This window comes from Meleagris gallopavo, chromosome 10, assembly GCF_905368555.1.
Source record: "Meleagris gallopavo chromosome 10, MGAL_WU_HG_1.1, whole genome shotgun sequence".
Classification (NCBI taxonomy): domain Eukaryota; kingdom Metazoa; phylum Chordata; class Aves; order Galliformes; family Phasianidae; genus Meleagris; species Meleagris gallopavo.
The window spans coordinates 28,092,463-28,210,104 of record NC_139413.1 but is presented as its reverse complement, the minus strand read 5'-3'; the positions used below and the strand labels follow the sequence as shown (position 1 = coordinate 28,210,104).

Here is a 117,642-nt window from a genome sequence, read left to right as displayed (position 1 = left end):
TTTATCACAGTGCTGCTCCCATTGTTTTACAAGTATTATTTCTAAAGGATTTGACTTTCTGAAGCTAACATTCACTGAAGCCACTGAAGATGTAAAACCACAGCCTCGCTTCTCACATCCTCTTCTATAAAATTCACATTTAGTTTCAGTCTCTGCTGCTGTGCTCAGTCCTCCTAGCCTTTGAAAAACTACTCTTCCCTCTTAAAGAATGGATCCTCCTGAAGACTAACAGTGATGAGATGCTTCAAACAGAATATTTTTGATTGAATGTTCATACAGCCATTGCACGACCATTTTACCTGGTGGCTTTTTTCAGCTGCCTTGTTTTCAGAATGATTTTGCTGATTGGGGCATTTGTTCATAGTGTTGTTTGCAGGTCCTGATCGCAACCTGGGTTTTGGTCTTCTGTCTTCGCATCCAGAAATCCCCAGTTTACAGCTGTTCTTTAGCTTTGTGAACCTTTAACTCAGGTTAAAGTTTACAGTCCAATTTTAGTCTCTGTGGCGTATTTCTAGCTACATCTCTCACAATTTACAGATAAACGTTTGTAAACCTTTCAGCATGGAGTACTCAAGCAAATGCATGTGCAGAATGCAACAAACAGCACAAGATTACTCACTGAACGTTCCCATTATCTTCGTATTCTAGTACTGTTCCAACTACTGGATGCCACATGGCGTGTTTGGACTCTAGAGGCCTTATTAGAAATAGTAATTATTGCTGTCCAGACTTTGTGAGTGAGAAGCTGAGGCAATCTAACTTGCTGAAAGTCATGCAGCCAGTGGGTGAGCTGAGAGCAGCAGTCATCTCCTTTGTGCCTCAGTCGCAGACAGAATGCTGTGCTCTCCAGGAGAATGCGTGGTATGGTGGCTGTGCAGCAGCACACATGATTCAAAATCGTAGCTCGTTCTGCATATTTAATGCATCACTTGCCATACGTTTTGTTTCAAGCATACTTTCTGAGGGGTGACAGTATGCAACAAGTCCCAGAGCAGCAGTGTCAGTAACTCTTCCGTCTCAATTTACACTGGTAGGAGTTCACACTTGATACACCCTATGCTGACACGATGGGCTGGAGATAAGAGCTAGCAATGAATGGCTTTGCTGTGGTCAGAGCCTGTTCAGGCTTTGAAAAGATTGCTTTTCGTTTTCGTATTCCTTTTTCGTTTATTCTCTTTTGCCCTATGAAAAGATCCTATTCACTGAGGTTGGTTTGAACAGCAGTGAGAAACAGCGCCGCAGCACATCTGTGTGTCATGAACTACAGTGCCTTGAAATTTAATTACTTTACATTTAAGTGAGTGGCAACTGATGCGGATTGCACAAGTAACATTCCCATCACTGAGCTCTTTCAGAAGGTGGTGAGGCACTGTTCACAGGTTGCCCAAGGAGGCTGTGGATGCCCCATCCCTGCAGGCATTCAAGGCCAGGCTGGATGTGGCTCTGGGCAGCCTGGGCTGCTGGTTGGTGACCTGCACACAGCAGGGGGTTGGAATGAGATGAGAACTGTGGTCCTTTTCAACGCAGGCCATTCTATGTTTAGACGACTCTGCAGTCCCACGCAGACCAGTGATAGTTATGTGAGAGATCGGTGCTTGTTGGTGTATATGGTCTATGTGTAGGACACTAGTCAGCATACGGTTCCTCTGTGTGTCTCCAAAGTACCAGAGCCCATGTTACAGTTATGGTGAAGAACCTATGCAACTCGCTGCCACGCTGGTAAATAACCCATGGAACTCACCGCACGCAATACAACTGCCAACAACATAAGCAAGCTTAGAAAAAGGTTTTGAAAACACAAATACCAAGAATTAGAGAGCACGTCATGTTTGGGGAAGGGGTGAATCTGGAGATGCTAAAATAAGTGTGTTAAGAGTGCCACTGTTATTTGATTACGACTGCTGAGCCATCCATGTATTCAAGGTTTCCCGTTACGAGGATCTTGGTGTTGTGCTTGCACGGCAGCTACTTCAATTCCTGGCACTCAGGATGCTGGGTTTTACCACTAAGTACTGCGCTTAGTGGAAAGAAGGCCCGGGCCTGACGAAAAGGCCTTTGTAAGGTCAAAGCAGGCAGAGACAAAAAGCGGAGCGAAGAGCAAATCTAACAAGTCAAACATGAAGCTGAGGTCATGACATGGCACTGGGCTGCTGACAAAATGACAGCTGTTCTCACGCCCCAAAGCTCTCGCTGCCAGAGGAAGCAACAAGGCATCTTCAGACCTAATCCGTTACCACCATCTACATGGGTTAAAAGGGAGAGAGGGAGCTGTAGTGCACATTTTTTTGTCCTCCTTCTTCCATTTGCTCCTGGTAAGCTGCCCGTTTTTTTTGGTTGCAGCATTCAGCCGTGTAAAGAGACAAATCCTTCCGCCCCAGTGAAACTGAAGGCAGCTCTGCCGTCAATGTGCGCGCAGTGAGAGAGGGGTGAAGGTTTCAGCCCCAAACCGCCGCGTGTGATGGGTTCGGCAGGGAAGGGGCCGACCTCCTCCTGACCACTGAAATACTCTCAGGTATCTCTCCTAGCGTGGCAGCCCTCAGCCAGCGAGCTGCAAGGTAAGACCACGCTTTCGGTCCTGGTATTTGAAAGGATGAGCATTTCCGCGCAGCAGGAAACACCCCACGTGTTGTGGTAGCTCAGGTAACACAGGCAGCTCGACTCTCAGGATGTGGACATTGAAAAAAATACCTTCCACACCTCACATTTTGGCTGCTGATTGTATGTGGCTGTTCTCTTACGGTTTCCTTCCTGCACAGGCAGCAATCACTAATTTTAGACTAGCTTACATGTGAGAGTGACATTTCAGGCTTGGAGACAGTTTTGCTACTTACTTCTTAAGAACAAACCTATCCCATCTTTTTAGGTGACATGCTGCTCCGTGAATGTAAGTGACAGATGGCAGAGCTCTTGACTGCTAAGAGGAAGCAACCACAGCACACAACTATTTTGGCTTGAAGGTGTCCGGGACTAAGTGACAAAACTGATTGATTTGTGCAATAGCTGTTAGAGAAAAACATGCATTGCCTGGCAACATTCAAAAGGAAAATTACAATCTCCAGGTTTTGCTGCCAACAGTCATCAAGTGGGTAATACTAGACGACTAATTACATGTAGGTTAGCATTTGTATTAGCTTTGTAAGTCTTATAAAAGCATTCTGAGTCTTGCTATGACTATTTTACAGCCTTCGGTTTGGTAATGCACTGTCAGGTGATCTTTTTTCCTTTTTTTTTTTCTTTTTACCATTTTGTTAATGTCAGTCTTACGAAATACATCCCCTGCGTGTGTTCCCTGCAACGTGCACAGCCAGCTCCGTTACCCTGAGCTGTGTAAGATGCACAGACTCCTCGGTGAGTGGAAGTCACACATATTGGTACTTCAGAGGCTCCTTTGTGCTACCTCTTGCTAGCAGTGCTGCAGTGCCCAAGTCCTGCTCTGAGCAGCATGGAGGAGGCTGCAGGACCACTGCCCTCCCCTTGCTCCACCCTGAGCCCCATCCAGAGGCTGCATGGCACTAACTCCTGCCCACCCTGAGCACGCAGCTCTGGCACAAAAACAGTCTTTGCTGTGATAAGAGGTAAGAGAGAAGAACCAGTAGAACAAACCTTAGGGAGAGCATTGCTCATGGAATGCCCAGCCATTTCATAGGGCATAGTAAACTTCTTTTATGCTTCTATTCCTTCAGAGCATCTCAAGTGTTTCCTGAAAAGGTTGGGGTGATCAGTCAAAGAGGTGATAATAACCCAACCTCTCACATTCCCAGGGTAGCCATCTTGCAAGGCTACCTCTGACATCCTGGGCAAACCTTTAACTGCTTTCAAGACCACTCAGCAAGAAGGAGACTCTGATATTTTGTTTTCTGCATCTCAGAAGATCCAAATTTCCTCTTATGCACTGAACAAATGCCATTTCTCTCTGCCATGTTCTGCTTCTGACAGAGCAGCAAAACCAAACCGCAGACAAACTGACGTGAGGTGATGAATCCTTCATCCAAAATGAAGAATCTGCCCAGTGACAAATGCAGACAGAGATTTTCAATGGGGCTGGCAGACCAAGACGATGAAGCTTTGTTCTTACCTGATGTATTTTTTTCTTACTGAATGGAAAGGAAAATGAAATTGGGCTATTCTGTCAAACAGAAAAGATTTCGTATGGTATCCACGGCTGCTGCAAGATGTGTAAATTGTCCTCATTGTAGTGTCTCTTCATTGTGGGTGATCCCAAGCTATTTCACACAGTTCAGCCAGAATACCTCAGGGAAGGTTTTATCCATCTTGAAGGCAATCAGCTCCAGGTATTACATGTTCTGTATATTTAACAAGAGAGTGCCTTAGGCTAATAATTGAAGCAGAATGCATCCTGTAAGAGTCACCTGCTTTGTATTTCAGTTCCTACAGGAATCCAAGCTCACATTTTTGTGTTTGTAAAAACATGAGGTAAAATTAAAACGATATATTATTGGCCAAGGCATCCAAAAGCTATCTGTGGTCGGTTAAGGTGAAGAGTTTCAGATCTGGAGTTTTGTTCCAGCTGTGATGTTTGAAATCTCAAAGGCAGCTATGTGTCACGATCAGACTGCCACAAGTCTGTGGGCTTTTCATCACAGTTTCTCTCAAAACAATCTTCCGATGCTCTGCGGAAAGCAGGTCTGAATATCCACAGATCCTCCATTCATTGCCCTCAAGCAAGAAACCAGCTCATCTGGAACCAAGGTTTGTTCCTGAACTCCTTCACTGTACAGTGTTTTTTCCCACTGGTTTTCCAAAAGCGCGTTCTGTTCCTCCTGGGCAGAGCTGAACGCGTGGTTTTGCCCACTTCTGTCGTTGTTTAAAACCAGGTTGATCTTATCCAGCAGGCAGATCTGGGGCCCTTCAGCTCCTTGAGCATCCCACAGGTAGCTGAAAGGGCTGCTGTAGTCTCTGAAGAAAATACTTGTCTCTGGTTCTGGAGCCGGTGTGTAGGGCTGTATTAGGCCAATGTTGGCAGCTACATATCCCAGAGTGTTTGCATCAGAGATTTGGGGTTTGTAGTCACCGACCTGCTCCGTGGCCGTGTTATGGGGAGGTGCTGAGCTCTGTGGCTGCTCCACGTTCTCAGGGACCACACTGCTGGGTTCCTTTTTGATGTTCACGTTCTTGTATTTCTTGTGCCCTGACAGCTCCTGTATCTCCGTAATTGTGGGGTCACTGTTATCCAGGAACGGCCCACTGAAAATGCTGCTTGTGAATTCACTCTTTTCCTAGAAAAAAAAGGATGATTGCACTAACAAACAGGCAAATGTTACCAATAGGAGTGATATCACGGGAGGATTACAAGGAGGAAATGGGGCAATGACTTCTTGGTCTTCATCTCAGCATCCTCTCCTCCTCTCTCCTCTAATCCCCTCCACAAAGCAGACTCCAGAGAGATGTGGAGAACAGACAGAAGAGCTGTGCATCTCCATGCTTACGTGGGCACCTCAAGGTCAGCTTGATTCAGTTCTACTGCATGAAATTTATATCGAGACAAGGTCTAGAGATCAAGCTAAGCTGGGCTCCTGTGCACAGTGCAAATGGGAGGAAAAGGATTCTCTGAGTTCTACATCCCATAGGGCTGAACTCTTTTTGTGTCCATATTTCTCACACCTACAGAGTGATTTTCCATCTAAGTATCTGTAAGTGGAAAAAAAAGCTGGGATGCAGTGGTGCAATTACCTGGAAGGACTTTATCACCCTGCTGTTTTCCACGTGGGGGAAATCTTCAAGCAGCCATTTTGGTAAGACCAGTGCCACTGCTGCCTTAGTTCTTCATCAAAAAAAGAAAGAGAAAAAAAGAGTTAGTCTATTTTGTTAGGCATTCACTTGTTTGTTCTGGATGAAATTGTCCCCAGGATGGTGGGGGAACTCCAAGTGTATTGATCACTCCTGGCCTTTGTGGAGGGCTGGGAAGCATTGGGTTTACAAACCCCTGTCCAGGAAGCTTTTCCCATTTGAGGTTTAACTCTCCAGCTCTCCGTGCTGCTGCTCTGGGTTCCATTTGTGGCAGTGGTGGAGGGTGCTCAGCATAATAGTGATAAGACAAGGGGGAATGGTTTTAAACTGAGACAGGGGAGGTTTAGGTTGGATATTAGCAGGAAGTTTTTCAGCCAGAGGGTGGTGAGGCACTGGAACAGGTTGCCCAAGGAGGCTGTGGATGCCCCATCCCTGCAGGCATTCAAGGCCAGGCTGGATGTGGCTCTGGGCAGCCTGGGCTGCTGGTTGGTGACCTGCACACAGAGGGGGTTGGAACTGATGAGCATTGGTCCTTTTCAACCCGGGCCATTCTGTGATTCTATGATAATGTCACACTGTGTGACACTCCCCAGTCTCTGCCAGTCCCAGGGTGCAGATGTGAGGGGCAGCCAACAGACCCTGCAAGGGACAGCATTCTCTCCACATTCGAAAGTAACAGAACCAAATTCTAGTACAAAACTTACATAGAGAGTTGTGTTTTTCCTCTCTCTTCTTTCACTCCCCTGGAAATGTATAATAACAATATATCACGTGTCCCTAAGCCTAGCTTCAATGGGGGAATGATTTTCGCTCTTTCAGTTGTTTTCTACCACACTGTGGAATTCACGGACATCCTTTTCTGCAGCAGTGTGATCAATGGGTGGAGCTGCCCTCGGGGAGAGCAGAGCACAGGGGAAAGGATCCGTTTCTGTAGTTAACCTTAAAGTATTCTGGAAGAAAAGCATGAGTTGGAAATAAGGAAAAAAAATGTGACAAAAGTGATACCTTTTTCTAGCTGATTTTTTCAACATCAGAATTACAAGAGCCACAGATAATATGATCACACTGACACCCATTCCCAGGAAAAACCTGATGTCATCATCTGAAAAAAAAAGGATAAAGAGGGAAAAAAATTAATCAGGCAGCTTAAAGACGGCGTCTTGTGGTCCGATTCCTCACTTGTGAATAATTGTGCATCCACAATCGGTCACGCTGAACTCAACTCCTCACATTCCTGTTGCCATCCCTACAGGTTTACCCTCACAGTTCTGATGGCCTGCAGGAAGAACGCCCTGCATTTAAAGCTGGAGGCCATGAAGCACCAGGCTGAGCAGTGAGGGCCCTTTTCTGGGCAGATGGGAGCTGTAGGCAAGTAATTCTAAGAAGTGTGGTCATTGTGTTTAACCATTTCCCACGCAGAGGTACCTTCCAGAAATGCTCAAGTGAATTTTTCAGTTCACATCGGTTTTGTTTTAAATACTGAAACAGATCATAGCATAACCTTTACCAGAATGCATGCAAAACACAATTGCAGTTAGAAAAAGAGATGGGAAAAGTTTAAAAAAGTCTTTGGCTCGGATTGTAAGGGCAGAAGTCAGTCACTGTCACACTACTGTATCTGCTAACATTCCTTTTTCATAGGCTGGACGTGGCTCTGGGCAGCCTGGTCTGCTGGTTGGCAACCCTGCACATAACAGGGGGTTAAAACTAGATGAGCATTGGTCCTTTTCAACCCAGGCCATTCTGTGATTCCATGATCTTTTATGTTCCTTGTTTTCTTACCTCCAATTTTTTGGAATGTACATTTTATTACATGTCTCACAAGAAAACAGCTTAAATTGCAGGGTGATGCATGTTCTGCTCAGTATGCTCACTACTTTCTCACTATGTGGTTTACTTTCCTGTCAAGTGAAAATCGCTTTTCTGGCTCTGAGCTCTCCAAAGTATGTGGAGTTTTCTCCTTTTCTATATCTCCAGATGCCACATTCGCTGCTCTGGCCAAAACTTTTCTGCTCAAGCAGAAATTCGCTTACCAAGGCTGAAATACTCTGCTCTTACCATGTGAAGCCTCCTGGTAGATGATGTCCAACATCTGGTCCTCCAAAGAAACTGCAGCAGAGAGAGGAAAAAACGCCCATCGCTTCATTTATAGGAGTACAGTGGGTGAAGTAGAAGCTATTGTTTGTTTTATTCATATTATTTAGAAAAAAGGGCTTCCAGAAACATCGTGCCTCTCTGCAAGAACTACAGGCTGATCGTGCTCAGGCTGACTGGCATTGATAAGGATGCAGCCAACATCCTCATCTGCAGTCACACTGCTCGGAGCTGACTGAGACCATTCAGAATACCCAGCACCACGTCCTGGGCTCATAGGCCACTTGAGTCCACCTGGTAATTTCTACAGGAGTTACTGATCTGTGAGTTCAGACTGATTTGGACGAAAAGGAGTGAAAACCACTTGGGATTCACAGTACTTTAATGAACCAACGAGTGGTGGTCAACGCACTGAGCTTGTCTAGGCCTGGCAAAGCCATGCAGGCATGGAGGAGAAACGCCCCATCCGAATTCTGCTTTGCACCAGCTCCATAAGGACCAGCACAAACCCACAGGGAAAGCCTTTGTTGCTTTGTAAAGCTGTCCGTGTGCAGTTCTCCCTTCCACACTGCTCTGCCTACATGGTACTGTACCAGAGAGGTATGCAGCAACGTCAGCCCTGGGTCAAACTGTATTTCATGTCACCAAGTTGGCACTGGGCTTTGACCTGAGCTGACCCGGCTAATGTTGCAGCTGTTTCAGCAAAGCTGTAACACAATTCTAGCACTAGCAAAAATCAGGGGCAAGAAATCATGGAAAAGGTCTTTAATTTTGTAGATTTGAGATAAATGCTTTTCCTAGCAAGTACTTCAATTCCAGCACACAGAGCACGCTTAGAGGGAGAGCCCACTCAGCTCTGCATTACAAAGCAGCCCTTGATTATATGGAATTGTGGAAGGAAAGTGTCTGAGCCAACAGCTCAGCAGCACTGGAATGAAGCACTTGCGGAGGGACGGTGTCACACTGGCACATTTAGCTGCGGAACAGCTCTGGGGGAGCTGGGAGGTGCCTTCTGCACTCAGCTTTTGGGCTCTGCATGGCTTGTTCTGCCTTAGGAAAGGGCCATCAGGATGTCCAGCTCCTCAGGACTGTCACAGCCTACACACATTGCTGGAGATTGTTCTTACTGTCTCTTTTAATTGGCCCATCCCTATTTGATATGAAATACTTTCCAGAACTGAAGCCTGCCTGCATCCAGCTCCAGGTGAGATGAGACTGGCTGCAGCTTGGCCAGTTCTCTGTCAAAGTTGGGTTTGTTTCGTCTTTACTTTAACAACTGCCAAATAGGGAAAGCAGCAACCTGATCTGTTCTATCCCAAAAAGGGAGAATAACTCCAGTGGTGTATTTTGTAGAGAAAGATGCAATTCTCAGGTGCGCTGTTAGAGATCTGTGCATGACAGCAAAGAGTATCAGCTAGAAAAGGCTTTCAAGCAGGCGTGTTAAAGTCTCCGGTGTGTCCTGCAGCCAAAGGATTTCCTTCTAGACCTTGCTTTTCTCTCTGGTCCACGGCAGGCTTTTACCTCTTGTTTCTAAAACTACAAAGCTGGCGGACTGTGAGGATACCAGCGAGCTGAGCTCTGCAGCTCCACCACAGCAGGCAGCACTTCTACACACTGAGCTTACCGTGGCCCGAGCTTGGTTTGCTCACTCCATCTGGGTAGGCTGCATACACCGACACGTTGATGTGGCTTCCTGCTGCTGCGTCCTCTGGAAAGAAGCAATAGTTGCCTTTAAGTTCTATCTATTAGCTGCTACTAAAGCTGTGGATTTGCTCAAGAGCTTCTGATAGAGCAGTGAAAGGAGAGGAGGTGTGGGGTTTACACATGAAAGAGCAAAGGCTTGGCCAGATAACTGTTTAGGAGGTACCCTGAAGCCAACAACGCCGGAATGAAGGTGGGAACCAGGAGACAGGTGGGACAGGTCTGAGATCTCGCTGCTGCTGGGCTCGCAGGTTGGCCATTGCAAGGCCATGAGCCCTGGCCGTTACAGGGTGAGGAGATGAGCTGAAGTTACAGCCTCATTACATCAAGTGCTTTGCCCTCTCTCTCTGTATAAATGCACATCTGTATTTCTGTGCTTTCACAAGCTCCAGGGATAACCCTACTTTCACTCCCTGCCATCTCGTTCATCTCTTCCTTCTCTTTCTCTGCCTCTTCTTTCCTCCTGGCCTTCACCTGTGGGACCAAATGCCACTGGGTGCCCTCAAGTCTTCTATCACTTCACTCTTGAATGCTTCCATGCTCCAAAATCAAGTGGGCGGGGGCTCAGTTCCAAATGAAATATTGGTATTACAACACCTTGACAATCTACACCCAACAGCAAAAAGGACCCTTGGATATCTTACCTTGGATGTAAGTGTGGGTGTCCTGGCCTGGGACTTTCTTCCAAAAGAACTCTTCCTCGTGGCTGTACGGAGCTGTACAAACCCACTCCACTATGAACCAGAGAGGAGGGATCCTGCTGTGCCGGGGGGGCTGCCAGGCCACGGATATGGTGCTCTGGTTCTTGTGCTGCACATCCACAGCCAGCGGTGGTGGGAAGGCTGCGAAGAGAGGAGGTGGCATAGGGACCTGTAGTGAAGCAGTGAGATTGGAGGGTGCTGTGCTGGAGGGGGGTAGGGCTGGGGGGGGGGGGGGGGGGGGGGGGGGGGGGGGGAAGATGTTCTTGGAAGCAGTGATTTAATATCTCCATCTACGTCTGTCTGTCTGTCTCTATATTTGATACTGAGATACATACATACATGCATGCCTCACAAAAGCACGTGTTCAGTTTTGCCAAGTCTCCTCTGTCTGAAATGCTTTACCTGACAGATTTACAGGAAACCCGTGTGATTCTGATCAGGAGGAGATTAGAGAATTTTTTCCACCTTATTTATACAGCGAAGCATCTATTTAGTCACACTCATTGTTTGTCCTTCATTTGAATGGGACTTTCCCCTCCCGTTGCTCACAAAAAGAGATATTTTCAAAAATAGGAAAGTGTGGCCATGGGGAAAACCACAACGTGTGGCACAGGGAACTTGAGGCAGCCAGAAGCCTTTCCTCCCTTCATGCCTGGCAGCTCCAGCTCCCGGCCTGGACACTCTGGCTATTTTGGGAGCTGCGAGCACGGATGGTGCCCTGCCAGCAGGACAAGCTTATTTTTAAACTCATTGCTGCATCTTTCGGAGGCAAAGCACTGAGCTGTGCTGCTGGGGCATCTCCAAGGGACGGTGGCCTTGTCTGGAGGACACTGCGTCCCCTTGGCAGAGGGGCTCCGCTCTCGCTTTAAACCCAGGTGCGTGCACGATAACGTTCCTCCCCTCGCCATTCAGATAAAAGGCCGAAGCCGGCGTGCTCGACCTCCCACCTTCCGGGCTGGGGTCCCGGCGGAGCGTCACACGGGCGGGGCTCGAAGCCCCCCGGGCGTTGTAGGCGGTGACGCGGAGGTCGCGCAGTGCTGGAGGCAGGAGGAGGCTGCAGGCTGTGCTCGATGTGTTGCAGAGGGGACGCGAGGCTCCGGCCCACACGGCGTAGCCCAGGATGGGTGTGCGGGCATCGCGGGGCGGCTGAGGGGGCGAGATGGAATGGGGATGGGATGGGGATGGAGATGGGATGGGTTGGTGTGGGAATGGGGATGGGGATGGGGATGGGGATGGAGTGGGGATGGGGATGGAGTGGGGATGGGGATGGAGTGGGGATGGGGATGGGGATGGGGATGGGATGGGGATGGAGTGGGGATGGGGATGGGGATGGGGATGGAGTGGGGATGGGGATGGGGATGGGGACGGAGTAGGGATGGGGTGCCACCGTGGGTCCCCGCCCTCTGATACCGTCGTCACCCTCATTCGGTCGCTGCGGCGAGCGAAGCGTTGCTTGCTACTGCCCCTTAGTGTTTGGAGCTATCATGCTAAAAGAGAACAAGAATCGCCCCGAAAGGGCCTTACCTTGATCAAGACTGTCACCTCGTGGCTGCCATTGGGGAACAGCCGGCCCAGCCGGCGCCACACGTCGGGTGCTGCCGCGGGGGCTGCGGGACACAGCCAGACGTGCCCTGAGATGCCCATGTCGGAGCATCTCCTGCGTGCCCCTTTCTGGCGGCCCTGAGTCCTCGGGCCGGGCTGTGTCACACCGAGGTGACGGTGTGTGGGAAAGGATATGACCCGGACCGAGAATGCTGCTTTTAGGGCAAGAGCTGCCCTGGGATCGTTGCCCTGCTGCTGGGCAGAATATCTCAGCTGGCTTCACCCAGTCCCATCCTGGTGCTGATAGCCCAGCTTCAAAGAGGAAAGGTTGCCATGAGAGGGCTGGGGGACCAATCATAGCATTGTAGAATCGTCTGAGTTGGAAGAGGCTTTAAAAAACTACCTGGTCCCACTCCCTGCAATGAACACGGACACCCACAGCGCCACCGGGTGCTCAGAGCCCCATCCCTGACCTTGGGTGTCTGCATGGCTGGGGCACCACTGCCTCTATGGGCATCCTGTGCCACTGCCTCACCTCCCTTAGTGTAAAGAACATTCTCCTTATATCCCATATAAATCTTCCCTCTTTTAGTTTGAAGCCATCTCCTCTTGTCCTATCAACAACACATCCTACTAAGGACTCCGTCCCCCTCTTCACAATTTTCTGGAGGAAAGCAAGCTACCAAAGATGGATAAATGCACCAAATCCCCCTTTTTTTGATGTCTGCACAGCTCAGCACTTCTGCGGCGACCTCAGGAGCCAGACAAGCCACCACTGCACACATCACAACGTGGCCCCGCGATGCCCTACCACCACTTACCAGCCTCAGGTGTGCTGTAGATGAAGGGCAGACCCCAAGCACTCCAGGGGCTGCCCGCAGCGCTGAGCCGGCACCGTGCCTGGAACACGTAGCTGGTGGCACTCTGAAGCTGATGTCCACGCTGCACTGCACTGTCCCATGCTGTCACCTGCAGGGCAAACAGGCAATAGGGCCACCACCTGGGGATGCTCAGCCCTCTGAGCACGTGGTGCTGCTAAACCCACAGTGCAGCCCAGCCTGGGGGTCTGCTGAGGAGGAAAGAGCAGTGGGTGAACACAGCTAGAGAGCGTGAGCAGGGTGCCCACGCTTGGCACAACAGTTGGGCTTTTCCAGGTTTCCCTGCGCCACTTTGGAGCTCATGTAGTAGGCACGGTGGGAATGATTTCAGAAGTCTTTTCCAACCTTAACAATTCTGTGATTCACAGAATCACAGAATCACAGAATTGTAGGGGTTGGAAGGGACCTCTAGAGATCATCGAGACCAACCCCCCTGCCAAAGCAGGTTCCCTACACCAGGTCGCACAGGTAGGCGTCCAGGCGAGACTTGAATATCTCCAGAGAAGGAGACTCCACAACCTCCCTGGGCAGCCTGTTCCAGTGCTCCGTCACCCTCACCGTGAAGAAGTTCTTACGCACATTCGTGCGAAACTTCCTATGCTGCAGCTTATGTCCGTTTCCCCTCGTCCTGTCTCCACGTACCACTGAAAAGAGACTGGCCTCACCGCTATGGCCGCCACTCCTCAGATATTTATAAACCTGGATCAGGTCCCCTCTCAGTCTTCTTTTCTCAAGGCTAAACAGACCCAGTTCACTTAGCCTTTCTTCATAGTGGAGATGCTCCAGGCCCTTCACCATCTTTGTGGCCCTCCGCTGGACTCTTTCCAAGAGATCCCTGTCTTTTTTGTACTGGGGAGCCCAGAACTGGACACAGTACTCCAGATGAGGCCTTACCAGGGCAGAGTAGAGGGGGAGGATCACCTCCCTCGACCTGCTGGACACGCTCTTCTTAATGCACCCCAGAATGCCATTGGCCTTTTTGGCCACGAGGGCACACTGCTGGCTCATGGCCAACCTGTCGTCCACCAGGACGCCCAGGTCCCTCTCTGCAGAGCTCCTCTCCAGCAGCTCATCCCCCAGCCTGTATTGGTGCATGCAATTATTCCTCCCTAGGTGTAAGACCCTACACTTGCTTGTGTTGAACCTCATCTGGTTTCTTACTGCCCAGCTCTCCAGCCTGTCCAGGTCTCGCTGAATGGCAGCACAGCCTTCAGGCGTGTCAGCCAATCCTCCCAACTTCGTATCATCAGCAAACTTGCTGAGGGTGGCCACTATCCCCTCATCAAGGTCATTGATGAAGATGTTGAACAAGACCGGACCCAGCACAGACCCCTGGGGGACACCACTGGTCACAGGTCTCCAGCCAGACTCTGCACCACCAACGACGACCCTCTGCGCTCTGCCAGTCAGCCAGTTCTCAACCCACCTCACTGTCCACTCGTCTATCCCACACTTCCTCAGCTGTGTTATAAGGATGTCGTGGCAGACAGTATCAAACGCCTTTCTAAAATCAAGGTAGATTACATCTACCGCTCTTCCCCCATCCACCCAGCATGTGACAGCATCATAGAAGGCCACCAAGTTGGTCGAGCACGACCTCCCCTTGGTGAACCCATGCTGACTACTCCTGATAACCTCCTTTTCTCCCAGTTGTCTGGACATGGTATCCAGCACAAGCTGTTCCATCACCTTTCCAGGGACGGAGGTGAGGCTGACAGGCCTATAATTACCCGGATCTTCCTTCTTGCCCTTTTTGAAGACCGGAGTGACATTGGCTATCCTCCAGTCTTCAGGGACCTCCCCTGTTGTCCAGGACCTCTCAAAAATGATGGAGAGCGGTTCGGCAATGACCTCCGCCAGCTCCCTCAGCACACGTGGATGCACCCCATCAGGTCCCATGGACTTGTGGACCTTAGTACTGCCTAGGCGCTCACGCACGTCCTCTTTCCTGACTAAAGGGAAGTCTCCCATTCCCCAGACCCTCTCACTAACCTCCAGGGTGTGGGATTCCTGCAGGGGAGCCTTTTCACTGAAGACAGAAGTAAAGAAGGCATTCAGTATCTCTGCCTTCTCAGCATCCCCCGTTACGAGGACCCCCCCCTCACTTAGTAAGGGGCCCACATTCTCCCTAGTTTTCCTTTTGCTATTAACATACTTGAAGAAGCCTTTTTTATTATCCTTTATCACTTTAGCTAGATTCAATTCCAGACGGGCTTTAGCCTTCCTCGTTGCATCCCTGCAGGCCCTGACTACATTCCTATATTCTTCCCAAGTGGTCAGCCCCTTTTTCCACATTTCATGGACCTTCTTCTTTCCTTTGAGCTTGCGCATGAGCTCCTTGCTCATCCACAAAGGTCTCCTGCCACCTTTTCCCGATTTCTTGCTCACAGGGACGCACCGATCCTGAGCTTGGAAGAAGAGCTGTTTAAATGCTGACCAGCTCTCAGAGGCCCCCTTACCTTCTCACACCCGAGCCCACAGGATAGCTCCAAGTAGGTCCCGGAAGAGATCGAAGTTGGCTCTCCTAAAGTCCATGATTCTTTGATTCATATGCATTAAGGTCAGGGGAAAGACAACTGAACCCACTTAACCCAGGACACTGCAGAGCTCTATCCCAGTGGCACCAGGCCAGTCCCCCATTTTGGCAGCTCTGCTGAGTGCTGGGATTGAGGGTCAGCCATCTGCCAGCTCAGGAAGGTTTCCAAAAAGGACCTTGGTGCAGTTTGCCCAAGTGTAGTTGTGTCTGTGTCGATGAGGAGGGAATTGATTAAGTGGGTGTTTGCTGAGCACCGTTAGTGGCCTTTTTCCACCTTGTCCTTGCAGAGCTTGATAAGATTTACAAATATTACAAATTTTGCTTTTTGCTTAAAGAAGCAGAGTTAATGCTAATGGAAGGGATGTTCTACCCACCCTGCTCCCCAGGGACCCCAACCCATGGCTCTATAATAGGGCCTTTGGGGCTCAGTGCCATCTCACCTCCCACTCCGCAGCACCCACTGCCTTGTGCCGCTCCTCGCAGCGCACGTCCTGCAGCTCTGTCTGCTGTCTCCAGTGGATGGTGGTGGTGGGAGGTGACCCCGCCGTCGTCTCCGCGCGCTCAGCCAGGGGCACGGCGGGCACCACTGCAGGGAGAGCAGCAGCCATCAGCCAGGCATCGCAGTACCGAGTGGGCACAGCGTGCCGGAGGGGCTCACGGTTGCAGCCCAATGCAGGGCACAGTGTGTGTCACGGGCGTACCGAGCTGCTGCAGGTCGAGGTGCTGAGGAGCTGAGCGTGCCATGCCCAGTGCATTGCTGGCCTGCACCCACACCAGGTAGTGACTGCTGCCATTCAGCACACTCAAGGGCACCGGTGACTCCGTGGGGAACACATCCTCCTGCGCCGTCTGCATGCTGTGGGCAGAAAGCAGCCACGCTCAGAGCCCTGCGTGGGGCACAGTCATCTCCAGAGCTGCAGTTTTTCACTCTTCAAGTGAACTAGCAAACCATTCTCTTTGGTTCCCGGCACTGCTGCATGGCATCCATGTTTCTGCTCCAGGAAGGGAGCTCCCACAGCTTGCTCAGGCTGCAGGGTTCAGAGTTTGCACCCCAGGGGCTCCTTTGGTGGTTAATTGGAAAACCCACACAGACTGCACGTAATTGAATAGCAGAGTGACAGTGAAAGCCCAGCAGCCTCATGCCATGGGGGCTTGGCCTTGCACGTGGCACAGCATGTGTATGGCTAGGGCAGGAAGGCCACTGGTGTACCAGACCTTATTTCCTATGGCATTTTTGTTTAGGTGCTTGGACACCATTAGGTTCATGCTGGGAACGGGGTTGCTGTGCCCTGGGTGTTGGATGCCCAAGGAGGCTGTGGATGCCCCATCCCTGCAGGCATTCAAGGCCAGGCTGGATGTGGCTCTGGGCAGCCTGGCTGCTGGTTGGCGACCTGCACACAGCAGGGGGTTGGGACTGATGAGCACTGTGGGCCTTTGCAACCCAGGCTATTCTATGATTCTATGATCTGGTTCCCCAGGGCCTGTGGGCCCCTACCTGCGCAGGTGGAGGCTGTAGTTGGTGTGCAGCAGCGTCGGCTGCCCGGCGTCCCACGTGCATGCCAGGCTCCCCGAGCGCTCGGGGATGGCACAGCTCAGGTTGGCGGGGGGATCCGGGGGGTCTGCAGAGAGGCAGCATCAGCATCCCTACCTTCAGTCCCACCGCTCCCCCATCACCCCTAACCTCACAGCGGTACTCACAGCCGGCCCAGAGCTCCGTCCCGCAGACCACCTCATTCCAGTAGCTGTTGGGGCAGCGGGCGAGGCAGGTGATGATGCTGAAGGGCAGGCGGAAACCATGCAGCTGCAGCTGGGCTGCGCTGCTGTTGAGAAGGCGTGGGGGACCCTCGGGGGCTGTGAGGTTGAGCAGGATGGAGAGGCTCGCCCACGGGCAGTCCAGCGCCGAGACACAGGTGATGGAGACGTTGGAACCCATTGGCACCACTGAGCCCGGCTCGATCCTCACGTGCCCCAGGCACCTGATTTGGGCAGCACCTGCGCAACGCTCACAGCTTCAGTGCAACCCCTCAAGCGCAGGGTAAACCCCATGTGAGCAGCTGGTGACTCATTGCTCAGCTCGGAAACAGTCTCACCAATTTTACCTTTTGCTCTAATGCTTGAATGACTGCAGGGAAATAACGCATAGGCTGAAAGCTCTGATCCCTGAGATTACAGCAGCGCACTGACTCGCGCTATCAGATTGGGGCTCTGCAGCAGCACTGATAAAGCTCATGCTCAAATTACATCAGCTCGATTTGGCTTTCCTGGAAAAGGCACAGCTATGCCGTGACATGCTGTGCTGTGCCATGCCATGCTGAATGGCCACTTACCTCTGCCCAGGATGCAGAGCAGGATATGGAGCACGAAAGCCTCTCCGCCTCCTGCCATGGCCTGGGCTGCGGCTGCTGCCTGTGCGGGGCATAGCCTGGGGAGGAGGCAAGGCGTCAGTGCTGCCAGGCACCCAGCCTGGGGGGGGCTGGGGGCAGTCGGTGGCACTGACAAGCCAACCCCCATGCCCAGTATGCCAAGGACAGAGATCTGATGGAGCGATGGCTGCACAGCTGGGATGGAGATCAAAATTCCATTGAAACTCAAGGAAAAATAATTTTGCCATAAAGGCGCCAGGACTTGCGAGCGGGCTGCTGTGGAGCCTCCATCCTTGGAAACAGCAAAACCCACATGGCTGTGGTGCCATAGGATGGGAACACCAAGCTCTCCTGACGTTCCCAACCTACTGTGATCCAGCTGCTGCCCTTCAGGCCCAGCAGGGGCTTTCCTACCTCTCCAAGGACACAAGCTCGTGGCCCCAGGCTCTTCTGAAGTTCCCTACAATCCCTTCACCCTCCTTCCCACCTGGCCCACTTCTCCCATCCCACTGCACCCGCTGGCCCTGGGGGCAGTGACGAAGGGCTGCTTTTGGGAACGGGGCACAGAATCCACTGTAAAAGCTTCAAAAGAGCACCCTGAGCTTCAAAAAGTTTCAAAGCAGCACAGTCCATCCCGAAGCAGCCTCCCAAATGCAGCTCACAGCTTTGCACTTCTCCCCCTGTTACCTTCGGGATGTGTGCGCTGACCTCATTTTCTTCAAGCACAGTGAAAGCGTTCATAAGGAGCAGCCAGGCGCCAAACTGACCCAGGGAGCGGCTCTGAAGGCCTCCCAGCCGCCCGCACACCTCCTGCAAGTTGGAGCAAATTAAAAGAAACAACACTCGTGGTCTAGGAAGAACTCTGAACAAATAATAAATGCTCACGGCAGCCAGTTGCAGCGTGAAGTCACAGCTCTGCTCCTCAGGGCATTTCTTACGCACACGTTTTCATTCCAATTTACAGCACTTGCAAACTCCAGAGCCAGAAGGCACGAGAGCAGTCTCGTCTCCAGATACGTCTCTCTGATCCCATCTCTGTTACAACTCCCCCAGCACCCTGTTGCCGAATAGATGAAAAGCAAAGAGCAAAGCAGAAAGAAGCCGTCCCAGCCCTGCAGGCCTGCAGATGTTACCGGGGTCAGGAGCACGCGGGAGCCGAGCGGTGACAACAGGAGTGGGGCTGCTGCCCCGTGGCGATGGGATGGGGACCCATTGCAGCCTCACTGCTGGTCACAGCGAGCAGCAGCAGCGACTGCCGGCAGCACTGACCTACATTGCCTGCTGAGAAAGCACAGTTTCCACTTTGAGTCAGTCCATGGGAAAACCCAGCATCCCTTAAAGCAACAGGCTCACGTGTGTGCTTCTTGCCCTCTTGCAGGATGATGTTTTCCTGGCAAACTCCGTGATTTCGTTACCCTCGTCTCACTTTGTGCTCTGCAACGGACACCTCACGCTGCCATCCCCACCACTGCGGGGGCTGCCAAACCCCACATTTCACCAAGGAACTGTTTTAAGTTCTGTGACTTATCCCCAAAGCCTTCAGTGAGACAGCCCATAGGAACGGGGCTGTGCGTGCCCATTCCTCTGCTGCTGTTTCCCAGTGCTCAGGGCTGGAAAACCCGGGGGGAGCAGAGCAAGGGCTGCTGGTGCCGCCCTCCCTGTTTGCCCCAGTTTGTCCCCTCCACCCCCACCCCGTCAGCGGAAGGGTTAACCTCAGTGACAGTGTTAACCTCTTTAGATGCTGCAACCACAGGAAATACCGCACAGCTCGGCTCGCCCTGCAGCACAAGCAAAGGTTATGGAAGATCGTTTCCCATGGGCAGGGCGGCCCTCTCATCGGGGCTCTGGCAGATCCGTGCGGCGGTGCTGGGAGGTGAAGGGCAGCGGTGGGCAAAGCTCTGCCCTGCTGCAGTGCCAAGCAAGTGGCTGCGGCTGCCTTTGGGCACAGAGCGAGCTCATGGGGCTGCAGAGGGAATCTGGGCTTGTTACTGGTGTGTTTCATGCAATATGGAAGGAAAAAGTATTTGTACCACCCAGTGACATTTTCAGGGGCTCTTGCCTTCCTTTGGAATAGAATCTCACTTCTTTCCCTTCTCTGCTCTAACAAACCCGACACTCCGTCCTCCCCTCAAAGCAGCCTGCAGCTCTGTGCTCTCCCACCCCTCTGCTCTTCCCCCCGGGGCTTTTCATCTCCTGCTTTATCTGCCCTGCAGCCTGAGTTCTAGAGGTGGAAATAGCCCCGCAGCGTTCTGCTGCTGCAGAGGGAGTCCTGATGGCACAACACAGTACTACATGGCACTGTATGGCACGGCCTGGCATGGCATGCCACTGCACACTTCTCCAGCCTGCTGCACATTTCTCCCCATCCTGTTCCCTTCCCTGCACCCCCATTCTGATGCCTTTGCTCCGGCTTCATTCCCTCCCTCCAGTGCCAGATATTCCAGTCCCAGTGCTGGGCACCATGCAGGCAGAGCCCCCAGATTTGCTAGGAGAGGAAATACGGAGGGGCCTCACTGCCATCCCCTCACCACACATGGGCGATGGCATCTCACGGCCACTTCCTCGCCCACCCTATTGGGGTGAAATCGGTGGATTTTGTTACTTTTGGTGAACTGAGGGCTGAGAGCCCCGCGGAGCTGGTTGTGCCCGGGGCGGTGACACGGACAGCTGGTCCCGCTGGCTCTGACCGCAGCCGGCAGCCCCGTGTGCCACACACGGCCCTTATCCCTGTGCCACTGACCTAAAATTGGCGGTGGGGCCGCGCAGGGCCGGGTGCAGACACCGGGAAGACGGTACCCGCAAACAGCCGCTTTTGGGGCGGGATTTCCCCGAACGAAGCAGCCGGGCCGGGGAGGGTGAAGGGGGGGTGCAGGTACCGCGATGGGCCGGGCACGTTTGCTGTTTTGTCTTTTGTCTGCACGACACACCGGCCCGTGTGCTTCGCTGATCTGCCGCAACCTACTTTTATTTTGATTTCCCTTCCAAGCCGCCTCACTGCGGTTTCCCCCTCCCTCGAGTCTCACGGCCCGGCAGGCAGTGAGGGGGCCCTGAGCCCCGAGGAAACCCCCAGAGCGGGGCTTCCTTTATTTCAGCAGGGAGGAGCAGCTCGGGGAGCGCTTCACACGTGCCAACCCCCTGCGGTGCCACCACCACGCGAAGCCCCCCATATCCCGCACTGCAACGCCCAGACAGCTCCCCCTCCCCCAGCAACGCCCCCTGCTGCCAGGCCCCCTCTCAGCCCCCTGTGCAATGAACACCCCCGTGCCCTCTCGCAGTGCCCCTCACACCCCCAATCCCAGTGCCCCCATGCCGTGCCCCCCCCGCAATGCACACCGACCCCGCGCACAGCCACCCCCATTCCCGCCCTTCCTGCTCCTACGCTGCCCGCAGGCCCCGCCCACCGCCGGTAGCCACGCCCCATTCCCCATAGCCACGCCCTCTTCCTCTACAGCCCCGCCCACCTTCGGCAACATACTCCCTCCCATAGTCCCGCCCATCGACAGTAGACACGCCCCTTCCTATAGCCCCGCCCATCCAATAGTAGCCCCGCCCCCGCAGCCATGTCGTCGCAGTTGGCGCGCAGACGCCCGGCGGTCGGGGCCGAGGGGGGAGCCCCCGCGGGAGCCCCCGTGCGCGGCGATGCGGAGCGGGGCATGGCGGCGCCGGGCCTGTCGCTGTGCCTCAAGCTGCTGGCCGCGGCCTTCTACGGCCTCAGCTCCTTCCTCATCGTCGTCGTCAACAAGAGCGTGCTTACCACCTACGGGTACGGCCTGCGGGGCCGCGGAGTTGGGGGGGGGGGACGGCGGCGCTCGGGACCCCGCGGGGCTCCGCGCTCTCCCGGCGCCGCGCTGACCGCCGCTCTGTGCCCGCAGGTTCCCGTCCTCGCTGTGCGTGGGGCTGGGCCAGGTGAGTGTGGCGCCCCCTCGCCCCCCTCCGCCCGCCGCCACCCCCCACCCCCTCACCGCCCCCCGCTCTCTCACAGATGCTGGCCACGGTGGCGGTGCTGCGTGCGGGCAAAGCGCTGCGGCTCCTCAAGTTCCCCGACCTCGACCGGCACGTCCCGCGTCGGGTGAGCTGACCCCTGGCCGTGTGCTGTTGCGTCTCCTATCTCGATAGGAAACGTGGGTGCAGCGCTCTGACCCTCGGCTGGCTCTGTTCGTTCCTTTTCCAGACCTTTCCTCTACCTCTCCTGTACTTCGGGAACCAAATCACGGGGCTCTTCAGCACCAAGAAGTTGAAGTAAGGACGTGGGGCGCTGGGGGTGCGGCTGGGTGCTGCCGTGGGGTGATGGGGGGGATGGAGAGGAGTTCAGGGCACCTCACCCTGCTGAGCCTTCCCCGCAGCCTGCCCATGTTCACCGTGCTGCGGAGGTTCTCCATCCTCTTCACCATGTTTGCCGAAGGAGTTCTGCTCAAGTGAGTTTCCTTGGGGCTCTGGGGTTCGAGGGTTGGGATCCGTTTTCTGGGCTGGGGGTCGTGGCTCCGAGCTGGGCTGGAGGAGAGCGTGGGTGGGAGCAGGAGCCTGGCACGGTTGCACGGGGCAGCAGCACGTTTCCAGCTCTGCTGCCTGCTCCCAGTGTGCCTACAGGGCTGGTGGGGTCCCGTACTTTGCCCCTGCTTGCAGCTTTCACATGGGCTGTACGCAGTCTGGGGGATGGAAGGCACGGTGCTCATCCTGCTGCTGCGTCCCCAAAGGTGCTGGGGCTGGAGAGACCCAGAGCAACAACCACCGCGGACCCCTTGCTGTTGTGGGCAGGGTTGCAGGGCTCCCTAAACGCATGCATTGCATCCCTGCTGCTCCCAGCTGCTTTCCCTCCTGCTATGGGGGCTCTGCGTGTCTGTGGCTGACGAGGTGCCCTCTTTCCTCTCCTTTTAGGAAGAAGTTCTCCTGGGGCGTGCAGATGACGGTGTTTGCGATGATCATCGGCGCCTTCGTGGCTGCCAGGTGAGCTCCCCATTCCCTCACAAGTCGTGACTTTGCTCAGTGCCTGTCGGAGCCCCAGTGCAGCCAGCAGAGCTGCCACACGCTCAGTAAAGTGCAGCATTTGGAGGCCTTGCAGTGTGAAGTCCTATCCGTGCACTCTGAGCCATTCACGGCACGAAGGAGACAGCTGGGGCTCTTTTCTCCTTGCAAGGAGCTGCCAAGCTTCTCCTGGCACACACATCCATGTGTCCCGGCACAGAGGGTGAGCGGGGACCTTTTCCCCTCCAGACATGCTCTGCAGGAGGAAGGAATGTTTTCCAGACTCCAGTCCCTCTCTGCATGATTAACTTTTCCTGACAGCTCACCGACAGACAGGAGCTGGAATAAATCTCCCAAGCGCTGCGCTCAGCGTGGCTGGGAGCTCTCACTGTTTTCCCTCCCCAGCGCTGACTTGGCGTTCGACCTGGAAGGATATATTTTTATCCTCATTAATGATGCCTTAACAGCTGCAAACGGTGCCTACGTGAAGCAGAAGCTGGATTCCAAGGTAGGCTGCCCCTCCTTGTGCTGCTCAGTGGCAGCCCGTGGCCTTGTCACCTCTGCTGTGCCCACAGTCCCACCCCGTGCCACCGTGTCCCTTGCTCAGATGCTGTTGGCTCTCCTGGTCCCAAACTGCCGTGTTTGTCCGTGAAGCCTCACTGTGATGCTCTGCTGTTGGGAGGGAGAATGAGGGGCTGATGGGCAGCACGCTGCCTCACACAGAACCCTTCAGGCAGACCTGGCAGATCACAGAATGGCGTCTGGCTCATGCAGAGCGCTCTGATTCTTGGTCTCCTGGAGCCCCATTCAGCTCCCAGCCCTCAGCAGTGACATGAATGAGGGTTTGTTCCTGCCTGGAGCCTGCTTACACACAGCTGTTTCCTATTTCCAGGAGCTGGGGAAATACGGCCTGCTTTACTACAATGCACTGTTCATGATCCTTCCCACCCTAACTATTGCCTACTTCACTGGAGATGCACAGAAGGTAGGAGCCCTGCCCCAAAAGCACAGTTTGTAGTGACAAAGCGTTGCCTGGAGGAGCACGTTACTGTTCTAATGCACTTCTCTGCAGCTCAGCCTTCTTGCACAGAGCAGCAAATGCTCCAGATGTGAAACCGTGGAGTAGCTCCCTATCCCCAACCTGCACACAGTGCCACGTGGCAGCACAGAGGGCTTTGGGGCCACGCTTTGGGGTAGAGAGGGGAAACTGCCCGGTAGAAAGTAACTGCTCTGCTTGGCTTAAAATGCACAGATGTGCTGTATTTGGGGCATTTTTGCAATGCTGGAGGAATGGGGAAGTGTGAGAGCAATAAGTGAAACCAACTATTACTTAAAACAAAGAAGTTCAGTGTTAATAGTCTAAATGGTTTGTGCAAACGTTGGTCGCTGCAGCAGAGCACACCTTGGGTTGCTTTGGAGCAGTGCTGTTGCCCCTGCATGGTTTGCTCTGCTGCAGCCCTGCATGCCCGTGCTGTTGTGTTACTCCTGCGCTAATTAATGTCTGGTTCCACCTGGGGGGGCTTAATGGCTCATTGCCACGGGGCTGAGCCTCAGTGCCAGCCACTAAGCTAACGGCTAGCGTGGAGCACTGAGTGGAGCTGTAGCTTAGGATAAAGCACTTCTTTATGGACAGAGGCACTGTGCAGCCTCTGTTCAGCTGCACAGAATCTCCTCTTATTGCTTTTTTTTCCCCTCCCTGAATAAACTTCTTTTCCCCGGCTGTGCTCCTGGTGCCGGATGCACAAAGCCACGCTGTTTGGGACCGTGCAGCCATGCACGCTGCAGCTGGGCTGTGGAGGTGCTCGGGGCTGCTGGGTGCCCATACGGCCTCCTGCTGCACGTGGAGATGGGCTGCAGGCCTTCAGCAGCTGCAGCGTAACGGCTTTCTGCCCTGCGGAGAGGAGAAATGTGCCTGCTGACAGCTGTGAGCAGCTTTATGCTGTGCTGCGGGTGCTAATTAAGAAATCTCAGCAGCCACAAGGATTAAAAACAAAGCCTGCAGGGCAGAGGCAGCCCCCGAAGTGGGCAAGGCCCCCGTGGAGCATGCGAGGAGGTGGAGTGCAGCAGGACCAAGCTGGGAACAAGGCGCTGCATGCTGTCACAGGGCACTGCAATGCTTAGGGGACGTGATCACTCCATCGCTTTGTAGGGGCTGCTTTCAGCCCTGCTGTGAAGGCAAGGCTTCTGCCCCCATCTCCGAATCTTGGCGTGGCTGAGCCTGGGGACACCTCTGTCCCCAAGCTGGGCCTCCAGAACTGTGCCCAGTCCCTTACCCAGGTCAGGTTGGGGATCCCCAAGGAGGTGACCCTACAGCCTCAGATCCCTGTGCCCCCACTGCATCCTGGTGCTGAGGCTGCTCTTCCCTGGGTGAGGGCTCTGTACTTCTTGAACAGCACCAGGCTCTTGCCAGCAACCCCCCAGCATGCCCACATCTCCCCATTGCTGCTGCAATCCCTCTGCTACCGTAGCTGGCTTGCTGTCCCCTGGCCCCAGTGTCCAGCAAGTGATGGAGGGCACCCATCTGTACCATGTGGTGCTGGGCCTTGCTGCAGGCTCTGGTCCAGCAGTGGGGTTGCGTACATTGCAGACCCCTCTGAGGCAGAGGCTGCTGTTCCTTGTAGCTTTTGGAGTGCTGCAGGGAGAGCTGGGCAGGTCAGCTGGGGTGAAGGAGGAAGATGATGCATTACTGAGCATCCCACAACATTCATGTTAACTCCCTGCATGAGCTCGCATCCCGTGGGATGAAGGCTGCTGTGCTCTGTAAGCCCATGTCAGGGATTTGGCTCTTGTCTTGCCGCTGTGTTCTGAGCCTCTATTTCTTGCAGGCAATGGAGTACCAGGGCTGGGCAGACATGCTGTTCGTTGTGCAGTTCACGCTGTCCTGCGTGATGGGGTAAGGCTGTGGGGCTGGAATGATGGGGCTGTGGAGGGGGCACCTCCATCCCTCCAATGCTGCCTTCTGGGGGTCTGGGTCATTCTGGGTTGGGAAGAGGACTCTCTATCCTGCTGTCTTTCAGCAGCACCGGTCCTATGGGTAGATGAACATTGTTCCTGTGGTGGATGGGAGTGATTGGATGTGGGTTAGGATGAGGGCTGGGAGCTGAGCTGCAGTGCATCCTGACCGCAGCCATTCTTTCCGCAGGTTTATTTTGATGTACTCCACAGTTCTTTGCACTCAGTATAACTCTGCTCTTACAACTACAATAGTTGGCTGCATTAAGGTAAGCGGCGGTTCCGCTCTCGGGGCGAGCGTTGCAGTAATTAGTGCAGTAATTATTGCTCGTCGCACGCATTAAGCAGCCACTGGTGCGTGGGCTGGCAGAGTGCTGGGGCTGTGCCCAGCGGCGCTGTGCTTTCCAATGCCACGTGGCTGCTGCCCTGAGAGTGTTTGGCTGGGAGGCTGAACTTCCTCCAGTATCATCCCATGGGATTCCCTGCTCTGTGCTGCTGCCGTTCTGAGAAGCCCCGGGGGAAGGGGTGCTGGGGAAGGGAGTGATGTTCAGCGTCACTGGGAGCTGAGTGCTGGGCAGCTGTTGGTGTGCGGGGGTCACCCTGTGCTCGGGGTGCTGCTGGCTGCAGTGTGGAGAGCTGTGGGTTTGCACAGTTCTTGCTGCGTGGCACTGACTTGGCTCGGCCTGGGCAAATGAAGTGCAGAAGTAACTGAGAGCTTCTGGGTCACCTCGTCCCGTGGTGGAACAAGCTGGCTGTAGAAATAGATGATGGGTGCCGCTGTGTGTTATTCTGGGTTTTCTGCCCTGTGTGAGCTGCCCAACCAGCAGTGCTGGCCCCGCACTGAGGGGTCTGCAGCCCTGCCACCTCTATGGGCACCTGGGGCTGCTCAGCATCAGAATCCAGGCCCCCATTAAGCTGTGTCTCCCAGTGGCTCTAAATTGGCCTCCTGTCGTCCAGGGTTACCAGCACTTGTGTATTTCAGACTTCTCTGCACTGCTTTAAGAACTGCAGTGCATGGTTGCCATGTGAAAACTCACATTCTTGTTTCTTTGCAGAATATTTTAATAACCTATATTGGGATGTTTTTTGGAGGAGACTATATTTTTACATGGATGAACTTCATTGGTCTAAATATCAGGTAAGGACATGGAGATTTTAAACTGGAAAGGGTCAATTTAGACTAGATATTAGGAAGAAATTCCTTACTGTGTGGGGTGGTGAGATGGAACAGGCTGCTCAGAGAGGCTGTGGATGCCCCATCCCTGGAGGTGTTCAAGGCCAGGCTGGATGGAGCTGTGAGCCTATAGCAGGGGGTTGGAACTAAATGATCTTAAAGGTCCCTTCCAACCCAAACTATTCCATGATTCTTTAGAGTGTGTCTTTCTGGGCTGCGCTGGGCAGGAGGAACAGCTTGGTGCAGCTTTTGGAAAAGTCTTTCTGCCCTGGAGTGTTTCTGTACTGGGGAGCAGCCCCTTTGCCTCCTGTCCTGCAGCAGGGTGAGGAAGCACGCCCTGCAGCAGCTCAGGAGTGCACTTGGGGTTGTGTTAAAGAAACCCCCCCCCGACACATGTTCTGGCTGTTTTGCAGTATTGCAGGAAGCCTGGTGTATTCCTACATCACCTTCACAGAGGAGCAGCTCAGCAAGCAGGCCGAGGCGGGCAGCAAGATGGATATTAAGGGCAAAAGCTCCGTGTGAGCACGGATTTGAGCTGCTGAATGCACGCTCTGCTGAGCCCAGCGCTGGCAGAGCACAGAGAGGAGTTGGGGTGTCTGCTGCCTAGTGATGGTGATGCTCTTTGATTTGCACAATCCAGATTGCTGCCTTCAAAAAAAATTACGGGAAAGGTGAATGACTGCACATGTAAGCATTAATCTGATTAAGTCTGATTGACTGTGAGGGATTCCTGGCTGCTAAATGACACCGAGGCTTGGCTCGTGCCGGTGGTGCGAGGGATTGAACTGCAGAGGACCCCGGGGCACCTGGAAGTTGTACAGCACGGAGGTGGTGGCTGTGCCAGTCCTGCAGGCTGTCCTCGTGGGGCAGAGGTTGGTGCCCCCAGTGCTGTCACCACGTGCTGCTGCAGGCTGTTGTCTTTGCTTTAACAGACAGGGTTTTAATGCACTGAGCAGCGGGGACTGACTTCTCAAATTGTCTTACATAGCACTTCTTTCTAGGTCTCTCCTTTGACTGTCTTTTGTTGTGTTTTTTTTTTTTTTTTTAACAAAAATTCTCTACAATTTTGGAAGAGAAGAATTTAGTAGAACCACGTGAGGTTTTTGTACACCTTGCTTTGTTCCTGGAAGAGACGTGCTGGCTGTTAAAGCAGCCATGTGCTTCACAGGACCTCCTCTCTGGGGCTGGCGTCGTGAGCAGCTGCACAAAACCTGGCTGTGCTGCTGGCACATGTGCTGCCCTGCTGTCCCCTGGCTGGGACAGGATAACAGCAGCTTCCAGAGCAGAGTCCTGCCATGGATGAAGGCTCAGGCTTTGCAGCAGCTGCAGAGCTTTGCTCTCCGGAGGGTGAAGAGGATGCAGCTCTGGGCAGAGCTGAGCACTGGGACAGATCCTCAGTCCCTGCAAGTCCCTGTCCTCCACCTGCATTTGTAATGTTGCTGTGCTGAGGCATTTGCAGTCAGGATGTCTGTTCTGGTGAGAGCTTTTCTTGTTTATTGTCGAATCTACTGGTTAGATTTCTTGTCCAAACAGTTGAAATATTTTTTAAAAGCTTATTTTGTTTGTAAATGTGCACACTTGGGTGCCAGGTCGGGATGGAATTGCATACACTGGGAAAGCAGAGTTCCTACTGCAGTATTTTCTATGCTATTAATCTACTAAAATGTTTTTCTATACAGAATCTATTTACAAAATGACCAATTTAGTGATTAAAAGGTGACCTTATTTGAATGTAGGGCAGGCTGTGTAGGTCAGTAACAATAGGGGGAAAAATAAAAGGATTTCATGTGCCTCAGTATTTTTGTACTGGCTTCCAATAAAGCAATGAACGTCCTCCTGCCTCGTGTGTGCTTTGTGGGCTGTGTGCTTTGTGGGCTCTGCAGGCTTATCCCCAGCAGGAGGGGGGAGAAAGGGTGAGAGAACTGGGCTTGTTTAGCTTGGAGAAGTGAAGGCTCCAGGTGGACCTCATTGTGGCTTTCCAATACTTGAAGGGAGTGGATAAACAGGAGGGGAGTGGCTGTTAATGAGGAGGGATAGTAATAGGACAAGGGGGAATGGTTTTAAACTGAGATGGGAGGTTTAGGTTGGATATGAGGAGGAAGTTTTTCAGCCAGAGGGTGGTGAGGCACTGGAACAGGTTGCCCAAGGAGGCTGTGGATGCTCCATCCCTGCAGGCATTCAAGGCCAGGCTGGATGTGGCTCTGGGCAGCCTGGGCTGCTGGTTGGTGACCTGCACACAGCAGGGGGTTGGAACTGATGAGCACTGTGGGCCTTTGCAACCCAGGCCGTTCTGTGATTCCGTGGTAAGTCATGTCCCAGCGTGCTGCAGGAAGGCTCTGCCCATCACTGGGCCGCAGCTCCGATGGCACCGCGCAGGAATTGGGGATGCAGACATTATGTTTACAAAAATATTTTAATAAGCTTTCTCAGAATTGCAGACAGGGAACAGGGTTAAGACAAGGGGAAGTACTAACAGTGCAAAATTACTATGTGTGACAAAACGTATAAAAACCAATTGTGAAGTCTGCGTGGCTGTGTCCCTTGTCTTTGACACCGCTTCCACCCTTCAGGCACCCCGTGGAGCTCCGTTCAGTTGCAGTGGCTGCAGCTCAGGCCGCGTGGAGCCCCGACCTGCATGGCATGCTGTGATCTGTGCTCTGTCCCATGCAGCTTGGAATCGAGTTCAGTACCTTCTGGGCTCCACTTGTACTGAATGCTTTCTAAATGAAACCGGTCGCTAAATGTCTAGAATTAATTTAAATAGCCTTAGTAGTGCAATGACTTATCAAGTGATAGTGGCTGCAGGTTGAAGAACGTGAACAAGTATTGCATATAAAACACCAGCATGAACAAAACGTAAATTATAATTAAATATTCTTAAAGTCTAGCTGAGCATTACGTACTTGTTGATTATGGAATGTCTTTTCTATTATCATCAGAAAAAGGTAAGGAAAAACAAAGCAACGTTCCTGAAAATATACACGGTGCTGTATTTCACACACAAGCCTGAGACAATTTATGTACTTATAAACTTACTTATAAACTTTCCTATAAATTTTTGGAAGTATTTCCAACTCGCGAACAAAAATGTGTAACCATAAAATAGAAAATAGGGCTGTAGGAGGAAAGAAGATCTGCAGCCACCCAGAGCCCATCTCCATGGGAAGGCTGCGACACTTTGGGTTTCTGTTACTGAAAGAGATTGCCAAGCCAACAGCAACCTCCTTGGAAGCCCAGCCCTGCTGTGGGATGAGCAGGAACCATCCCCCACCTGTGTGCCTCCCACAACTGCGCCTAATCCCAGGTGGGTGTCTGCTCCACATCACAGCAGCTTACAGCACTGTGCTTCCTCGTGTTGGCAGAGCTGGGCTGCACCCAGAGCTGCAGCTCCTCCCTCACCATGCAGTGAGTGCACGTGGCTGAGGAGCACAGCCCTGTGCAGGTGCTTTTCCAACCGTAGGACCACACGTTTAAAGCTGATATTGTGAAGCCTCATAAACTTATAAGATCGTTTCAGTGAAAACAAGTGCAGGAGGAGACGAGATTATGAATTATACGAACACTTTTTCCTATTTTTCATACAGCAGGATGTGTAGCTGCAGCTTAAAAAAAAAAAACCAAAAAACAAAACTTGAGGTTTTTGTTCCTTTAAGAGAAACACACACTGATATCAAGGATGTTTCTGTGTCATGGATGTAACCCTACATCAACAACCTTAAGCTGGGGCTGGTGGGAAGGTGAGCATCACCCCATGCCACGTGCAGTGGCAGAGCTCCCAGCACCAGAGTTTTTGGTGCCAGTTCCCTCCTTCAGCAGGTGATGTGCTACACCCCAGCTGTACAGCTGCATCTGTTCTGTGCCATGCATTTATACATGGCGGCGCTGCTCCTTCTGAAACATCCACCCCTGGGGGGTCTGAGTGCTCAGAGGCAGCTGCCCCACTGCTGGCACCGCCTCACCCATCCCCTTCTCTCCTCTGACACGGAGGTGAAAATCTCACAGCTGACCTCAGCGACCACGGTGTGGCAAACTGCAGCGTGTGGCTGACAGGAAATTTCTCCGAGCTCAAAATAAAAGGGGAAATGCATAAGGAAAGCAGAAGGACTTGTGCAAGGCGAGCGCCGCGCCTAACAAATCCTTCGCATTGCTCTCACAAAACAAGTAAGAAAAAGCAACTTTTTAAAATCAAAGGACTTCTAACCATTCTTGATGTTCGTGACTTACTGCTTTAGAGAAGACAACACCACGTTGGTGCCTGAGAAGCATTTTTTTTTCTAGGTCAGTTGGTTTGGTTTGGCTTCTTCTTTTTTTTGTGGTTGGTTTTTTTTCTTTTTCTTAGAAAAGACTTCAGCAAAATAAAACGAAGCTGACATCAGACTCAGGATATTAATTCTCTCATAAAAGTTTACCAACTGTACAAGCTAAGAAAATTATACAAGCTTTTGTTTTAAGAAAGGACAGTTTGATCAAGACGTTAAGTACTGTAAAAATCTTTCAAAGGCTACAAAGAAATCTGGAAAAATACAGAATGTATTTCTTTAGCCCAGATAAGAATATGGAAAGACATCATTGATGTCAACAATTTTACATAGACAAACCTGACCTGGTTTATTTACCTTTTAAAACTTCTATATATAAAAATAGTTGTGCTCGTAACTTTCAGGATTCGTGCGGGTTCCTTACCAGCCAGGTGACACGTGCTGCTCTCTGTTAGGAGTCTCTGTGCCCACTCTGTGCATGTCTTGGGATTTGGGATTCGTTTTAACTTCCCCCAACGATCAGAAATTGTAACCAGCCCCTGCTTTGTTCACCTGTGCAACGCTCAGATCAACTTACACCCAATTTCCTGCTGGTTGGAAGCATTTTGACAGAAAATCTCTGATTTGTTTCTCAAATGCTCCTAAGTGCCTCTGTGTTCCCAGAGCTGCAGCTGGCACCTCAGGAACAGAATATTCTGCTGCTGCTTTTCAGCACTGACACAACCAAAGAAGCAGATCTGCGGAGCTGACCAGAAGCTATTAGAAAAATCTCAGCAGTGTTTTATGGAACTGGATTCTGCAAGGTAACCCATCAACCCTGAAAATTTTAGACACCCAAGATTTACTCCAAGGAATAAAATCTGCTCCTATTATTCAGTCATCCAATGTTTCCAGCTCTTCCAGCTTCCCATGGGAGTTTGCTTCTTGGAAGAACTCTGAAGAACCAGGACTCTCTTTACCATTGCTATTAATTCTTCTTCTTTTTAGAGGTCTTTCATTTTTTTCTTCAAAATCATTTTCACTTCTTGAAGTTGAATGAGCAACTTTGGGGTCAAGGGAAAGACTTTCAGTTTCATACCCATTTGTATCCAGATCTGCGTGAGGGGTTTTCTTGCCACCAGTAGGTCCGTTGACGTGCAGTCCTTCTGGTTTTGCTTCATCCTTACTTGCTATCTCTCCCGGTCCATTAGCAGACAGCCCTGTGGTAGAGACACACCATAAGAAAAAAGAACAGAAGCAGCAGCAGCAGAATAAATGCATAGAACAATAAAGCAGAAGCTCACAGAACACAAAGGTCAATACTGGGTTCATGTCCTCTGCCCTTAGAAGCAAGAGCAGCCAAAGCCTTGTCCCAGAAGCCACCCCCACTACAGCTGCAGGTGAATCGTCCCCATCTATGCAGCTACTGGAGCTTCCAGTCTTCCAGCCCAGTTCAACACTGACCTCCTTCCTTGCAACAGCTTTTACCCCGGATCCCTCAGAACACCTGACACCCACTTTTAAGGTTCTTCTCTCTGATAAGTGATGATGCCTTGACCCTTTTCCCACCCCTTTGCTGCCCTACACTGAACTGCGTTCATGGGGCAAGCACTGTGCTTTGAATCTCCTGCACGGAACTCCTCCCCAGGGCAGCAATGATCACTTATCCCAGTATGTGAGCTCTGCAGCTCTGCTGTGGGCACTCACCGTTCTGGTTGCTGCTGCTGGTGGTGCTGTCCTCTCGCTCAGATTGGCTGGTGCTGCTGTTGGAGGCTGTGGGCGGAGGGGACGGAGCTCTGCTGGAGGCTGCACTTTCACTTTCATCTAGGAGGCGGTCCATGTAATCTCTACAGAAGAGAGAAAGCAAGTTCAGCATGTGCAAAAAAATTCACTGTGTTGGGTGTGTGAGCGACAAGGAAGGAAGGAAGGCACCCTTCCCTAACAGAATAATCAGAGAATGTACTGCAGTTTCACTTTGGTGGTCCGGCACGTAGCTCTGCAATGTTCACAGAAACACTGGTATTAATAAGCGGGAAGAATAGATAACTGTAAGAAAGCTGGGGGAATGCATAGTGAAAAAAGCCCTGTGACAGGGTATGGTTTTGGCCAAACAGTATAATTCAAAAATCCCATCTGAGATTTGTGACTAATGCCTTAGTGCAAAACATGTATTTAAAGCAAAATGACACATTCTCTCATGAGAATGTGGATACCCCCTCTCTGGAGGCATTCAAGGCCAGGCTGGATGTGGCTCTGGCAGCCTGGTCTGGTGGTTGGTGACCCTGCACATAGCAGGGGCTTTGAAACTACGTGATGATTGTGGTCCCTTTTAACCCAGGCCATTCTATGATTCCTATTTGCAGAAGTGTTACATTTGTGAAACACTGAACCAAAAAACACATTCCAGGAAAGAGCTGTTCGATGCAAACTGCTGGCCTAACTCCCAACAAACGTATTTTGGGAATGACATGATACACACTGGTATGCTTTTCTTTGGCTTTTTTCCCACTGCAACCTGGGACTGTGGTGTCACCAGTCTGTCCCTCCGCCTCAGAGTCAGAGCAGTACAAAAGAACAGTTTACATCCAGCACGTAAAAGCACAGGAGAATGATGCACATCTTACGTTACGCCGGGATGAAGATTGTATTTCTTCTTTCCAAATCTCGTCTGTTGTGCAAAGAAATCATAGCGCTCTGATTTCTTCCACATGTAATAAAATGCTACGCACTCACCAACTGATCTTGTTCGTACCTAGGAAAGAGGTGCTGTGAGCATTTTGATGACTCCACGTGCCAAAAGAAAAAGCAAGAACGACATTTAAAATCAGCACGTACCTTATTTGCCTGAATGACATGAAAATCCTTGCCATAGACTTTCAGCCCCTGTTCAAAGTTCCTACATTCTTCTTCTGTCCAAACAGATAATTCTTCTAAAGCAAGGAAATGCAATAATGAAAACACTTAACATAAAAGCATACGGTCAGTGACAGAAAACTTAAGTGACAGAAAACACATGTGGTGTTCAAGTCTATTATGCCATCTGCAAACTAATGAGAACCACCTCCAGAAATCTGGCTTACCACTACAAAAAGGAAGATTCTCCCTTCCAGCTGGGAGCTGGGAAATGCTGGCTGGCTGAAGCGGCGTGTTGGCAGGGCCATCGCCAGCCAGCAGCTCTGCCAGCTGGGGACAGTGAGCAGGCAGGGGGAAGGAGGGCTCAGACAGCTGCTGCCAGCACAGCACCCAGGACTGCAGGGAGCACAGCACACAGGAGTGCACTGCCCACAGACCTGGGACAGTCCCTGCTGCTTGGAAGAAGCTGTTGCTGTAATGAGTACAAAGACCAATAATAAAACAGCAAATGCTTCAATCTCCAATAAGAACTTCAAGACTGAGGTCTTCTTAGTGGCATACCTCTGTAAAAGGTGTGGACACCTGCTCTCCTTTAGCTAGAACTATGAATTATGTGATTTTATTCATGTTTGTTCCACTGACTTTAATGACTGTAGAGCTATAAGAACAAAGAATAGAATGCTGAAGAAATGCACAGTGCAGTTGCTAAGAAGTCATTTTAAATTTTAACTTGTTATTAAAGCGACAAATACAAATATTAAGCTTAATTAACAGCTAATTTACTCGCTTGCTTATACTACAGCTGCTAATTTTCCTTCTCTTAGAGAACAGATTCACTGAAGGCTGCACTTGAATGAGCACTGATGCATCGTGCTTGCACGCAGTCACACTGTAACAGAACAGCTGTGTGTGCAGTACCCACACAGCAAAGGGGAGGTAACACTGTCAGAGCTCAAGCAGTTTGTGTGCTCACCTCTGGCTGCCTTCACATTAAACCTCAGCCTTCGTAAAGATTCCTCAGTATCAAAATTGCACTTAACCAGTTCATACAACGCCTGCAAAGACAAAAAGACATACATTTAATATTCTAAATAACACTGATTTCATGCTGTGCCAAAGAAACATCCTTCATAAATCATTAAGACTTATTGCAAAAAAGGTGAAGAATAAACTTTTTGAAGAACCGTACTACAGTTTAAGACAGCACAATGACTATTTCCTGGTTAAATTTCCACAGCTCTTAACTACACAACCAAGCATATACTCAAGTGAAATATTTCAACATTTTTAGCCACTGCATACATTTAAAAAAAAATTTTTTTAAAAGAAAATTCATGAAGCTTCAAAAAAACTGCAATTGAAAGAACTCACTTATGCACAATTACCTACACATAAAACTATGTGCTGATGCCTAAAGCAAGGTTAAGTCAAAGTTAGAGGTTCAAAACTGGTTGAGAGGAAAAAAACCATCATATTTGTATTTCCAAAAGGAACAAATAAGCTGTTTCAAGCCCAATTTTAATTGTTGGGATTAAAATAAAATACAGGGATAATTCATTTGTAATACTAAACTAAAAATGCCACCTCTTGTTATTTACCTGCTCATTGTCCTTAATATGTGATCCCTCAGGAATGGCATCCAGGCCCTTCTCATCACCTGTGCGCCGCGATGCCTCGTTTAGGAACTCAATCACTTTATCTTCTGGTAAGACATCAGGATTCCACAACAGCTGGTCGTCGTTCTCATACACTGAAGTAGCAGAGGAGAAAGAGAAGCAAGCTGAAACAGCAATATGGAAGCTTATTCTCTCCTGTCAAACTATCACTGATGGAACCTCAGAGCATCAGCACCAATCCATACCTCAGGGCAGGTGAAAGACCAGCTCACAGACACGATTCTGTGAGCAACACACTGCACCTTGCACTGTCTTTCAATCTCTGCTCTGGATTCTAGGACTCATACGTGAAACTCCATCAATTCCACCTGTGTGTCCTCCTGACAGACACTACTTAACCACAAGGCAGCAGAAGCAGAGCCCACAACTCCCCACCCTACACTTCTTCTATTTAAGCAGCGCAGTTTTGCTGATGGCAGCAAAGTAAACGATTTCAGAAGAGAAACAAACATTCTGAAAGCACATTTTTGAATCCTGTTGGTCGAAATCCTCTAATAGCAGCTGCAAATCCTCCAGGCACAGTCCAGAGCCATTAGCTTCATGCAGCACACTCGGCTCATCCTTCCTCAGAAGAGCATGTCAGAGCAGTCAAAAAGCAAGGTGGTTCATTTTAGGTGCTAGAACTTCTGTGCATTTGTTTATGGGGGCAGATCCAAGAGGACCAGACTTCTTAAAGAACGAGAAAGAAGATGGGATATGTGCATGAAATTACTCAACATACACTCCTAGATATTTATTTTTCAACTCTTCAGCTAAGTTACATTCATATTCCAGCTGGAGTCCTGGCAAAAAAAGATTTAAAACACAGAAAAAGAAGTGGCAACAGATAACAAATCCTGCTGGTACATGGAACTACAACAACCCCAGAACACTGGTGAAAATTTGACTTTCCTCCTCAACACTTTTAGCCCATGACATAGGTTCTGCATCCTGCACAGAGCCGTGTGCAAGGCTATGAGAAACTGTTTTACGTGGGTTAGTGCAATGCATAAAATAGCTCTTCTTTTTTATTGCTGGAGGCCAGAAGCCATTCAGAGCTGAGTAAACACGAGAGAGAGCGGGTGACCAATCCATAAAGCATAATTTGTCACATCCCAGGTAAATACGTAACTCCAACCCTATTTTTAGACAGTAGCAGGAAAGCACGCAAGGAGCAACTTCCTCACAGCTAAAAAGTTGTGTTTAACGTATTTGTATTTTCTAACTTACTGTTTTCCCATTTTCATGGAAGCTTCTGACTTCTCACTTGGTTTTAAACTACATTCTTTTCAGCTTCTCTGGCTACCAAGCCCAAAGCTGGGTCAGCCCCAGTGTTGGCCTGTTCTTGGCCAAGACCAGGAGTGACCACGTTTCCATTTTCTGGCTGCACCAGGCTGCAGCACAGCTACAGCAACCTGGCACCTGGAGCAAGATAACTGTGTATGTCCTCAGGTTCTCAGGCTGCACTGAGTTTTCTACTGGTTAGTTTAAAACTAACATATAAAAGCTGCAGTCTCAAACCAACCTGCAGTGTGAACAAATTCTTGGTAATGGGTTGAGTGAGCAGGGAAATCCCTGCTTTTAAGCTCAGGCTGGGTTTATGTGTGTCTGCCTTTCCTTGCTTCATTGTATTGACAGCATACTGCCAAAGGCTCTGCTTGTAAGAGGAAAAGAGCTCCTGGAAAACACTCAAATAGTAGAACAAGAAGTTCTTTAATGCTGATTGAAGAGTTGTAAGATGTGAAAACAAAGCTGCTGGTGACATTTCACCTCTTTAACAGGTTAATCCAGCAGCATAATTTCTTTACTATCCATTTCACATAACTTCTTTGCCTGGTTTGTTCTGTTTAACATAACTGATACGAAAAGCTTGGTTAGAATGCAAGGACTCAGTAGGACAGCAATATCACTTTTCTCTTCCCCTTCCAAGTCTCAAGCTCTGGTGTTGAAGTATACGATGAGCTACAGTTTGAGATGATGACTCTATTCTTCATTTGAAAGAGCTGTTACATTGTGCAAGACATGTGATGTGAGTCCAACATATCTGTTATTTTTTCCCACTAGAAAATGAGCTGACACACAGTGACAGTAGTAACAGTGTTGAGTCTCACCTTTTTCATTCTCTTTGTATCTGCATATGCCAGCTGGAATTTCAGCTTGAAACATAGAGCCCACCATGATTTCCTGTTTTGAAATAACAGACACAAAAAGTTAAGCAACCACAGCCTTGCAGTTTTTTGTTAGCAAGTGAAAATATGTCTGTATGATCCTTTGTCTCTTAAAGCTTTCATTGCTCAAAATCTAAAACAAATCTGTAAATAAGCATTACAGAGAAATGCATTTTTCACTTTCTGGGGAGGTCTTTAACATTATTATCATTAAAAAACACTCATATTTGTTGAGAAAAAAAGGATGAGAGTTATGAGATCTATAGATCAAGGTTACTAGGCAGCAGCTCAGCTCATTATTCACAGAACATCGAGTTTGATAACCGACCTTAATATTTACCTTTTTCCAGTCTTCTGAGGGAATATAATCTTCATCTTCTTCAGACTCCTCTTCTATTTCGCTGTCTAGGAGAAATGAGCCAACATGTTCACACAGCCGTGCTGGGGCAGTGCTGGGGCTGCAGCCAGCCATCAGGAGTGCCGTGGGGTGAAGGGCGGACACAGGCAGTGCTGCAGCCCAGCTCTGCCTCCCTGCCACCTTATCTCACACCTCAGAAGCACGGAAGGCAGATTGGCTGGCACTGCTAAATGCTCCAGCAGTGACTGCCTTAAAAATGACCCACCCAACGTATGTGTTTAGATACATACACACAGAGAGCTCGAGATACGCAGCAGGCTATGAAAAGTGAAGTCACAAGTGAATACATCCATCAGTTTTAGTCCTTCCTAATAACAGTCTGTTTTCCTTCACCCAGTTGCAAAGCAGTTGAGATGATCCACATTTACTACACTCGGTTACATCCTGAAAGTATTCTTGCATGCACATTCAGCATCCACATGTGGATTTCAACCCCACTGTCGATGAGCTCCCTGCTTTGTTGCTGCCATACTCTCTCCCTTACAGCAGCTGCCACTGAATTTAAGGTAAACTACAGCACAACACACAAGAAATTCACAAGGGTGCTTCTGTCAGCTTCACTGGGATTTAGTAGGCTCGGATCTTCTGCTCAGAGATGTAAAGCAGTGCTTCAATCAAATTACTTAGGATAAGGGCTGACAACAATTTTAGGCCCTATGATATGGGGTAGGTGCCATTCACAATGAAGCAAAAGCAACCACAATACCTGGGTCATATACAGCAAGTGAGAACATCAGCACTAAATTGATTTACACATCAAATCATATTTTATATATAGCTGAACGCTGTAAAAACCCCAAAGCTAGTGCAATACATAAAGTCTAAAAACAAGAGCTCATTTAAGATATTTGCAGCCCTCTGCACAGCTACATGCTGAGGTTCCTTGACGGTTTTGGATTAAAATAACGCAGTCCTGAGCGAGAGCAGGCAGCCAGAGCTCCAACACGAAGGTAATACCACATGGAACAGGCAGGTGCTGCTGATTCACTGCTGAATGCTGCCATCACACAGCATAGCAGCATACAGGCTATGGACTCCATAGAGGAGTATTTGTTAGATCACATTCCTCACTGTACAAATCAGTCTCTGAAGCAGTTTACTGCACCTGGTGTGTAAGGATCTCTTCCTGAAGGGCACACCTGTACAAGCCAGTATGTGAGTGGCATGGAACAAAAGGAGTTACTCTGTTTGAGATGCTTTTTCAAAACATTTTTCCACAAATTAATCCTTTAAGAAGAGAGTATCTGCTCTTACAGAGAACACCTTATCTGGGGAGAAGCTGTAGTGTTCAGCCAACAATAAGAATTTCTGGTTGCCCACTGAGTGTAATGGTAATCCAAACCAGTGCTAAGAGAACAAACACACGTCCACAGGTATCTGGATGCTTCAGAAACAGAATACTGGTGAACTAACTGAGCAGTCTGTAAGCAAAAAACCAACCATTTTGAGGTGGCTGTGCTTAGTGCTAAGCTGTACGTACTTGTATCGAAATATTTACATCGACGAGGGCGAATCAACTCCTGTGGATCTTGAGAAGCAACTGATGGTGCTGGGTCGTCATTAGATGACTGTGTCTCATCTTCCTGACCTGATGAATCCTTTATGGTCTCCTCCTGAAATATAAAGAAACAAAGAGGTCAGCTATACCTTGTGTGTGAGAAACACTACTTGGGCAATATTTTTTCCAAAATTGTCAACATACTAAACCAAATACTCATTATCTGACTCCAAGTGGCTGTTGTACAGGGTGTAGTCTGTCCACATTGAGCCATAACGAAGACGTAAGCACATCGTGTTCTTTATTGACCATGACTTTAAGCTGATCAGATTTAGCACTCGAATTTAACACACAGATCAGAAACTTGAAGCACAGCTGAATACCATGTCTAGCTTTACAATGAGCCAAGCAAATCCTTAGTTTTCATCTAATTTCATTTAACTTTACATTTTACTTCAGTCTTCAAAGCCCCTCCTTGCCATTTTTCAGTACAAAGAGCAGTACAAAGATACTTTTCTCAGTCAAATAGAAACTGTACGTTCCACAAAAATAAATGTCAACAGTGTGGTTCTATCCAACAGGAATCGGTCAGCTCGACACGCTGTGTGTTTGTACATCCAGCCACCAAAAGGTCAAAAAACAAGAACCAGTTTCCTTATTAGAAAAGAAGTCACAACAATGACTGCAATTATTATAATTAGTGAAGAATAAGATGAAAATGGTTAAAAAACACATTAGATTTCTATGGTGCGTGTTGTCCAAATTGTGTCTGGGTTTATGACTGTTGTAAGTACTTCTACTTGCTAGCTCTGACACAGGCACAGGGCATGTTTATGTGTACCTTTAACAGCATCACAGTGTAATCACATGTGCAGCTTAAAGCAGCTTAAAAATAGAAAACAGCTAAGTGCAGTATAGCTAAATAAGCTGTAGAAAGATGTGCACTCACAGAGAAAGCCTGAATGATTTATAAAACGATTCCACCCCCACAGATGTATTTTACTGCCTCTCTGCTAAAAGCATGTGAGTAATTCAATAGCACTCATTCTTGCAGCCCAGGGCACAACACCCTGACAGGCTGGCCAGTGCTCTTTGTGCCCAATCCTCCTTATCACCTTTGTTCCATCCCTACCCAAGCTGGGGCTCAGCAACTCAACACAGACGTGCTGTTCAAATGCAGGCACGGGGCTGCAATCAGGCCGAGCTGCTGGCTGGGCTCTGCTTACCCCACCTGGCCTGCTGCTGCACGAACGTGTTCTCTTCTGCAGCATACTGCAAAGTGTCCCCCTGCAGGGGGACAGACATCACTCCTCTCACTGCTAACATCCTAGCAATGACAGACTCAGGAAAGCCATGCACTTCAGACAAAAGCGGGCGGTACCTTAACCCAACCAGTAACAGAACTGGACAGAATAAAGGAGGCCGGGAGAGCACAGAAGATGGCAGTTTTGTCAGGAAGTAATTAAGAAGCAAAGGCGTAAGAAGGAAGTGGGACTTTGTGAATGCTGCTGTGCACAACAAAATCAAATGCTTTTGTGTTTTACTTTTATTTTGCATATTCCTGTTTCTCTCCATCTCTAACTTCTCGAAGCCTTCCTAATGCAATACATCTATGCAATTTTCTTCTTTTTGAACTATTCAGCCTATGCAAACAGCAATATTTTACAGCACTTTTGGAATCGAGCATGTCATTCCTCACCTTTCTGTCTCATTCCAGACATTCTAAAATGGGTAAATGTCAAAGAAGAAAATGTATTCGTTTTAAATCCAGATTAGGTAATTCGACTTCCATTAATGCCTATGGGATTTTTTTGTTACTGACAGTACAAAGGTTTCCATATTTTAATGGTATTCAGGAAGCAACACTGAGCAGCACCAGTAACGGAGAAGCTACAGCTGTACCCATGACAAGATGGGATTAGTACAACTACATATGACATATATAAGTAGAAAAGACCCTTCTATAATCAGATAATTTGTTTTAAGAGCACACAGGACAGGATTCTAAAGACTGTAAGTTCAAAACTTTACATTCTGTGAAGGTATTTGAAGCATTAGATTTAATTAACAATTTAAATGCAAGCAGGCTAAGTACCCCTGGGTTGAAAAAAATACAATTTAAAAAGCTGAAGTTAGAAGACTTGAATTTAAAGATGCATCTATGAGCATTGGAGGTTACTGCAACTCCACACTGCACTGTTCAGTTTCAGTAGACCAGCTTTCATCTTGAAACAAGCATTCAGCCATATCCACAAAGGGACCTTCAGGCATTTTAAATTCCAGTTTTTAAACCAGACAGTATTTCTGAAGGACAGCATAATCCCTTCTGACATGATGGTGTATGTATACACGCACTCTAATTTGCCTCAGCAGGAGTTTGGCATGATGCAAATTAAATGCAGAGTAATTAAGAGAAATATAAAAGGGTAATTAAAAATAACTGCTAGACTTCAGTACATAGAGCATCTGAAATCAGCTGTATGATGATTTACTTCCGCTGTGATCTGGCACTTTGAATGCTTGTCTACCTAAGAACAGCTGTATGAAAATCAGTTGTAAACTGTCACGAACACTTACTTTGTTTTCACCACTGCAGCCACTGTTGTCATCGTTATCAACATCATCATCGTCTTCTCCCTCCTCCTCTTCCTCTTCCTCATCTTCATCATCATCATCTTCTTGGAGTGGAATGGTGCCATCATAGCCATAAAGGCTAAGCAGCTCCTGGATTGGCATATCGCTTTCCTGATAAACATCCAAACAAAGTTGGACATTTAACCAAAATACTTCACATCCCACATCTGCTCTACAGCTTACAGGTGTGCTTTTTAAACATAACACGACACAAACAGATAACTGCTGACCAGGTATAGTAAGAATAGCTTCTCTAAAATGAATAGACAGTCAGAAGTTTTGGCTTCTAGTAAAAACATGTGGCCTTTTACGCAATGGAATATTTTATTTCCTAATCCTTTATAAGCTTACAGTGGAACTCTTGCATCACAAACTCTCAGCAGGCCCACAGAGTTCATTAAAAAGGCACCAGGGGGCTGTACGCCCCATTGCCCTTCTTGGTGTTTGCCTACTATCTGACCAAAGCACAAGGACTGTCACGTGGCAGTTACATCTGGTTATATGGCTACGATCCTGGGATGAATCCGTGCCTATGAAATGACAAGGCACGCATTTATCACGGGACCAAAATATGGCTGTCACCCATTTCAGCATCAGATGAAGCTTGCCACTGGCTCCTAGGGGGAGTCTGATGTCTAACCAGCCATGCAACAGGGCGCCCGCATGCGTTGTGTGCTCTGGCAATCGTGCAGCCTGCAGCCTGCTCTGTGCCCAGCTCTAAGATGACCTTGAGACAGAGCGTGGCAGAGATGCACAGAATCATTGAATGGCTTGGGTTGGAAGGGACCCCAAGGATCATCGAGTTCTGACCCCTGCCACAGGCAGGGCCACCAACCTCCAGATCTGCTACTAGACCAGGCTGCCCAGGGCCCCGTCCAACCTGGTCTTGAACACCTCCAAGATTATTTGAATGCATTATTCTGGCTGTCAAGTATGACCCGTGGTCTACACACCACAAACTTGTCAGTACATATGCAGAGCAAACTGGAGTATAAATTGATATAAATATTGCATTTCCTGCCCAAAAACTACTGAAAAAATGTATAGCATTTTGTGCTTATTTATTAAAAAAGAAAAAAATAGAGAAAATGTGAGTCGGCAGAACTTGCAGTGCAGGGCTTGAACATGGAGTTAAACCTTTGTTTGAGGAATTGCTCCATAGGAACAGTGCCACGCAGCCCTACAACCTCAGCTTACACAAAATAACACAAAAAATGCACCTCACCATCTCTGTATCTCTACCCAAAGGAGAAATACAACATGAAATTGAGGGGTTGGATGGGAATAATGGATGACTTTATCTTCAGGGTCAGCTGACATCCAGGCGAAGACAGCAGCGCTCACAGATACACACATCTCCTCATTTAAAATCAAAAAGTGTTTACTGTTGTTGTCCATAAAAGCAAATATACTTGGGAAGAAAATCTACTGAAATATGTAGTCGTTTAAAAATCTTTACATGTAGAATTCTGGCCCGTTCTGAAGAGATACTTCAAAAGATACAGACAGACCTCAAGTTTAGTGGCTCCCAAACTGTTATCGATTGCCTCCATTTTATTAACACAAATTATTAATTGCCAGGTTCACAGATGAGTTACTTCAGTACTTTCAATATCTCAGGATCCTTCCTTTAGGGGCAGGATATGGCATCCCCAGAGGATTTTCTAAGAGCATTTAAAAATCACCTCTCTCACGAGATCAAATCCCTTGTTCATCATTCAGAGGTGCTCCAAACGCCACTTCTCAGGATGTAATGCAAGCCCTGGCTGATGATCAGATTATTAGTTGTCTGCTGGCCCCACACTTCTGCCACTGAACTCCTCTCCTAAGAGCTTAATTCATCCCCACAGCAGTACCTTTTACAAAAGGCAAGCGTAGTTAGCTCTGTCGTGTGAAAACAGCAGTAATGGGGTTACCTGCACTCCTTGTCTATGCGCTCTGTGTTACTTTAAAGTACTAAGCCTTTCAGCCACTTACTGGCCCAGTCTTCAGTTCAGCTATATACACAGACGTGGAGCATGTGGCACTTGATCTCCTCATTCTCCCTCTTAATTTCTTGTATTTTATGCAGTGAACTCTCAGAAGTGAGGAATTCCTGTTTTACACATGCGGACAACATGACAGGACTGCGACCATAATTAAAACTTTACAGTACAGCTGTCATAGAAATCCAAACTTATGTCCTGCAGTGCATTTTTGAGAGCAAAACTTTCATGAGCTGCTCCTCATCATCCTCTTGTTTGAAAGTACAGATCCAGAACTAGAAAGAACTTGACTATGGGTTGTAGATAGGTGTGAATTATGCTACTGGTGGATTACTCCATGTTAGAGGAAAGTCATGGTGTATTTAGAACCTTTTTCCTAGGTAGAGTCCTGACATAGTCCTTGACAGTTCAAAAAGCTCCGAGTCTCAGCTACTCCCAAAGATGCAACACTTTCGATACCACAGTTGAGTTCTGTGTTGTTTTGGGACACTGCAGAAATAGAGGTAAAAAAAAAAGTAACGTGGATGATCAATGACACAAATTTCTCATGTGGGAGATGTTTAGTAACAAGAAATGGGTTATAAATCATGTATCTGGAGTAGAGGTAGGTGAGGAGGAGTGGTGTAACAGAGAACTGCATCATAAGGAGGAGCACAGAGAAGAGCAAGAGAAACAACTACACTCTTCTAAATGAAGAGCTCAGGGGCGACCATTGAAATGAACACAAAACACACCTGATAAAAACCAAATGTACCTCACACCAAATGAACTGTGCAACACTGCCACATGCCTCATGGACACAAAGTTTACAGAGGTTAGAAATCAAATGGACAAATACATGGAGGGGGAAAAAACAGAGGCATTACAGGGAGACAGCATCTGTTCCCTACGTGCCTGAGCTGTACCCTGCCAGAGGCTGCGAGAGTATCTGGGAGAAACACTGTGTGCCTCCACATATGGGTCTCTCATTTTAAGAGACCAGGATGCTGCTGTACAACACTAAAGAAACCCAGAAGCTCTCCTGAGAAGTGGGATCCAGGGGGAGAAGAGAAAAGTGCCTCTCTGCAGCATGCTGGGGCCTGGCCATGCACTGCTGCCAGGACAGTGCAAGCAGGACTCTGGACAGATCTGCTATGGCTGTTCCTAGGGACAAAGCAGGATTATGGAGCTTCAAACAGTGAGTAGAAAAGATTCTCATCCTCCAAGGAATGTGTAGTTTTTCTGGCACTCAGGAGTTAAACCAGTGAGGTGCTTCTGTGCAACTGGACTGCCATCTCACCTCCGAAAGAGCTGAGCAAGGAAATCTGGCACATTCACAGCCTGGGGAAATCTGAAGTAATACATGTAAGTGTTGGGGAAAGGAAAAGACAGGATAGCACTTGTCTCGCCAGTAGTGTTAAGACTTGGGCTGTCTATCATCCGCGTTTAAGAAAAGGCACGACTGAAGAATGAGAAGAGAAGGACAAGAAAGGAGAGAGAAGCAAGCTCTGATGCGCGGCCTGCCATCCCACAAGCAGAAATCCTGCTGGAGTGAAAGCATCTGAAAGGCAGTAAAAGCCCTACTTTCAACACCCCCACAATCGGCTGATGTTCCTGTGCCGGCCTGGGATGGCGTCCTCCAGAGAAGAGCAGCACAGGAGCTCAGTTACAACACCAGTTGCTGTCCTGTCACAGACATGTGCAGAAACCAAAAGCCTGCAGTGCCCGCAGCCAGGACATGAGGGAATGCTCTGAGTGCTGACGTACACTAACAAACAAAGCAGTGTGATGTGGTGGTAGGATTACACAGCCAGATGTCTCCTCACAAGTTATGAGGTAAAACACACATTTTTAACTTAAAAATACAGTACTCATGGAGCTCCATTTCTCACTTAATCTAAATATTTAATTTGCGTGCAATTTATTTATCTTTATGTTTACCATTTAATATCAAACGTGGAATCACCAGCAAGAAATCATCATTTACATCCAAAATGCAGAATAAACGTACTCTATTAATTTAATGCCATAGTGGTAAGATCACTTATGCTAAACAGGATTTGTACATCAAACAGGCATTTAAAAAACCATTCATGATCTATTCCAGCAGCCTTTTCAGCCAGGGAGGTCACAGACAGTATCTACATTACTTTGCATTGATAATGAACCCGGATTGTAGTTTAGGAACATGATTCCTGGCTAGGAAGTAATTTAAAGCAGTACGTGACAGCATAACCTCAAAATGCCAAATAAATCTCACAGGCAATTATTTCTTAAGACACATATTTTACAATGAGTTTATCACTATATCAGTATGTGGGAGTTCCACGCCGAGCCCTGCTGACAACTTTTTGCACTGAGCAAATCACTTTATCTACATCTCTGTTTTCTCCACCTTAAAAAAGGAAGGTACTCCTATCTCCCCACTGCAGGGTTATATGAATGAATGTTTGTATAGAATGGCAAAAGGAATGTAAAACTACCACATCTTTTAAAATCAAAACCTACATGCACTAGTCAAGTGCAAATGTTCTAGCAAACAGTACGACTGGAAGACACAAGTTTAGGCGGAGCGCACTTTGCCTCCGGTTAGCTCTAAAAGGCAAATCACATCCCAGCACATTTATGCAAGAAGAAACTAAACAAGCCCAGCGTTACGCATTATTCAGTATTTATGTAGCAGTCCCCTCCTCCCAACTTTTGGGAACTGCATCTTTAGCTCAGCCCCTTTTCCCCATCTATGTTATTTGCCTGTTAGTGTTTTAGGGGCGGTTTGGTTTGTTTTAATCCCAAATATTAGGGAAAAAAAACCTGCACGTGTTTTGCTTAAGACTGTGGGCTGTAATTATGTTTTATGACTACTTAATGCTACCTACCCTGTTAAGATCCTCTATTTCAGAATTGAAGTTTCTTTCTCCTTCCATCATTTCCTCCTCTTCTAATGTCCGTTCATCATCAAAGTCATGCACCAGCATATCAGCTGATGGATCAAATTCATGGTCATCAGATGTTGCTGAACCTCCTGATGGAAAACATTTTAAAGAGTTTTTTTAGTTAGAGTTTAGGTTTTTTTAATATATTTTTATTTTGGTGATTCTTGAATACTCAAATTAGACTGAGAAATCAAAATATCTCCAAAATCCCTGACCCGTTTATCTAGGGAAAGCCAGCAGCACTGCTGAGAGGGCAGCAGAAGCCTTCCTTTGGGTGCTCGTGGAAGGAAGGCTGGGGAGAGCACTGAGCAGCCACCTCCTGCCCTGCGACAGCACTGCGCATCGGGGCCCTACTTAAACATCTGTAAAACGTTCTGGGTTTAAAGATTTATTTCCTACATAATCATCAATCTGTTTGCACCAGGAGTTCTACTGGGAGTAGTCACACTCCAAATATAAACTCGGGACAGTTGTTTCCTTGATACCTTGCAAGCTTTCCTGTTTACAGCTACAAAGACAATCTGATGACTCTTCCAAAATGTAAACCTCAAATAAGCTTCACAATTGTATGGATTCTATTTCTGATGCCAAACTCTTAGCTATTTTTCCCTATGTGTTTTTCTTGCCAGTTCTATGCAGAACAATGTGGTTACGTTTTGTGACAGTGAAAAATGAATGAATGACGGGTTTGGCAGAGGCAGCATTAGGTGTAACTCAGCAATACCCGAGTTCTCATTCTAGGCCTGCTCACATTTTATCATCGTCTCCATGAACTTATATCTCATTTTGCAAAGCTCAAAGATGGCACCACACCACTATGGGCACAAGAGGGGGGCTAGGGCTAGCTCTGCTTTGTACTTGGAGGTGTGCAAGGGATCGATGGTTTCTTCAAAAGAAGTAAGAGCTCCAGAGACAACAGCAGTCCAGCTAAAGTCATTACTGGAAAGCTTTTCCACCAGAAGGATGCCCAAATCCTCTGAAATAAACATCACTAACTAGAGCAGTATCAAGCTATAAAAAAAATAGATTCATAGTTTATGTTTCAGCTGATTACCAAACACCAGGAACTCCGGGACACCAAAATATCAGGAAATAACCAGTTTTAAAAGCAGAAGGCATGAAACTCCTCATTCTTAACAAGCCCAGAGGGAAAAAAAATACTGCTTTCCTTGCTGCTTTTGTGTATAAGACCACACAGCCGTGGTGTTATCTCATGAGTGTGAGCACACAGTCCCTTCGACTCCATGCATGCTCTGAACTCATCAGACCACAGCCTTAGGTTACAACTTGAAAAGACCCTGAGGGAGAATTTTTGAAGTATACCCTCTTCCCCCAAAAGTTTAGGAAATGTCAGAAATTCTTACCTGGACTTGAAGACTCAACAGAAGGCTAAAAAGAAAAAAAAAACAAAAAAACACAGGAAATTATTTTTTCTATGTTGAATACGTCCAAACTTAAGTTACAAGGTGAGATTTGAGCAGCTCCACCCCAATCTATCCCTCTGTACTAAACTCCCTTTTCCACAGCCCAGCTCTATATTCAACAGATCACAGTGACAGTGGAAACACGAGTTATAACAACTTATTCTTCACATTTGAAAAGGTAAACAATAAATCATTATTTGTGTTTGAAACTGCTTGTTAGCTAACACAAGAATCTCCTTTACATTTCAATTAAATGCACACTTTGAAAAGGTAAGCAGAAGCCACACTGAGAATTCCTCATAGTACAAACAGAAAAAAGCAATTTAATCTCTAACACAACCATGAAGAAAAAAAAGCAGCAAATACTCTGCAAGCCTGACTTTCTTCCCAAGTGTGACTGTAACAAACCGATGCAAATCAATGACTACAAAATAAGCACGAGTTCTGAAACACAGAAAAACACTCACTGTCACAATAACCTTCGTGTACAGCCATCCTTAGGCTCCCATGTCTGGTAACCCTACATTTATCACACATCTCTGTCACAAAATCCTGCTGTCCCTTGCTTATAGCTTTGCCAATCCTTACCCTCCTGGGCTCAGATTTGCATGTCTGACATGCAACCCTTGTTTGGTTTGAAAATGCAAGCAAATGGTTCAGGAACACAGCGATTGGAGTGGTTTTGCAAAGCCAGAAAGACTGACTTCTGACTCCAGCAAGCCACAGTACCTCCTTCCCCACTGCCTTCTGGAAACTGAGATTCTGCTTGGGATCAAGGATGTTATTATCTTACATAATGCACAATGCTGCCTTCAGGGAAAACTGCCTGCATTTGGCCGAGAAATCATTTGGAAAACTTTGATTTGTGCATTCATGATAGGTACTTGTACACATACATAATTCTGTACTGGACTGCAGTCCTGCTAGAAGTGCAACAAGATTACCTTAGAAAAACACCCAGTGCAAGGCATTACTAGCACAGGCTGAGCTGCCACTGGGTACCAAAATCAGCCCACAGCGACCAGCTCCTCCCTGCTATGTGCTGTTTGTCTGATGAAGCTGCACACCTGGAGGATGGCAGTACAACCACCCCAAAACCAACCGCCTGGTCCCCAAGCTGCCCTGAGACGAGGGCAGAAAAGCAGAAGTGGCCTGGAAACATAAGGAAAAAAGCCCATCTCGTGACTTATGATGAAACATTATTCCAGAAATGCCTCTGCCCTCATAGAGCAGAGAGCTGGATTTAGCCTCCTAGAAAGCCCTTAAAAAATCTACTTGAAGGGATAAACTATGTTACTTAGTAAATGATAAATTCTGCAAATGGCATCTAAAAACTGTTCTTTCTGCTCAGCTATTAGAATGAGTCATTCTTAGAAGGCTCTTACACAAGCTAGCACTCCTGAAGATAAAATAAAACCTCTGTCCAACATTCAAGCCGTATTTATTAATGGCCAGTATCTTTTTTACCTGGTACTAGCCTATGGCTAAGGAGAAATAATGCTCTGCACTCCTCCCCAGCTGGCTGCTGATGGGCTCTCAGCTGGGAGAGGGTGTGGGCACTTGTAGGGGGGTAGCAGCAGAGCAGGGCTCCCAAGGGAAGTATAGCACTCACTGTGAGTTTGGGATGGCAGAAGTTCAAGCAAACAGACCGCAGTATGGCTGAAGCACTGCCCTGAAGGGCAATAGCCCCAGTCCCAGCAGCACTGCTAGGCTTTTGCCATCAAGAACTTGCCACCACCCTAAAGGACCTGCATGAATTCCCTATGTGTGCAGGTGTGTATGTATTTACACAACCTACATTTTATATACCTATCTGTATGTACACGTAAGAAGCTGGAGCTTGTTTCAATCACAAGGGAGAGCTCGGGGGAATCCAATCCATGTGCACAGACACCTGAGAGGAGGACGTGCAGAAGACGAAGCCAACCCTTTCCCAGCAGCATCCGACAGCAGGACAAGAGTCAATGGGCACAAACTGAAATACAGTAAAAAAATCTTTTCCCCATCTTTTAAACATGATGACACATGGGCACACATTGCCCAAGAGGCTGTGCAGCCTGCATCCCAGAGATGCCCATACCCTCACCAAGTACAGCCCTGGGCATCCAGCTCTTGCAGACCCTGCTTTGCCTCACCTGCCTCCAGCAGCCTCTGCCTGCCTCCACAATCCCGCAGCTACAAAATGCTCCAATATGTATTGCAATGGGGCTTACCATAATGAAATCCTTTTGCGATGAGAGTGGACGTGAAACCATAGCAAGACAAAAAAGCATCTAATAAAGTCAAGCCAGCTTTAAGAAACAAAGTTCCATTTTCTGAAATAGCGTGGCGATAGCTCAGGAAAGCCACCAGCCTTCCCAGCAGGCTGAAATACCTCCAATGCAATCACCTCCTGCACAGCTTCCAAAATACTGCCATGCCTCTGGAGCTCACAACAACCCCATGCCTTTTCAACAACTCCAAAGCTTATATCCAGTGCAACCCTAGTCTGAAAATATGAACACCAAAATAGAAAATCTGCAAAAGTCTAACAAACTCCAGAACATCACATTCACCTCAGACTACCTTGCAGGGTGGACACATCCCTGGGAAGGTTCTAGTTCATTTTTGCTACAAACTTCATGAGCACATTTTAGGAGAACAGCCTCTGGGTCTCTATTTCCTTTCTGCTAAGCTCTGCCTACCAGATCTACTCAGTCCGTCCCAGTTTGTGGATTATCATCTCTGCATTTCATACATTCTGCTGTGAGTGATGCACTGTCTATCATTTCCTGCCTTCTATTTCTAGAAAGATGCAGTTTCATGTTACATCTCTTTTATATTTGTGGCCAGCTGCTGCCAAAAGTAGTAGTCTGACCTCTTCCCACCTCTCCATGTGCTTCTGCCACTTGTGTCATCAGGTCCAGCAATCGGAAAGCTGCAGCATGTGCTGCTTCAGCAAACCAATCTCAGAGAAAAATAGCACTACTTTTCCAACCTATTTGTGAGCCAAACTCTCATGTGGATCTCTGCAATTGTGGACACCCCGCAGAGCTCGAAGCAAGGCTCCAGGAGAAGGGTGGGTGGTGGGAGACCAGGAGTGTCCCTTTCCATCCGTTAACACTACACCTAAGGTGAAAGAGCATCCTGTGATTTAAGAGCTGTTCCAAGACAACAACTGCAATTCTTGACTGCACAGCCCTCATTTCCTTGCCTCCAAGCAATCGTGACTGTGGCCAGGGCACAACAGATGGCTTTGAGGGCATTTGCTTATGAAAATTTCCTGGCAGTAGTTAAAGATCATATGGCTGCATTGGTGTCATTGCATCCCAAGTCCTAAGCTATGGTATGTCAATATAACAGCAATTCCTGTGAAAGAAGGATAGTACTGTACGCTTCACTGGCTTTTCCTTTTCTGTTGCAGCAATCCAGAGAAGCACAAAGCACTTTTTTGCCTCAAGGGCATTCACAGAAACAAAGAACTGCTACTTAAAAAAAGATAACAGGCCAGCAGAGAAAAACTACGGGACTCTGAAAATATATGAGTGACACACAATCTATTCCATGCACAGCACCACCAAAAAAGGTAACAGCAAACGTACCGTGGGTTCAAATGAGTGAAAAAATATTCAGGTGAGTCTTGCTGCCTGGTCACAGCATAGCTGAGCACATTTGTTCATGCTCCAGCTGAAGCACCTGAAGGAAACACTAATTCTGAGATACGAAGAAAACGTACCTCACAGTAAAAGAAAAGACATTAAACAAAACATCAGGCTTGAGTGACACTAGAAGAATCTGTCACTGTTTTTATTGCATGTGTATTTTTAGGAACCTCAGGAAATGTGGACTAGGTGCTTTCAGAGGGTGAACAACACTTGCAGCAACAACTGAGCCAAAAAAAATTAAAATAAAATCACATCAAATACATTCATCAGTGTATGGCTATAATAAATGGAAGTGCAGTTGGCCAGTCTCTTTCAGACATCTTTGGACTGGTAAGCAATGAACCCAAGAGAGGTACCACAGATAAAACATACCTTGTGGGTCTACAGCTTGTTACTCTGACAACAAAAACTCACCGGGCTTTGGGATGTCTGTGTTGCTATGATTTGCGATAGAAGTTAAGTGGCAGAAATAAAACTGAACTGACATCACAGATTTATTTAGTGCAGAAAGGTATTTGCATTTTTGGTTTTGCACAGCTTATTTTTAAACCCACTACTTCAGAAGTTGCAGCACTGGTTTGATTCCACTTCTGCATGTTGGCAGAGATCTTCGTGCCTTATTCCAAGGCTTCATAGCTGCTTGGACTGGAACGTGATGCTCCAAAAGCAAAAGCTGTTGAAGTAATGCACTGAGTCTTTCTCCTACAGCCTACAAAGGAGCACCTGAAGAGAACTGAAAGGACTCTACACAATTTCACTTCTACCTACAATTCTGCTGTTGTAATTAACACCTTCCATGCTGCTTAATATAATTGATTTATAATGAAACATCTTAAAACTCAGTATCCATCCCCTTCCAGACAATGGCAAATATATGTTCTGTTCAAATTTACTCAGTTCTGTTTAAGAGCTCTCTAAACGTTACCTAAAATATTTAAAAGCTAAAATTAAATTCACACTGATGGGAATAAACATGACAAATTATCAAGCAGATGCCCAAGTCTTTTCAACCATATGACAGGGAAATACTGAAGTTAATTTCTGGGTTACACTGGGTTGCTTTAACTACATCCAAGGACTGGAAACTTCAGTATCAACTGGGAACTAAACCTTGAAACATAGCAGTGTTCCCTGTTACATAACACAAGAAATGAAGCATGAGCAGCTGGTGGAAAGTACACATAATTACTCAGTAGACATATATGTGCCTTCAATATCATTTCAACATCACTAAAGCTACATTTCCCTAAGAAGACTAATTAAAAATAGATAATCTGAAATGAGCAATAGGCGCTCCATTCTTAACACAACCAGAATTTATTCTCCAAACACAGGTAAACAGTTACACGAATAATATTTAAAGACTGCACAGAAAACTGAAGTTCTCAATACTCATGGCTTAAACAGCAACTTGGTGGTACATCTTGCTGTTCAAATTACCTCTCTACATCAGCTACAAAGCCTGTGAGACCCGTGTAGAAGCTGTGAGGTTTTACCAGCTGACACAGCAGCCATGTGAAGAGCTCTCAGGAAGCTAAGCCAAGCGACGGCCTGGAGAAAATGATAGGTTAAAATGGCAAAGGACAACCCTTTCTCAAGGGTAGTGCTCCTTTGCAGAAACAATCAGCTCAGTGGAAGACTTACAGTTCCATCCTGTCCCTCCCTGTGCATCAAAAGAACCTGTGCACGTGCAAACAGTTGGCCTTCATTTCACCTTAGGAATAAAACTACGTACTGAACAGAAGGAAAAACACCCGACCTGTTGCCCCTCATTTAATGGTTTTACATGTGAATATTTCTACAGCCAAAACCATAACGATATCCAAGCCCTTCTGCACATGAAATGGAAGTCTTTATACACACGAGGGATTTGTTTTTGTTTTTAATTTGGCTGCTAAACGACAAAGTTGTTGCATTGCCAGAACATAAGATGAATTGCAATGTTTCAGTTCAGACTGCACACGGGTACCCCTGCACCTGGAACCACCTTACAAAGGTCCCCTGACCTGGATGCTGCCTTCCAAGTCTTGGCTCCATTTAGAGGCAATAAAGATGACCTTTTCTTCAAGACCAGCCAAGCACTGCGTATGATTTGTTTCTGTCTATTGGTACTTCATTTAAAAAAAAAAACATCAAAAAGCTCACAGTTTTTCTGGAGAAACAGAATAATATAAACACGAGTGATATTTCTTAAGCAGAAAGATAATTCAGCTGTGCTGCTTACAAAAGCGAGAGCTGTTACTTAAAAAAATATATAAATTTTTAAAGCAGTGATTGAAGAGAAACACCGAAGGCTGAAAGGTGTCAGCTGACGATGCTCCCTGAGGTGACAGAGCTTCCTCCAGCCTGTTATCTGCTTCAGCCTTCTGTCAAATGTTATCATACCACAGCAGAAGCAAAGCAAAGATAGAACCAGAGTGAATCTGTACTAACAGGCGAGTTCCAGAGCTGTGCCACTGTGCTTCCCTTCCTGCCACAGCTGCCTGCAGCAAGAGGAAGCAGCACCTTACAGGCGCACCTTGAGACCGTCAGGGCAGTGCTGATCACCCCAACATCTCCCAGAGCAGCTAACTGCCCTGCCAGCCTGAGCACACACAGATGAGCACAGCACAGACCTCTGTGAGAAGCACGAAGAGCAGATCATAGAATCACAGAACGGCCTGGGTTGCAAAGGCCCACAGTGCTCATCAGTCCCAACCCCCTGCTGTGTGCAGGTCACCAACCAGCAGCCCAGGCTGCCCAGAGCCACATCCAGCCTGGCCTTGAATGCCTGCAGGGATGGGGCATCCACAGCTTCCTTGGGCAACCTGTTCCAGTGCCTCACCACCCTCTAGGTGAAAAACTTCCCCTTAATATCCAACCTAAACCTCTCCTGTCTCAGTTTAAGACCATTTTCCTGTGTTTTCCATAGCTCTAAGCCAAAAGGAGAGAGCAATCTTTAGGGTAGTGAAAGCAGGACCCATCTGATGGCCCACGACTGTGCTGCTGCTGGATCAGCTGCTGAGCTTGCACACAAATGCTGTGTGCTTGTAGTGGGGTGGGTGCTGTAAGGCTGCAGCAGGAGAACAGCAGGCAGAAAGAGCTACAGCCAGAGGGAACAACAGGGCAGCACGCTCACTGCAACTCCAGCAGATCTTCCCTCCTCAAGGAGCATTACAAAGCACGAGCACAGCTGCTCAGAACACCGTCCCTGTCTTATCTAAAGCACACATTTTCTGTTGGTCCTAACAACTTATTACTCACATCCATTACGAAGTACAGCAGCAGCCTCGACTTGCTGCAAAACCCTGAAATTTCTCACGAAGAGAAACTGGAAGCCCACGGAGCCATCACATCCTGCAGTAGCATTTCAGAGAAACCAGACACCACCACAGGCCAAGCTCCACAAGAAAACAATTTTGTGCACAATTTGTGACATGAATGGATTAACATTAAAATATTAATCCAGACTGGGGCTGCTGGCCCGGAAAAAGCACAAAACGAAACCAAACTTTTCAACAGTTCTACCTAAAATCCCTACATTGCATTTGAAAGAACTCAAGCAGGAAACCCACAAGCAGCCGCATTCTATCATACATGCACAAAAATCCACAGAATTCTTCCATTATGACAGGCAAAAAAGCAACACTTTTCCTATTCTAGAAATGAAGAACACTAAATGCTATTGTTTTCTCTTCAATAGCTTGTAAGAAAAGCAGAGGGAATACAAGCAGTGAGTGTAACCAACTGCTTGGAGATGGCAGGCTTACCGGGGATGCCAGGATGGAACCCTGAGATCTGCACTGGTTCAGATAACTCTGTGAGATACCCTGCCAAAACTGCTCCAAAGCAAGACACACAAACAGCATCAGTTTAATCTGCACATCTAATGAGAGTGAACAGAAGTCCTGCTCACCAGGATGGATTGATGCGAATCACCAATTTTCATCAGCAGGAAATCTCATTTTAAGCTGTTCTGACCTTATTTTGTATGTAAGCATCGCTCAAAAGCTCTGTCCCAACTGCCAGAACACCTCAACTTGGAATGGCATCAGCAGTCACGCTAACTTTACTGCTGCTTCCTCCAGGAGAGGCTATACTCACTTACCCGTAATATTTTAAAGCAATAGCACAGCATAATAAAAATAGAAAGCTTAAGGACGTGAAAAAGTGTTATTAGAAATGGTTATTAGAACACATATTTCTTAAGCACTATTTCTGCACTTGTTTCAAGATGCATAGGAAAACTAGAGTTCCGATTCACAAAGAAGTTTAAAACTCTTCAACTTAAAGAACAGCAGCAACCAGGAGAAAAATCTTGCCAGATATCAGAGATTTGAAGAGGGGTTATTAAACCATTTCCACACAACATTAATAAATTGATTTCCTGGCTAAAAGCAACCAAACTTCCAGAAATGCAAACACCAAAGTACATTCAAAGAAGTCACTGGGACTCAGTTCAACTGTCCACTGATTCTGGAATAGAGCTCATCCTGCTCCTCTCCCATACAGCTCCTGCTTCTTCCCATCGATGGCTGAGACCATTGGAAGCCCATTCAAGCTGTTAACCCCCCAGAAACAGCAAAGATTAAGCTCTTTATTCCAGCAAGCAGAATCATCTCACCGCAAGGCAAGGAACACCCCGAGCTGGTGCACAGGATGCCAACAGGACTGCATTTTCTAGCACAAGTGAGCATCCAGAACTGCTCAAGACAAGCACACAGCCCAATGACAAGCTGAACCAACCTCATGGCTTGTCATCTTTGGAAGGAGGAAGACACAACTCCCTTGCTGATGCCCACGTCTGGCTTTGCTGTCCCAGCTCCAGCAGCCCCTAGATCTGTGCATTAGCTGATGCCACCGGCTGCCCTGCAGGAAGCATTTCTTTCCTCCTCAGCTACAAGCTGAGCCAGCCCACAGCACAGATCAGGGAGCACCCACCTATGCAGAAGCAGCAGGAGAGCAGAGCCATCCCTTTCTGGCAGCTGCTTGACCGCCCAGCTGCTGTCCATCCTCTCCCACCCACATGCAGAACCCAAACAAAGCTGTGCCAGTCTGGCTCGGGGATTTGCACCCCCAACTTGCCCAGCCCATCTCTAATCAAACACGAGCATCCCTTTTCCTGTGCAGGCCTGGTACCTCCCTTACTCTCCAGTGATTTAGGGGGAAAAAAAAAACAAAACCAAAACCAAAACAACGCCTCAAACCAAAAAAGCCCTCTGCATTTGTGCCCAATTGTGCCTGTAGCAACCTGACTGGTGCAAGCTATTTCAGAGCAAAACAACAATAAACCAGGAGCTCAGCACTTCTGGAAATCATAGCAGGTATTTAGCTTTGTAACTTGCCAGCAGATAGCCTGACCCCATCTCCTCGAGTTTTTGTAATCAGAAGATCTCATCTTCACATTTTATTCAAACATTATAATGGATAAACAAACGACAACAAAGAAGCATTCTCTCAACTACTAATCACGCTTTTAAGTCAAAATCTTCTCCTCTCAATAGACGTTAAAATTTTTATAGTAGGGGAAAAAAATACTTAGCATTCACTCCACCACAAAGACTAAATAAGCTGCTTAAAGCACAATTCTGTAATATACACAAAGCCTGAGCTGATCTTAAGTTAGAGATGCTTTCTTTCTGACTACGCCTTGAACAATCTTCTAATATTTGGGAGCATTAGCACTCAAACCCAGCACATGAGCACGCTTTGAAGTGGAACAAAACCCTAAAACAGGTTATTAATCCCAAATCTAAACCCAGTATAATATACATTCAAACTATTGTTTCCTCTCTGTTCTGTCCTGCATTCAAATCAATACATCTCTACAAAAGTGAAACGGGATTTTTTGTTAATTTAGTTTCACTTTGTGGACTCACTGACTCACCAAGCAGGCTCAGAGCTCCTGTCTGAAGAACTTCCCTGTCAATTTCCAGAAGCTCCATCCTTATTACTGTTATCGTGCAGCTCCTCCAGGCACAGCTATGCTGAGGAGACTCCATCCCACCCCCTACAGAAGTCACGAGCTGCACTGGGAGCCATCATATTCAGTACGCTGCTCCTAGCTTAAATCACAGAGAGTTTTTTATTCCTAATTTTGATTGGTTTCCATATCTAGAAGGCAGAGCAGGCATAAAGCTGTTTGCACAAACAGCTTCAGTGGATGCAAGCAAATGTCAGCCAAGCCCGTGTTGCTGCTGCTGCCTCTGAGTTTGTCCCACAGGTGGATCAAGGCTTCCAGAGCCTCTTTGTGCTGCTCCTGCCCCGTACCCAGAGATAAAGCAGCCCTGATGCAACAAAGAACTCATCAGAGCTTTTCTTCAAAATACTGAAGGGGGGAAAAAATATATCCTCTTCCTTTCTTAGTAAAATATCAAAGCCAACAAGTAACAAAAGCCTTTCCCTTTGGAACAACATCCATAAAGTGAAAAAAAAAACAATGCCTGGGTGCCCTCCATACCCCATGGCTTTATTGCTCTCTGCAGCACACATCCCCTACAACTCTCAGCCCCGTTCCTGCTGCAACGTCAATACAAGTACGTGACTGTACCAAATAGGAAGTAGCGCAGCTCTGACTGTGGCTCCCAGCAACATGGCGAGCCTCGGCTCTCCCAGAACGGAGCTCTGGGGGTATTTCACAATAACACTGAGCTACATTAACAAAACTTATCAGCAGCTGGCGAAACTCGAGACCAAACCCCTGAACTGTGCGTTGCCCCAGTCCCTGCCTCCGGCTTCAAGGAGACACCAGTTAGCAGCCACATTGTCTCAGGGCTCAGACCTGGGATTCTCTGCCTCTCAAGATGCAGAAGGAAAACAACTGTATTAACTTGTAAAGACAGCTTACATTGTTACATTCAGTAACAATGGCAGGAGGTAATGCTACATTATAGCTGAAAAAATAGCTCCAAATAAGAATTCACATATATTCAGAAATTTCAAAGGAACAGGGAAGATTCATCGCATACAGGATATTTTAAACACAGATTCCTCTCCCCTGCAAACGTAGCCGGAAGAAATGTCCATCCTGGGAAGAATCTGTTTATAGCATACCTTGCAAATAAGCATTTCTAATTTGTTTGTTAACACTATTTAAGCAGCAAATTGATTCCTTGATTCTAAATTACCTTAAAATTGGGATCTTAAGATAATCCGAAGGAAACTTGACAGAACATCAACTCAGCTATCCTAACTCGCCTGCTGGGACACCAAAGGGCTGCTCTTCCCAATCCCTCCGCGATGGACATCGTGCACATCAGTCAGCCCACACGGACCCGCGATGGGCTCAGGAAGCTTTCTGCCATTCCCTGCGCTTCCCCCACAGCCCTCCTTCCTCCTCCAGAGAAAAATCCCCCCCCCCTCCAAAGGGGCAGCAGCCCCCCCCTTTGTCCCGATGGCCCGAAACGAACGATAATTAACAAAAACAAACGCCAATTCCATCCTTCGGCAACGGAGCTGCACGCGATGCCCGGGAGAAAAGATTTGCCGTGCGCTGGGACAGGCGGGGACCCCTCGCAGCGCTGCTCTGCCCCCCCTCCTACCTTCCCCCTCCTACCTTCCCCCTCCCCACCCGGTCCGGCCCGGCTCCGACCCCCCCGGCACACCCTAACGCGGGCGGTGACCGCCTCGCGGGGCGGCCCCGGAGCGGGAGGCGCCGCTCGCTCCCAGCTCCCCCCTCCCCGCCGCCGAGGCGAGCCGGGCCGCGCGGGGTTCGGCTGCAGACGCCGGGCTCGGTGCGTCGCGGCCTGCTCCCGGCCCCACAAGTAACTTGCGGGACGCTCCGCCCGGTCGCGGCCCCGCGCAACAAGTTCCCGGGCCCGGCCCCCGCCCCTCCGCCGCCGAGCTCTCACCTCCGCCATGTTCGCTGCGCGGGAGGGAGGGCGGGGGCCGGGCCGGGGAGGGGTCACATCGCCGCCGCGGCGGAGGAGGAAACGGCGGCGGAGGGTCGCGGGCTGCGCGGCGGCGGGGAGCGGCGGGAGGGCGGGGCGAGGGCGGGGCCGGGCGGCGCGCCGCGCTGCGTCACCGCGCACGGGCGGCGGAGGGAGGGGCCGGGCGAGGCGGGGCAGTCGCACGCGCGCGCGCTCGGCTCGACCGTCAATCACGGCGCCGGCCCCGCCCCTCTCCTCCAGGCCCCGCCCCCTCGGCCCGTCCCGTCAGCGCCGCGCCTTCGCGGCGGCGGAGCGGTGCGGAAAGGCGCCGGGTCCTGTCGGTCGGCGGAACCGCTCGGTGCCGCCCACGGGGCCCAAACGGTCCTGGTGTCGCTCCGCACCGAGCAAATCGCGCTCCCGCCGGCGTTACTCACGTTGGGGCGCGGAAGGCGTCGTCCCACCGCGGTCCTGGGGAGCAGCGCCGTGCGCGACGCTGCGGCGGTCCTACGGAAAGGGAAACAAAACACAAAACTCGTCCTAATGCTGCTGTACCTAAAGCCATCCCCGTGCGCGGCTGCGGCTCTGCCCCACGGGGCCGCGCAAGGGCGCAGAGGCTGCGGGTACGAACCCGGCGTCACAGCCACTGACAGAGGCGGGGACGCTGCATTCTGGCTCGACGCTTCGGGAAAGGCCCCGCGGGGCGACGCTAAGAGCACCGCCGCGTGCAGCTTCGCTGACTGAAAGCCCCACAAACCCCGGCCCCGCTCCCCGCCTCAGGGGCGGAGGGAGCCACCGCCTCCCCGGGCCGCCGAGAACCTTTGTGCTTCAGTGACAAAGCGGGGACCGGCGCTGCCGCGGCCCTGCCGGCGGGGAGGAGCCCCGGGGCGGGCAAGGGGCGGCCCGTAGGCCCAGCCCCGCCGGGCACGGAGAGAACCCCGGGGACGGACGGACCGCAACGCGGCTCTCTCCCTTCAGGCCGAGCGGGCGCGAGGAGAGCGGGAGAGAGGGGACCAATTGGCGGCGTCGTTCTTGGCAGCCAATCGCCGCGCCGCGTCTTTGGGCGCGTTGCCACGGTTACCGCGCGACGCGCTGCTCCCGCCGAGCAGCGCCGCCATGCCGGGCCCGGGCGGAGCGCGGCGGTTATCTGTGTGAGTGCGCGGTCGCGGCGCCCCGGAGGAGAGATCTCAGGACGGGTCTCAGCTGCTCCTCGGTTCCCGTTTGCTATTTCAGCCCCAGACTGCAGCATAACGCCTTTGACACTTCTGCTTTACCGTAGTTTCCTCAGCCCTGTCCACCTCGTTCCTCGTTACCACTGAAAAAGCCTCCTTAGAAGCCAAGTGGAGCCACGTTATTACTTTGCTGTTTCATGTCCCTTTACTATATCATCCTGAACGATGATATAAAAGAATTTAATTTTAAATGAAAATTAAAGAATAGGTAGTTTTGTTCATTGTATTCGGTTGATCGTATTTAATGATTTGAAACCACTTCTGGTTTCAGAGTGAGACAAAAATTGAGGACCACCTTTGGCAGCCGAAAGCAGGCGAGCATCTCAGGCCGCAGCCACGTCCCCACCTCCACGGGCACAGCTGTGCAGAAGGCGGCCCAGGAGCACAGGCAGCACGATGTGAGGGTGAGAGGCTGCAGAACTCTTCCAATGGGAGTTTTCTGTGGAGTCTAAAAGCTGTGAGGAGGGAAGAGGGGGAGGGAAGAGGAAAGCAAAGAAAACTGGAACTGAAGAGCTGTGGAGAAGGAAGGAGATCCAAGAGCTCAGTCCAGACTGAAATGATGAGCGTAGAATCACAGAACTGTTTGAGTTGGAAGGTGCCTTTAAAGGCCATCTGGTCCCACTTCTCTGCCACGAATAGGGACACCCACAGCATCAGTGTCCAAAACCTATCTGCAAGAATAAGAACAGAGCTGCTAGGCACACTTGTTTCTCCATGGTTTAAAAACTCACAGTTTGCCTTGGTTTGCTATTTTTAAAAACTTTTTACTAGTGGTGTTTTTCTTCTGTTTTTGTGGGGTGAGCGCCTGTCTTGAGAGCCTTCCAGAAGTTAGTGAGATAAGCCAACCATACCTTCCACTTGAGTTAACAAAAACACAATTTTAAAGCAAGTTATTTGAAAAAAAAAAAAGTGTCTAGGCACAGTATAATGTTCTTTTCCACAATTTAGAATGTGTTGATTTGAAGGTAAGCAATTTAAAGTAACAGTGCTCCTACTTTAAGAGCTACTTGCTTTCAAATCTAAATGAGATGTTGGCTGTAGCATTTGTATGCCTTTACCTGAAAAACAGAAGATTCTCATAACATTAGCTGAGAGTTCTGTTTAAAAACCATACTGAATGTCTTCTTAGAGTAAAATAATATTTTGAGCAGTAGCATACAAAAAAGACACATTACTGTTTCTCTAGTTGCTTTTGCTGTCCTGCTAATTTGATACTAATTGTTATGGTCAATGAGGCACTCTTGGTAGTCGTAGGATAAGTAAGTCAGGAAAGAGAACAGGGATGAACAAGAAAGGTCTCAGATGGTGGGATGGTCACAGATCTTTTCAGATATTTTGCATCATTTCTGTAAAGACAGCTCCAAAGAAGACCCAAGCACAGATGAGAATCTTTTAAAGTCTGAATCCTAAAGGGAAAGTGGGGATCAACCCTCTTTGCTCACACTGGTGGTGTATATTAGGCACCATTTGCACAACTGGGTTGCCTGTTCTGTCAAGGAGGGTGAATACCTCCGTGTCCTGCCTGGATCGGGGTCTTCTTTTGGTTCAAGATAAGACAAAATGTTGCATGTGTCACGACTGCCACTTGCTTTGAGAAGACAGTGACATTGCTATTATTATTTAAACATTTCTTCAGGTTTTTGATGATGAAGGAAAGGATGTGACACCCCATCCACTCTTCCATCCAGATCCAAAAGCTGTATCCAAACAAAGCAAGCTCCTGGCATTGAGTGATTCCTCAGGGACCACGGGATCAGTTTTTCTCCCTTTCTCCACATATCAGACGTCAGAGGAGGATGATAGTTCTGTAGCCCCACACTCAAGGTTAGTCCATTAATTGCTGTCTCTTAACTCGTGTATCACAGACACCTGTCCTGCAGCGGTCACACATTTGCTCTGCAGAGGGGACAAGAGATGGAATAATGATGCAGTGCTAATACAATGTTGCTAGAATACACACATTTACCTGTCATAGTCATCCTTTGAAATTTGAGACATAGTAACAAACAGAACAAGTGGAATTTATCATTACTTGTGACTGAGACTGATTCTGTGCAAGAACTACTTGGTGACATGCTAACGCATGCAGTTGAAAGCACACCATGCCACATGCTGCTGTAATATTTCTCGTTGTGTTCAAAGTCTCCTTCCTAATGCACGTTTTTCTGTGTAACATTGCAGAATGAACCGTTTTTAGAGATGGTCACAGTACAAAAATGCAGACCTACACTCTGCAGGTTTTGTAAGGGTGAGGGCTGCAAACACAGTTAGATTAGAACCTATACATAAGTATGTGACAAAGCACTATTTCGAAAACAAGGAAGGTTTTGTTCCAGTTCTATGAGCAAGAAGATAAAGCGGAGAAGGAGCATTTGCAGCTCTTCACTGTATTGCCATGGCTATTTCAAATACTCTGCTTTCCTCACACTTATCTTTTCAAAAATTGCAATTTGTCAACATGTCTTTGGCTGTGGGCATAGAAAAATGCTCTGGAAACGTAAGATCTGGTTTCACTGACAAGTTACAGAGCTGTTTTGCATTATTTTGCCTGTCAGTGGTACTTCTGAAGTAACAACAACCCTGTTTTAGAACCCTGATTTTGTCAGTTCAGATATTCAAAGTATTGCTAGCATAATTAGAATTTTCTCTTTCAAATTAATTTAAGTAAGTTAGTTCTGTGTACACATATGCATCTATTTCAAAACTCTCGAGTTACAGCTGCTAAACACCACATTTCATTACTTATTGGAGCCAAACTTTCAGTACAGAGGGAATAAACAAGGTTTATCTTCTGGGTGACAAATTTATGTGAAAGAAGGTAAAAACCAATTTGTTTAAAAATGAAAAACAGTGAATGACATTGCCTTATCAGATGGTGTGTACACATTCACATTTAATGGAGAGAAGATGCAATGTATTTAGTCACACAGACTAAAAAGACAAGTCAAGTCAGCACTGGAAAAAATCCTTTAAGTTAAACAAAAACAAGTATTATTTACTCTTTCCTTTGGCAAAGTTAATGCCATTGCAATTTCTGAGCAAAAGAGAATGCTCTTTGAAAACACTTTTTGTCATGCTTCCTATGGCAGCTTATTGTGAGAGATAATCCTAGAGTCAGGGATATTGAGCAGGGGCCAATACACACAAAAATGCCTTAAAAATAGATGGCAAATTAAAAAAGACAACCTTTCTGGAGATGGGCTCTCATTTAAAAGACAGAATGAAGTGATTTTACCTTAGGTTTAATACAACTCTAAAAGATGTCACATCAAATGCCCCTTGTATAATTATAATTGCTCACAGTTAGCTTTTGTGGAAATCTGCTTTAAAAAACACCCAACTCTACATCAGTCTTGAGTTTTACTTCTGGTTATTATCACAGCCATCCCCTCTGCGAACATTATCTTTTTTTTTTAACAAGCTTATCCCTTGAAATGAGTTTCTTGTGCATTTCAAAGATGTTTCAGCACATGCAAAGCCCCGAGGGATCTTAATTCCAGTGGAAAACTGTGCTCTCCGTATGTATGTGTACCACTCAGCAGGTAACCAACATGTCACATTATTACATGCTAAGAAGGAATCTGAGAACTCAACAGCCTCTTTTCCATCAGCTATTTAATGCCTCGGGATATGCAGTTGGATGAATTCTTCCTTTTTAAGTCTTCTTCCATCCTTTTCATTATTTTCTTTGCAAAGCCTTCTATGACTTCTTTTACAAAGCAAGCATTCTTCTACATGCTATCACAAAGTCCTCTATGGTTTATTCTGATAACACTGCTGTTTTTGTAGTAGTGCTTTGCTAACTGACGCCTGGACTCTCACATACCATTTCAGCTTATTTCTTTGTTATTGAAGGACATCTGAAAGCAGCAGAATTTCTAAATCTACCTTGTCAATAACAGAGTTCATGCTAGATGGAATAGCAGAACCTGGCTCTCTCCAAGACACGGCTGTTAGCTCACCTGGTAAGGAACATACACTGTATAATTTAGATTTAAACTGTTCTTTGGAGCACTGAGATCTGTGAGGCACCTCACAGCTTTTGACTTCTGCTTATTATGGTACCTCCAGAACTAATTTGCCTTCTTTTGAACTGAGAGCAGAAAAAGTCTCACTTGTTAACCTCCTATAACTTGTCAGATGTACAGGTGAGGCAAGAGGAGATAAAAGAACAACTGACAGAAGAAGACTTAAACAAGAGAGTGGATATTTATCTCACAGAGACAGAAAATCTCTGGATGTTGGACTTGCCACCTGTTGTGGTGTCTGTAGAATCAGAAGACGCTGCAAGAGTTCTGTATGTATACTTGCAACTGCATACATGCATATTGAATGCTCAGCAAACTTAATTTCTCCTGACCACAGAGACCCAAACAGGCAGCTCTCAGATGGGTTCGGTGTTCTGACTGCTCCAGTTTGCCACTCATAGATGTCTGAAGCCATGCTGGGCTGTATGGGAATGGACAGTGACTGCTGAATGCAGCAAAATGCTGGTGGATTAAGGTCTGGTATAATCCATGTCTGCTGTCAGGATATTAAAACTCAGAGAATACAATAAGCTCCACTGTTCCCACTGACCATTCCTACAGTCCTGAGCGCTGGATGAAATGGAAACCTACTAATTTCTTTTTGTCTTTTGGATGCACCGCCCTTCACTTCTAAGTGATGAGAGTCACATATTTCTGAACCAAATTCCACCAAAGACCAAAATTAGTTGGAGTAGGGATTTTTACTAAAGCCCTTCTCTGCTTTTCTGTTCTAGAACAGCATCACAGGGTGAGAAGCAGCTGCTGAAAGATGATATGTGGGATGAAACAAAATCTCTAAACACACACAAAAAAAAACCCTAGCAGTTAACATATGACATGGAGCATAGTTTTCTGCTCAACTTGTGGTTACATAATTTGAGAAGAATGAAAATGCTTTTCAGAAAGTTAATATACAGGTATTTTCTTTTCAAGGGAGCGTAATAAGATTTATGTTGACATTTGCAAAAACAGACCTGGTAACGATCGCTTTGTAGAGAAAATGATGCAAACCATTAATGGAGCTGCAAAGAACAAGAAAGTACAATGTGACAAAATCATCATGGAAGATAAAGGTAAACTCTGTCCATATAGGAGCTATATAGGAAAGGGTAGTAAATAAAAGCAGTCTCCCATTTACAACACAGTTCCCTTGTCAGTTGGGTTTTATGACATTTGGTTTATACTGCACTCTTGAAATATAAAAGGATACAGCTTCCCTTTCTTCTCCCCTAACTTTTCAGTTTCCATTTCTATTTGCCATGATGCAAAGAGGAGAACCTTTGTTCTAACATTTAAAATCCTGAGGAAAGCAGAAAGTTGTGGAAGCCTCACAGTAAAATGCAACTTTACAAAATGTTCAAGCTGAAGGCTCTAAGGCAATCGTAGAGGAATGTCAAGGTTTTGGATATGGATACTGAGATTTGCCTCACTTTATATGGGAGGCCAAAGAAAACTATGGGGAATGCTATTCCAAACATTTTTTGTGTTCTTTACTAGAAAAAGAGTTGAAAAGAAGACAATATATCAAAAGGAGAAGTAAAATAAATATTAATCTGGTCTGAAAACGTATCTTCCCCTTTTGTGTGCCTTCAGCACCAGCAGGCTCATTCCAACCACGTTTGAAGAGCCAGTCACACACAGACAAGGTTGCTGCCTGACTCAGTTTTGAAGCCCCTCTGCCAAACAGTTGGGTGTACGGCATAAAAAGCAAATCTTTGCTCAGCTGCAGTTCTTGATAACAACGTACAGACACAAGGGGCTGACATAATGTGGTGTAACTCATTCCTAGGGATAGTGGTCACTACCTGGGACTTGTACGATTCTTTTAACACATCACAAGTAGAACCTACCTCAAAAGCAGAAGGCAGCAGAGCCCCAGCTGAGAAGAGGAGCACCTCTGCTATGACTAAAGACCAGGCTGCACCTGCAGCTGCTGAGAAAGGTAACATATTTCTGGGAGGTTTACATTTTTTTTCAGCTTCTTCATCCTTCTAAACAGTACACAGCATACATTTTCATAACTGATCTTCAGCAAAGACAGAAAGTGACACAACTGGATGATACTAAGTTACTTTGGACAGTAGCAGGGCATAAATTGTGTAAAGAATCCAGAAGTATCTCATCATACTGATCATTTGAACAATAACTATTTTTTTTATACTGATGGATATTTCTATGCTTTTTTTTGGAGGGGGGAGGAGGGATGAGACACATTATCCCTCTGACTTTTATGTGCATAATATTAATCACGTTAATATTTAATCACATTAAAACCATATTATCTGATCTTATCTGTTGTCAGGCAGCGTAACTCCTACGACCATTTTGGAAAGTGCTGGTCTTGCCAGAGTCCAGGAGGAGGAGAAATGCCACACAGAAGCTATGTTAAGATCAGAAAACTTCCAGCAGGATTTATTTTTCATGGAGAGGATTCTGATGGAGAATATTTTTCAACACAAACTCGCAGCTTACCGACAGTTTCCTGTCCTTATAGGTTAGTTTCTTACCAGCAACCCCGAGTTCATCACAAGGCTTTATAAACTCTTGAGAATCAAGGAGATATATCTCTCATTGGAGGTCTTCACAGATGACCTGCCATTTAAGAAATAGACAAAAAGAGTTTATGAGACGTTAGCCTGAATGGAGCAGCTTTATACTCTCTGTAACAGGCATCCCTACAACAATTGGCAGAAGAATTGAATTCATGAATTCTGAGCTGGCTCATTTCCCTTATTGCAGCTAACTGAGACCTACTCAAAATATCGATCAGAATTGTTTCCTGGCAGCTAAGATACAGATCAAGTCAGCTCTTTCTCCAAGCATTTTTTTGCATTGTAATGCCTTGTTATTATTTTTAAAGTAATCAACCTGGACAAAAAGTAAACAGAAGATTTAGCCTGTTAGATGTCCAACAAAGTGCATCACTGAAGTCTGTAAGAGGCATTACCTGGGCTCAAGAGCTAAGTAGTACTGTACCTTTTACAGGAGTTTCAATGTATACATAAACTATCTGAAGAAATCAGACTGCTTTTACTGTTTCATATCTTTGGCATAGACAGTTGTGAAAGAACTTGAAATGTCATGAACATAACTGGTATCTTCTCTGTCCCTATTGCCATCTTTTAGTAGTAAAGTTGTCTTAATTCCTCAATTCTTCCATCTATTTTCTTTCTATTTTCTTTCTTTTTTTTTTCTTTTTTCTTTTTTTTTTTTTTTTTTTCCTGCAAGATATTTGCTGAAAGTGCAAATTTTTCTTCTGATGTGAACAACTGGAGTTAACTAAATGAAGTGTTACTACTCAGATTCTACTCTAATATCATTTTAGAACCTGTTGTCGCACTGGGGGCTGGCAGCACATTAGCTGCTATAAAAGAAGCTGAGCAGGAAGAGCATGACAAGGAAAAGAAAGAGCAGAAGGAAACACTTAGTGACCCATCAATTCTGTCAGAGCTAAATAAAACCTCAGATGAAACAGTACCTCCCAGTTTGGAACAACTGTGGTCCTACAGATGTGATTTAACTCACCCACACAATGTGAGCAGCATGGCTTGGAGCAAAGTAAACCTGGTGAGCTAACAAGTCACTTCTTCTAAGCTGTTTCTAAAATGTCTACTTAATTTTCAATGTAAATGAACTCCTGATTTTTTTATATATGTATGCTTTTGCACACATCCCCAGTCAGGTTGGTTTTGTTTGCATCACAACACTTGCATTTCATCCTTGCATGTAACAGAATTGCTGCCTTATTCCTAAGGCTGGACAGCTGCACTAGGCTTCTGTTACAAATGTGTCACAACAGCTTTAATGGGTCCCCCCTACATCACAGGTGCATAAAGACAATAAACCTTGTCTGAATGGGAAGCTGAAATTGAAACTTTTTTTCCAGCAGAGCTCTCTTATGGCCACAGAAAAATAATGTGCAGGAGGAAGGTAAAAAGCAGGGAGTGATGAGAAACGTAAATCCACTAAGATTGCTCCAAAGGAAGAAAGAGAAAATAACGACCATGTCATAAGGTTAAGATAACATCTAAGAGTCTGGTATAGAGTTGGACATCCTTATATACTGCAGTTTTAGAATTTTAGAGCAAAGAAATACCTGCTTTTTAAGTGTTAGTTTCACCAACTGGTTGTTTCACGTAGGAACTTGAATGGAGCTGAAGACTGAAGTCTTGCTGCTGTTCCTTTACTCTACCTTATGGAAAGGAGAGAATTAAATTTATTAGACCCTATCATCAACAGCTGAAAGTTAAGAGTTTGAGGCTACCATTGAAGCTCCTTCTATAGCTAACAGTGGGAAAGAGGAGTGCAACTGCTGTGACATCCTATTACAGACTGCACATTTAAGGTCATAGAATGCTGTATATTCATCATTAGCAAGGGATGTTTTTTAAAATGGCCTTAGGGAGGTGAAAGGGTAGCAAACAACTGATAGTGGCTATCAATACACTTTTTGTACAACCGATTTCCACTTCTCTGGAAATTCTTCTCTTGCATTAGGTTCTACTTGTGTAGAACATGAACACATTTCCAAGCCTGGTACTCAAAGACACCGTTTGCAGAAAGCTGCCTTCTAAAAATATATAGCTGCACATGAAGTTAAACTGTGATCTGTCTGTTAATCTGTGGTTTTAGGATCTTCTAGCTGTTGGTTATGGAGCGTTTGATTTTAAAGAACAGAAGGAAGGCTTGGCATGCTGCTGGTCACTGAAGAACCCAATGGTAACAGAAGCACTGGTTTTGTCTTCTTTCTTCTTCTGTGTGTTTTTCTGCTGTACCGTTTCTCCTTCATTCATTTTCCCCTTAAAAAAAAAACAAAGACCAAAACCAAAGAACTGGCAAGTAAAGCTGAATTTGGGAGCCCAAACCACACCATTCTGGAAAACCAGTTTTGACTGCAGTACTTAGCCATGTGCCTGCAGGATGGGGTTTGGTTCCTGTGCCTGCCTGTCCTCTCAGCTGACAGACAGAGGTGCTGGAGGCTCTGCAACATGGGTGTCTGTTTGCATGAACTGCACTCATTGTGTGTAGGCTACCAAACAACTAACAGATGGTTGCAGCTCTCAGGTAATACCAGTCTATTTCAGGCAAGTTAACAATGCGGCCCTCTACATCCCATTTTCAACCCCTAGAGCGACCTACCCAAGATTGTAAATCAGATTTATTATTATTATGGGTAGATCCAGGTGTGCAGACCGTTCTGAAAAGATTTTTGTAGCAGACTGGGAAAGCCCCGAGCACAACAAATGCAAGAAAATCAATTTACTTCTTGTTTTTCTAAACCTACAGACCATTCGTACAGTGGTTGTAAACTCTGATTACAATACATCTGTATTTTAAATTTAAGGATTATCCTTTCCAATCCGTTTTCTGTTGTACAATGAAATCCTACATCAGAGCAAAGAAAAAAAATAAATGGAACATTTAGCGTTGTCCTCAAGTGCCTACGGTGAAGGACTAAGAGCTGGTGCACACACAGAAACACAGTTCTTTGCAAACCAGCACTTCACTGTCTTCACTGTCTCCCTTCTCAAGAGCTCAGTGGCTTAATGGGTTTCACGTTACAACAGAGCAGAATCAGTTCTTTGGCAACACGGAAAAACAACATGAAAATTGTGTTTCATAGTTTATCTAAAGCAATTAAGTTGTATCTTCAGCTAAATTACTGTAATTAGCAAGGCACTTGCCTTCCAATTGCAAGACAGAAAATGATTGGAGGAACTTTCCAAAATGCCACTGTACTCCTATCATTGAATCTTAAGAGAACTTAATTTTTAGTTAGCTGGTTTGGAATGGGCTCATCTAACTCACTTTACAGTGCCATATTGCTGCATAGTCCTCATTTCCCCCCCTAATTTTATCAGTTGCAGCAAGAAATAATAAACTGAATCATTCAGAACGTAGCCTCCAATTTCTGCTTAGAGGCACCCACTCTGGCCACCAGCACTACCAGCAGTTTTCCAGCACTACCTAGCAGTTCAGTATCCCACATTCAGAAGACCAACATAAATTAAGAAACTAACTAAAAAATGTTCCTGTGTTTCTCTACTGGTCAGTGGCCAGAGCGTATTTTCCAATGTGAGCATGGTGTTACTGCACTGGATTTTTCTATGGCAACCCCAAACCTTCTAGCAGTTGGGATGTACAATGGTATCATCGTGGTCTACAACGTACAGAGTTCTGACTCCACTACAGAATTCCACAGTGGGTAAGGTTACAACATGCTGTCATTTCCCACCTCAGTCATGTCTGAGCTTCTCAGTTGCAAATATTATTTGTTTTTTTGCTGTGTGACTAATACAGGCTGCCCAAGGAGGCTGTGGATGCCCCATCCCTGCAGGCATTCAGGCTGGATGTGGCTCTGGGCAGCCTGGGCACACGGCAGGGGGTTGGAACTGATGAGCACTGTGGGCCTTTGCAACCCAGGCCGTTCTATAGTTCTATGATAACAGCACTCACTAAAGGCTTGTGAGTGCTCACGGATGTTGCATAATTGTTTTATTTCCAACTTTTGTCATTATTTTCTAGTTCTGGTAAGAAATTCCTTTGTAAACACTCAGAACTGAATATAAAACATGTTTGGTAAAATAAATATGTCCTAGTGTAAACAGCACATTAGGAGATGTGTACATTTCTATGTTTTTATGAAAAGCTGAATAGCATTTGTCATAACACCATCCAATACAAAACAGGAAATCAGTTATTTTTCAGAAGTATTGTCTTGACTTTGTTGATATGTGGTTTATCTCTGCATTTTTTATTCCAGGGAATGTTCAGCTAAACATACAGGTCCTGTATGGCAACTGAAGTGGGTGGAGTGGGACGTAGGCACAACAGAAGGTAACAAGAGGGAGAGATTGATCTCCATCTCGGCAGATGGCCGCATAACCCAGTGGCTTATACAGGAGGGACTAGGTTGCATTGGTAAGCATTTCCCCTGCACAGAGCTAGTACCTGAAATTACAATTACTTCTTTTATTTCATGTGATGATCTTGACACATAGTTATCGTATACATTTAAGAGCTGTTGAGAATTCCATTGAAGCATGTGACGGTGCTATGAATAATTCATACCTGTTTGACCAGAACTCTTGTGAATTGCACAGATCTGATGAAAATAAAGCGAACAAGAAGCAAGAAGAAAAAATTACCAGCTGAGAAAGAAAGGAAAAGCGAAGCTCTGATATCCCAGTGGGCAGCTGGGATGTGCTTCGACTTCCATCCGAAGGTAGGCTCACCAAGTCCATCCTGGCTGAAGTGCTATCCTGCGAAACCGTGCAGCAGAGGTCAGAGCCTCCTTTGGAGCTACCTTAACATGCACCAGTCTGGGATTTGGCACTGGTATTTAAAGGCAACTTAGTTTTGAAACAAATTGCTTCTTAACTAGTAACAGTTTGATCCAAAAGGGATGATGTGGAAACAAAGAAGCTCATCCCTGTATCTGAACAGGGAACAATGTTTCAGCCACGTTACTCACATTTGCTTTGGGCCAGATCCTAGGGCAGCTTTCCTCTGTGTCGGTCAAACCTGGTAGAATTCAGCTGTTGAACATCTCCTGAGTCTAGTACTCTGATGTCTCTGCCTCTCCTCATAATCCAGATGATTTCCTTTAATTGTCCATAGAGCACTTGAAAAATTCATCTATTCATCCATGTAAGTCACAGAAAGTACAAGATTTTCAGGAATCACAAATTGCAGCCTCTGTTCTGCACAGATGGAGAACACACACACTAAATCTGATCCTGGCACCGCTGGACCCACTGCATATCCATCTCTGCAACACACAGGCAGCCCAAACCACAGCGTCCTGCCACCTCCACCTGAGCTCTCCAGAGTACCAGCAGTGCCCAAACTCACACAGTTCTTTACATACTTTTTGGAAGTGAGAGGTAGGTTAATCCAGCTTAGGTTATTTTACCTTTATTTCAGGACACTAATCTTTATCTGGCTGGAACAGAAGAGGGTCTTATTCACAAGTGCTCCCGTTTATGCAATAAGCAGTTTCTAAAGACATACAGGGGACATAAGGTGAGTGATACACAGAGGAAGTAATGACAGCAGAAACAGCATTCAATTAACTTCACCAGTGTAATGGTTTCTTTTATTTCCTAAACAAAACTCCTGCATCAAAAGAAACCTAAACTTCTTTTCTTACATTAGGAATGAGTCCCCATAGCAAAAAGCATCACCTACTTACAGGATTACTTTCTACATTAGAAGCTTTTTTTTTTTTTTTTTTAAGTAATGTATTAAAGCTTCTGGTATAAACTGTTTTAAAGCTTTAGTTCTGGCATTATTTAAAGAGAACAAAGAGAACAAAAGTAATCTGATTGTCGTGGAAACCAGAGTTAAATAGCTTTATCTCTGGGGGGTGGGGAGGTAGCAGAACTTCGATAGCACAGCACCTCCCTTTTTTGAAGCCTGTGCTCCACCCAAGAAGCTGTCCTTCCAGCATCAGCTCAGGAAGGGGCAGTCAGCTGAATGCTTTCTTCCTCTCCTGCCTTACATATTGGCTGCATTCTAATTTCCTATGGGTACCCATAAAATAGTGCTGGTTTTGCTGCTGAGGTCAGAGGACAGGTAGGGATTTCCGTGAAAGGTCAGCGAGAAGAGAGCACTGTTAAAAGCCATCTCATGAGGCTGTAGCTCTAGACTAACATCAAGTTCTGTTTTATCTCTTCCCAAACTCCAAGGGCCCTGTGTACAGAGTCGCTTGGAATCCATTCACCACTGACATGTTCCTGAGCTGCTCTGTGGACTGGAGTGTTATTTTATGGCACCAGGACTCGCAGACACCCATTTTAACTTTCAGTTCCACCACTACTGTTGTTCATGACATTATGTGGTCTCCAAAATCAGCCTTCATATTTGCAGCAGCTAGTGAAAGCAAAGTAGAAATCTGGGACCTTAGCATCAGCATGTAAGTAATTAATTGTCTCAAAGAAGATTCTGAAACAATAGATTTAAAAGCACAGAGACTAAACGTTTTTGCTTAATCGGTATTGTCATCAGATCATACAACTCCATGTCATCTGCTTGCTTAACTATCGATACAAATATTACATTTTCCAATACTCATTTCTCTTTGTTAACCCACAGCCTGGTGCTACTGCCAGTTTGGACTGTTTATTAATAATGACTGCATAAAGAAAGCAGTGGAGCAGAATCCCACTGAGCCCCGTGGGAGCACAAAGCAATTCAGTCATATTATAAAAAATACTGAAGCACACCTCCAATATCAGGCAACAGGACAGATTTTAGGCAATCAGAATATCTGCTTAGTTCCAGCTGGGATTTTTGTTCTGATAGAAAAACAACACAGTGCCTCACTTATTGCTTTTGGAGCTAATCTAGAGAATAAAATGCAAAATGAGTGACATTTTCAAGCCTGTATTACCCCCAGACTTTAAGCAATAGTATGCTCCAGGCAGATGCAATTTTACCTGTACCATCACTCACACATGTACTTGCAGCTTGGATCCTGTGATCACTCGCTTTGCCGACCCAGGAGCAAAATTCACATCTGTACTCTTTGCTAAGAACACCGACTGCCTTCTGGTGGGAGACAGCAGAGGAGAAGTCGGTGTGTTTGAGCTGCAGGACCTGGCTGCCTCCAGCAGCACCGAGGTACGATTCCCTGGGAAGAGGCAATGGTTCTCAAAGCCTGCACATCTGGTACTTCCCCAGACAGAGGCTGCTGTTACAGAACTTAGTTGAAAATTTAGCTAGTAGGCTTGATCGGATACAAGTAGGTGACCAGATTAAAAACTGACATGACTTCTGCTCTTCTGTATGCCATACTGACAGAAACGTCAAGAGCCAGAAGGAACAGGTAGGTCAACTTCAAACTTCAGGTTTCAGCTGACTGCATGCTCAGAAGCTCCCCACATCTGCAGCTGGGAGGGCACGGGGCCAGGGTGGGAGGCACAGCCCCACAAAAGGCAAGGGCAGCCAACCAGCAGGATGCCATTCCCTGCTGGCGAGGTAGGAGCGACATGCCCTCTCCTGGCCACCAACACGACAGCCTCGGCTCAACGGCGTCAGCAAACCCACCAGCGTTGTGGCCCTGTATTAATTACCCTCCCTGCTTCAGAAGCCACTACTAATCCTCTTGAGTTGCCATCTGGGACAGGAGAGGAAAAAGTAGAAGGTCTCTCTCTCCATTTCACTGCATTTCAACTAAGTTCTCTTCCTCTCCTACCAATGTCAGTAACTGAAATCAGCTGTGAACCCCCTGTGTCTGCTTTTACTCCCACCAAACAATGGCAAGCATAAATCAGTGCTGATTTACACCAAAGCTCCACTGGGCCTTCCTTGCATGGTCCATTGCACAGAACTGTGGTGCCATCCTGGGTAGAGGAAAAGCAGGTTGATCCCCCCTGCAGGATCTATCTGTGCATGGGCTGGAGCCCCAAATGAGGTTCTGGAGCCTAATGAGCTTGGTCCTTTCAGTTCCTTTCAGCTTTGCCGTACTGGCCTTGCACTCCCAGTTCATAAATTGGGGCCTGTACTTAAAATCACTTCTGAGTTTCTTTTTCTCACCTCTTGTTTTACAGGTTGATGCCTTGAATGATGTAATCGGTCCCGCTCTATTTCCAGTAGCTAAATGATTGCACTTCTCACCTGGTAAACAGTAGGAAAGATTTTTCTAGCATTATCACGAACTGTTTAGTGCTTTTAATTCGTTAACTTTTAGATTTGAATCTGTACTGGTTAGAGATACCTTTGAAATGCTTGAAATCTTCCATAGGAAGTCCCCCTTGTTGGATGATCAGCCTCTTGTACCAGTGCACAGATGAGGTCATAGAAAGGCCCCATTAAAGGCTTTTCTCCTTGGGTTACTCAAAAAAACAGAAATGCCTCAAATCACCTCCTGTATTGGCTACTTCATCAGGAACCAGAACGTGCCCTAAATCCATCTTAAGTCCTGGAATATGGCTGTTTGCCAACCACATCTCTCCTTGTAAAATTACACAGAAATGAATGGACTTCTCATCAGGTCCTTCTTGTCCGCCCTTCCCTAAACTATGACCGAGTTTGAAAGCTGAGCTTTGCCAGCATCGAGTGCCCCTGCAACCAGCAGACTGCCCCAGCCAGGAAGAATTAGAGACCAGCTTTTTCAACCTGACAAATTTGAACAACGTCACAATTTAAATGGACTTCTGCAGCTTTAGAAGGCAGATCTCTGCTTCTAGAGACCTCTCCACTGAAAGACATGGGTAGGCTGAGGATATAACCTGCAGTTACAGCCACAGAAGAGCCCATCATAGGAGCTCTGTGCAGTGCTCTGTCTGTCAGCAGGTGCAGGCAATAGCTGCTCCTGGAAGAACTATGTAGCTAGATGTATATTTTACATGCACAGAACATCCAGAGTTTCTCATTAGCCTCACAATAAATGCCCAACGTTTAAACACATCACTGAAGTTACAGATCATTTGGGATGCATTACCACGTACTTTCCTCTGCATTCTGTGCATTTTACAACCAACACCCAAGCTTACTTTTCCAGGGTGGGCATAAAACGAATCTGTGCATTTCAAAGAAAGACATCCATTAAGGTGAATCACACGTTAATCGTTATTACAAACCTGATCAAAACATGCTGTGTATTTTTTACCACTGGTTATGACTGTTTACCGATGCTACTGGTAAAAAAATGAGCTTTCAAGGCTGTAGCACACCATAACTCGCCCTGCACATCGTGTAAACTAATTAACTGCAACATTATGGGGCTGGAAAAACACTTGTGGTGCTAGGAAGTGCTAAGGATCATATATTTTGTTCCTAAATACGGAATTTCTGACCTCCTAATTGCCCAATTTTCTCTTTGAAGCATTTTATTGCAGGATTTTTTTTTTTTTTTTTTAAATCAGAGTTTACAGCAACAGTAGCCAACAACATCCAGGCAGGGCTGGGCCGCTCTGATAGCACAACTGGTCCACTGACCTCTAGTCCCAGAGCCGCTCCACTCTGGCTTTCAGATATTTATCAATAGGAAAAGGCTGGCAGGATGCTGATCCTTAGCTGTCCTGTGCTTTCCCAGTGCCATCGCCCCTCTTCTCTGTGTCTTTTGAGTAAGGCCTTCTGTCCATAGAGGACTGCAAAGCAAATAGCTATGGATGCAAGGTGTGGAACAACAACAGCACCTCCATAGCTTGCTACAGGAAGCTCACTGTGCTCAAAGCCCCGCGTGCTCAGCACACAATGCCCTTCTGCTCAGCTCTGCCTGCACAGCACAGGGGCTGCCTGGTCCTCAGCCTGCTCTGATGTACGATGCACAGCTGCCAGCAGCACGAGGGGATGCTCAGCAGGAGGATGAAGCAGGGGTGTGCAACTGAGGGTGCCCATGGAAGAAGTCAATTCCCATCTTTATTTGGGATCACAGACAGAGCAAGGCCCCACATCACTTACGTGGTGCTGACAGGCACAACTGGGCAACGGGCTGCAAGGGAAGTGCATGGAGATGAAACCCATTACCTACAAAACACGTAATAAATATTTTTGCAGCACATATGCATTAACAGCACTGATGTCAGCCCATTTCCTATAAACATGTTATGCTACAAGTACTCCTACTGTAAAGCAGTTACACAGTCCTAAGACGTCTTTAACACCCAAACAAACCCCCGAGGCACTTAAAACATCACCACAAACACAATTGGTTCTGGCAAACATGAGGTCACCCTGCAGCGAGCTGCTGCCCAGTGGAGCGGATGGGCCACCCCTATAAACGGGAGCTTCCAGCATCATTCCTCACCTCAGCCCCACAGAGAGCTCCTTCGCTGCCCTTCCAGCCCCAAAACCCAGAATGAGGAGCACACTGCTGGCCCTGGCTGCGCTCTGCCTGCTGGCTGTGCTGCACAGAGCCGAAGGGGAAGGCAATGCTGTGAAGCTCTGCGGGAGAGACTTTGTCAGAGCCATCGTCTTCACCTGTGGCGGCTCCCGGTGGAAGAGGGACCTGGCTAATTACCAGTACCTGTTTGGTAAGTACTAATTAATGCATTACCTATCACCCTGCTATCAACTAATTCATGACAGGCTTATCCCAGTGCTGGGTGTGCCTGACTGTGAGGGGGCTCAGGAGGAGCAAACTGAGCTGGGAGGTGCATCCCAAGCACAGCAGCACAGGCTTCACCCTGAGACAGCACAGCTTCACATATGTGAGTATGTGATCCGTGCTTCCTCGCAGCTTGCTTTCTTAGCTCCACATGCTGTTTTGCTGAATGGAAAAGGTACGGATCCAGGTGCTGCAAGTCATTGCGAGGAGCTGTGAGCTAGGTCCAAGGTTATGGCAGGACAGCCCTATGATATGCTATGATATGGACGTGTCACACGGGAGCCTTGCTGCAGTTAGCACGTGTTCCACCTTCAGCTCGAGGAGCTCACACTTCTTTCCCACTCTAACCCAGAAAATACACGAACAATTTGAGAATATTAGGATTAAGAATATAGAATGTGAGACACGTAACCTTCCCACGTTGTTGTGTACTCAGCTATTGCATGCACTGCTGGAGATCTGTACTCTGATCACAATAACTAGAGAAAAAAGAAGATAGATGAGGCAGATGACAGGAGCAGGGGCTTCCCACATTTTCCATGCAATACAATCTGCCTGTTTGGACAATACTGTTGTAGCAGCAGCTTTCAACAGAAAAACCAATGCTATCAATGCAGTGTGCAGTGTGAACGAAGCCAGACAGCCCCTATAGCTGTATGAACTCCAGGAGTTTGTGCCCAGATATACCGTGGTGTTTTGAATGCACATAATTAGAAGCATAAGTGAACATCCAGGAGTTTGGGTGCTGGATTTGTTAGCACGTCTGTGTTTCAGGAAACCACAAGCTGTTCCAGTTCCATCCTCTGAAGGACGTAGGTCAGCATCAGGCTGAGAGGCACGAAATCTAACCGTCAGCTTCTAATTCCTTGCAGCAGAGAGCAGCGAGAGCTCCCTGTCCTCGTCCCAGGAGAGCGGCGGTTCCTCGGAGCCCTCCCCATTCGCAGCACAGGGGCTGGGGGCTGCTGATGAGCAGAGCCAGGAGGGCAGAGCCCAGGAGGAGCGCGAGGTGCAGCGCAGCAGGAAGGTGGCTGTGCTCAAGAAGCGCGAGGTGGCCAAACTGCTCACCACGTCCTGCTGCAGCGTCGGCTGCAGTGAGAGGGACATCAGCCTGCTGTGCTAACGCAGCCGCTGCTGGGGAGGTTGGAGGCTGTCGCTTGAAGGTATTAAAACAATCATGACATAAAGCACGGTTCTTTTATTCTTTTATTCTTTAAAGTATGCGGAGGGGCAAAGGCCGAGTGGTGGGAGCTGCAGTGACAACGCGGGTGGGTTTGTTGGCATTCTACAAAGTACTACAGTGTTTTAGCACTGCAGTTGTAGAAGTGAGTACAAATATCTCCTCCCATCTAACTCCTGTCTTTGCACATAAGAAGCTGTAACACAGCAAGCTACTGCGTGCGTTCTACAAAAATCCAAGAGCGGCTTTTGGACCTGGGTATCAACTGCGAGACAGGGGTAGCAACAAGCATCTGCTGGGACCAAAATGAGAAGAGCAGCGAGCACGTGGCTCTGTGCAGGGCAGCACAGCACGGGGACTGCTGCAGCAGGTCACACAGTGACCCCTCTGTCTGCCCTCAAAACACACAGGAGGAGTCGTGATTTATTTCCCATTTATCTGACATCCTGCCCAGCGGGCAGTCAATTTGCAACTGGACAGATGGGAAATATATATCTGAGCTCAGAGAGATGCATTTCTCCTGTTATCTATAGGGAGGTAGCAGCTGAGAAAGACAATTTCTTTTTCGCTTGACTCAGGCACCTTAAATAAAAGGGGCCAGACATGTCAGATCAATATAATCCAAACATGATTAATTTAAAGGCATTTACCACTTGATTTGGAAAATGATGGGATGGCCAGCCCCATCTCCAAGAACAACTCTGCCTTCTGCATGGCCACACACACTGGGACCCTGCATGAGCAGCGCAGTGATTGCACGGGGCCTGGGCTGAGCTGCCCCATCGTGTGGATTGGTTCCAAATGCATTTGTTTTGTCTTCTAAAAACCACTCTGATTCCTTGAAGGATCATGCACTCACAGGAAATTCAAGGAGAAAAAGTGTTACGGGGACACCCAGTGCTGAAAGCAGCCAAAGGTGCAAAATAGCATCCTACAGAAAATCACTAACCAGGGAAAGCCCTGGGGAATACAATGATAGGTCAGGGAAACCACGCTTCTAAGCAGGTGAATGTTGCCTTGGTCCCTCACTGCTGCTCTCAGCAACAGGAGGACTCAGACTGAAATTAATTTCTCCTGCTGCTAAAAGCTGCGACCTCGCTATTCAAAATAGACAGCATAGACGTTTGCAAGAGCGAACAGCGAGGTGTTTTTGAAGACATAGGATGAAAACGTATCCGTGGTGGGATCCCACAGGCATCTGCTGCCGATCTGCATGCCCTGCCCGTTCAGCTGCCCGATGTGTGTCACCACAACGATTTTGTACCTCGGCAGCACCAGGTCCTTCACCCGAGCTTTGATCACCTGCAGGAGAGAGGTTGTGCTGGGACTCACCCGGTGAGCTTTGCACAGGGGGTGCTCAGCAACGGGGTGTTCTGGGGTGGAAAGTGCCAGCACGGCACAGCTCAGCCCTTGTGACAGTCCTGATGACAATCATAGAACTGTTTGAGCTGGAAGGGATCCTCAGAGGCCACCTGGTCTCACTCCCTGCAGTGAGCAGGGACACCCACAGCTCCACAGGTGCTCAGAGCCCCATCCCTGACATTGGGTGTCTGCAGGGCTGGGGCACCACTGACTCTCTGGGCACCCTGCAGCAGTTCAAACTCGTAGTTTTCGAAGCACCGAGGCAGTGAGTGCGTGAGAACCAACACTTCCATTGCTAAGAGCAGGCACAGCTCTCTGCTTCATTACAGGAACACAAGGGCAGACATTAAGCAAGAAGACACTGCAGGTGGGCACAGTGTTCTTGATGAGATCACTTCCCTGTGGGCATTCACACTGACAGGCAGCTCTGCTTGTCCTGCGCTGCCGAGCTCGAGGGCCAAACCAGCTGTAAGGCCGAAGGCTCAGGACAGCAGCACAAAACCACAGAATCCCAGCGTGGCTGGGCTGGAAGGGGCCACAAAGCCCCACGTGTGGGCTGGGCGACTCCCCCAGCTGCAGCTGCTCACGGCCGCGGATGGGACACTCGCAGCTCTGGGTGAAGAACATCCGTGACGTCCTTTCAACCCAGGCACGGCGCAGGGGCGGCAGCGCCTTCATCCCACGCGGAGCTCACACACACCCGTGCCGCCGCGCCGCCGCGAAGCGGCGACCTCCCGCCCCTCTCCACCAACGTAGGCAGCAAAACACCGCACAGCCGCGCCCGGGGGACCCCGGCCCCCCAGCGGGACCGCGGCCCCACGGCTCAGCGCACCTCGCTGACGGTCGCGGCCATCTCCCGGCACGGCCCCGGCTCGTAGCGCCGCTCCCGCAGGCAGCCCTCCAGCACGGCCTTCAGGATGGCGTCCACCGCCGCCACCGGGAACCGCTCGGAGGGACCCGGAGGGAGGGGACGGTGAGCCGCGACGCCTCCCGCGCCCTCCCCGCCCCGCGGGCCGCTACCCGCAGCGGGATGGCAGCCGGCCCCACCGCGCTGCTCGGCCCGGGAGGCGCTGGGCCGACGGGAGGAGAGCGGCGAGCAGCCCGCGGCGCGCCGCATCCCGGCAGGGGCGGAGGGGAGGCGGAGGGGAAACGGAGGGCAGCGCCGCCCAGAGTCCGCCGGCAGCCGCAGCCCGTCCCTCCGCCACCCCCCCCCGGGTCCCCATCTGTCCCTGCGGCCACGTCGGTCGGTCTTCGTGTTCCGCACGGGATCGTGGCGGATCCCCGTTGCCTGCAAGGGTCTTCCCAGCCCTTGCGTGCATTTAAAGCCGTGGCCATCGTGTGTACCCACAGCCCACGCTGGTCCCCACAGCCCCCAGATGCTCCCCTTGTCCCCACAAGCACTGCATGTTCCCGCAGCCCATTAGCTGGCCCACAGCCCCCACGGTGCAGTTGGAATAGACGATCTCAGTGGCCTTTCCCAACCTTAATGATTCGATGTCCCCATGGTCCACACAGGTCCCCATATTTCTCTATGTGCCAACCCCAATCGCAGCCCCATCCCTGAGCTGGGTCTCACTGCACGGCCCCAGCAGCAACGCTATTTGGGACACAGAGACATGGCAGCCCGTGATCCCCTTGTCCCCCTCCCCGTGATTCCCCTGCCCATGACAGCAAAACACACACAAAGAAAGCTGTGTTTTCTGGGTTCAGTTTATTTTCAAGGGGAAAAAAAAAAAATCACATTTAAATTGCAACTTAAGGGGGTGTTTCATGTGGTTCTCATGTATAGGATTAATAAATTTTGTTCTGACGTGGGGGTTTATTTGTTGCAATATTATGCGTGGTAAATAATTGCATATTCGAGATTTGGTGGAGTGGATGATGGGGAGAATGGAGGAAAGACATTTATAAAAAACATTATTTACAAAAATGATATCCACGTATCCGTATCCTAATCTATAAGGCAAGTAACATTTAAAATATGTTGTCTCATGATTATCTTCAACAAGTCAATACAACACATTCATATTACCAGTGGTCAAATACAAAGCTTTGCTGCAGTAGTCCGTGTGCAACAAACCTGTACGCCTCTTACAGCTTTTCTCTGAGAACATTGGGTAAGCAGCAAAGTTTTCATCACAGACTAAGCAGTACCTAGGCCATCGGAGACTAAAGGTATAATAGATCCCATTGCACGTCGAGGCAAAAAAGGCCAGCCATTTGTTAACTTATTTAACTTAAATCTTAAAAATAGACCTGTGTATCTTCATCCACAAATATTTATAAACATTTTATACACGAGGGATTTCGTAAAACGATAGAGCTTCTGTCGGGCCGTGCCCTGGGGATCCCTATTGGAGGCTGGGGGTCCCTCTGAGCTCAGCAGCCCCACGTCCCCCTCTGCCCCGATGCCATTCCCATCCCAAATCACCGCTCCGTTTTGGATGCGCACACACTACCAAAGCACCTGGGCATCATCTTCATCAGCCCCAGAGCGCTCTGGATGGAGCTGGGAGAAAGAGGTGGGTTTCAGGTGTCCCTACATGGGTTACGGACAGAATTCTAGCATGGCATTTCCACAGTGACCTCCTGCATGTCAAGAGAGAGCAGTCTAACAAAGCAGCAAGGTGCTCCAAGCGCGTGCTAAAGCTGTCAGAGCCCAGCTGTTCCTACAGGGCTTTGTCTCTCCTTGCAGTGAAAGAGGGATGAGAACAACTGCAGCCATAGGAGTCCTCAGCTCTACAAAGATTGCTTTCCTTGCCAGCTTGTGAGAGGCAAGAAGAAAAGAATAATTCTGGCGATGAAATGAGGTCTTTAGGACAGGAATTTTTTGTAGGGAATGTACAATGTAGTGATGTTCATAGAAAGATAGAATCGTTTGAGCTGGAAGGGATCCACCTGGTCCCAGTCCCTGCAATGAACAGGAACACCCACAGCCCCGTAGGTGCTCAGAGCCCCATCCCTGACCTCGGGTGTCTCCTCAAATGCCATCGATTTTGGTCAGAGTATGCTTCAGAATGAAGATTTGTAAAGAAGCAGAGCTAAGGGATGAGCGCACAGCAGCCCTACAGCAGAACAGAGGAGCAGCATTCAATGGGGAAGCAACAGCTAAGAATGAACCCAAACGCTGTGCAAGGCATTGGCAACACCAGCATGAGAAGGACCTGACCCACAGCACCCATTTGGGTCCCAGCAGTGAGCGGCACCGGGAGGAGGGGAGCTGGGCTGGGCTTTGGGTTATTTGGTTTTCTTCTTTTTTCCTTAAAAAGCATTTAAAATCCCAATGCTAATGTAAACAGCTTGTCTTTCAAATGAAATATAAAGTAAAATATCTATGTTCTGGTCATATTTACATTATAAAATCCCTATTTTCGGGACTATGGCATAGATGTCCTCTGGAAGCATGAGTTTATAACAATTGTACACAGCATGAACTGATGGGGCAGAAACTTTAGGTTCTGCCCTATGTCAGGAAGGGCTGGGTCCCATCATTTGTACATATTTCCATTTGAGAGGGGAGCAAATAGCTGGGAGGGGCAGAGCGCTCCATCCGGGAGTGCTGGCGGGTTTGCTTCCAAATCTGCAAAGCTGTGTGGATTTGGGTAACAGAGTCGTGCTTTCCTCCTGCATTCACGCTTTGCATGAACACAGAGCGCCCATCCTGCAACACACATCCCAAACCAGGAGCCATCCCAGAGCTGAAGCAGCTCCAGACATTCCTATTCTCCTTTAGGATGGGCACGGATTGCTGCCTTCTCCTTTGCTCCCCATTGAAACGAGCTCTCCACCTCCGCACAGCTCTTGAAGGTTTTCCCATCTCCATGAGACAGCTGCTCCCAATGCTGCTGCTTTTGGCAGGGTCAGGTCGTGCTGCCTTCATTTCTCAGTATTTGTGTATAGAGATATCATTTTTCCCCGCCTAATCGGTAAAAAGGAAAAGCATGGGGCTGCACACCCTTACAGCACTTCCTAAACCTGTGGGGCTTTCAGAAAGTGGAGGAAATGAATAGAAGAAGCAAGCAAAGGACGGTGGAAACGCAACCAAAAATCCGGAGCCTGCTCTGGGAATGCATCCCCAAAACCACAGTGCCACTGTGAGCTCCACCTGCACAGAAACACTGCTCTGCACGTCAAGCAGCTGAACCTGAAGGTGGAGAGCTTTATTCGCCACCATGAGACACGCTGTGGGCAGGAGGGGAGTAAAGGAGCTCCCTCGGTGAGGCACCCCCCATAACAGCTATCTGCACCGAATTTAAATCGTATATATTGACAAAATGTAATCTACCTCTGTAAGCATTGTGCCATTCAACAGTACTACTATTAAATTTATATACCACAGTTTAAATTACATCCATTTCATGAATGGTAAAAGGCTAAAACTCAAGTGTCTAACTTCCAAAATACGGCCTTACTGGAATGAGTACAATTTACAAATACAATAATTACATTTTAAAACCATTAACAATGTTACATCTAGAAGTAAATACTGTAGGACTGGTCAAGACGGTGTTTTCTGAGGAAAAAATCTGAAAGTCATCGACACTTCTGACGGAAATGTCCCAAGTGCAGGATTTAGTTCATTTTCCTTAAGCTGTAATTAAAACCCGTTCCGCTCACAGTAGTCCTTGGTTATTTTCCATGTGTTTCCTTCAGTTATCAGCCAAGTATTTACCTGGGAACGGGACCAGATATCAGCCAGGCTCCTCCACCCCCCGCCTCCATCCCCACGCAGCGCCCTCAGAGCCGCCGCCGCCTCCGGAGACCCCCACGTGTGGGTCCCACCAATGGGAAACAACCCCGAGGGGGGGCATTTCAGAGGAGTTGGCACCTACCTGCCGCGAACCTCTTCTTGATGAGCGAGAAGCGGTAGCCGGCACCGACGAGCTCAATGTCACAGCTGGAGAGCGTGCTGCCCTCGCTGGTGAACTGCACGGCCAGGGGGGCTGGGGAGCTGGGCCCCTCCGCCAGCTGGAAGCGGGCCAGCAGCGAGCCCACGCCTGCAGGAGAGCACCCACGGTCAGTGTTAGAGCCAGCGCTGTGCCCACTCCCACTGTGCTTCCACCCCATCCTTCCGCAACGCCAGCTCCGGTTGGCAATGCAGTCCTGGTGATGCCCAGCGTTTTCCAGGCTCCATCCCTGGAGGCGTTCAAGGCCAGGTTGGATGGGGCCCTGGGCAGCCTGGGCTAGTATTAAATTGGTGGCCCTGCGTGTGACGGGGGGGGGGTTGGAGATTCATCACCCTTGAGGTCCTTTCCAACCCTGGCCATTCTGTGGCTCTGTGTGCAGACAAGAACCAACGCCTGCTCAAAGTACCCACCGCCACAAGCACGCGTGTTCACAGGATTACCTCCATTCTCTGACTTCTGAGAGATATCAGGGATCTTCCACAATATCCTCTGCTGCTCTGCATTCCTGCAAACACACCGGGAAGAGCATTTCTGTAGGAAACGAGATGCTACAAGGACCCCATCCAAACATTGCCAAAAGCCACATGCTCAGGGCAGCCCACGCTCTAGATCTTCAACTTTGGGAATGTGGCTTTGGGTTGGACCCAAGCAAGAAAGCATCACTTGGGGTTGAAGAGTTGGGTTGCCCGCCCCATTTTGTATAAAAGCCAGTGCTGGGTTGGGTGCTGGATTCAGCACTCAGCAAGATGCTCAGTGATCCCTACCAGACAGCGGGTGGGAGCACAGCCTGCAGCTTGGTTACTCCTCCATCAACGGGGACGAGGAACTGGACGTTGTTTAGAGCTACTGGTGTGGTCATTGCCTCTGTATTGTATTTGTAGTCGATGCGGAGGTCAGTGCTTGCAGGTTCACACCGCCAGCTCACTGCAAGGTTTAATGGAGTAGACTGAATACCCTGGGCAGATACCTTCCAAAATGACAGAAAAAACATTTAGTTTCCGTAGGGGTGAAGGGAGAAATCCCATTTTACAGACTCAGTCATCGCAATGTGTTTTAGAGGAGACAACGCCTCGTATTCACATAGAAGGTTCATGCTGGGCCCCCACTTGAGTGCCGTACCGAGAGCCCCAGCACAGCATGCCCCCACCTCCTCTGCACTATGGAAACCCCACCTCTTACACACCACATCACCTACAGCACCGCACACGTTTTTGGCAGAGCTCAACCTGACAAAACACCATACCTGGTACTTGAGCATATCCACATTGTAATAGGTTGCTTGTGGTTTCTGCTCCGATACCTTCTTGAGGTGCGTCATCAGGTTTGGCATGTTGACCCAGAACTCCTTCGTGCTGGCATCGCTCTGCGTGCTGTCACTGCCAGCAGTTAACATAGAAACACAAGATCACTCAGGTCGGAACAGACCTCTGAGATCCTCAATCCAACCCCAGCCCAGCCCCCCATGCCCACTGCCCACATCCCTCAGTGCCACATCCCCACGTCTCTGAACACCCCCAGGGATGCTGACCCCACCACAGGAGCTTCCCATGGGCCCTTACATTTTACAAGCAGGATCTGAACTGAACAGAGCGGGTAGAAAATGAGCAAACCCCACTGTGTGCTGCTTGGCAAAGGGGCTGATCTTGGGGGAAGTGCTCCAGCAATATTTAGAGGCTGAGAATTTCCTTCTCAAAACTTGCCCAGACCTCAAGGCAGGTGGTTTTGCAAGCAGCCTGCCCTTGTAGAGAGCTGTCTGGCCCAGGCTGGCAGCACGGGTGTGAGTAGGGGCTCACCAGCAGAGGAGCTGGGGGTTTGGCAGGACGTGCTCCAGCCGGTTGTAGTTCAGCACGCGGAAGGTGAGCACTGCCGGAGCAGGGTTGTTGGCAAAGTGTCGGGTAATGCCTGCCGGGAAGGACAGCACCATCTCCCCCGTGATCTTCACGATGCACCTGCAGCGCCGAGCACAGAGACCCAGGGGGAGGAAACGGAGGGCTCAAAATGCAGCACAGGGTGGACGGCGTGGGAAAGCCCCCCCCCCCCTTCCCACCCCAAATCCCACACCCGTGCCCAGACCCCACGGCCGGCACCTACTTGCTGGGATCAGCTCCCTTGAAGTACGCATTGACGGTCTCGGTGAAGGCGGCAGCGACGGGCAGGGTGTCCTGTGCCCCCATGGTGAGCGGGCTGGGGCCCCGTGACGACCCTACAACAGAGCAGAGCCTCTGCTAGTCAGCTGCAGGATGGGGCCCTGCACCCACCCCGGGGTGTACCCTGCTAGAGCCCGAGCCCAGCATGTGGCTTTGTGGGCAAAGAGTGAAAAGAAGAGGACCCCAAGGCTTGAAAATCATTTTGAAGTGATTATTTTCCTCTTAAAAGATGAGCAAGGAGAAGAGCAGAGGAGCCTCGCCACGAGCGTGGGGCACCAAGCCCTGCATGGGGAGGCTTTGTGCAGATTTAGGTTTCCAGCCCCCAGCAGGGGCAGGGCAGTTTGGTGCCCCCTCTGTACTGAGTGGGATGCTCGTCTCCTCACCCTGCAGCTCAACACTGGTTCAAAGGGGCTGCACGAGGCCTGCCCACGGGCTCTCCATGCACACTTGTAATACATGTAATACTGCTGCTTCCCTGCACAGCTCACGTGTGGCTCCGAGGGCTGCAAATCCACCAAGGGCTGCATTATGCCCTGGTTCAGGCTGTGAAGCAGTAGCAGTCCGGCCAGATAAATGACTGCTTGCAGCCTAGCCATGGTGTATTGCAGAAAGAGAAGGACAGCAGCAGTGCAAGGGGCAGCCTGAAACCCTGGGGCATGCTGGAAACCCCCCAGCACTGAGGGCAGAGCAATTGAGAGCAACCAGCATGCAACGTGCTCGCTGGTGCTTCACCATCTGCCCCAGGCAAGCTCTGTACTTGAGGAGCAATGAGCCCAGTGCAGGTCCCGTGGGCTCTGAGCCTCTGGGGACCAGGAAATGTCCCCAGGAGGTGGCCAGGAGCAGTGCTGCCTACAAACCACTGCCCCTCAGGCTCCAACATGCCCACATTCTCCACAATTGCACTGTTTTGCAATCTTGTACATCAAGTTCAACACTGGGGTTATTCTGTCCCGAAAATGCATAACAAGTGATGGCAAATGGTGAAATGCACTGTTCAGGAATGATTTTGCTTCGAGCATGCAAGCGCATGCAAGCTGCCAGCCCGAGCTGCTGCACGGGAAGGCAGCAGTGAGCAATGCCATGCAGCAGGCTGCTGCCAGCTCGTGCTGCCCTGCGAGCAAGCCCATCTCCCCACCGCCGTCCTGCTGCCGGTGCCCGTGCTTGCTGGCTGTGGTCCTGGCTGGTGGCTCAGCCTCGTGGCATTGCAGCTTTCCTGCAGTGGGATGTGGGTGTGGGACGTCGGGATTTGGATGCTCTCACGGGAAATCTGCCAGTGAGTCTACACCTTGAGTTCTGAGAGACTCATTGTAATGGCAGAGCGCCAACACGTGAAAACACAGCTGCTCCCCCCCCGGCAGCACAGGAGAGCCTTCCCCAGGGCTGGGATTTTCTTTTTGGAGCCCTAACGCAGCTCAGCAGGGCATTATCAATGAACACAGCCACACGTCTCCTCTTGGCCATACATACGAAGAGTCCCAGGAGGATGCACGGGCTCAGCCCGGATAACGACGCTGTGCCAGCAGCACACAGTGCACCCCGAGCTCTGCTGCAGCAGGATCTGCTGAGCCATTGAAATCACCCATACAGCACTGGGTTCCCCAGAGGTTTCCCACTGCCATCGCTAACCCCATAAACCTGGGTTTGTATTGAATGTGTTCACCCCAGGCCCCGGCACAGAGGAAGGACAAAAATCCTTTGGACGCAACCGGCACCCACAGCTCTCACACCCTCCACTCCTCCCCGTGAACCCCCACGCTATTCTAATAAAGCCAGAGAGTAATCAGATTTCTTCCACAAAAAAACTTTGACTTGGAATCACAGGATCAAGGTTGGAAAAGGCTCCACCAGGCTGCTTGTCCCAGTGCCTGACCGCTCCTTTTGGAGAAGGAAGACTGATTTAAGTCCGTGCTATGGGACCAGTGAGCTTTTAGCTCCTGCTTCTGGAGTCATTTTTGGACGCATTTCATTTTGGCCAAGGAATGTGACAACGCAGGAGATCAGCATCCACCCAGCAGGGCTTCAGAGCCCACCGGGTTCATTTGCTGTTATCCACTGGGAGCAGGGCAGGTTTCCCATCACAGTGCTGTCACACACAGGGGTGGTTTGCCTGACTGTTGCCTGAATGATGGCGCAGAATAGAGGGGAAGGTGCAAAGCCGTCTGAGCACAGTCCAAGCATCACCAGTACAGACAAATTACCCCACGGTACGCAAATACTCTGCCCAGAGACAAAAAGAAACAACAGCAACAAAAGGAACCCCAACCAGAAACACTGCCACAGTGATCTGCAGAACTTCAGATCCAAAAGCCAAAAAGATCGGATAATCATTACAAAGCCAAACCACACAAATCCCCCAGCGTGTTCACAGGGCTTTGGGCCCAATCCAGTGAGGAGGAGGAGGAGGAGGGAGGACAGGAACCCAGCTCCAGGAAATAGCAAGACCCAAATGAGCACTGGAAGGAAGGGGCCAGCAGCTGCCCCGATGGAAAAGGCAAAGAGGAGAAGAAGAAGCACTGCCCCTCACCAACACCGACCACTGCCCAGTGCTGTCTCAGCATCGCCCTCACCAAAAGCACTTTGCTCAAGCAGCTGAGCAGCCCAGCCTGACTCTGCACACCCTGTTGTGGGACCAGGACTTGTGGGAATGCAAGAGCCATGGGGATCCTGGAGCCATGGGGATCCTGGAGCCATGCAGCCACATCCCCAGCAGCCCCAGCTGCAAGATGCTCATTCCCTTGCGCTGGGTAGCAGGGCAAGAAAGCTCAAAGGTGACAGAATCAATTTGATGAACCAAAAAAAAAAAAAAAAAAAAAAAAATTCTGAGTGTTTCTAAGCACCTGGTTTTCTCAAGACTTGCCTGCTGAAGCCCTGCCCTGCAGGCAGCAAGCAGAATAACTGTAGGGGATGGCTTTACCTGGCTGGGTCTCTGCATGTGCAATGCCTGTGGTTTCCCAGGGCTGCCACAAGCCCAGTGACAGTCCTATTCCTGGCAGCACCGGTGCTTTTGGAGCAATTCCATGGCATTCAACCCAGGTACTGAGATATTTCCTTTTTTTTTTTTTCTTTTCTTTTCTTCTTCTTTTTTTTTTTTTTAAAGTAAGCCAACAGGGAAACAGCTCACTGATGAATAGCATCAACCCAACCAAAGCAGCCATAGCACCTGGCACAGCACTGGGCCGCAGCATCGGGGAGCCCGGGGCAGCGAGCGAGCGGGGAGCGAGCGGCAGCTGAGCCTGCGCACTACTTACCTTCGAAAGTCAAATAAAACTTTCCTCTGTCAAACCAAACGAGGGAAGGCTGTTCATTCTCTGTATGGCCAGGAGGTGAAGCGGGATGGGGAAGGTTCAGGAGAGGGAGAGAGAAGGACATAGAGTGAGTCACAGAGCAGGACATCCGTCTCGCTATGGGGCAGGGAGCGCAGCAAGCCAAGAGCGTGCGGGGCGGGAGCGGGCTCTGAAACTCAGGGTTTGCCTGGAGAACAAAGCAGGAAGCAAAGCTATGGAAGCCCAATGGAAGGGAATCTCTACCCACTTGGAAAGGATTTCTCTTGTTGCCTATGGATGGAGAGGACTGGGTGCCTTAGACGGTGCCAACATCGCATCCCATGGGGACATCATGATGGGCATGACCAGAGCAGTGCGTGCGGCCGGACTGCAGCACGGCGATATGAATCTCAGGGCACACAGCTCCAGGTGGACGCACACATGGTGCAGCAGATGCCCGACTGGAACTGTCACCAGTCAGCTGCACTCACACCACCCCAAAACTGCCGGAGAAGAAGCAGCGCCTGAAACCAATGCTGCTAAAGTGATGGGCCTGGGGGAGAACAACATCCTGAATTGCTGAATGAACCCTTTCCTTTGGAATGTGCGAGGTGATGGCATGTCACCCCTCAGTGCTTTTTGTCACCAGGGCCACTTTCAGGCCACGTTTCCCCACAGTGCAGACGTGGGCACTTTGTCATAGGGCATCCTCTTCTGACAACACGAATGGGAGAAACGCAAAGAAGAGAGTAATAAAGAAAAACAACGAGAAAACAAGTCCCAAGTGAAACCAAGCAGCACAATCTATCAACAAAAACAGAAGGAGAAGAATTTTAACGAGAAAAATAATTGCACGCTTGCTGGCACAAACACAACAGCTTCTTTCTTTGTAGTAAATGACCGCACATGCAACCAGGACGGAAGCACACCAGCACAGCATGAGGGACACGCAAGAAAACCACCACTCCCAGCACCCTTGGATGAGCTCTGATGGACTTTGCTGCTCTGGGAACATCGTGGTGGGGGTGGACATCCCCAGGGCATCATCAGACCCTACACTGAGAGCACTGTCTGCTCTGACAAGGGGCTGCAGCCCTTGGGGCAAGGAGAGCACTGTGGTGGTGCCTACCCCTGCCCAGGGTGGACACAGCGAGCACAGAATGAGTCACTGCAAAACATCATGAAGAAGCTTCATTCATTAAATTATATGGGAAAGGAAAATACGTATATGTAAAAATGAGCGCTTAGAGGAGATACTTCAAGCTCATCCCAGGGGGAACTCGACACAAGGGCAGGGCTGCTGGCAATGAGCACAGCCCAAACTTCATAGCAACTCCTCCTGGCCTCCACCTGCCCCTTACTTGGTTGTCTTCCATCAAAGCCTCTATGAGTTTGCAGCAGCATGCTGTAATGGAGCTGAAGAGCTACACCCATGATACCTCCAGGGTGAAGCCCCAGTGGGATGGAGACGTGGGCGGGAGGCAGTGCTGCCATTCCCAGTGGCCTCATACTGGGAGATCCCATGGAATGCCTCACACCATTGCCAAGCGCGCACAGACACAAACAAATTTGTGTTGCTCTTCTTTCTCTAGCAATCTTCTCTAGCATCCAACCTGCTCCTGTGGCAAGGGTCCCAGCTGCTGCCAGCCTGTGGCACAGCAGTGTCATGGGACATCCCCACCGAGCGCGCCGGCACATCATCAGAACAGGACAACCAACAGGAAAGGCCACGGAAAGAAAAGGGAGCGGGGTGTGATCCTGGTCGAAATGGAGCTGCGGGAAGCGAGGGTGCAGGCAAGGTGACGGGGATGGAGGCACAGGGGAAGGCAGCACCCCCAGAGCACAGACCTCAGAGCTGACAGCCAGACATGGAGTATCTGCAGGTGCCCCATGCCACACGGGCACCCCATGGGTTGAGCAAGAAATGTGTTTCTGAGGATGTTTCCTCCAGAAGCAGCACCTTGTTATGATTGAAGATGTGTGAAGCAAAGGGATTCGAAGAGCCTTTGCCAAGAGCCCATTTCCCACTCCCACTTTAAGGGGAAACACATATTTCAGACATTTGAAGAGTTTGAGCAGTTGTTGCTTCCTGGATCCCAGAATCTGGCTTCCGGCCCTCCTCCCCTCCAGGGTATGAGCATCCCCCACAAAAAGCTGCTTTTGACCAACCTTATAGACCACAAACATGTTTCACGTTGCTTTGCACTTGATGATAACCTCTACCTTCCCCAAACACATATTTTCTATAACTGCTGGAGAAAGCCTCCACGACAACAACACCTTGAGGACCCGCCACACCCAGCTGCTGTCCCTGTTTGCATTTGAAAACCTAATTACAATGAATGAGCTTGAACCCAAAGACCGAGCTAGCAAACCAAAAGGGGCTGGGCGCTCTCTCAAGGCCGTTTGGAGGAAGGAAAGGTGAAAGAAAAGCAGTGCTGTAGGATTTTTACCAACTGTGGGAGTGGTGGCTGCACTCAGGGAATTGGTGGAAGATATGGAAGAAGTACTTTCAGCACGGGCTAAAGGTGCTATCGGAGGAGGACTGGATGAGTGAATAGGAGGACTAAAAGGCCTGGACTGGAGAAAAACATAAAATAACACAAGGTTAAAGAAAATACTCACAGAACATTTGTATTAAACAAACAGAAGCTATCGCTGAAGATGTCACTGTGATGCACCCCACCTGCTGACAGCCTGAGGTCCCCATGGGGAGGGTTGCATTTAGTGCAAGCAGTATCAGGTAGGCATGGCCTTGATGCTCCCATCCCCACTTCCTGTGCTGCTTTACATCCCAGTGGCCCAGACTTCATGCAGGGCACCACATCCCTTTTGGCACAGGAATAATATTCCACTCTCTCTATATCTGCTAACCCCAGGCAGACCCAACCCCTGCACCCCCCAGCTCGCTGCTGTTCTCCCACACCATTTATTTCTGTGCATAAATAGCAACAAAAACTGCAAGCAGCCCCTGCGAATGCAAGCATGCTGCACCTACCAGGTCTGCGACGGAGGGCTTGCCAGGGGGCAGCTTGGGCCGGGATGGGGGTCGTGGTGGTGGGGGTGGTGGGGTGCTGCAGGCGGCCAGTGGTGTGCCGGGGCGAGCTGGGGACGAGGAGCCTGCAACAGAGATGGGGCATCAGCAGCACGTCAGCACACAGATCTGCTCCCAGGAGCCGGTGGGGAGGGGACGGGATGTTCCCACATCAATTCCCCCATGGCGGTTGCTCCAGAGCAGCAGCTTTGCACAGCTGAGCATACCGTGATTGCTGCAGTGCTCGTGGGGGTGACCCCAGTACCCAGAGTCGGGCAGCTTTATCCAAGCAGGAGAAAATGATGAACTGGGAGTGAAATCTCCACCTGCAACAGCTTTTGTTGTGCCAAGAGCTGTAGGGAAAGGGCACTTCTTCCCCTCCATCCCGACAGCTTGTGTTGGCAAGAGAACAGGTTTGGACTCCTCTTCCTGAGCGTCCCACAAAACCACACTGCTCCTCCATTTGTCTTGGTACAGCTCTCGCTGGGCTTCTGCAGCTCACAGTGCAGTGCACAGGGCCATCGTGGGGCCATTTCCCAGCCATGGGAAGCAGAGAGGCCAGGCAGGGATGTGGCTTTGTCCCAGTGAAGAAGAACAAGGCTGGGAAGGGCAGAAAAGCAGTTGCTGGGAGCACTGCCAACAGCCCAGCTCTCTGGGAGAGCTTCCATGAAGAAGATGGTGAGGCTTTCACGGTCACTGTGGTCATTGGCAGCTGTGGCCATGCTGACTTTTTTGCCTCCAGACAGAAATTTTAAGAGACGCTTAAGAGAAAATCCAGTGGATCTCTTTGTTCCATGGGTAGACTTCCTCCCAGGGTAAGTTTGTTGATATCAGCACTGTGCAGCAATCACAGACCACTGCTGCCCAACAGAAGTGGATCTGCAGCATGGCGATGCTGCCCTGATATTGCAGCACCCACCTACCCAGTGTTGGTTACCAGCACCACGGACTGCAGGAGCACACTCTGGTTTGGAGCAGCATGTTTTGCTTGAGCAGACAGTAAGATAATGCTTTTAGCTTTGTATTTCCCCACTTAGAAGATAAACAGCTCACCGAGCATTTTGTATGTGAGCTCACAGTAAGAAAACATCAAAACTAAGCCTGTGGAGCTTGGACCTACGTAACTGAGTGCTAAGATGAGATGTAGGTTTGTTTAAAGAGCATGAGTCCCAGCCACTCACCCAAGCATCTCTGAAATTTAAGCTGTTCTTATTTAGAAGCCTAATTTGGGTGCTGAAGGTTGATTTTTTCTCCCCTTTGTGCCACTTTTAAAGCCAAACCAGAATTATTCAGAGGTAATCCAGCAGTACTCAATGTCATGTGATGGATCCATACACGCATTTGATACAGAAGCAATGTCCCATCAGCTGGCCAAAGGCCTTCCAGGTGCCAGATTTAACACAGAGTTGTTCATTCTTCCCCATGTAAGGTCTCTCTGCAGAAAGAACCATCAGCAGTGCACCATGACCCAGCAGGATCCTGCTCACACTCTGATTCCCTGCCCAGCCATGGGGGAACCCAGACCCCCATGGGACACCAAGGCAGGAGCACATCAGGCCCCCCAGCACCCCAAAGGTGGACCAGGGTTGGGTACAGCAACCCAGACCTCACACTGAGAGAAAGCAGAGGAGCAGTAAGGGAGACGGAGCAACATCCAACTGCCAGCAGATGTGGCTGTGTGAAGGTTTGTACTATTTTTGTGTGCATGTTTCAACATTTGACATGTTTACAGCTCGCTTTCCCACCTTGAACTGGTTAGGAATAGCAGCCAGCAGTCTGCAAAGCACGCAGAAAGGAGACAGAAGGTAACAAGAGATGAGGATACTCTGAACAGGGAGCCCAACTGCAGGCAGCTCCTTGCTCACACCAAGGGGAATTCCTCCACCTGCCCCACCATCACATCCCCATCTTCAGCTTAGTCAGTGCAGCTCAGCCATCTTGGGGGCAGGAAGTAATTAATGGAGAAACTCAACAGTCCCACGGTGACCTCCTGGAGACGCTCCAGCTCTGAGTGGTGCCACTGAGGTCCCACTCCACCAACCCCCTAGAACCTTATGGGAGCAGCACAACGAAGTCACAGCACTGCCACAAAGCCAAGCCACGCTCACAGGAAAAGCAAAGCACCACAGACACCAAAGCTCCTCCAACCACACATGGAGCAGGGGAGTCTTACCCCCTCCCTCCCCCATCCAATGTGGGACTGTCATTAAAGTGATCGGGACCAATTCCAACCCAATGCTCTTGATGTAAAGCTGGTAACAGCAGTGGGACACAGGTCGATCCTGGATTAGGTCTCCATGCAGGACGGCAGCTGGTGAGGATGTTCCAGGAGTTGGGCTCAGTGATTCTTATGGGTTTCTTCCAACTCAGGATATTATATGACTTTATGAGTGGCACAAGTCCCGGTGCAGGGCCCTGCTTCTGCCCTGACACAACACAAGAAGGCTGCAGGTTTTCAAGCTCAGAGATCTGGTGTAAACTGACCTCTCAGAGCTCGCTTGCCCCAGCAGACACACATTTATAATTGAGCAGGTGAAGCCAGGCAGGCAGCACACATCGGACAAAGCTATCGGGTTTTGTCTCTCTGAAACACACATTCTGAAAGCCATTTCTCAAAACCCAGCTCTGGCTGCCTGCTCCCAGAACCCGGGCAGGGCAGACAGGGACTGCATTCACCCACTCACCTACTGAGGTCCCAACAGCCCCACGGCGATGGTGCGAGACAAGCAGACTGAAAAAGCCAAGGTGATGATTTACCTGAAGTACTTGTGCCTCTGTTCACTCTGAAGCCTACAGATGACACAGCTGCAGACAGAGCCCCCCTCTTCCCAATGACGTTGGGTGTACACACAAAGCAGAGGTGGGAAGGGTTGATGGAACACCTCAGCTTTGGGAAGGAAGGCTTTGGGAAGGCTTTCAGACCCATCTGACACCAGACACAGTGGGGAGCAGGGAGGAGGACGACACGGAGGCCGAGGGCAGGGGAAGCAGAGCGGGGCAGCAGGACGTACCGCTGGGGCTTCCTGCTCCGCTGCTGGCGCCCGGCCCGGGGGATGACACGACTGTACGGTAGGTGGGCGGCGGAGGGGGCGGCGGGGTGGCTCTTTGTCCCGGCCCAAATTCCTTCGGTGAGGCGACCGCCGGTTCCGCGTTCTCCTCTTTCGCGTAGGGCTGCTCCAAAGCCTTCTTCTGCAGCTCGTCCAGGCGCAGCGGGGAGGGCAGGGCACGGGGCGGCTCAGCCCCTGGACTGCCCATTGCCACCGGGGGGGATGCTGCTGGCTCCCGGGGCCTCGGCACCACCGTCGTGTTTTCCGGGGATGGATCGGAAAAATTGACCCACTTGTTTTCCGCATGAGCAGCCACAGACTTGGGGGATAGCACGGGGCCAAAAATGCTGTCCAAGTCATTGATTGTTGGTGGTTTGTCACTTTTGGCCTCCGTGGCTGGCTGGTCACCTCCTGTGGTCAAAGCAGTGGGTTTAAGCTTAGCATTAAGAGGGCTGCGGTGGCGCGGGGCTTGGCGCCAGCTGCTTTCTAGAGGGATGCTCAAAGCACATTGCCAAGCACGTGGCTCATCGGCTGCTGGGGGACATCACTCCCAAAGCACACTTGGTTGAAATACATACACTGCACAGGAGAGCATGCAGCCGCCCAGCCCCATGGGTTGCCTCATACAAGGCGCTCCTTTCCACGCACCATTTACAGCTGGCACACAGCCTTCATTATGTCACGGCTAAATAGCGTCATTATCATCACCAGGAATTATTAGTTAGCTATTAGACTCACACAGTAAGCACAGCAAACTGAAGCTCTCTTACACTCCTCTCATATATATATATTTATACACACAAATATAAATATATACATTTACACATGCTGGTTTGACGCTCCCACTGGCAAAGGGCATGCAGTACAGGACAGCACATAGGGTGTATGTATTTCAGCTGCAGCTGGCAGCAGATGAAGCTCTGGTGGCTCTCTGCTTGCTCTCTGAGCTGCCACCATCACCACACATCACTGTTAATGACTGACAACACCTGGCTGCGAGGCTCCATCACACACCCCAGCACAGTGCAATGCCCACACTCCTGTCCCAGCTCAGTTTGCTGCTTTGCTCACTGTTTGCAGCTCGGGGACACGGAGTGAGGCTGCATTTTGCACACATGCTATGCAGGAGTATGTCTGACCTCACACAGCACAGCCTGGAGGAGCAGGAACTGCAATCCCTTCCTACAAGCAGCACCATCTATTGCATGCTTACACAGTGCTGGATTTACTCCAGCTGCATGCCAGTACCTCACTCAGCTTTCCTTCACTCACAGTGCAGCATATATGCCTCTCCCTGCTCACAACCTGGGAGGGCACAGTGGGCAGGAGCAGCCCAAGCCCACTCTTCCGTAGGCCCAGAAGCAGGCTGGATGGCTCCAGCCAGAGTGGGAGGGAGGCAGCAGAGCTATTTATTGCCAATGCAGAGCAGGATTTAAGGCTGGCTTTATATTTTGTTCCCAGAAATGACTGACACCAGCAGCACGGGGAGAAGAGAGCAGCAACCGAGCCAGAGCAACACCAGCTCAGGACCAGCAACGTCTTTGCAGCATCGCCCTGAACACAACATCTGCTGAAAAAACACGGACGCAACACAGGACACACAGGGGCCAAATCCACATCTGAAATGCAGCCGTTGCATGGGATGCCCTAGGGGGAGCCAACCCCGCGGGTCCAGATCCGGCCGTACTACATCACGTGCTAGGAGCTGTGCGCCTGGCCTTTACCTGGTGCCACTGTCAGGGGTGATGCAGTGCGGGGCGGCGTGGCCGGGATGTTCTTGGGAGGCAGTGGTGGAGGAGCTGCGAGAGAAGGAGAGGAGAGCATAGAATGATTTGTGTTGGAAAAGCCCTCTGGGGTCCCCAGCCCACCCTCCTATGTCCACATCCCTCAGTGCCACAGCTCTGGAACACCCCCAGGGATGGGGGTCCCCAACCTCTGGGCAGCTCTGCAGTGCTGAGCGCTCTCTGGGAGAAGAGAATTTCTCCCAGTATCCAACCTGACCCTCCCTTGGTTCAATGTGCTATGGGGACCAGCTCTACGCCCAGCTGAATGCAGAGCACTCAAGGAAGATGGAAGAAAATGATCTCCATGAATGGTTTGCACTGCTTCCCTATTGCTCCCTCTGCACAGCACTGGGCTGTTCTCCCAACACTACCTAGAGCCAGCAGCAACAACAGAAGGTTTGGGTTCATGTATGTATACACGTTTGGTTTTTTTTTTTTGTCAACTTACTTCCAATTGGAAAAGGTCTCTGCAGCTTTGGGGACTCAGTGCTGTTGGGCTGGAAGGAGCCCCAGATCTCGGGCTGGTCCAGAGGAGCTGGGAAAAGAAAGCAAATAAATACAAGTGCAATGGAGATGATAAAGCTTTTTTCCTGCAAATAGCAGAAGGAGCAGTTAAGGTGTGCTCATCTAAAGCTTGCAAGGAGAGGAAACTAAACACTGATGTCAACCCCTCGCTAATTAAAGGCATTTATTTTCCCTGTAATGTTAGATAACTACAGGGCTGCCTGCTTTTTAAACAGGACGTGCAATTAGTTTGACACTCATGATGCTTGACAAACAAAACAATGCAAATTTGTGTCTTTGGAGGCTTATTGCATTAAGTGAAACACTGAATTAATTACTGAAATCCTCTGGAACTTTAGGATACAGAGAAAATAACTTAGGTATTAAACAAAGAAGCCCAGCTGCATTTACACAGTTGGGGAACAAAAACCCAACAACTCCTCTATATCACATTTAAGCATCTCACACTGTTTCTCTCAGGCTATACGTGCAGAGCCACATGTAGGGACAGCTTTGCTCCAAGATTTAAGCAGAGCTGTTCATTATGAGGGATGGGTGCAGACCCCAACACACCGTCCAGCTTCTGCTCCTCAAATGCTGACTCCAGTGGGGGCCCAAAGAGCGGTGCCAGCGCAGCCGGGTCCTCCAGGGGCTTCCTGCTGTGGGACAGAGGCACACAACATTCACAATGTGCTGTGAGAAGCTGTGCTTGAGCACAAACGTGTACTTGCAGGGAGCTGGTGTGCTTTAGACTCTCGGCATGCATGCGACTGTGTGCTAAGGTGCTTCAAGTCACATCTGGATGACAACCTAATGGTAGCCTAGTGGAGAGCCCTACTGATGGACTCCATGGAGCCATGAGGCCTTTTGCTGGCCCCTTTATTGTATCCACATACACCCCCCAGACTGACCTGCTGGGTTCCGGCGTGGGTGTGGAGCGCCGGGGCCGTGCAATCTCCTCACCTGTGCAAGGTCAGACAGAGCAAGCTTAGAGCTGTGCCCCCAACCCCACGTCTCCCCCCACATCCCATGCCAAGCCCACTATAGAGGTGCAGGCAGAGAAAAGCCTGAGCTTAACTTGGCTCTTGTCTCTACAGTAGATATGGCTGTGCTTCTGCTACAGGGCACCCCAGGGATGTCCATACGGCCTTCCTTAAGGGGACACTTGGGTGCCATCATTTCTGCCGCAGCAAACCCGCCCTCCCCCCTCCCTTCCCTTTATTAAATTAATTTTAAAGGCCGCCACCGCCAAGCTGTCTGCACTAATTACTTAGGACATACTTACTGGATAAATTCCTCTTAATCATCCCCTGGAATTACAAACACAGGAGGTCAGCGGGGTGTGCAGGGACACAGGCACGTCGCGATCAGAACCCGCAGCAGCAGCACGGCACACAGGGCAGAAATTGGCTGAGAGTTACTGTGCGTGGCTGAGAGATGCCCACCCGCACATATGCGCTAGGAAATCGGGTTTGCTCCCAGCAGACAGGGAGCAGACAGAGCCTAGCAAGAAGACTTTGCGCCCCATAAACCCATCCCTGGCAGCCCCGGCACACAGCTGACAGCTGTCACTCCAACCACATGAGCACCCATTGGAGGCAGCATGAAAACAAAATCCTCACCTCTGATGGGCTAGGGACTGATCTACGCCAAATAATGCATGGTCAGCAACCTAAAGCCCCGCTCTCGCCACACAACACGCAGCACCTGCATGCAGTAAAAGCCCCCTCACATCCCCCTCCAGAGCATTGCAACATCACTGCTTGCACAAACATGGCCAAAGGCAGCAAGGAAGGGGGCAAGGAAGGAGCTTACCGGGCTGCGCCGCTGCGGTCAGCGAGAAGGGAGAGAGAACAGACACCTGGTCAGAGAGGGATGCGTCAGCACCAGTGTGGCACCGTGCCTGAACTGGCATCCCAGGGACAGGGAGCATTCCTGCTTGGGAACTCAGGGTTGGGACCCCTGGGATGCTCTTCCCCCAGTTTTTCAAGCAGCCCCATGCTGACGCACGGCCATCTCTGAATGCAACGAGGGTGGTGCATGCAGAGCTGCCCTCAGGGTGTTTTGGGGTTCCTCTGTGCTGCGGTGCTGGTAGGCACAGACCCCAGAAGCCAGGCACACAGCACGTCCCACACCTGCCCTTCTGATGCCCTCGGGTATGGATATTTTGGCAACTGAAACCCTTAGATCCTGGTGCCCTGGGTCAGCTCCTGCAACGGAGCACAAGTGGAGACCAGCACCCCTGGACAGAGGAAATTTGCCCATTTTGGGCTCAGAATGGCCTCACACCAAGCCCTTATGAGGACCACACCACAGTTGCACGCAGCAGCATTGTGGTCACAAAACACAGATGCTCTTTCCTACCTTCCACTACATGCTGGTGCACAAGGATAAAACCTGCTCATGAAGAGTTGTGCCCTTGCACATCTCATCCAGCACCAGCCACAGCCTTACCACAGAGCACATGGACTACACACATCTCAAGGAAACACAACCAGGCTCTTATCCATAGAATCACAGAACTGTTTGAGTTGGAGGAGACCTCTGAAGGCCATCTGGTCCCACTCCCCACAATGAACAGGGACACCCACGGCTCCATAGGTGCTCAGAGCTCATCCCTGACCTTGGGTGTCTGCAGGGATGGGGCACCACTGCCTCTCTGGGCTCCCTGCTCCACCCACCAAGCTAAACCCAAGGGTGAAAGACAGCAACGAACATCACGCCTTCCAGAACTGTCAGATTTGTGATTTGCCTTTACATTCTAGTTCCAGAGACATGCAGAACAGGTGCCAGGAAAGCAGAGAACACAAGTTAAGACTGTATTAGAAGTTTGTAAGCAAAACAATTAATATATGTATTTCTTACCGGACTTTTCCTCTAAAAGAATGCAGAAAAATAAAAATAAAAAAAAAAAAAGAGAAAATAAGATACTTTCTGTGAGGGGCTAACACAGAACTAAAAAGTTTGCACCTATGAACAGAAGGCATCAGCTTCTCCCAGCACCTTTCTGTAAGCTAGTGGCATTGCAATGATTTGGGAAAGAGAAATAAAAACAGGGAGGATTTCACCTTGGCTTCTATTTTGGCTTCAGATGAGGGCTGAAGATAAACTCTGAGCAGCTTCAGCTGCAGACACTCTATAGCCCACTCCAAAGCCCATAGAAAAAGCAAACCTCACAGATCTGTTCCAAGCAGAACAGACAGGGATGCGATAACAATCTCAACAAGCCTTAGGAAAACCAGCGGGTAGCAGCATTCATACCAGGGAGCAGACATGGCTGTTCCTTTCAGACACCCCTGGGAGGGAAGCATCCTACAGCAGCACTACAGAGAACCCACAGATGTTCCCCAGCTCAAGAACTGCGACCAAGCCCCACCGCTGCTTTCAATGGATCCAGTTGATAAGGACCCAGAGCCGAGGTTCCCCACTCACACCCAAGGGAAGGGACTCCCTGGGCCAAAGCAAGCAGACAGGAGAAGAGCTGGAGACACGGAGAACTCACCACAGGGGATGGAGAAAGTGCAATGTTGCCTACAGATGCCTTCAGCTCATCCACCGTAGCTGCGCTCTTCAGGATATCCTTAGCCTGCAGTGGTTTGATCTTGATGTTGTACTTCTTGTGGGCCTCCTCCTCCTCCTCGGACTCACTGGAGGAGTAGAAGTGCTTCCCTTTGGTGGGTGCAGAGCAGCTAAGGAAGATTGCTTGTGGATCAGGAGCGCCCACCAGCTCAGCAACGGGTCAAAAACTTGCATCTCACCGATAAATGGGAATTAAGCATTTCTGAGGCACTCACCCTTGACCTCAATGGCATGAGCAGCTGCAGGGACAAGCCCTCCTGCACTACCCATGGAAATGGGTAAGAAGACTGCTCTGCTGCAGCCCAGCAAGGTCTGCATTGGTGCTCGACCATCCTCCTTCAGCTCTGATGGAGACAAAGCCCTCCATCAGCAGAAGGTGGAATCCTGTCGTTCGCTTGCCCTTCTGCAGCTGCGAGCAGGATGCTATAAGCCCCGAGCTTGGCACAGATGCAGCATCCACAGGTTGCATCCTTGTCTCCTCACTCCTTATGGGGATGCATTATAGACTTGTAGATCACAACCAAGTAGAGTGCATCAGGTTGCCCAGTACTGCGCTCCTGCTCAAGCCATAGCATGGATCAAAGGCAATTAAACATGCCTCCTGTTCCACTGCCATAGCTAATGCTCTCTGGGAGCTGGTTTGGGCTGCAGAGTAACAGCTCAAAAGGTGAATAAAAGGAAAAAAAAAAAAAAAAAAAAAAACCACCAAAAAAACCCACAACCATAAAAGCCAATGGCCTTTCTGTGAACCCCAGCTCATCTTACAGGTCGTAAGCCAAGAGGCCAAGTCCACAACAAAGGATATAGCCTGGCTCCTCGGGCCGGATGCTGTAGCCCTCCTCATCAAGCTCTGGGGAGTTCTGCATGGGGCACAAAACATGAAGGATCAACACTGCTGCTGTTTTTGTTGTTGCTGTCACAATACTAAATTTGTTTTTGCAACACCCAATTGCAAGCCACGTTTGGTTTTGGCTGTCCTCAATGTCCTTGAGGCACAGGGCAGTGCTTTCCTCACCTACAGAGTGAAGAATGGTCCTTCACTTGGTCACCTGGTTTCTGGACCATTTTATAAGCCTGCCTTCTGGATCAGTTCTCAATTTGTTGATGCCACATAAAATCATTAAGTTTGGAAAGGTACACTATGATCATCTAGTCCCCCCACGCCCACTGAACCATGTCCTTTAGTACCCTTTCCTTTAAAAGAGATCCAGAATACACACCAGAGAAGGATTTATTTCCTTGCACATCTGTAATAATGTCTCTGAAGTCATTATTTTTTATTCAGTATGCCTCATCTTTGAAGCAGAGAGTGGGGGTGGGGGACACGGCTCACAAAGGAGCATTGCCCATGGCAGAGGCAGAGCCTTCAGACACTTACATATCTGTCCCAGTCGATCTCTGCATAAAATCCATTTGGGGCCCCGTTGGTTTTCTTCTGTAACATATGGGAAAACAAGATTTCAACACTTAAAATGAAGGAAAAAAATAGGAGAACATTGCATATACGCAGGTGTTCATGCACCTGTGTAGTGAGACACTACCACATAAGCTGAGCAAAGGTTCACGGGGCTCTCTTTAAACCAACCCTTGGGTTTAAGCTCCCTTAAAGATGGCATTTCTCAAGGGCAGGGAGCACAGACAGATGGCTCTGTGCCCACCCAGGTTGGGTTTGTTGTTCTCCATCACAGGCAGCCAGGCCACAGCCATTCTAGGGGCCAGGATGCAAGCTGAGCCCCAGGCATCCATTGCTCACCAGAATCACAGCTGTGCCAGCCCCAAGCTGCCATAATGGTCACAGAGACCTGGAGTCAAGCATCAAAATGATGACCAAGCCCCACTATAGAGTTTTTCTATAAATGGGCCTTGCCCAGGGCTGGTGAGGCTCATGGTGATCCTGTGATCAGCACTCAACAGCGTGTACCAAGTCCTGGGCATCTGATGGAGAGTAAAGGAAGAATACAGTCAAGTACAATATTGTCCTTCACTTCCGAGGTTGGGGCCATCATCAAATTGCTGTTGTACAGAGGTGACTGCCACCAGCAATGCACTTTTCTTCCCAACAGCGATGGCACTGACATGATCCAGCAATTCTGTGGCCCAGGTATTGGCCTAACTCAACCTAACCCACATTTTCCTGCAGTCTGGATCTCTAAACAAGAACTATACTCTGTTCTCAATAACTCATTTGTAGCTGTAACCAAGCATTTCCTTACCGAGTTATTTTTTCCTTGCTCCCGTGTGCCCTCAGGTTTGCTATGGCAAGGTGGCTCATTGAGATGAGGGCTGAGAGGCTGGAATGGATTGGGGTTGGGCAGAAAGAGGGTTAACGTGTTGGGCAGTTGGTTGGTTTTAAACAGAAGAACAAATGAAAGGAATCAGCAAACACTGTGGGGTCTATAAGGAGGGGAGGACCCCCCAGAAGGGCCATATTCAGCAGTCAGGTTGGCCCCAGGGCTATCATCCCTACCACAATATGGCTTTCTGCAAGAACATGCTATGGGATGAAAACTGAAATCTCTCCATGCTCCAATTCCAAAATACTCAGTGCTCTCATTACATATTAAATAAAAAAAAAAGTAAAGAAACTGCTTTCCTGCTTCCTGCAGCTTACTGGAGCACTGGAAACCCTGCCTGTCCTACAAGAAACCAAACCACCTGCAAAACCCAAAATACACATCTTACGGAGAAAGCATCAGCTGCTGGCAAGGGTTGGAAGTGGTGTTTAGGTTTCCAGCTCAGAGATCTTGCCCTCAGCCCATCTGAACACAGTGCTACCATCAGCCGTGCCCAAGGAGCTGTCAGCTGGGTTTTCACTGCCCAAAGTTACATTTGGCACTGCTCAACGCAGCAGTTTTACTCACTACAGATTTCTGCATGTCACAAAACTCTATTTCATTGTGTTTTGTGAGGTTTTGTTTAACTGCTGAACAGAGCCTTGATTAAAGCACTACCTGAGCTGCAGGCTTCTTAATCACTAATTAACAGCCAGTAACGAACGGCAGAGGAACGTGGGTGAGCCCAAAGCCAAGGATCTTGGATCAGATGTAGGAAACAAGATGGCACATCTCTAAAGGAGCAACGTGGCACCCTGATGTCTGTATGATGCCACACTGCACAGCGATGCCATGTGTCCCTGGCACTGGGCTGGGCACGCGTGCTGCTCTCCTGCTGAACACCTCCCTAGGGCTTATTTTAAGCCTCTAATGCCTGAATCCACACAGTCCCAGTCTGAGCCCAACATACTTAACTGTAAATTGGAAATCAAGCAGCTAAAGAGCTCCTTCCACTGCCTGGTTCTAGCAGGAGCTTTCCTATCCCTAACCAAGAAAAGCAGCAGCATCTTGAGGACAGCTATCCATCCTCATTTCAGTTTAATATAGAAAACAAACTGATGTAAGAAACAGGTGTGTGGCGATTTGCCCTTAACCCCAACCACAGAAAATCTGCCCTGAGCCGATTGCGCTCAGCAGGAGCTGGAATCTCCGGGCACCTGAGCCGCCACAGGGGGTAACAGCACCTGCTGCCTATTTTCACCCTGTCAATTTTGTACAGAGTCCTGAATTATTATTATTTAAACAGCTTCATCTGGACTTGGATACTTATTTTCTATGTTAAGGAGGAAGTGGTTCACAAAATAAGCTCCCATGATGGCCAACAAAGCTGCTAACGCAGCACTGCGCGGTACTTACGATGCCGTCCCTGTCCGGTGACCCCCTGCAAGGAACAGAAAAGGCACTTGGGTTAGCTCCAGCACAGCCCCACTTGAGGAAATGCAGAAATGGTGCTCTGAATGCTCCCGCAGCAACTGGAGCTGTCATTACAGCATTGCCAGCAAAGCCCAATTGCTGGTGTGCTCCTCAGAAACCCTGCACAGTGCGCTCTCGTGTTGTAGGACAGCGCACACATCGGCACATCGAGTGCTTCTGTGCTGCAGAAGTTGATAGAAGTTGCACGTGAGTAATTCAGACTCCATGCAGCAAGACTGCTCCCTGCCAGAAACATCACTGCTTCATTTTTGGGTGGGTTTTTTTAGGCAGGTGGAGCTGAAAACCTCCCATCACCCCCATGTTCGGGGGCTTTGGCCCTGGGGCACAGCAAGTAGCCCCACAAGGCAACACTGGGCCGAGTGTCAGCAAGGGGCTGCTTAGCAAAGGGACGGATGTGTTTGTTGGATCCAGGCTGGCCCCTTGTTGATGTGTTGCCAGAGATTTTCCACAAATTAACGTCTGACTCATGGCACCACAGAAAACCTGAAGGGAGCTGCTGCTGGGTTGGGCTAATTTGATGGAGATTAATGCCTTTTTGTCAAACTTCACTGTAACGCTGATGCGTGCTCCTCTCTCATCTCAGGCTTCATCTCCCACCTCCCTCACTACAGCCTTCTCCTCTGCTGGCTGTGACCCAACCTCCTCCAGATGTGGCCCAGGGACCCAAAGTCCCTCCAAGCAGCGAAGCTGAGCTCCATGCCACCACTGCCCACCAAAGGCCCTCCTGTTTCAATGGGGTTTGCATCTGAACAGGTTCCAGCAGATGTGCACATCAGTATTTGGGCAGAGATTGATCTGATCACCGCTCAGTGTCACCACGCATGGCAAACACAGGCATGTTCCCACAGCACTACAGAGCACACGTGGCTGCAGGTCTCTGTGTGCACGGGAGGAAATAGCTCTGAAGCAGCCATCGCTGTGAGCCGTGACTTGAGGATGACAGATGTCCCCAACACACCCAGCTCCTTCCTGCCCTGGCACTGCTGTCCTGCCATCATTACTTATTAATGCATTTTATATCTCATTGACTTACGTGGAATCGGTGTCCTTTTCTTTCTTGCGTATACCAAAGGCCTTCCTTGTACGTTTTTTCAGTCCTGCAGGTAGGAGTATAAGAATGCAATATGAATGCTACACTCCAAATTAAACCACCAAGAGGTTGCTTCCCCAATTGCCAGCTCTAAGTCATAAAGAAGGTGAAAAGAACCACCCAGCAGAGCACTGCAGGCAGCACGTGCTCCTGGTTACACCTTGCCATTATTAAGTGAATGCTCATTAACTTGCTCAATTGCATATTTCACAGTAAGTATTTCTGACCTTACTGTCTTAGTGACACACTCCCTCACCACACTGCAGGCAGTGGGGAAACCTCTCTTAGGGGTAAATAAATGAAGAAAAAACCAAAAACTTACTTAAATCACCAGGCTGATGCAGTGGTTCAGCACAGTGCTTATAGTTACAGCAGCACCGACCCGCTGGGGACAGGGGCACACAGCCCTCAACGGCCAAAGCTGCAGGTACTGGCCGAGCATCACTTCTAACAGTAGCTCTGGGCCTTCCCTGCCATTTTCCAGAGGAAAAGCTGTCCCTGAGAGCACTCGAACACCTTGCAATGAGTGCACATAGGTAGCTGTTTTAGCATTTGAACCGCTTGGACCTACCACGAAGCTGGACTGCTGCTCTCCTCTGCTCTGCCTTCAAGCTTGTGCATGCCTTCCAACCAAAGCCATTTTCTGCTTTCCCAGGAGCATCTCACTCCTCCGGATGGATGCAACAAGCACCCCCAGTGCTGGCTTTCTGCAGCACATCACAGCCCACCAGACTTGAATTATCACAACACAAGAGAAGCCTCAAGGCTCCTGATCCGCTGCAGCCAGATGGTTGGTTGTCCAACAGCAGGGCCAAGCCTAGCAGCACCAGGAAAGATTATGGCAACTCTCTGGTGCCGCTGATGGAGCCTCGGGGTCAGTGCTAGGAGGTCTGAAGGCAGTGCAGCAGCCCAGCCCCAGGCACGAACCCCACACCTTTGCACAGCAGCCCTCATTTGGCTTCGTCTCGTCTCCCAGCTTTCCCACCAAGCAAGTTATTAATAACACAGGAAGATCTCAGCCCCCAGAATAACACTGACCTCCAAACCCAAAGTAGAACAGGGAGGGAAGTGAATGACCAAACTGAGACGCTGTTTGGCCTTATCTGAAGAAAAGCCCAATTTGGCTAAATTTTGTAACGAAGCCTCCTGCTCAGTTATATAATAGACCCACCATCTGCTGGAAATGTAACTACACTTAGGGGAAGGAAAGATGTTTAAGGAAGGGTGAGAGCTTCCACAGCACCACCAACCACAGCAGAACCAGTGCATCATGCTGGGGCTCTCATCCCAAACGTGCAGCTCCCTGCAGCAGGGCATTAGTCACCTTCCATTTACTACCATCTTTCCCCCCCTCCTCGTAATACCTGTGAATCAGTATCCAAGAAATGCAACTCGGTATTTAATGCTCTGAGGCTTTCCAACCTTAATCTTAAGAACTGTGCAAACATCTTCTAGGCCAAAGACTTAACAGCTCTACAAGAAAGAGAGTCCCATTCTCCCAGTGCCAGCAGCCTCCTTCCATTGGATGGGACAGCAGGTATGCTCCTGTATGCTCCTGGTCCCCCAACAGGGAGGGGTGCTGGGAGGAAGAGCTTCAGAAAAGCAATATCCATTTCAACAGAGAAAACATCCATGGGAATACTGTTGCCCCAAATGCTCTTTTTTTGATGACAGAAGTATTAAAATAAAGCTATTCAAATGTTTTGATCCACTGGGACTGCTCAGTCTGCACTGGGATGAACACATCCATGACCACATGGAGCCTCGGGACCCCAAGCACCTGCAAGGGGAGGAGAAAAGGAGAAATTCTGCCATTTTAGGGACAAACAGCATCAACTCTGAACACCATGAAACATGAAATGGTCAGTTTGTTTTGCAGTTGGTTTGCTGCTGCGTTGTTTGGGGACTGTTTATTTTCCTTGGAGCTGGATGTGGGCAATGCCCATTCCCTTTGCATGCACACCTGCTCCTGCTGAATTACTTCCCTAGGTCCAAACATGGGGAAATCTGCTGCTGTTTCCAAGCCAAGTGACAGTATTTACTTTGTTCCAGAATGAATAACCCTCAATTTGCTCAGCAAAACCAAAGCAGAGGGAAGACAAAACGCCTCTGGACTGACACATGCCTTCCCCAGGCTCCAAGCTAGAAGGTCTGACAGATCCAAAGCTATTTGGGGACCAAGAATATCTTGCAGGGCAAGGACAAGGCTCCATACTCTCCACACAAAAACAAGGCCCATCAGAAAAAGTTTCATTTTCCAAAGATCGCTTGGAAAACCCTTATACAGGCTGCAGGATGCACCCACGGGCACTGTAACCATCATTTGTGGTGCACAGTGCAATGACATCTAAATGGACACCCAAACAACGCTGGAACCTGAAGCAGCTCTTGGCTCCTTGTAAAGGAGCAATGAGCACAGCATGGTATGGATGCCTGCACCAAGCATCTTTTATATTTATACATATATTTTATGTTTAAGATCATAAGGAAGCAAGTCATCACCCACACGCTGCGCACTAACCTCAGGAATGCAGCCACACTGATTGCTTGCTGCCTGTTTACCCCACAATCAGGTCTGTAGGATCAGCTCACAGGGAGCCATGGGACACAAGTGTCCCCACAGCGCTGCCAGGACACAAGGTGCAGATACAGCTGTGGCTTTCATTCTTGGCTGGCACACAAATGCCAAATACGCTTCTCAAGGTTGCTGTGCTATGCAAGTCATGGCCCAGGACAGGTGCTCCCTCCCTAGTGATGCTCAGATTCTTATTTTTAGGGTTTTCTGTTTGCTGGTCAGGAACAGGAGATGAGGGCACTCCCAGAGACCACCCAAGCACTGAGCAGCTACAGGAGGACTTGTTGACACAAGGACAACATGGACGGTGTCCCCCAGCATGGTCAGGAAAGGGCTCTGCAACCAAGGCCTGGGTGGGTTGCCAGGAAAGAGGTGTCACCTGCTTCAGTGCCAACATGGTCATCCAGAAGCGTTAACTTACACAAAATACATTCAAATTCACATCTGCACATTGGGAAGATTCACACCCAAAATTAAGCACAACACGGGCTGTCTTTCCAGTTCCCAGAACCATCCCATTCTTGCATGGTCTGCCATCAAATACTTGGATTTTAGAGAGGGGATTAACCACAAGAATGTGTAACTAATAAGAAAGCCAAGGAGGCCTGACCCAAGAGGAAGCCCCCATCGCCAGGCACTGAGCCCCTCCCAGCACCTGCTTCCAAAGCACAGCCACACTGCCCAGAGGGGCTCCAGGTCCCAGGTGGAAGGACCTGGGCAAACATCACTAATAAATCACACTGGTTTCTTCTGCACTAGAGCCAAGACGAGGGCAACACCCTACAACGCTCCAAGGAATTGTACTAAAACCAACCTCCTTCCCCATCAGGAAGGGCACGCTCAGAGGGACCAAAAGGTGCCCAGGGGCACGGCCAGTGGGAGCAGTGGGGATCTCAGAGGTCTTTTCCAACCAGAATGATTCTATGGTCCTATGAGAAGCACACCAGATGAGCCCATCTTGGGCATATTTACAAATCTCACCATCTTCCAGAAAACCTCACCTGCGTGGGGACTACTGCATATCCTGAATGTGCATTTCAAAAGGTATGCTATAGGTTTGAAGTACTTCAAGTGGGAAATACCAAAGCTCAACAATAAGGAACCCTGCACATTCCCCCTTGGCCCATCCTCCATCCATCCCATGGCAGTGCCATTATGGGATCTCCCTACCTGGAAAACTGAGGGATGTGAAGAAGCATCTCAGTGCTGCTCCCAGCAATAGTAAACAAAAAACACCCAGCCTTTCAGCCCACAAGAAGAGCTGCACGCACATCCTTTCATGAGCACCACAGGTCATGGGGAGGGGCTTCTAGCTGTGCAGGGGAGGGTTTGGTGCATGCCTTGGTACCACCTCGCCATAGCTGTGTCTGCGTTCATTTCTTATATCTTGTGATACAAGAGCTTCTGGTTAAGCCAAAAGAACACCCAGGCTGGCATTGTACTGACAAGCTTGTTTGTAAGCTTAGAGCATCAGCGACAAGGGCAGGATACAGGGGAAGACCCAGCCGAGGGGCTGCATGGCAGCAGGGGGCTGGGATGCTCTCCAAGGGACATGCAGAGTGACAAATGCCCACTGACACTGCACACACACACTTGAAAGCCCGGCACCCATTCATAATTCATCAGCTCTAATACCAGGGCGCATCTCTAACGATGTCTCCGCCGGGTTCTGTAGAAGTGGCTCTGCAGCACAGCACAGCAGCATGGCAGGAGGTGCCCCCCAGCACTGCGCCCTGTGCTGGAAGCCCCACCTCCACCAAACCCCCACAGCCATTCCAGCACACCCCGTGCCCTGAGCTGGCTGCTCAGCTCCCCGCAGCTGCAGAGGGTGGGAGGTTATTTTCCCCACCCTCACCCAGTAGTTCTCAAGAAAAGCCACAACAAAACATATGCATGCACACACAAAAAAAGAAGAAAACACTGGGGGGGGGAGAATTTCCCCCAAACAAACAGGTACAAACCCATTAAAATCCCCCACCTCCACGGGGATGGGTCTGGCTGCGGTCACCCCCAGCATCTTTGCTGCACAAACCACACAGCAGTGCTTCAGAGGTGCTTGGGAGTGGGGAACATGAAAGCACAGCTGGCACTCAGCATTGGGTAAGATTTAAAGAGTCATAATTGAAGCCCTCAGAAGGGTGTGCCAAGGTCAGGGCGCTGGGATGGTGAGGAGCAGATCCCTGACATGGCTGCATTGGGTGATTTTTCCAGTGCTGGTACCTTGCTGCTTCCCAATCCATATCTCACATCAATCTGCCTTTGCACTGGGAGCGGGGCAGCATCACCCCCACTGCTGGAAGGGTTGTATGGGCGAACCCAGTGCTGGCCACCCCCACACCCTGCTGGGAGGGCTGGGCTGCTCCTTCAGCTCTCCTGCAAACCTAGCATCCGTGAAACCAAAAAAATACCCAAACCCAACCCAAAAGTTGACGGATGTGCCGTTCCATGGGGTTGAAAGCACACAACCATCAGCAGCAGCTGTAGCCATTCCGCCAGCCTTCCTCTGCCAACAGAGCAACACACCTCCAAAAACCCTCAGGAACATCAGCCTGTAATTGAGCTTCAATTAAAAATGAATAGCTGAGGCCATTCAGGAGCAGCAGGCCAGGCTTTGTGCTGCTATGTTACACACGAGCAGGGCAGGAGCCAGGGACCTCCTTATCCCCACTGAATGTACACAGCTCAAGTATACCATCTTATGGAAAAGGATGCGTTGGGTGAGCACGGAGGATGGGAACACCACCACACGTGTGCCTGGAAGGGAGAGCCAGCGTCCAGCAACCATCAGCATCTCAACGGCAAAAGGCTCTCCCTGAAGGTCTCCACAGACACAATAAGGGCAAATTTGGGCACTGAGCAGCTCCGTGCAGCAGGGATGGCTGTGGGCAACCACTCATCCAACCTTCAGCTGCCTGAGGCCCTGCGGCAAAGACTCAAGGAGACGTGATTCCTGGATTCCTTTTTTCCTAAGGAGTCCTTATACTGTGCCTAACACCAACGAATGGGGCAGCAGGGACCCCAAAAGCTGTGTTTGGGCACACTTCAAACTGGGCTCACCAAACGAATGCTTTTACATTTGCATCCCATGTACCTATGAACCATAGAACCATTGCAGCTGGAAAAGCACTCTGCTCCCCAAGCCCACTCTCATCCCCTCCCCTGTGCCCACACCCCTCAGTGCCACATCCCCACAGCTCTGAACACCCAGGGATGGTGACCCCCTACCCCATTGGTAGCTGTGCAGTGCTGAGCGCTCTTTGGAAAAGAAAATTCTCCTAATATCCAAGCTGACTCCCCCCCAGTGCCACATGAGGCCTTTAGTTCTCATTCTAGCCCTTCATTTTCTACTTTCCCATCCAAAAAGCCCTGTCCAGAAACATCTCAATACTTCTCATGGCCCAGCAGTCCAACACATGGTGTGAGGGCTCTGCGTTGGCTGCCCAGCTCCTATTTCAGCTGGCATCCTCTGCACCTTCACACAGCGTGGGTTTGAACTGGGGAGTGCTATCAGGCTTAACCCAACACATTTCCCAAATTCCCAGAGTTTGGGTGGGGCTTTGTTGTTGTTGTTTTCAAGCTAGATCCCTTTATCCCCTCCCTCCCTCCTTTAGCAAGACCTATTGAGAAACGTGCTGCCCTAGGAACAGCTGGAAAATCCCAAACCAGCTTGGCTGGACTGGGTGGTGTGCCCAGAGCTCTGCTATCTGCTGGCATCGAGGCCCATCATCAGCCCAGCCGATACAGAAACTCCCTGAGCCCCACGTGCTACACACACACACACACACACACACACTGACATCCAGAAGCACCTTGTTTATCAGAACAAGACCACCTAAAACATGACAAAGCCAAGGTTCTCTCTTTGGAAAAGGAAAAGCTTCCTCTGCTCCGTGCCCTTGGCTGCCCCCAGGCCCACTGTTACCCAGCTGAGACAAGCACTGCTAGGAGGCAGCACAAAGCGTGGCCATATGGGACGTGAGCAGCCGCCCATGGAAGCCCCCAGCATGACCAGATGCCCCAGAAACACTCAGAGAAAGCAGAGCAGAAATTCCTGCCATCTCAGCCAACCTCTGACCTCAGGGAGGGTAGGAGGAACTGCCGGCCCCAGTGCCACCCCTATGGGATCATCCATCAGCGGATCTTCCAACACTGCACAACATTTGCACTGAGCACCACATTGCAGCAGTGATTTCAAAACTTAATTGAGCCATATGACAGAGCTTCAGTGCACCCAAGATGCAACAGATTAAAAAAAAAAAAAAAAAGAGATAAATACACCCCTTTGTTCTCTTGCACGTGGATGTTTACCTTCACAACATCACCAGGTTGTTTTGTTCCCCCCCCCCGCCACTTTTCTATGGCTTCTGCCCCCATCTACAAAGAGAACTAGAAGATACCCCATCTTCATCCTGAACCCAGCACAAGTCCCCATCACCCTAAGAGGCCACATTCTCCTGTTCCCATGGGAGGACCCAACCCCAGTCAGGCCAGCTCTGTGGCACCAGCAGCCCCAAAGTGCCCCAATTCAGCACCACCCAAACCCCACGGCACAGTCAGTGCAGGGAAACACAAGTGCTTCACACAAGGCTTTGAGAGCTTGAAATTGGTTCTAAGTTGAGGGCATTCAAAATGTTAGGGCCGTGGTCAATGGGCATGGCAAGAACGGGTTGGGCTTGGTGATCTTAGAGGGCTTTTCCAACCTGAAGGGTTCTATGAAAAGGAAGCCTCTGTGCAAGGTGTCAGTGGGGCACCGGACATGAAAGTTTCACTCTCCCACAAATAAAGCCAGTTTCCAACTGTTTAAAAATTAATCAAAAGCATTAATTATTTCTTCTCACTCCATTTTATCACTTCCACCCCAGTTCCCACGCACGAGTCTCCGGTAATGGGGAAACTTTCTACAGCCGGTCCCCTTTTCCTGAAAACCACGCAAGACGGTTCCGTGAGCCACCATCCCACCGCCATCAGAACCACCGAGGAACCCAGAAGGGAGCCCAGCCCAGCCCCCTCCGCAGGCAGACGGAGCCGCCGCACCCAGCGCGGCAGCAGCCCGGCTGCGATTCCCACCCGTTAATTCCCCCGAAGACGCAGCGCTCGCGAGGAGCGGCTCCCGCAGCCGAGCTGTGTCACCGGCTGTGCTGTGAGTCACGGCTCGGAGCGCAGCGCTGTGCCCTGAGATCAAATCTTTCCCTTCGCACCCATCCCCTCTCCGACGTCGGTGGAGCATAAATAAGGCCCTGAAGGACAGGGATGCCCGCTCCCCTCACCCCAAGGGATCACGCAGCGCACGCAGCCCTCGGTCATGGATGTGACCAAGGGGAGGTGGGCATCTTCCGTCGGCACAGCGGGGTGACGGCCCCACGGATCCCCATTTCTGCCCATTGCTGAGGTCGCACACGGGGCTGGATCCGGGCACCCTGCACCGGGGTGGCACGAATAAAGCAGAACACCTCTACGATGCGTGCTGGGGCCTTGAAGGCCAAGAGCCGTTCTGCTTTAAGCGGATAAAACCCTTCCTCCACGGCATCTCGCCGCAGAAGGCGTAAGGAGGAGCTCTACATATGGCCGAGCGGATAACGCGGGTTACAATCTGTGCAAGCGGTGCCCGGGGGCCGTTCCCCGCACAGACACACAGCGCTCAACCGGAGCCCATCTCCCCTTCCATCTCCTCTGTGCCCCCTCCCCAGCACCGCACCTCCCTACCCGGCGGCGATGGTCCCTCTCGGAGCATCCCTTCCCGGTGGAGGGATGCGCACACATAGCAGCGCACGGCCATAAATCGCGCGGCCCCATCCACCCCCCCCCGACCCCGCACGAAGGGCCGGGGCCGTGCAGACCCCATGCGGGGGGGTACCCCGGCCCCATAGATACCCCCACAGGTTCGGCGGCAGCTTCAGCCGGCAGAATGCTTCAGCCGGGGGGGGGGAAATAGATTTTAATCGTGATCTTATGATGATGATTTCAAATGAAAAGGTGAAGGATTCCCACCCCAACGCCCCCCATCACCCCCCTTCCCCCCCATACTCCCCCGCCCCCTACCTTCCATCATGGTGGCAGAATCGCATTCCTCACTCTCCGGGAGCTGAAAAACACAGATGAGGAGGACGGTCAGGGCCCCGCTCTCCGCACCCCCGGACCCCCCCCGGATCGGCGGGGCTGTGAGCGGCGCTGTCAGCGCGGGGGGCGGCCCACGGTCGGGGCTGCGGCTGTGCCGCCCCCGGAGCGCCGGAGATGCTCGGAGAGGCGGTGCCCCCCCCGCGCCGCGTCACAGCGCGCTCCTCCCGCCGGCAGCGCGCAGCCTATTTCCCAGCCGTCCCCCCCCCCCCCCAATACTTTCCCCAAAAGCAGAACCCCTCTCCGTACCCCGTGACGCACTTCCCCTCCCCGTAATCCTATTGCAGCGGGGGGGCATTAATTGCCGGGTGCTGCTGTCAGCTCGCGGGAGCGCGCACGGAGCGCGGGGCCCCCCCCGCGGCCATTCACGGGGAATCAATGGGTGACGTCACGATCGGCCATCGGCCCCGAGAAGTGCGGGGCGGGGGGGCACAGAGCTCCCGTGGCCCCGGGATGCTGCGAACAACCGATGCCGGCACACGCACGGCTCCACCTCCTCCCCAGGTGGGGCTCTGCCGTGGGTTGTTGTTGTTTTTTTTTCTCCCTGCACAACCCCTCGCACCTTGCAGTGGCCCAGACCCCGTGTGCTCGTCCAGCTCACCTGACTCCCCCCCCAAGCACACGTTGTGCTCCCCCCACAGAGGAGCACTGGAGATATTATTTAAAATAAATACATATATAATTAAAACATGGTGGGGGGAGGGGGCAGATGGTGTTACCTGCAAGCTCTCTGCACGTGGAAAGGAGATGCAAGGGGATGCAACGGAGGGGAACACAGTGCCAGCAGCAGCAGCAGCCCCCCCAACTCTCACCTCCCAGCATCACCTGCTCTGGGACCTCACTCAATTTCTGCCCACATCTCCCCACTTTGGGTTCTGCCCTCACCACTCAGAAGCTTGGAGACCAACAGCTGCAGCATCTTTGCCATAACTATGCTATTGAATAATAGTGGGTACAGCCACGGTTGTCCCCACGGAGCTGTCAGCACTGGCACTGACTCGGGGGGAGGTGCATCACCATCCCTGGGGGTGTTTGAGAGCCATGGGAATTTGGC

General features: G+C 49.2%; 7 protein-coding genes across 16 annotated transcripts; 3 read left to right on the top strand and 4 right to left on the bottom strand.

Moving 5' to 3' along the window:
- Positions 1 to 4,435: 4,435 nt before the first annotated feature.
- IL23R (interleukin 23 receptor) lies at positions 4,436 to 20,762 on the bottom strand. 5 transcript variants are annotated; one of them, XM_085231526.1, is made up of 18 exons: positions 18,697 to 20,762; positions 18,449 to 18,620; positions 18,251 to 18,373; positions 17,528 to 17,622; positions 17,300 to 17,322; positions 16,899 to 17,192; positions 16,696 to 16,819; positions 15,902 to 16,056; positions 15,641 to 15,786; positions 12,608 to 12,755; positions 11,769 to 11,851; positions 11,192 to 11,390; positions 10,188 to 10,385; positions 9,467 to 9,550; positions 7,807 to 7,857; positions 6,754 to 6,850; positions 5,692 to 5,782; positions 4,436 to 5,237 (listed from the first exon to the last, which is right to left on the bottom strand). In XM_085231526.1, the coding sequence occupies exons 3-18, from the start codon at positions 18,302 to 18,304 to the stop codon at positions 4,611 to 4,613; spliced, it is 2,469 nt and encodes an 822-aa protein (XP_085087652.1). In that variant the 5' UTR covers positions 18,305 to 18,373; positions 18,449 to 18,620; positions 18,697 to 20,762; the 3' UTR covers positions 4,436 to 4,610. The 5 variants fall into 5 exon arrangements, with proteins under 5 accessions (XP_085087652.1, XP_085087651.1, XP_085087653.1 ...); XM_085231525.1 differs by having other exon boundaries at positions 18,449 to 20,762; XM_085231527.1 differs by lacking the exon at positions 18,449 to 18,620.
- Positions 20,763 to 21,078: 316 nt separating this feature from the next.
- On the top strand, positions 21,079 to 28,484 carry SLC35D1 (solute carrier family 35 member D1). Of its 2 annotated transcripts, XM_085231538.1 has the most exons (12): positions 21,079 to 21,326; positions 21,436 to 21,469; positions 21,546 to 21,632; positions 21,735 to 21,802; positions 21,907 to 21,978; positions 22,439 to 22,507; positions 22,931 to 23,033; positions 23,418 to 23,510; positions 25,351 to 25,418; positions 25,668 to 25,746; positions 26,533 to 26,615; positions 27,065 to 28,484. In XM_085231538.1, exons 1-12 carry the CDS (start codon positions 21,124 to 21,126, stop codon positions 27,171 to 27,173), a joined length of 1,068 nt encoding a protein of 355 aa, XP_085087664.1. In that variant the 5' UTR covers positions 21,079 to 21,123; the 3' UTR covers positions 27,174 to 28,484. The 2 variants fall into 2 exon arrangements, with proteins under 2 accessions (XP_085087664.1, XP_085087665.1); XM_085231539.1 differs by lacking the exon at positions 23,418 to 23,510.
- Positions 28,485 to 29,045: 561 nt separating this feature from the next.
- On the bottom strand, positions 29,046 to 60,040 carry MIER1 (MIER1 transcriptional regulator). 2 transcript variants are annotated; one of them, XM_085231146.1, is made up of 13 exons: positions 59,910 to 60,040; positions 48,377 to 48,401; positions 46,956 to 47,101; positions 42,059 to 42,226; positions 39,464 to 39,596; positions 37,906 to 37,970; positions 37,509 to 37,581; positions 35,341 to 35,492; positions 34,716 to 34,797; positions 33,725 to 33,819; positions 33,514 to 33,641; positions 32,597 to 32,736; positions 29,046 to 32,109 (listed from the first exon to the last, which is right to left on the bottom strand). In XM_085231146.1, the coding sequence occupies exons 1-13, from the start codon at positions 59,916 to 59,918 to the stop codon at positions 31,784 to 31,786; spliced, it is 1,542 nt and encodes a 513-aa protein (XP_085087272.1). In that variant the 5' UTR covers positions 59,919 to 60,040; the 3' UTR covers positions 29,046 to 31,783. The 2 variants fall into 2 exon arrangements, with proteins under 2 accessions (XP_085087272.1, XP_010714325.2); XM_010716023.4 differs by lacking the exons at positions 46,956 to 47,101; positions 48,377 to 48,401; positions 59,910 to 60,040 and having other exon boundaries at positions 37,894 to 37,970.
- Positions 60,041 to 60,924: 884 nt separating this feature from the next.
- On the top strand, positions 60,925 to 76,596 carry DNAI4 (dynein axonemal intermediate chain 4). 3 transcript variants are annotated; one of them, XM_031554893.2, is made up of 17 exons: positions 60,925 to 61,075; positions 61,428 to 61,560; positions 62,793 to 62,980; positions 65,012 to 65,121; positions 65,297 to 65,453; positions 66,118 to 66,257; positions 66,974 to 67,126; positions 67,487 to 67,678; positions 68,510 to 68,751; positions 69,817 to 69,903; positions 71,238 to 71,389; positions 71,948 to 72,105; positions 72,288 to 72,409; positions 73,111 to 73,209; positions 73,875 to 74,101; positions 74,655 to 74,808; positions 75,738 to 76,596. In XM_031554893.2, the coding sequence occupies exons 1-17, from the start codon at positions 61,041 to 61,043 to the stop codon at positions 75,789 to 75,791; spliced, it is 2,403 nt and encodes an 800-aa protein (XP_031410753.2). In that variant the 5' UTR covers positions 60,925 to 61,040; the 3' UTR covers positions 75,792 to 76,596. The 3 variants fall into 3 exon arrangements, with proteins under 3 accessions (XP_031410753.2, XP_085087269.1, XP_085087270.1); XM_085231143.1 differs by having other exon boundaries at positions 73,090 to 73,209; XM_085231144.1 differs by lacking the exons at positions 60,925 to 61,075; positions 61,428 to 61,560 and having other exon boundaries at positions 62,845 to 62,980; positions 64,991 to 65,121; positions 73,090 to 73,209.
- A 147-nt stretch (positions 76,597 to 76,743) lies between these two features.
- INSL5 (insulin like 5) lies at positions 76,744 to 79,422 on the top strand. 2 transcript variants are annotated; one of them, XM_085231148.1, is made up of 2 exons: positions 76,744 to 78,164; positions 79,114 to 79,422. In XM_085231148.1, exons 1-2 carry the CDS (start codon positions 77,990 to 77,992, stop codon positions 79,356 to 79,358), a joined length of 420 nt encoding a protein of 139 aa, XP_085087274.1. In that variant the 5' UTR covers positions 76,744 to 77,989; the 3' UTR covers positions 79,359 to 79,422. The 2 variants fall into 2 exon arrangements, with proteins under 2 accessions (XP_085087274.1, XP_010714327.1); XM_010716025.3 differs by having other exon boundaries at positions 79,111 to 79,422.
- A 1-nt stretch (position 79,423) lies between these two features.
- DYNLT5 (dynein light chain Tctex-type family member 5) lies at positions 79,424 to 81,946 on the bottom strand. The gene is made up of 2 exons (XM_085231147.1): positions 81,610 to 81,946; positions 79,424 to 80,717 (listed from the first exon to the last, which is right to left on the bottom strand). The coding sequence occupies exons 1-2, from the start codon at positions 81,892 to 81,894 to the stop codon at positions 80,514 to 80,516; spliced, it is 489 nt and encodes a 162-aa protein (XP_085087273.1). The 5' UTR covers positions 81,895 to 81,946; the 3' UTR covers positions 79,424 to 80,513.
- Positions 81,947 to 82,481: 535 nt separating this feature from the next.
- SGIP1 (SH3GL interacting endocytic adaptor 1) lies at positions 82,482 to 116,761 on the bottom strand. The gene is made up of 25 exons (XM_085231738.1): positions 116,514 to 116,761; positions 107,843 to 107,906; positions 106,732 to 106,756; positions 105,256 to 105,333; positions 104,421 to 104,477; positions 103,848 to 103,902; positions 102,966 to 103,141; positions 102,329 to 102,340; positions 101,279 to 101,290; positions 100,749 to 100,773; positions 100,375 to 100,426; positions 100,037 to 100,122; positions 99,408 to 99,494; positions 98,900 to 98,974; positions 97,140 to 97,586; positions 94,093 to 94,214; positions 93,548 to 93,674; positions 91,080 to 91,139; positions 87,776 to 87,887; positions 87,478 to 87,633; positions 86,928 to 87,060; positions 86,449 to 86,651; positions 86,125 to 86,189; positions 85,610 to 85,774; positions 82,482 to 85,449 (listed from the first exon to the last, which is right to left on the bottom strand). The coding sequence occupies exons 1-25, from the start codon at positions 116,521 to 116,523 to the stop codon at positions 85,427 to 85,429; spliced, it is 2,427 nt and encodes an 808-aa protein (XP_085087864.1). The 5' UTR covers positions 116,524 to 116,761; the 3' UTR covers positions 82,482 to 85,426.
- Between the last annotated feature and the right edge of the window lie 881 nt (positions 116,762 to 117,642).

What these genes read in the sequence shown, in the direction of transcription:
- SLC35D1 (XM_085231538.1), top strand. Translation starts at nt 21,124, where the DNA reads ATGTCGTCGCAGTTGGCGCGCAGACGCCCGGCGGTCGGGGCCGAGGGG. An exon ending in GGCGCCTTCGTGGCTGCCAG is followed by an intron (nt 22,508 to 22,930) that starts GTGAGCTCCCCA and finishes TTCCCTCCCCAG; the next exon opens with CGCTGACTTGGCGTTCGACC. An exon ending in TCACTGGAGATGCACAGAAG is followed by an intron (nt 23,511 to 25,350) that starts GTAGGAGCCCTG and finishes TATTTCTTGCAG; the next exon opens with GCAATGGAGTACCAGGGCTG.
- MIER1 (XM_085231146.1), bottom strand. An exon ending in ATATTAAGGACAATGAGCAG is followed by an intron (nt 34,798 to 35,340) that starts GTAAATAACAAG and finishes TTGTCTTTGCAG; the next exon opens with GCGTTGTATGAACTGGTTAA. An exon ending in ATGTCATTCAGGCAAATAAG is followed by an intron (nt 33,642 to 33,724) that starts GTACGTGCTGAT and finishes CCTCTTTCCTAG; the next exon opens with GTACGAACAAGATCAGTTGG.
- DYNLT5 (XM_085231147.1), bottom strand. Translation starts at nt 81,894, where the DNA reads ATGCGGCGCGCCGCGGGCTGCTCGCCGCTCTCCTCCCGTCGGCCCAGC. An exon ending in TGGCCGCGACCGTCAGCGAG is followed by an intron (nt 80,718 to 81,609) that starts GTGCGCTGAGCC and finishes TCTCTCCTGCAG; the next exon opens with GTGATCAAAGCTCGGGTGAA.
- DNAI4 (XM_085231143.1), top strand. Translation starts at nt 61,041, where the DNA reads ATGCCGGGCCCGGGCGGAGCGCGGCGGTTATCTGT. An exon ending in AATCATCATGGAAGATAAAG is followed by an intron (nt 66,258 to 66,973) that starts GTAAACTCTGTC and finishes ACTCATTCCTAG; the next exon opens with GGATAGTGGTCACTACCTGG. An exon ending in GGTCACTGAAGAACCCAATG is followed by an intron (nt 69,904 to 71,237) that starts GTAACAGAAGCA and finishes TCTACTGGTCAG; the next exon opens with TGGCCAGAGCGTATTTTCCA.
- INSL5 (XM_010716025.3), top strand. Translation starts at nt 77,990, where the DNA reads ATGAGGAGCACACTGCTGGCCCTGGCTGCGCTCTGCCTGCTGGCTGTG. An exon ending in TAATTACCAGTACCTGTTTG is followed by an intron (nt 78,165 to 79,110) that starts GTAAGTACTAAT and finishes AATTCCTTGCAG; the next exon opens with CAGAGAGCAGCGAGAGCTCC.
- IL23R (XM_085231525.1), bottom strand. Translation starts at nt 18,304, where the DNA reads ATGAACGCTTTCACTGTGCTTGAAGAAAATGAGGTCAGCGCACACATC. An exon ending in TGGGTGCTGCGGAGTGGGAG is followed by an intron (nt 12,756 to 15,640) that starts GTGAGATGGCAC and finishes TTTGCCCTGCAG; the next exon opens with GTGACAGCATGGGACAGTGC. An exon ending in CCGGGACCCCAGCCCGGAAG is followed by an intron (nt 10,386 to 11,191) that starts GTGGGAGGTCGA and finishes CTCTCTTCGCAG; the next exon opens with CCTTCCCACCACCGCTGGCT.
- SGIP1 (XM_085231738.1), bottom strand. An exon ending in CACCGGACAGGGACGGCATC is followed by an intron (nt 105,334 to 106,731) that starts GTAAGTACCGCG and finishes AATCCATTCCAG; the next exon opens with CCTCTCAGCCCTCATCTCAA. An exon ending in AGCAAGGAAAAAATAACTCG is followed by an intron (nt 104,478 to 105,255) that starts GTAAGGAAATGC and finishes CATATGTTACAG; the next exon opens with AAGAAAACCAACGGGGCCCC.